Here is a 133,636-nt window from a genome sequence, read left to right as displayed (position 1 = left end):
ACCCTAACCCTAACCCTAACCCTAACCCTAACCCTAACCCTAACCTAACCCTAACCCTAACCCTAACCCTAACCCTAACCCTAACCCTAACCCTAACCCTAACCCTAACCCTAACCTACCCTAACCCTAACCCTAACCCTAACCCTAACCCTAACCCTAACCCTAACCCTAACCCTAACCCTAACCCTAACCCTAACCCTAACCCTAACCCTAACCCTAACCCTAACCCTAACCCTAACCCTAACCCTAACCCTAACCCTAACCCTAACCCTAACCCTAACCCTAACCCTAACCCTAACCCTAACCCTAACCCTAACCCTAACCCTAACCCTAACCCTAACCCTAACCCTAACCCTAACCCTAACCCTAACCCTAACCCTAACCCTAACCCTAACCCTAACCCTAACCCTAACCCTAACCCTAACCCTAACCCTAACCCTAACCCTAACCCTAACCCTAACCCTAACCCTAACCCTAACCCTAACCCTAACCCTAACCCTAACCCTAACCCTAACCCTAACCCTAACCCTAACCCTAACCCTAACCCTAACCCTAACCCTAACCCTAACCCTAACCCTAACCCTAACCCTAACCCTAACCCTAACCCTAACCTAACCCTAACCCTAACCCTAACCCTAACCCTAACCCTAACCCTAACCCTAACCCTAACCCTAACCCTAACCCTAACCCTAACCTAACCCTAACCCTAACCCTAACCCTAACCCTAACCCTAACCCTAACCCTAACCCTAACCCTAACCCTAACCCTAACCCTAACCCTAACCCTAACCCTAACCCTAACCCTAACCCTAACCCTAACCCTAACCCTAACCCTAACCCTAACCCTAACCCTAACCCTAACCCTAACCCTAACCCTAACCCTAACCCTAACCCTAACCCTAACCCTAACCCTAACCCTAACCCTAACCCTAACCCTAACCCTAACCCTAACCCTAACCCTAACCCTAACCCTAACCCTAACCCTAACCCTAACCCTAACCCTAACCCTAACCCTAACCCTAACCCTAACCCTAACCCTAACCCTAACCCTAACCCTAACCCTAACCCTAACCCTAACCCTAACCTAACCCTAACCCTAACCCTAACCCTAACCCTAACCCTAACCCTAACCCTAACCCTAACCCTAACCCTAACCCTAACCCTAACCCTAACCCTAACCCTAACCCTAACCCTAACCCTAACCCTAACCCTAACCCTAACCCTAACCCTAACCCTAACCCTAACCCTAACCTAACCCTAACCCTAACCCTAACCCTAACCCTAACCCTAACCCTAACCCTAACCCTAACCCTAACCCTAACCCTAACCCTAACCCTAACCCTAACCCTAACCCTAACCCTAACCCTAACCCTAACCCTAACCCTAACCCTAACCCTAACCCTAACCCTAACCCTAACCCTAACCCTAACCCTAACCCTAACCCTAACCCTAACCCTAACCCTAACCCTAACCCTAACCCTAACCCTAACCCTAACCCTAACCCTAACCCTAACCCTAACCCTAACCCTAACCCTAACCCTAACCCTAACCCTAACCCTAACCCTAACCCTAACCCTAACCCTAACCCTAACCCTAACCCTAACCCTAACCCTAACCCTAACCCTAACCCTAACCCTAACCCTAACCCTAACCCTAACCCTAACCCTAACCCTAACCCCTAACCCTAACCCTAACCCTAACCCTAACCCTAACCCTAACCCTAACCCTAACCCTAACCCTAACCCTAACCCTAACCCTAACCCTAACCCTAACCCTAACCCTAACCCTAACCCTAACCCCTAACCCTAACCCTAACCCTAACCCTAACCCTAACCCTAACCCTAACCCTAACCCTAACCCTAACCCTAACCCTAACCCTAACCCTAACCCTAACCCTAACCCTAACCCTAACCCTAACCCTAACCCTAACCCTAACCCTAACCCTAACCCTAACCCTAACCCTAACCCTAACCCTAAATACCCTAACCCTAACCCTAACCCTAACCCTAACCCTAACCCTAACCCTAACCCTAACCCTAACCCTAACCCTAACCCTAACCCTAACCCTAACCCTAACCCTAACCCTAACCCTAACCCTAACCCTAACCCTAACCCTAACCCTAACCCTAACCCTAACCCTAACCCTAACCCTAACCCTAACCCTAACCCTAACCCTAACCCTAACCCTAACCCTAACCCTAACCCTAACCCTAACCCTAACCCTAACCCTAACCCTAACCCAAACCCTAACCTAACCCTAACCCTAACCCTAACCCTAACCCTAACCCTAACCCTAACCCTAACCCTAACCCTAACCCTAACCCTAACCCTAACCCTAACCCTAACCCTAACCCTAACCCTAACCCTAACCCTAACCCTAACCCTAACCCTAACCCTAACCCTAACCCTAACCCAAACCCTAACCCTAACCCTAACCCTAACCCTAACCCTAACCCTAACCCTAACCCTAACCCTAACCCTAACCCTAACCCTAACCCTAACCCTAACCCTAACCCTAACCCTAACCCTAACCCTAACCCTAACCCTAACCCTAACCCTAACCCTAACCCTAACCCTAACCCTAACCCTAACCCTAACCCTAACCCTAACCCTAACCCTAACCCTAACCCTAACCCTAACCCTAACCCTAACCCTAACCCTAACCCTAACCCTAACCCTAACCCTAACCCTAACCCTAACCCTAACCCTAACCCTAACCCTAACCCTAACCCTAACCCTAACCCTAACCCTAACCCTAACCCTAACCCTAACCCTAACCCTAACCCTAACCCTAACCCTAACCCTAACCCTAACCCTAACCTAACCCTAACCCTAACCCTAACCCTAACCCTAACCCTAACCCTAACCCTAACCCTAACCCTAACCCTAACCCTAACCCTAACCCTAACCCTAACCCTAACCCTAACCCTAACCCTAACCCTAACCTAACCCTAACCCTAACCCTAACCCTAACCCTAACCCTAACCCTAACCCTAACCTAACCCTAACCCTAACCCTAACCCTAACCCTAACCCTAACCCTAACCCTAACCCTAACCCTAACCCTAACCCTAACCCTAACCCTAACCCTAACCCTAACCCTAACCCTAACCCTAACCCTAACCCTAACCCTAACCCTAACCCTAACCCTAACCCTAACCCTAACCCTAACCCTAACCCTAACCCTAACCCTAACCCTAACCCTAACCCTAACCCTAACCCTAACCTACCCTAACCCTAACCCTAACCCTAACCCTAACCCTAACCCTAACCCTAACCCTAACCCTAACCCTAACCCTAACCCTAACCCTAACCCTAACCCTAACCCTAACCCTAACCCTAACCCTAACCCTAACCCTAACCCTAACCCTAACCCTAACCCTAACCCTAACCCTAACCCTAACCCTAACCCTAACCCTAACCCTAACCCTAACCCTAACCCTAACCCTAACCCTAACCCTAACCCTAACCCTAACCCTAACCCTAACCCTAACCCTAACCCTAACCCTAACCCTAACCCTAACCCTAACCCTAACCCTAACCCTAACCCTAACCCTAACCCTAACCCTAACCCTAACCCTAACCCTAACCCTAACCCTAACCCTAACCCTAACCCTAACCCTAACCCTAACCCTAACCCTAACCCTAACCCTAACCCTAACCCTAACCCTAACCCTAACCCTAACCCTAACCCTAACCCCTAACCCTAACCCTAACCCTAACCCTAACCCTAACCCTAACCCTAACCCTAACCCTAACCCTAACCCTAACCCTAACCCTAACCCTAACCCTAACCCTAACCCTAACCCTAACCCTAACCCTAACCCTAACCCTAACCCTAACCCTAACCCTAACCCTAACCCTAACCCTAACCCTAACCCTAACCCTAACCCTAACCCTAACCCTAACCCTAACCCTAACCCTAACCCTAACCCTAACCCTAACCCTAACCCTAACCCTAACCCTAACCCTAACCCTAACCCTAACCCTAACCCTAACCCTAACCCTAACCTAACCCTAACCCTAACCCTAACCCTAACCCTAACCCTAACCCTAACCCTAACCCTAACCCTAACCCTAACCCTAACCCTAACCCTAACCCTAACCCTAACCCTAACCCTAACCCTAACCCTAACCCTAACCCTAACCCTAACCCTAACCCTAACCCTAACCCTAACCCTAACCCTAACCCTAACCCTAACCCTAACCCTAACCCTAACCCTAACCCTAACCCTAACCCTAACCCTAACCCTAACCCTAACCCTAACCCTAACCCTAACCCTAACCCTAACCCTAACCCTAACCCTAACCCTAACCCTAACCCTAACCCTAACCCTAACCCTAACCCTAACCCTAACCCTAACCCTAACCCTAACCCTAACCCTAACCCTAACCCTAACCCTAACCCTAACCCTAACCCTAACCCTAACCCTAACCCTAACCCTAACCCTAACCCTAACCCTAACCCTAACCCTAACCCTAACCCTAACCCTAACCCTAACCCTAACCCTAACCCTAACCCTAACCCTAACCCTAACCCTAACCCTAACCCTAACCCTAACCCTAACCCTAACCCTAACCCTAACCCTAACCCTAACCCTAACCCTAACCCTAACCCTAACCCTAACCCTAACCCTAACCCTAACCCTAACCCTAACCCTAACCCTAACCCTAACCCTAACCCTAACCCTAACCCTAACCCTAACCCTAACCCTAACCCTAACCCTAACCCTAACCCTAACCCTAACCCTAACCCTAACCCTAACCCTAACCCTAACCCTAACCCTAACCCTAACCCTAACCCTAACCCTAACCCTAACCCTAACCCTAACCCTAACCCTAACCCTAACCCTAACCCTAACCCTAACCCTAACCCTAACCCTAACCCTAACCCTAACCCTAACCCTAACCCTAACCCTAACCCTAACCCTAACCCTAACCCTAACCCTAACCCTAACCCTAACCCTAACCCTAACCCTAACCCTAACCCTAACCCTAACCCTAACCCTAACCCTAACCCTAACCCTAACCCTAACCCACTTACGCTGACCCATACCCTTTGTGTTGGGGTGGTCCCTGGCCACACCCACTACTTATGACTTTTAGACAGTGAAAATGCTAAGTGTGGGGGAGTTAAAAGGGGCGTGTCTTGGGGCGGTGCCAATCGACTGGGCGGGGTCGATAATGGGGGTAGGCGGAGTCTCCAGGCCACGCCCCCCTTCTACAGGAAGTTGACACAGCTCCGGCTAGGAAGGTCGTAGAGACTCGGGGGTGGTACCATTGGATCGGGCGTGGCCACAAATGGGGGGGTAGCCGCGGTCCCTAAGCTAAGATCCAACTTTTCCGGCCGTGAGAGATGTTTGATTGTTTTTACCCATGATGCTTTGCGGCAATCTTGGGGTCTTTGGTACCCCCGCCTCCGGCCGGTCCCCCTGAGCGCGGCAAAAGTTGAATGGTGGCTCTGAGTGGTTCAGAGCCAGAAAGACCCTCGATAACAAAGTGGTACTTACCCCCTATTCCTAACCCTAACCCTAACCCTAACCCTAACCCTAACCCTAACCCTAACCCTAACCCACTTACGCTGACCCATACCCTTTGTGTTGGGGTGGTCCCTGGCCACACCCACTACTTATGACTTTTAGACAGTGAAAATGCTAAGTGTGGGGGAGTTAAAAGGGGCGTGTCTTGGGGCGGTGCCAATCGACTGGGCGGGGTCGATAATGGGGGGTAGGCGGAGTCTCCAGGCCACGCCCCCCTTCTACAGGAAGTTGACACAGCTCCGGCTAGGAAGGTCGTAGAGACTCGGGGGTGGTACCATTGGATCGGGCGTGGCCACAAATGGGGGGGTAGCCGCGGTCCCTAAGCTAAGATCCAACTTTTCCGGCCGTGAGAGATGTTTGATTGTTTTTACCCATGATGCTTTGCGGCAATCTTGGGGTCTTTGGTACCCCCGCCTCCGGCCGGTCCCCCTGAGCGCGGCAAAAGTTGAATGGTGGCTCTGAGTGGTTCAGAGCCAGAAAGACCCTCGATAACAAAGTGGTACTTACCCCCTATTCCTAACCCTAACCCTAACCCTAACCCTAACCCTAACCCTAACCCACTTACGCTGACCCATACCCTTTGTGTTGGGGTGGTCCCTGGCCACACCCACTACTTATGACTTTTAGACAGTGAAAATGCTAAGTGTGGGGGAGTTAAAAGGGGCGTGTCTTGGGGCGGTGCCAATCGACTGGGCGGGGTCGATAATGGGGGGTAGGCGGAGTCTCCAGGCCACGCCCCCCTTCTACAGGAAGTTGACACAGCTCCGGCTAGGAAGGTCGTAGAGACTCGGGGGTGGTACCATTGGATCGGGCGTGGCCACAAATGGGGGGGTAGCCGCGGTCCCTAAGCTAAGATCCAACTTTTCCGGCCGTGAGAGATGTTTGATTGTTTTTACCCATGATGCTTTGCGGCAATCTTGGGGTCTTTGGTACCCCCGCCTCCGGCCGGTCCCCCTGAGCGCGGCAAAAGTTGAATGGTGGCTCTGAGTGGTTCAGAGCCAGAAAGACCCTCGATAACAAAGTGGTACTTACCCCCTATTCCTAACCCTAACCCTAACCCTAACCCTAACCCTAACCCACTTACGCTGACCCATACCCTTTGTGTTGGGGTGGTCCCTGGCCACACCCACTACTTATGACTTTTAGACAGTGAAAATGCTAAGTGTGGGGGAGTTAAAAGGGGCGTGTCTTGGGGCGGTGCCAATCGACTGGGCGGGGTCGATAATGGGGGGTAGGCGGAGTCTCCAGGCCACGCCCCCCTTCTACAGGAAGTTGACACAGCTCCGGCTAGGAAGGTCGTAGAGACTCGGGGGTGGTACCATTGGATCGGGCGTGGCCACAAATGGGGGGGTAGCCGCGGTCCCTAAGCTAAGATCCAACTTTTCCGGCCGTGAGAGATGTTTGATTGTTTTTACCCATGATGCTTTGCGGCAATCTTGGGGTCTTTGGTACCCCCGCCTCCGGCCGGTCCCCCTGAGCGCGGCAAAAGTTGAATGGTGGCTCTGAGTGGTTCAGAGCCAGAAAGACCCTCGATAACAAAGTGGTACTTACCCCCTATTCCTAACCCTAACCCTAACCCTAACCCTAACCCTAACCCTAACCCACTTACGCTGACCCATACCCTTTGTGTTGGGGTGGTCCCTGGCCACACCCACTACTTATGACTTTTAGACAGTGAAAATGCTAAGTGTGGGGGAGTTAAAAGGGGCGTGTCTTGGGGCGGTGCCAATCGACTGGGCGGGGTCGATAATGGGGGGTAGGCGGAGTCTCCAGGCCACGCCCCCCTTCTACAGGAAGTTGACACAGCTCCGGCTAGGAAGGTCGTAGAGACTCGGGGGTGGTACCATTGGATCGGGCGTGGCCACAAATGGGGGGGTAGCCGCGGTCCCTAAGCTAAGATCCAACTTTTCCGGCCGTGAGAGATGTTTGATTGTTTTTACCCATGATGCTTTGCGGCAATCTTGGGGTCTTTGGTACCCCCGCCTCCGGCCGGTCCCCCTGAGCGCGGCAAAAGTTGAATGGTGGCTCTGAGTGGTTCAGAGCCAGAAAGACCCTCGATAACAAAGTGGTACTTACCCCCTATTCCTAACCCTAACCCTAACCCTAACCCTAACCCTAACCCTAACCCAAACCCTAACCCTAACCCTAACCCTAACCCTAACCCTAGCCCTAACCCTAAAACTTAGCCCTAACCCTAAAACTTAGCCCTAACCCTAAAACTTAGCCCTAACCCTAAAACTTAGCCCTAACCCTAAAACTTAGCCCTAACCCTAAAACTTAATCCTAACCCTAAACATAAACCCAGACCCTACCATCTAGGACAACAAACAAGCGCCTTATCATAACTCTGACCCTAAAGGATATTAACCCTACCCTATGCCTGAAGGGCACACAGGAACACCTGACTTGGCTCATTGACTTTTAAGGAGGATGAACCAACGCCAGTTAGGAACTCCTCAGGGGCATACGATAGCCCAAACATGGTGTCATGAAAAGATGAACAAAGCAGACCAACACTGGAACACGATCCTGTACGATACTACAACAGAAATGGAGAAATAGAATAGCCAATAAGACCGATTTGGGTTGCAACTCTTGAAACAAGTTGGTAGTCAATAAGGAGACAAGAGCTGCGGATGACGTGCGTTGGCCAGTGCATTGCCTTTGGCTCCCTAGTTCAACTGCTGAGTCGTCGGATGAGGCAGGGGGAGTCGACGAGATAAATAATTTACACCTAACCCTAACCCTAACCCTAACCCTAACCCTAACCAGCACACCCCCTTGTCCGGCTCCACGCAGGGGATCGTCACAAGGTAACGGACTCTTACACTTACACTATCACCTACCCTATCACTTACTCTTACCCTAACACTCACACATACACTTTCACTAACACTTACCCAAACACTTACGCTGACCCATACCCTTTGTGTTGGGGTGGTCCCTGGCCACACCCACTACTTATGACTTTTAGACAGTGAAAATGCTAAGTGTGGGGGAGTTAAAAGGGGCGTGTCTTGGGGCGGTGCCAATCGACTGGGCGGGGTCGATAATGGGGGGTAGGCGGAGTCTCCAGGCCACGCCCCCCTTCTACAGGAAGTTGACACAGCTCCGGCTAGGAAGGTCGTAGAGACTCGGGGGTGGTACCATTGGATCGGGCGTGGCCACAAATGGGGGGGTAGCCGCGGTCCCTAAGCTAAGATCCAACTTTTCCGGCCGTGAGAGATGTTTGATTGTTTTTACCCATGATGCTTTGCGGCAATCTTGGGGTCTTTGGTACCCCCGCCTCCGGCCGGTCCCCCTGAGCGCGGCAAAAGTTGAATGGTGGCTCTGAGTGGTTCAGAGCCAGAAAGACCCTCGATAACAAAGTGGTACTTACCCCCTATTCCTAACCCTAACCCTAACCCTAACCCTAACCCTAACCCACTTACGCTGACCCATACCCTTTGTGTTGGGGTGGTCCCTGGCCACACCCACTACTTATGACTTTTAGACAGTGAAAATGCTAAGTGTGGGGGAGTTAAAAGGGGCGTGTCTTGGGGCGGTGCCAATCGACTGGGCGGGGTCGATAATGGGGGGTAGGCGGAGTCTCCAGGCCACGCCCCCCTTCTACAGGAAGTTGACACAGCTCCGGCTAGGAAGGTCGTAGAGACTCGGGGGTGGTACCATTGGATCGGGCGTGGCCACAAATGGGGGGGTAGCCGCGGTCCCTAAGCTAAGATCCAACTTTTCCGGCCGTGAGAGATGTTTGATTGTTTTTACCCATGATGCTTTGCGGCAATCTTGGGGTCTTTGGTACCCCCGCCTCCGGCCGGTCCCCCTGAGCGCGGCAAAAGTTGAATGGTGGCTCTGAGTGGTTCAGAGCCAGAAAGACCCTCGATAACAAAGTGGTACTTACCCCCTATTCCTAACCCTAACCCTAACCCTAACCCTAACCCTAACCCACTTACGCTGACCCATACCCTTTGTGTTGGGGTGGTCCCTGGCCACACCCACTACTTATGACTTTTAGACAGTGAAAATGCTAAGTGTGGGGGAGTTAAAAGGGGCGTGTCTTGGGGCGGTGCCAATCGACTGGGCGGGGTCGATAATGGGGGGTAGGCGGAGTCTCCAGGCCACGCCCCCCTTCTACAGGAAGTTGACACAGCTCCGGCTAGGAAGGTCGTAGAGACTCGGGGGTGGTACCATTGGATCGGGCGTGGCCACAAATGGGGGGGTAGCCGCGGTCCCTAAGCTAAGATCCAACTTTTCCGGCCGTGAGAGATGTTTGATTGTTTTTACCCATGATGCTTTGCGGCAATCTTGGGGTCTTTGGTACCCCCGCCTCCGGCCGGTCCCCCTGAGCGCGGCAAAAGTTGAATGGTGGCTCTGAGTGGTTCAGAGCCAGAAAGACCCTCGATAACAAAGTGGTACTTACCCCCTATTCCTAACCCTAACCCTAACCCTAACCCTAACCCTAACCCTAACCCAAACCCTAACCCTAACCCTAACCCTAGCCCTAACCCTAAAACTTAGCCCTAACCCTAAAACTTAGCCCTAACCCTAAAACTTAGCCCTAACCCTAAAACTTAGCCCTAACCCTAAAACTTAGCCCTAACCCTAAAACTTAATCCTAACCCTAAACATAAACCCAGACCCTACCATCTAGGACAACAAACAAGCGCCTTATCATAACTCTGACCCTAAAGGATATTAACCCTACCCTATGCCTGAAGGGCACACAGGAACACCTGACTTGGCTCATTGACTTTTAAGGAGGATGAACCAACGCCAGTTAGGAACTCCTCAGGGGCATACGATAGCCCAAACATGGTGTCATGAAAAGATGAACAAAGCAGACCAACACTGGAACACGATCCTGTACGATACTACAACAGAAATGGAGAAATAGAATAGCCAATAAGACCGATTTGGGTTGCAACTCTTGAAACAAGTTGGTAGTCAATAAGGAGACAAGAGCTGCGGATGACGTGCGTTGGCCAGTGCATTGCCTTTGGCTCCCTAGTTCAACTGCTGAGTCGTCGGATGAGGCAGGGGGAGTCGACGAGATAAATAATTTACACCTAACCCTAACCCTAACCCTAACCCTAACCCTAACCAGCACACCCCCTTGTCCGGCTCCACGCAGGGGATCGTCACAAGGTAACGGACTCTTACACTTACACTATCACCTACCCTATCACTTACTCTTACCCTAACACTCACACATACACTTTCACTAACACTTACCCAAACACTTACGCTGACCCATACCCTTTGTGTTGGGGTGGTCCCTGGCCACACCCACTACTTATGACTTTTAGACAGTGAAAATGCTAAGTGTGGGGGAGTTAAAAGGGGCGTGTCTTGGGGCGGTGCCAATCGACTGGGCGGGGTCGATAATGGGGGGTAGGCGGAGTCTCCAGGCCACGCCCCCCTTCTACAGGAAGTTGACACAGCTCCGGCTAGGAAGGTCGTAGAGACTCGGGGGTGGTACCATTGGATCGGGCGTGGCCACAAATGGGGGGGTAGCCGCGGTCCCTAAGCTAAGATCCAACTTTTCCGGCCGTGAGAGATGTTTGATTGTTTTTACCCATGATGCTTTGCGGCAATCTTGGGGTCTTTGGTACCCCCGCCTCCGGCCGGTCCCCCTGAGCGCGGCAAAAGTTGAATGGTGGCTCTGAGTGGTTCAGAGCCAGAAAGACCCTCGATAACAAAGTGGTACTTACCCCCTATTCCTAACCCTAACCCTAACCCTAACCCTAACCCTAACCCTAACCCTAACCCTAAACCCTAACCCTAAAACTTAGCCCTAACCCTAAAACTTAGCCCTAACCCTAAAACTTAGCCCTAACCCTAAAACTTAGCCCTAACCCTAGAACTTAGCCCTAACCCTAGAACTTAGCCCTAACCCTAGAACTTAGCCCTAACCCTAAAACTCAATCCTAACCCTAAACATAAACCCAAACCCTACCATCTAGGACAACAAACAAGCGCCTTATCATAACTCTGACCCTAAAGGATATTAACCCTACCCTATGCCTGAAGGGCACACAGGAACACCTGACTTGGCTCATTGACTTTTAAGGAGGATGAACCAACGCCAGTTAGGAACTCCTCAGGGGCATACGATAGCCCAAACATGGTGTCATGAAAAGATGAACAAAGCAGACCAACACTGGAACACGATCCTGTACGATACTACAACAGAAATGGAGAAATAGAATGGCCAATAAGACCGATTTGGGTTGCAACTCTTGAAACAAGTTGGTAGTCAATAAGGAGACAAGAGCTGCGGATGACGTGCGTCGGCCAGTGCATTGCCTTTGGCTCCCTAGTTCAACTGCTGAGTCGTCGGATGAGGCAGGGGGAGTCGACGAGATAAATAATTTACACCTAACCCTAACCCTAACCCTAACCCTAACCCTAACCCTAGGGAGCACATCACCTTGTCTGTCTCCACTCAGAGGATCACAGGGCAACAGACTCTTACACTATCACCTACCCTATCACTTACTCTTACCTTAACACTCACACATACAATTTCACTATCACTTACCCTATCACTTACCCTAAGTATGGGTTGGGAAAACTGGTCACTCAAAGTAGGTACCATTGGACTCCAAATGCTCTGAAACGTGCTCCTATGAGGTTTCTGGGGGAAGGATTTGGGCCCTGGCACTTATAAATTTTTCGGTCACCCGCCTCCCATTCGTTTCAATGGGACGACTTCAACGGCGGATATCTCCGGAACGGAAGGTCGTAGAGACTCGCAACCAAGCTCCGTCTGCCATAATTCGACCCTTCTGAATCCAACGGTGGTCTCCGCGAGTTTCTACGACCTTCCGTTCCGGAGATACAGGCAACCGGAAGTCAAAAAGTGGGCGTATCTCCGGACCGGAAGGTCGTAGAGCCAAACCGATGCCAATTATCGAAAGCCAGACCCGTTGCCTGGGGGGGTAGGACTTGGTTTCAAGTCTCTAGCACCTTCCTATCAAAAGTTATTCGCCTTCGAAGAGGCAGGCGACGGTCGTCAAAACCCTATATCCTAACCCTAACCCTAACCCTAACCCTAACCCTAACCCTAACCCTCACCCTAACCCTAACCCTAACCCTAACCCTAACCCTAACCCGGACTCCAAATGGTCTGAAACGTGCTGATTTGAGGTTTCTGGGGGAAGGATTTGGCCCCTGACACTTAGAAATTTTTCAGTCACCCGCCTCCCATTCTTTTCAATGGGACGACTTCAACGGCGGATATCTCCGGAACGGAAGGTCGTAGAGACTCGGGGTTTTCACCGTTGGATCCGGCGTGGTCTAGACAGTTCACAGGTTTTGTCCGCTTGTTTCTGTGACAATCGGTTGATGAGATAAAGAAGGACGAATGTCCCACACTCGACCTTCTATATCTCCGGAACCAAAGGTCTTAGAGACTCGGGGTTTTCACCGTTGGATCCGGCGTGGTCTAGGCAGGGCACAGGTTTTGTCCGCTTGTTTCTGTGACGATCGGTTGATGAGATAAAGAGGGACCAAGTTTGCCTAACTTTGACCTCTTATATCTCCAGAACGGAAGGTCGTAGAGACTCCAAACCAGCTTCCGCCTGCCCTAATTCGACCCTTCTGAATCCAACGGTGGTCTCCCCGAGTTTCTACGACCTTCCGTTCCGGAGATACAGAAAATACACTGTAAAAACGACATTATCTCACCTCAGGTGGGGCGTAGAACTACGGGGTTTCCACCGTTGGAAAGCCAGACATCGACTTTGGGGGGGTAGGTGCCATCCGTTTTTTCCTACAACGTTCCTATGAAGAGATAAAGTCACTTGAAATTTTGAAATTTTAATTAAATTACATTAAATTACATTTAAATGTATTTAAAGGGACACAAACTGCCCTAGAACGCTCAGTCTGTCTCTGACAGACCTCGGGAGCACACCCCCTTGTCCGGCTCCACGCAGAGGACCGTCACAAGGTAACGGACTCTTACACTTACACTATCACCTACCCTATCACTTACTCTTACCCTAAGACATACAAATACACTTTCACTTATCACTTACTCTTACCCTAACACTCACACATACAATTGCACTATCACTTACCCTATCACTTACACTTACCCTAAGTATGGGTTGGGAAAAGTGGTCACTCAAAGTAGGTACCATTGGACTCCAAATGGTCTGAAACGTGCTCATGTGAGGTTTCTGGGGGAAGGATTTGGGCCCTGACACAGAAATTTTTCACTCACCCGCCTCCCATTCGTTTCAATGGGGCGACTTCAACCAATCATATCTCCGGCTAGGAAGGTCGTAGAGACTTGTGGGTGGTACCGTTGGATTCGGCGTGGCCACAAATGGGGGGGTAGCCGCGGTCCCTGAGCTATGCCCCCACTTCCCTGGCCGTGAGAGACGTTTGATTGTTTTTACCCATGATGCATTGGGGGCAAACTTTGGGCAACTTTACCACAGCCTCCAGCCGGGCCCCCTGAAGCCCTGTGAAGTGGAATGGTGTCTCTAGCTGGTCCTCAAAAAGTTTGCCCCCATATTTTAAAGTGGTACTTACCCCTTATTCCTAACCCTAACCCTAACCCTAACCCTAACCCTAACCCTAACCCATGGAGGTCTTTTAATGCCACCTATTTATCTTAATTTTAGCCCTGGACCCTGATCTTTCGCTCTAACCCTAACCAAACCTAGAATCTAACCCTCACCCTTTACCCCACCCTTACCTTAAGGATGGTGGGTTTAAATCATTAGGTTTTAGCTGTATGCTACTAGTCTCCTACTCATTGTAACTTAGAATCTAACCCTCACCCTTCACCCCACCCTAACCTTAAGGATGGTGGGTTTAAATCCTTAGTTTTTAGCTGGATGCTATTAGTCTCCTACCCATTGTGACCTTGGAATCTAACCCTCACCCTTCACCCCACCCTAACCTTAAGGTTGGTGGGTTTAAATCATTAGTCTTTAGCTGTATGCTACTAGTCTCCTACTCATTGTAACTTAGAATCTAACCCTCACCCTTCACCCCACCCTAACCTTAAGGATGGTGGGTTAAATTATTAGTTTTTAGCTGTATGCTATTAGTCTCCTACCCATTGTAACCTTGAAATCTAACCCTCACCCTTCACCCCACCCTAACCTTAAGGATGGTGGGTTTAAATCATTAGTTTTTAGCTGTATGCTATTAGTCTCCTACCCATTGTGACCTTGAAATCTAACCCTCACCCTTCACCCCACCCTAACCTTAAGGTTGGTGGGTTTTAATTATTAGTCTTTAGCCAAGAATGTTTAAGACTATGGAGGTTAGTTTGTGCCGTCTACCCACTTTATTTTTCACCTATAAACTCAACATTCCAGCATTTTCTGCCTGCTCATCTCTTTTCCTCTCCCATTCCTTCTCCTACATTTAGGAGCGGGAATCGGGCGAGACAGGTTAAGCCTAGACCGGCTCGGGTGTGGAGGAGCGTCATACGACGACGCCACATCTGTTACCTGTTCCTTCTCAAGTTCTTTTCTATCCCTGTTGAACCCCTAATCCTGAAGTTAGTTACAATCTTAACCAATCTTACTTTCTAGAAGCTAACCCTGAGTTGTAGCGCTAATCTTAATCTAGACCCCTTGTGGCCAATTAGTATTCATTTAGGAAGAATGTTTAACATTATGGAGGTTAGTTCGTGCCATCTACCCACTTTACTTTTCACCTATGAACTCTACATTCCAGCATTGTCTGCCTGCTCATCTCTTCTCCTCTCCCATTCCTTCTCCTATATTTAGGAGCGGGAATCGGGCGAGACAGGTTAAGCCCAGACCGGCTCGGGTGTGGATGAGCGTCATACGACGACGCCACATCTGTTACCTGTTCTTCATCAAATTCTTTTCCATCCCTGTTTCTTTCTTCTTTTTCTTCCTTTTTTCTGTATTATTTATTCTGTCTTTCTCGTTTGTTCTTTATTCTATCTTTTCAATCTTTTCCTATTCTGTTTTTCTATTCTACATTGAGACAAACCAACATTGGAGGGGAGTTTCTGAGTGACACGCGCCGGCCCGTGCATTGCCAGTGACTCTCTACTCCAAACTGTTTTGGTCAAGGTACTGATTCAGGGGGATGTCACTGAGATACATCTACTCCACCTAACCTCGCCTGTGCCTTCGGACTAACGGAACTCCTCAAAACCACAGGTTGGCAACCATTACAGCCCCACCCTAGACAGCCTCCAACCCTCACCCTCCTCCCTTCTTCCCTTCCCCTCCCTCCAGTCCCAACTCCCTCCCCACTCCCTCTCTCTCTCTCTCTCTCTCTCTCTCTCTCTCTCTTTTTTTCTTTTTTTCTCTCTTAATATGATAAAATTACTATATTTTGATTAGGATTCATTTGAACATTAATGAAAGGCACTGCACCTTTATGATTTTAAACGCAGCTGTTTAATTTCTGTTATCAACACTTTAGTAATCTCTCTTTTCACCACCGGAGTGTGCTGATGTGAGGTTGACAGGGGCAGCTTGTTGGGGATCGGACAGTTCTTTCTTTTCACCACTGGAGTGTGCTATTTGGAGGTTGACAGGGGTAGCTGGTTGGGGATCTGACAGTTCTTTCTTTTCACCACTTGATGGCGCTATTTAGAGGTTGACAAGAGAAGCTGATTTAGGATCTGACAATAATCTTTCTTTTCACCACTGGAGGGTGCTATTTAGAGGTTGACGGGGGAAGCTTATTTGGGATCTGAAGGGAGAAGGGCGGCTGGTGTTTGGTGTTGGGAGTGGGGACGCTTTGGCTGTGGTTAATTAGCTGCCTTGTAGAGGTTGGTTTACCATTTGTGATTACTTTTATAGTCATTAGTTTGCATCCTGGATGGTGGGGGGTTATCTTATTTAAATTGGATAGGGGACTTTAAATTCTTGTCAATCTATATTGCAAAAAAATAAGGGAAGTGGTTTAGGTGGACTTTGGGTTTTGTTAGTGGAGACGCTTTGGCTGCAGTGAATAAGCTGCCCTGTAGAGAATTGTTTACCATTTGTGATTACTTCTGTAGACACTAGTTTGCAGTCTGGATGGTGGGGGTTCTGGTAATAGGTTTAGCAGACTTGGGGATGTATTTTATTCTTTGGTCATTTAAAGCCTTTGTGAAGTTAATGAGCTGTTTTTAGGGAAATATTTTGTTATTCTGTTAGCTGGGACGTCTCCGCCTTCCTTATCTTTCCCCCTATAAAGCTTGGAGCGCAGTCATATTGTTAGCTGAGAGAGAACGAACAGCTTTGGTGCTGTTCATAGGAGAAGTCGCTGGACACATCAGCAGCTGACCGCAGCTTGTTGCTCAGAAGGATTTTTACTTGACGCCCTAATACGGTTAAACTGTTGGGAGCGTGAATATTGAACTGACATCTGATCGCAGCAAAGCCAACCGGAGCCCATAACGTAGACTGGTTTACAGGTATGAAGCTATTTTCTGGTGTTCTTTGGCGGTTTCTGAGGTTTAGTTTATCCTGGTGAAAGTGAAATGTTTAGTTTCTGTCGGTTACAGGAGGTTTGTTATTACTCTTTAAGTTCAGCTTATTGCTGCGCTGACTGGGGCTCTAATATAAAAAAACATTAGAATACGGAAGGTAATTATGAATGGCTATTTCCAACAATAAAGGTTTTTGGTTTTAGTTACTGGTTTTCATGGAGTGTCAGCAGTGTTGTCATGAGTATATTTAACAATAGTTTTTGGAAATGATTAAGGAAAGAAGTGGATGGCTAAAAGGGTGTTCAATTTCTTGTTTTCATACAGCACCAGCAGTGACTGGATTACTGTATTTAGCAACAGCTTTTGGTAATGATTAAGGAAAGAAGTGGATGGCTAAAAGTGTTCAATTTCTGGTTCTCATACAGCACCAGTAGTAAATGGATGAATACATTTAACAACAATTTTTGGGAATGATTAAAGAAGTGGATGGCTAAAAGGATTCAATTTCCGGCTCTCATACAGTACCAGCAGTGAATTGATAATTGCATTTAACAACAGCTTTTGGTAATAATTAACGAAAGAGGTTGATGGCTAAAAGTATGCAATTTCTGGTTTTCATACAGCACCAACAGAGTGTGATTTGATTTAACAACAGCTTGTTGGAATCAATAAGAAATGAAGTGGATGGCTAACACTGTTTAATTCCTGATTTTCATAAAGCCCCAATGGTGAATGTTTGAGTTGATTTAACAACAGCTTGTTGGAATCAATAAGAAATAAAGTGGATGGCTAACACTGTTTAATTTCTGATTTTCATAAAGCCCCAATGGTGAATGTATGAGTTGATTTAACAACAGCTTGTTGGTAATGAGTGAGAAAAGAAGTTGATGGCTAATATTGTCCTATTTCTAATTGCAAATATAATAAGAGAAATTGATTCTTAAGTGCACAAAGAAGGCCAGACATACATAGCTTCATAACTACATGGTGATATAACCAACTTGTGACTGATGCTCTCAGGAGCTGGCCATAAATCCCTTTTGGATGTTTTTCAAAATTTAGTCTGACACACGGCGAGAATGATCACCTTGTCGGGCCACCTTGGAGTAGGATCGTATAGTGTTTAAAAGGCCGAAACGATCTGTTGATACCAAGGCACACTACTGATGATGTGTCAAGATTTGGAATAAATGAGATTGATCCAAATTAACACTTCCTTATACACTCATTTTGAGACCCAAACCTAAATCCTGCAACAACTTACTATGATTCAGCTCCCTTCCTTTGCCTTTATATAGGAAGAGTGATCTTTTGTGTTATTTCAGGTTGACATAAATTACATGATTATGATGTTTGTCTGGGATTTCTTCAATTTTGCTTGATTGTATTTTTTTAGTCCTAAAGATGTCTTCTTGGTTATTACAATTACAGGAGTTTCTGGGTTTGCTTAACTAACGCCGCTCATGGAAGGAAATATAAATATGGTTTTAGGATGGGGTTACAAATATTGTTTTAAACGATGGAGGTCTGTTAATGCCACCTATTTATCTTATTTTTAGCCCCTGACCCTGATCTTTCGCTCTTACCCTAACCAAGGCCTTGGGCCGTTCAGGATAAGGTGATAAATAAGGTTTTAAACTATGGAGGTCTGTTAATGCCACCTATTTATCTTAATTTTAGCCCTGGACCCTGATCTTTCGCTCTAACCCTAACCAAACCTAGAATCTAACCCTCACCCTTTACCCCACCCTAACCTTAAGGATGGTGGGTTTAAATAATTAGTTTTTAGCTGTATGCTACTAGTCTCCTACTCATTTTAACCTAGAATCAAACCCTCACCTTTCACCCCACCCTAACCTTAAGGATGGTGGTTTTAAATCATTAGTCTTTAGCTGTGTGCTACTAGCCTTCTACTCATTGTAACTTAGAATCTAACCCTCACCCTTCACCCCACCCTAACCTTAAGGATGGTGGGTTTAAATCATTAGTTTTTAGCTGTATGCTATTAGTCTCCTACCCATTGTAACCTTGAAATCTAACCCTCACCCTTCACCCCACCCTAACCTTAAGGTTGGTGGGTTTAAATCATTAGTCTTTAGTTGTATGCTACTAGTCTCCTACTCATTGTAACTTAGAATCTAACCCTCACCCTTCACCCCACCCTAACCTTAAGGATGGTGGGTTTAAATCATTAGTCTTTAGCTGTGTGCTACTAGCCTCCTACTCATTGTAACTTAGAATCTAACCCTCACCCTTCACCCCACCCTAACCTTAAGGATGGTGGGTTTAAATCATTAGTTTTTAGCTGTATGCTATTAGTCTCCTACCCATTGTGACCTTGGAATCTAACCCTCACCCTTCACCCCACCCTAACCTTAAGGTTGGTGGGTTTAAATCATTAGTCTTTAGCTGTATGCTACTAGTCTCCTACTCATTGTAACTTAGAATCTAACCCTCACCCTTCACCCCACCCTAACCTTAAGGATGGTGGGTTTAAATTATTAGTTTTTAGCTGTATGCTATTAGTCTCCTACCCATTGTAACCTTGAAATCTAACCCTCACCCTTCACCCCACCCTAACCTTAAGGATGGTGGGTTTAAATCATTAGTTTTTAGCTGTATGCTATTAGTCTCCTACCCATTGTGACCTTGAAATCTAACCCTCACCCTTCACCCCACCCTAACCTTAAGGTTGGTGGGTTTAAATTATTAGTCTTTAGCCAAGAATGTTTAAGACTATGGAGGTTAGTTTGTGCCGTCTACCCACTTTACTTTTCACCTATAAACTCAACATTCCAGCGTTGTCTGCCTGCTCATCTCTTTTCCTCTCCCATTCCTTCTCCTATATTTAGGAGTGGGAATTGGGCGAGACAGGTTAAGCCTAGACCGGCTCGGGTGTGGAGGAGCGTCATACGACGACGCCACATCTGTTACCTGTTCCTTCTCAAGTTCTTTTCTATCCCTGTTGAACCCCTAATCCTGAAGTTAGTTACAATCTTAACCAATCTTACTTTCTAGAAGCTAACCCTGAGTTGTAGCGCTAATCTTAATCTAGACCCCTTGTGGCCAATTAGTATTCATTTAGGAAGAATGTTTAACATTATGGAGGTTAGTTCGTGCCATCTACCCACTTTACTTTTCACCTATAAACTCTACATTCCAGCATTGTCTGCCTGCTCATCTCTTCTCCTCTCCCATTCCTTCTCCTATATTTAGGAGCGGGAATCGGGCGAGACAGGTTAAGCCTAGACCGGCTCGGGTGTGGAGGAGCGTCATACGACGACGCCACATCTGTTACCTGTTTTTCATCAAATTCTTTTCCATCCCTGTTTCTTTCTTCTTTTTCTTCCTTTTTTCTGTATTATTTATTCTGTCTTTCTCGTTTGTTCTTTATTCTATCTTTTCAATCTTTTCCTATTCTGTTTTTCTATTCTACATTGAGACAAACCAACATTGGAGGGGAGTTTCTGAGTGACACGCGCCGGCCCGTGCATTGCCAGTGACTCTCTACTCCAAACTGTTTTGGTCAAGGTACTGATTCAGGGGGATGTCACTGAGATACATCTACTCCACCTAACCTCGCCTGTGCCTTCGGACTAACGGAACTCCTCAAAACCACAGGTTGGCAACCATTACAGCCCCACCCTAGACAGCCTCCAACCCTCACCCTCCTCCCTTCTTCCCTTCCCCTCCCTCCAGTCCCAACTCCCTCCCCACTCCCTCTCTCTCTCTCTCTCTCTCTCTCTCTCTCTCTCTTTTTTTCTTTTTTTCTCTCTTAATATGATAAAATTACTATATTTTGATTAGGATTCATTTAAACATTAATGAAAGGCACTGCACCTTTATGATTTTAAACGCAGCTGTTTAATTTCTGTTATCAACACTTTAGTAATCTCTCTTTTCACCACCGGAGTGTGCTGATGTGAGGTTGACAGGGGCAGCTTGTTGGGGATCGGACAGTTCTTTCTTTTCACCACTGGAGTGTGCTATTTGGAGGTTGACAGGGGTAGCTGGTTGGGGATCTGACAGTTCTTTCTTTTCACCACTTGATGGCGCTATTTAGAGGTTGACAAGAGAAGCTGATTTAGGATCTGACAATAATCTTTCTTTTCACCACTGGAGGGTGCTATTTAGAGGTTGACGGGGGAAGCTTATTTGGGATCTGAAGGGAGAAGGGCGGCTGGTGTTTGGTGTTGGGAGTGGGGACGCTTTGGCTGTGGTTAATTAGCTGCCTTGTAGAGGTTGGTTTACCATTTGTGATTACTTTTATAGTCATTAGTTTGCATCCTGGATGGTGGGGGGTTATCTTATTTAAATTGGATAGGGGACTTTAAATTCTTGTCAATCTATATTGCAAAAAAATAAGGGAAGTGGTTTAGGTGGACTTTGGGTTTTGTTAGTGGAGACGCTTTGGCTGCAGTGAATAAGCTGCCCTGTAGAGAATTGTTTACCATTTGTGATTACTTCTGTAGACACTAGTTTGCAGTCTGGATGGTGGGGGTTCTGTTAATAGGTTTAGCAGACTTGGGGATGTATTTTATTCTTTGGTCATTTAAAGCCTTTGTGAAGTTAATGAGCTGTTTTTAGGGAAATATTTTGTTATTCTGTTAGCTGGGACGTCTCCGCCTTCCTTATCTTTCCCCCTATAAAGCTTGGAGCGCAGTCATATTGTTAGCTGAGAGAGAACGAACAGCTTTGGTGCTGTTCATAGGAGAAGTCGCTGGACACATCAGCAGCTGACCGCAGCTTGTTGCTCAGAAGGATTTTTACTTGACGCCCTAATACGGTTAAACTGTTGGGAGCGTGAATATTGAACTGACATCTGATCGCAGCAAAGCCAACCGGAGCCCATAACGTAGACTGGTTTACAGGTATGAAGCTATTTTCTGGTGTTCTTTGGCGGTTTCTGAGGTTTAGTTTATCCTGGTGAAAGTGAAATGTTTAGTTTCTGTCGGTTACAGGAGGTTTGTTATTACTCTTTAAGTTCAGCTTATTGCTGCGCTGACTGGGGCTCTAATATAAAAAAACATTAGAATACGGAAGGTAATTATGAATGGCTATTTCCAACAATAAAGGTTTTTGGTTTTAGTTACTGGTTTTCATGGAGTGTCAGCAGTGTTGTCATGAGTATATTTAACAATAGTTTTTGGAAATGATTAAGGAAAGAAGTGGATGGCTAAAAGGGTGTTCAATTTCTTGTTTTCATACAGCACCAGCAGTGACTGGATTACTGTATTTAGCAACAGCTTTTGGTAATGATTAAGGAAAGAAGTGGATGGCTAAAAGTGTTCAATTTCTGGTTCTCATACAGCACCAGTAGTAAATGGATGAATACATTTAACAACAATTTTTGGGAATGATTAAAGAAGTGGATGGCTAAAAGGATTCAATTTCCGGCTCTCATACAGTACCAGCAGTGAATTGATAATTGCATTTAACAACAGCTTTTGGTAATAATTAACGAAAGAGGTTGATGGCTAAAAGTATGCAATTTCTGGTTTTCATACAGCACCAACAGAGTGTGATTTGATTTAACAACAGCTTGTTGGAATCAATAAGAAATGAAGTGGATGGCTAACACTGTTTAATTCCTGATTTTCATAAAGCCCCAATGGTGAATGTTTGAGTTGATTTAACAACAGCTTGTTGGAATCAATAAGAAATAAAGTGGATGGCTAACACTGTTTAATTTCTGATTTTCATAAAGCCCCAATGGTGAATGTATGAGTTGATTTAACAACAGCTTGTTGGTAATGAGTGAGAAAAGAAGTTGATGGCTAATATTGTCCTATTTCTAATTGCAAATATAATAAGAGAAATTGATTCTTAAGTGCACAAAGAAGGCCAGACATACATAGCTTCATAACTACATGGTGATATAACCAACTTGTGACTGATGCTCTCAGGAGCTGGCCATAAATCCCTTTTGGATGTTTTTCAAAATTTAGTCTGACACACGGCGAGAATGATCACCTTGTCGGGCCACCTTGGAGTAGGATCGTATAGTGTTTAAAAGGCCGAAACGATCTGTTGATACCAAGGCACACTACTGATGATGTGTCAAGATTTGGAATAAATGAGATTGATCCAAATTAACACTTCCTTATACACTCATTTTGAGACCCAAACCTAAATCCTGCAACAACTTACTATGATTCAGCTCCCTTCCTTTGCCTTTATATAGGAAGAGTGATCTTTTGTGTTATTTCAGGTTGACATAAATTACATGATTATGATGTTTGTCTGGGATTTCTTCAATTTTGCTTAATTGTATTATTTTAGTCCTAAAGATGTCTTCTTGGTTATTACAATTACAGGAGTTTCTGGGTTTGCTTAACTAACGCCGCTCATGGAAGGAAATATAAATATGGTTTTAGGATGGGGTTACAAATATTGTTTTAAACGATGGAGGTCTGTTAATGCCACCTATTTATCTTATTTTTAGCCCCTGACCCTGATCTTTCGCTCTTACCCTAACCAAGGCCTTGGGCCGTTCAGGATAAGGTGATAAATAAGGTTTTAAACTATGGAGGTCTGTTAATGCCACCTATTTATCTTAATTTTAGCCCTGGACCCTGATCTTTCGCTCTAACCCTAACCAAACCTAGAATCTAACCCTCACCCTTTACCCCACCCTAACCTTAAGGATGGTGGGTTTAAATCATTAGTTTTTAGCTGTATGCTACTAGTCTCCTACTCATTTTAACCTAGAATCAAACCCTCACCTTTCACCCCACCCTAACCTTAAGGATGGTGGTTTTAAATCATTAGTCTTTAGCTGTGTGCTACTAGCCTTCTACTCATTGTAACTTAGAATCTAACCCTCACCCTTCACCCCACCCTAACCTTAAGGATGGTGGGTTTAAATCATTAGTTTTTAGCTGTATGCTATTAGTCTCCTACCCATTGTAACCTTGAAATCTAACCCTCACCCTTCACCCCACCCTAACCTTAAGGTTGGTGGGTTTAAATCATTAGTCTTTAGTTGTATGCTACTAGTCTCCTACTCATTGTAACTTAGAATCTAACCCTCACCCTTCACCCCACCCTAACCTTAAGGATGGTGGGTTTAAATCATTAGTCTTTAGCTGTGTGCTACTAGCCTCCTACTCATTGTAACTTAGAATCTAACCCTCACCCTTCACCCCACCCTAACCTTAAGGATGGTGGGTTTAAATCATTAGTTTTTAGCTGTATGCTATTAGTCTCCTACCCATTGTGACCTTGGAATCTAACCCTCACCCTTCACCCCACCCTAACCTTAAGGTTGGTGGGTTTAAATCATTAGTCTTTAGCTGTATGCTACTAGTCTCCTACTCATTGTAACTTAGAATCTAACCCTCACCCTTCACCCCACCCTAACCTTAAGGATGGTGGGTTTAAATTATTAGTTTTTAGCTGTATGCTATTAGTCTCCTACCCATTGTAACCTTGAAATCTAACCCTCACCCTTCACCCCACCCTAACCTTAAGGATGGTGGGTTTAAATCATTAGTTTTTAGCTGTATGCTATTAGTCTCCTACCCATTGTGACCTTGAAATCTAACCCTCACCCTTCACCCCACCCTAACCTTAAGGTTGGTGGGTTTTAATTATTAGTCTTTAGCCAAGAATGTTTAAGACTATGGAGGTTAGTTTGTGCCGTCTACCCACTTTATTTTTCACCTATAAACTCAACATTCCAGCATTTTCTGCCTGCTCATCTCTTTTCCTCTCCCATTCCTTCTCCTACATTTAGGAGCGGGAATCGGGCGAGACAGGTTAAGCCTAGACCGGCTCGGGTGTGGAGGAGCGTCATACGACGACGCCACATCTGTTACCTGTTCCTTCTCAAGTTCTTTTCTATCCCTGTTGAACCCCTAATCCTGAAGTTAGTTACAATCTTAACCAATCTTACTTTCTAGAAGCTAACCCTGAGTTGTAGCGCTAATCTTAATCTAGACCCCTTGTGGCCAATTAGTATTCATTTAGGAAGAATGTTTAACATTATGGAGGTTAGTTCGTGCCATCTACCCACTTTACTTTTCACCTATAAACTCTACATTCCAGCATTGTCTGCCTGCTCATCTCTTCTCCTCTCCCATTCCTTCTCCTATATTTAGGAGCGGGAATCGGGCGAGACAGGTTAAGCCTAGACCGGCTCGGGTGTGGATGAGCGTCATACGACGACGCCACATCTGTTACCTGTTCTTCATCAAATTCTTTTCCATCCCTGTTTCTTTCTTCTTTTTCTTCCTTTTTTCTGTATTATTTATTCTGTCTTTCTCGTTTGTTCTTTATTCTATCTTTTCAATCTTTTCCTATTCTGTTTTTCTATTCTACATTGAGACAAACCAACATTGGAGGGGAGTTTCTGAGTGACACGCGCCGGCCCGTGCATTGCCAGTGACTCTCTACTCCAAACTGTTTTGGTCAAGGTACTGATTCAGGGGGATGTCACTGAGATACATCTACTCCACCTAACCTCGCCTGTGCCTTCGGACTAACGGAACTCCTCAAAACCACAGGTTGGCAACCATTACAGCCCCACCCTAGACAGCCTCCAACCCTCACCCTCCTCCCTTCTTCCCTTCCCCTCCCTCCAGTCCCAACTCCCTCCCCACTTCCCCCCCCCTCTCTCTCTCTCTCTCTCTCTCTCTCTCTCTCTTTTTTTTTTTTTTTTTTCTTTTTTTCTCTCTTAATATGATAAAATTACTATATTTTGATTAGGATTCATTTGAACATTAATGAAAGGCACTGCACCTTTATGATTTTAAACGCAGCTGTTTAATTTCTGTTATCAACACTTTAGTAATCTCTCTTTTCACCACCGGAGTGTGCTGATGTGAGGTTGACAGGGGCAGCTTGTTGGGGATCGGACAGTTCTTTCTTTTCACCACTGGAGTGTGCTATTTGGAGGTTGACAGGGGTAGTTGGTTGGGGATCTGACAGTTCTTTCTTTTCACCACTGGAGTGTGCTATTTGGAGGTTGACAGGGGTAGCTGGTTGGGGATCTGACAGTTCTTTCTTTTCACCACTGGAGTGTGCTATTTGGAGGTTGACAGGGGCAGCTGGTTGGGGATCTGACAGTTTCTTTCTTTTCACCACTTGATGGTGCTATTTAGAGGTTGACAAGAGAAGCTGATTTAGGATCTGACAATAATCTTTCTTTTCACCACTGGAGGGTGCTATTTAGAGGTTGACGGGGGAAGCTTATTTGGGATCTGAAGGGAGGGGGGGTGGCTGGTGTTTGGTGTGGGGAGTGGGGACGCTTTGGCTGTGGTTAATTAGCTGCCCTGTAGAGGTTGGTTTACCATTTGTGATTACTTCTATAGTCATTAGTTTGCATCCTGGATGGTGGGGGGTTATCTTATTTAAATTGGATAGGGGACTTTAAATTCTTGTCAATCTATATTACAAAAAAATAAGGGAAGTGGTTTAGGTGGACTTTGGGTTTTGTTAGTGGAGACGCTTTGGCTGCAGTGAATAAGCTGCCCTGTAGAGAATTGTTTACCATTTGTGACTACTTCTGTAGACACTAGTTTGCAGTCTGGATGGTGGGGGTTCTGGTAATAGGTTTAGCAGACTTGGGGATGTATTTTATTCTTTGGTCATTTAAAGCCTTTGTGAAGTTAATGAGCTGTTTTTAGGGAAATATTTTGTTATTCTGTTAGCTGGGACGTCTCCGCCTTCCTTATCTTTCCCCCTATAAAGCTTGGAGCGCAGTCATATTGTTAGCTGAGAGAGAACGAACAGCTTTGGTGCTGTTCATAGGAGAAGTCGCTGGACACATCAGCAGCTGACCGCAGCTTGTTGCTCAGAAGGATTTTTACTTGACGCCCTAATACGGTTAAACTGTTGGGAGCGTGAATATTGAACTGACATCTGATCGCAGCAAAGCCAACCGGAGCCGATAACGTAGACTGGTTTACAGGTATGAAGCTATTTTCTGGTTTTCTTTGGCGGTTTCTGAGGTTTAGTTTATCCTGGTGAAAGTGAAATGTTTAGTTTCTGTCGGTTACAGGAGGTTTGTTATTACTCTTTAAGTTCAGCTTATTGCTGCACTGACTGGGGCTCTAATATAAAAAAAACATTAGAATACGGAAGGTAATTATGAATGGCTATTTCCAACAATAAAGGTTTTTGGTTTTAGTTACTGGTTTTCATGGAGTGTCAGCAGTGTTGTCATGCGTATATTTAACAATAGTTTTTGGAAATAATTAAGGAAAGAAGTGGATGGCTGAAAGGGTGTTCAATTTCTTGTTTTCATACAGCACCAGCAGTGACTGGATTATTGTATTTAGCAACAGCTTTTGGTAATGGTTAAGGAAAGAAGTGGATGGCTAAAAGTGTTCAATTTCTGGTTCTCATACAGCACCAGTAGTAAATGGATGAATACATTTAACAACAGTTTTTGGGAATGATTAAAGAAGTGGATGGCTAAAAGGATTCAATTTCCGGCTCTCATACAGTACCAGCAGTGAATTGATAATTGCATTTAACAACAGCTTTTGGTAATAATTAACGAAAGAGGTTGATGGCTAAAAGTATGCAATTTCTGGTTTTCATACAGCACCAACAGAGTGTGATTTGATTTAACAACAGCTTGTTGGAATCAATAAGAAATGAAGTGGATGGCTAACACTGTTTAATTCCTGATTTTCATAAAGCCCCAATGGTGAATGTTTGAGTTGATTTAACAACAGCTTGTTGGAATCAATAAGAAATGAAGTGGATGGCTAACACTGTTTAATTCCTGATTTTCATAAAGCCCCAATGGTGAATGTTTGAGTTGATTTAACAACAGCTTGTTGGAATCAATAAGAAATAAAGTGGATGGCTAACACTGTTTAATTTCTGATTTTCATAAAGCCCCAATGGTGAATGTATGGGTTGATTTAACAACAGCTTGTTGGTAATGAGTGAGAAAAGAAGTTGATGGCTAATATTGTCCTATTTCTAATTGCAAATATAATAAGAGAAATTGATTTTTAAGTGCACAAAGAAGGCCAGACATACATGGCTTCATAACTACATGGTGACATAACCAACTTGTGACTGATGCTCTCAGGAGCTGGCCATAAATCCCTTTTGGATGTTTTTCAAAATTTAGTCTGACACACGGCGAGAATGATCACCTCGTCGGGCCACCTTGGAGTAGGATCGTATAGTGTTTAAAAGGCCGAAACGATCTGTTGATACCAAGGCACACTACTGATGATGTGTCAAGATTTGGAATAAATGAGATTGATCCAAATTAACACTTCCTTATACACTCATTTTGAGATCCAAACCTAAATCCTGCAACAACTTACTATGATTCAGCTCCCTTCCTTTGCCTTTATATAGGAAGAGTGATCTTTTGTGTTATTTCAGGTTGACATAAATTACATGATTATGATGTTTGTCTGGGATTTCTTCAATTTTGCTTGATTGTATTTTTTTAGTCCTAAAGATGTCTTCTTGGTTATTACAATTACAGGAGTTTCTGGGTTTGCTTAACTAACGCCGCTCATGGAAGGGAATATAAATATGGTTTTAGGATGGAGTTACAAATATTGTTTTAAACGATGGAGGTCTGTTAATGCCACCTATTTATCTTATTTTTAGCCCCTGACCCTGATCTTTCGCTCTTACCCTAACCAAGGCCTTGGGCCGTTCAGGATAAGGTGATAAATAAGGTTTTAAACTATGGAGGTCTTTTAATGCCACCTATTTATCTTAATTTTAGCCCTGGACCCTGATCTTTCGCTCTAACCCTAACCAAACCTAGAATCTAACCCTCACCCTTTACCCCACCCTTACCTTAAGGATGGTGGGTTTAAATCATTAGGTTTTAGCTGTATGCTACTAGTCTCCTACTCATTGTAACTTAGAATCTAACCCTCACCCTTCACCCCACCCTAACCTTAAGGATGGTGGGTTTAAATCCTTAGTTTTTAGCTGGATGCTATTAGTCTCCTACCCATTGTGACCTTGGAATCTAACCCTCACCCTTCACCCCACCCTAACCTTAAGGTTGGTGGGTTTAAATCATTAGTCTTTAGCTGTATGCTACTAGTCTCCTACTCATTGTAACTTAGAATCTAACCCTCACCCTTCACCCCACCCTAACCTTAAGGATGGTGGGTTAAATTATTAGTTTTTAGCTGTATGCTATTAGTCTCCTACCCATTGTAACCTTGAAATCTAACCCTCACCCTTCACCCCACCCTAACCTTAAGGATGGTGGGTTTAAATCATTAGTTTTTAGCTGTATGCTATTAGTCTCCTACCCATTGTGACCTTGAAATCTAACCCTCACCCTTCACCCCACCCTAACCTTAAGGTTGGTGGGTTTTAATTATTAGTCTTTAGCCAAGAATGTTTAAGACTATGGAGGTTAGTTTGTGCCGTCTACCCACTTTATTTTTCACCTATAAACTCAACATTCCAGCATTTTCTGCCTGCTCATCTCTTTTCCTCTCCCATTCCTTCTCCTACATTTAGGAGCGGGAATCGGGCGAGACAGGTTAAGCCTAGACCGGCTCGGGTGTGGAGGAGCGTCATACGACGACGCCACATCTGTTACCTGTTCCTTCTCAAGTTCTTTTCTATCCCTGTTGAACCCCTAATCCTGAAGTTAGTTACAATCTTAACCAATCTTACTTTCTAGAAGCTAACCCTGAGTTGTAGCGCTAATCTTAATCTAGACCCCTTGTGGCCAATTAGTATTCATTTAGGAAGAATGTTTAACATTATGGAGGTTAGTTCGTGCCATCTACCCACTTTACTTTTCACCTATAAACTCTACATTCCAGCATTGTCTGCCTGCTCATCTCTTCTCCTCTCCCATTCCTTCTCCTATATTTAGGAGCGGGAATCGGGCGAGACAGGTTAAGCCTAGACCGGCTCGGGTGTGGATGAGCGTCATACGACGACGCCACATCTGTTACCTGTTCTTCATCAAATTCTTTTCCATCCCTGTTTCTTTCTTCTTTTTCTTCCTTTTTTCTGTATTATTTATTCTGTCTTTCTCGTTTGTTCTTTATTCTATCTTTTCAATCTTTTCCTATTCTGTTTTTCTATTCTACATTGAGACAAACCAACATTGGAGGGGAGTTTCTGAGTGACACGCGCCGGCCCGTGCATTGCCAGTGACTCTCTACTCCAAACTGTTTTGGTCAAGGTACTGATTCAGGGGGATGTCACTGAGATACATCTACTCCACCTAACCTCGCCTGTGCCTTCGGACTAACGGAACTCCTCAAAACCACAGGTTGGCAACCATTACAGCCCCACCCTAGACAGCCTCCAACCCTCACCCTCCTCCCTTCTTCCCTTCCCCTCCCTCCAGTCCCAACTCCCTCCCCACTTCCCCCCCCCCCCCTCTCTCTCTCTCTCTCTCTCTCTTTTTTTTTTTTTTTTTTTTTTTTTCTTTTTTTCTCTCTTAATATGATAAAATTACTATATTTTGATTAGGATTCATTTGAACATTAATGAAAGGCACTGCACCTTTATGATTTTAAACGCAGCTGTTTAATTTCTGTTATCAACACTTTAGTAATCTCTCTTTTCACCACCGGAGTGTGCTGATGTGAGGTTGACAGGGGCAGCTTGTTGGGGATCGGACAGTTCTTTCTTTTCACCACTGGAGTGTGCTATTTGGAGGTTGACAGGGGTAGTTGGTTGGGGATCTGACAGTTCTTTCTTTTCACCACTGGAGTGTGCTATTTGGAGGTTGACAGGGGTAGCTGGTTGGGGATCTGACAGTTCTTTCTTTTCACCACTGGAGTGTGCTATTTGGAGGTTGACAGCGGCAGCTGGTTGGGGATCTGACAGTTTCTTTCTTTTCACCACTTGATGGTGCTATTTAGAGGTTGACAAGAGAAGCTGATTTAGGATCTGACAATAATCTTTCTTTTCACCACTGGAGGGTGCTATTTAGAGGTTGACCGGGGAAGCTTATTTGGGATCTGAAGGGAGGGGGGGTGGCTGGTGTTTGGTGTGGGGAGTGGGGACGCTTTGGCTGTGGTTAATTAGCTGCCCTGTAGAGGTTGGTTTACCATTTGTGATTACTTCTATAGTCATTAGTTTGCATCCTGGATGGTGGGGGGTTATCTTATTTAAATTGGATAGGGGACTTTAAATTCTTGTCAATCTATATTACAAAAAAATAAGGGAAGTGGTTTAGGTGGACTTTGGGTTTTGTTAGTGGAGACGCTTTGGCTGCAGTGAATAAGCTGCCCTGTAGAGAATTGTTTACCATTTGTGACTACTTCTGTAGACACTAGTTTGCAGTCTGGATGGTGGGGGTTCTGGTAATAGGTTTAGCAGACTTGGGGATGTATTTTATTCTTTGGTCATTTAAAGCCTTTGTGAAGTTAATGAGCTGTTTTTAGGGAAATATTTTGTTATTCTGTTAGCTGGGACGTCTCCGCCTTCCTTATCTTTCCCCCTATAAAGCTTGGAGCGCAGTCATATTGTTAGCTGAGAGAGAACGAACAGCTTTGGTGCTGTTCATAGGAGAAGTCGCTGGACACATCAGCAGCTGACCGCAGCTTGTTGCTCAGAAGGATTTTTACTTGACGCCCTAATACGGTTAAACTGTTGGGAGCGTGAATATTGAACTGACATCTGATCGCAGCAAAGCCAACCGGAGCCGATAACGTAGACTGGTTTACAGGTATGAAGCTATTTTCTGGTTTTCTTTGGCGGTTTCTGAGGTTTAGTTTATCCTGGTGAAAGTGAAATGTTTAGTTTCTGTCGGTTACAGGAGGTTTGTTATTACTCTTTAAGTTCAGCTTATTGCTGCACTGACTGGGGCTCTAATATAAAAAAAACATTAGAATACGGAAGGTAATTATGAATGGCTATTTCCAACAATAAAGGTTTTTGGTTTTAGTTACTGGTTTTCATGGAGTGTCAGCAGTGTTGTCATGCGTATATTTAACAATAGTTTTTGGAAATAATTAAGGAAAGAAGTGGATGGCTGAAAGGGTGTTCAATTTCTTGTTTTCATACAGCACCAGCAGTGACTGGATTATTGTATTTAGCAACAGCTTTTGGTAATGGTTAAGGAAAGAAGGGGATGGCTAAAAGTGTTCAATTTCTGGTTCTCATACAGCACCAGTAGTAAATGGATGAATACATTTAACAACAGTTTTTGGGAATGATTAAAGAAGTGGATGGCTAAAAGGATTCAATTTCCGGCTCTCATACAGTACCAGCAGTGAATTGATAATTGCATTTAACAACAGCTTTTGGTAATAATTAACGAAAGAGGTTGATGGCTAAAAGTATGCAATTTCTGGTTTTCATACAGCACCAACAGAGTGTGATTTGATTTAACAACAGCTTGTTGGAATCAATAAGAAATGAAGTGGATGGCTAACACTGTTTAATTCCTGATTTTCATAAAGCCCCAATGGTGAATGTTTGAGTTGATTTAACAACAGCTTGTTGGAATCAATAAGAAATAAAGTGGATGGCTAACACTGTTTAATTTCTGATTTTCATAAAGCCCCAATGGTGAATGTATGGGTTGATTTAACAACAGCTTGTTGGTAATGAGTGAGAAAAGAAGTTGATGGCTAATATTGTCCTATTTCTAATTGCAAATATAATAAGAGAAATTGATTTTTAAGTGCACAAAGAAGGCCAGACATACATGGCTTCATAACTACATGGTGACATAACCAACTTGTGACTGATGCTCTCAGGAGCTGGCCATAAATCCCTTTTGGATGTTTTTCAAAATTTAGTCTGACACACGGCGAGAATGATCACCTCGTCGGGCCACCTTGGAGTAGGATCGTATAGTGTTTAAAAGGCCGAAACGATCTGTTGATACCAAGGCACACTACTGATGATGTGTCAAGATTTGGAATAAATGAGATTGATCCAAATTAACACTTCCTTATACACTCATTTTGAGATCCAAACCTAAATCCTGCAACAACTTACTATGATTCAGCTCCCTTCCTTTGCCTTTATATAGGAAGAGTGATCTTTTGTGTTATTTCAGGTTGACATAAATTACATGATTATGATGTTTGTCTGGGATTTCTTCAATTTTGCTTGATTGTATTTTTTTAGTCCTAAAGATGTCTTCTTGGTTATTACAATTACAGGAGTTTCTGGGTTTGCTTAACTAACGCCGCTCATGGAAGGGAATATAAATATGGTTTTAGGATGGAGTTACAAATATTGTTTTAAACGATGGAGGTCTGTTAATGCCACCTATTTATCTTATTTTTAGCCCCTGACCCTGATCTTTCGCTCTTACCCTAACCAAGGCCTTGGGCCGTTCAGGATAAGGTGATAAATAAGGTTTTAAACTATGGAGGTCTTTTAATGCCACCTATTTATCTTAATTTTAGCCCTGGACCCTGATCTTTCGCTCTAACCCTAACCAAACCTAGAATCTAACCCTCACCCTTTACCCCACCCTTACCTTAAGGATGGTGGGTTTAAATCATTAGGTTTTAGCTGTATGCTACTAGTCTCCTACTCATTGTAACTTAGAATCTAACCCTCACCCTTCACCCCACCCTAACCTTAAGGATGGTGGGTTTAAATCCTTAGTTTTTAGCTGGATGCTATTAGTCTCCTACCCATTGTGACCTTGGAATCTAACCCTCACCCTTCACCCCACCCTAACCTTAAGGTTGGTGGGTTTAAATCATTAGTCTTTAGCTGTATGCTACTAGTCTCCTACTCATTGTAACTTAGAATCTAACCCTCACCCTTCACCCCACCCTAACCTTAAGGATGGTGGGTTAAATTATTAGTTTTTAGCTGTATGCTATTAGTCTCCTACCCATTGTAACCTTGAAATCTAACCCTCACCCTTCACCCCACCCTAACCTTAAGGATGGTGGGTTTAAATCATTAGTTTTTAGCTGTATGCTATTAGTCTCCTACCCATTGTGACCTTGAAATCTAACCCTCACCCTTCACCCCACCCTAACCTTAAGGTTGGTGGGTTTTAATTATTAGTCTTTAGCCAAGAATGTTTAAGACTATGGAGGTTAGTTTGTGCCGTCTACCCACTTTATTTTTCACCTATAAACTCAACATTCCAGCATTTTCTGCCTGCTCATCTCTTTTCCTCTCCCATTCCTTCTCCTACATTTAGGAGCGGGAATCGGGCGAGACAGGTTAAGCCTAGACCGGCTCGGGTGTGGAGGAGCGTCATACGACGACGCCACATCTGTTACCTGTTCCTTCTCAAGTTCTTTTCTATCCCTGTTGAACCCCTAATCCTGAAGTTAGTTACAATCTTAACCAATCTTACTTTCTAGAAGCTAACCCTGAGTTGTAGCGCTAATCTTAATCTAGACCCCTTGTGGCCAATTAGTATTCATTTAGGAAGAATGTTTAACATTATGGAGGTTAGTTCGTGCCATCTACCCACTTTACTTTTCACCTATAAACTCTACATTCCAGCATTGTCTGCCTGCTCATCTCTTCTCCTCTCCCATTCCTTCTCCTATATTTAGGAGCGGGAATCGGGCGAGACAGGTTAAGCCTAGACCGGCTCGGGTGTGGATGAGCGTCATACGACGACGCCACATCTGTTACCTGTTCTTCATCAAATTCTTTTCCATCCCTGTTTCTTTCTTCTTTTTCTTCCTTTTTTCTGTATTATTTATTCTGTCTTTCTCGTTTGTTCTTTATTCTATCTTTTCAATCTTTTCCTATTCTGTTTTTCTATTCTACATTGAGACAAACCAACATTGGAGGGGAGTTTCTGAGTGACACGCGCCGGCCCGTGCATTGCCAGTGACTCTCTACTCCAAACTGTTTTGGTCAAGGTACTGATTCAGGGGGATGTCACTGAGATACATCTACTCCACCTAACCTCGCCTGTGCCTTCGGACTAACGGAACTCCTCAAAACCACAGGTTGGCAACCATTACAGCCCCACCCTAGACAGCCTCCAACCCTCACCCTCCTCCCTTCTTCCCTTCCCCTCCCTCCAGTCCCAACTCCCTCCCCACTTCCCCCCCCCCCTCTCTCTCTCTCTCTCTCTCTCTCTCTCTCTCTTTTTTTTTTTTTTTTTTTTTTTTTTTTCTTTTTTTCTCTCTTAATATGATAAAATTACTATATTTTGATTAGGATTCATTTGAACATTAATGAAAGGCACTGCACCTTTATGATTTTAAACGCAGCTGTTTAATTTCTGTTATCAACACTTTAGTAATCTCTCTTTTCACCACCGGAGTGTGCTGATGTGAGGTTGACAGGGGCAGCTTGTTGGGGATCGGACAGTTCTTTCTTTTCACCACTGGAGTGTGCTATTTGGAGGTTGACAGGGGTAGTTGGTTGGGGATCTGACAGTTCTTTCTTTTCACCACTGGAGTGTGCTATTTGGAGGTTGACAGGGGTAGCTGGTTGGGGATCTGACAGTTCTTTCTTTTCACCACTGGAGTGTGCTATTTGGAGGTTGACAGGGGCAGCTGGTTGGGGATCTGACAGTTTCTTTCTTTTCACCACTTGATGGTGCTATTTAGAGGTTGACAAGAGAAGCTGATTTAGGATCTGACAATAATCTTTCTTTTCACCACTGGAGGGTGCTATTTAGAGGTTGACGGGGGAAGCTTATTTGGGATCTGAAGGGAGGGGGGGTGGCTGGTGTTTGGTGTGGGGAGTGGGGACGCTTTGGCTGTGGTTAATTAGCTGCCCTGTAGAGGTTGGTTTACCATTTGTGATTACTTCTATAGTCATTAGTTTGCATCCTGGATGGTGGGGGGTTATCTTATTTAAATTGGATAGGGGACTTTAAATTCTTGTCAATCTATATTACAAAAAAATAAGGGAAGTGGTTTAGGTGGACTTTGGGTTTTGTTAGTGGAGACGCTTTGGCTGCAGTGAATAAGCTGCCCTGTAGAGAATTGTTTACCATTTGTGACTACTTCTGTAGACACTAGTTTGCAGTCTGGATGGTGGGGGTTCTGGTAATAGGTTTAGCAGACTTGGGGATGTATTTTATTCTTTGGTCATTTAAAGCCTTTGTGAAGTTAATGAGCTGTTTTTAGGGAAATATTTTGTTATTCTGTTAGCTGGGACGTCTCCGCCTTCCTTATCTTTCCCCCTATAAAGCTTGGAGCGCAGTCATATTGTTAGCTGAGAGAGAACGAACAGCTTTGGTGCTGTTCATAGGAGAAGTCGCTGGACACATCAGCAGCTGACCGCAGCTTGTTGCTCAGAAGGATTTTTACTTGACGCCCTAATACGGTTAAACTGTTGGGAGCGTGAATATTGAACTGACATCTGATCGCAGCAAAGCCAACCGGAGCCGATAACGTAGACTGGTTTACAGGTATGAAGCTATTTTCTGGTTTTCTTTGGCGGTTTCTGAGGTTTAGTTTATCCTGGTGAAAGTGAAATGTTTAGTTTCTGTCGGTTACAGGAGGTTTGTTATTACTCTTTAAGTTCAGCTTATTGCTGCACTGACTGGGGCTCTAATATAAAAAAAACATTAGAATACGGAAGGTAATTATGAATGGCTATTTCCAACAATAAAGGTTTTTGGTTTTAGTTACTGGTTTTCATGGAGTGTCAGCAGTGTTGTCATGCGTATATTTAACAATAGTTTTTGGAAATAATTAAGGAAAGAAGTGGATGGCTAAAAGGGTGTTCAATTTCTTGTTTTCATACAGCACCAGCAGTGACTGGATTATTGTATTTAGCAACAGCTTTTGGTAATGGTTAAGGAAAGAAGGGGATGGCTAAAAGTGTTCAATTTCTGGTTCTCATACAGCACCAGTAGTAAATGGATGAATACATTTAACAACAGTTTTTGGGAATGATTAAAGAAGTGGATGGCTAAAAGGATTCAATTTCCGGCTCTCATACAGTACCAGCAGTGAATTGATAATTGCATTTAACAACAGCTTTTGGTAATAATTAACGAAAGAGGTTGATGGCTAAAAGTATGCAATTTCTGGTTTTCATACAGCACCAACAGAGTGTGATTTGATTTAACAACAGCTTGTTGGAATCAATAAGAAATGAAGTGGATGGCTAACACTGTTTAATTCCTGATTTTCATAAAGCCCCAATGGTGAATGTTTGAGTTGATTTAACAACAGCTTGTTGGAATCAATAAGAAATAAAGTGGATGGCTAACACTGTTTAATTTCTGATTTTCATAAAGCCCCAATGGTGAATGTATGGGTTGATTTAACAACAGCTTGTTGGTAATGAGTGAGAAAAGAAGTTGATGGCTAATATTGTCCTATTTCTAATTGCAAATATAATAAGAGAAATTGATTTTTAAGTGCACAAAGAAGGCCAGACATACATGGCTTCATAACTACATGGTGACATAACCAACTTGTGACTGATGCTCTCAGGAGCTGGCCATAAATCCCTTTTGGATGTTTTTCAAAATTTAGTCTGACACACGGCGAGAATGATCACCTCGTCGGGCCACCTTGGAGTAGGATCGTATAGTGTTTAAAAGGCCGAAACGATCTGTTGATACCAAGGCACACTACTGATGATGTGTCAAGATTTGGAATAAATGAGATTGATCCAAATTAACACTTCCTTATACACTCATTTTGAGATCCAAACCTAAATCCTGCAACAACTTACTATGATTCAGCTCCCTTCCTTTGCCTTTATATAGGAAGAGTGATCTTTTGTGTTATTTCAGGTTGACATAAATTACATGATTATGATGTTTGTCTGGGATTTCTTCAATTTTGCTTGATTGTATTTTTTTAGTCCTAAAGATGTCTTCTTGGTTATTACAATTACAGGAGTTTCTGGGTTTGCTTAACTAACGCCGCTCATGGAAGGGAATATAAATATGGTTTTAGGATGGAGTTACAAATATTGTTTTAAACGATGGAGGTCTGTTAATGCCACCTATTTATCTTATTTTTAGCCCCTGACCCTGATCTTTCGCTCTTACCCTAACCAAGGCCTTGGGCCGTTCAGGATAAGGTGATAAATAAGGTTTTAAACTATGGAGGTCTTTTAATGCCACCTATTTATCTTAATTTTAGCCCTGGACCCTGATCTTTCGCTCTAACCCTAACCAAACCTAGAATCTAACCCTCACCCTTTACCCCACCCTTACCTTAAGGATGGTGGGTTTAAATCATTAGGTTTTAGCTGTATGCTACTAGTCTCCTACTCATTGTAACTTAGAATCTAACCCTCACCCTTCACCCCACCCTAACCTTAAGGATGGTGGGTTTAAATCCTTAGTTTTTAGCTGGATGCTATTAGTCTCCTACCCATTGTGACCTTGGAATCTAACCCTCACCCTTCACCCCACCCTAACCTTAAGGTTGGTGGGTTTAAATCATTAGTCTTTAGCTGTATGCTACTAGTCTCCTACTCATTGTAACTTAGAATCTAACCCTCACCCTTCACCCCACCCTAACCTTAAGGATGGTGGGTTAAATTATTAGTTTTTAGCTGTATGCTATTAGTCTCCTACCCATTGTAACCTTGAAATCTAACCCTCACCCTTCACCCCACCCTAACCTTAAGGATGGTGGGTTTAAATCATTAGTTTTTAGCTGTATGCTATTAGTCTCCTACCCATTGTGACCTTGAAATCTAACCCTCACCCTTCACCCCACCCTAACCTTAAGGTTGGTGGGTTTTAATTATTAGTCTTTAGCCAAGAATGTTTAAGACTATGGAGGTTAGTTTGTGCCGTCTACCCACTTTATTTTTCACCTATAAACTCAACATTCCAGCATTTTCTGCCTGCTCATCTCTTTTCCTCTCCCATTCCTTCTCCTACATTTAGGAGCGGGAATCGGGCGAGACAGGTTAAGCCTAGACCGGCTCGGGTGTGGAGGAGCGTCATACGACGACGCCACATCTGTTACCTGTTCCTTCTCAAGTTCTTTTCTATCCCTGTTGAACCCCTAATCCTGAAGTTAGTTACAATCTTAACCAATCTTACTTTCTAGAAGCTAACCCTGAGTTGTAGCGCTAATCTTAATCTAGACCCCTTGTGGCCAATTAGTATTCATTTAGGAAGAATGTTTAACATTATGGAGGTTAGTTCGTGCCATCTACCCACTTTACTTTTCACCTATAAACTCTACATTCCAGCATTGTCTGCCTGCTCATCTCTTCTCCTCTCCCATTCCTTCTCCTATATTTAGGAGCGGGAATCGGGCGAGACAGGTTAAGCCTAGACCGGCTCGGGTGTGGATGAGCGTCATACGACGACGCCACATCTGTTACCTGTTCTTCATCAAATTCTTTTCCATCCCTGTTTCTTTCTTCTTTTTCTTCCTTTTTTCTGTATTATTTATTCTGTCTTTCTCGTTTGTTCTTTATTCTATCTTTTCAATCTTTTCCTATTCTGTTTTTCTATTCTACATTGAGACAAACCAACATTGGAGGGGAGTTTCTGAGTGACACGCGCCGGCCCGTGCATTGCCAGTGACTCTCTACTCCAAACTGTTTTGGTCAAGGTACTGATTCAGGGGGATGTCACTGAGATACATCTACTCCACCTAACCTCGCCTGTGCCTTCGGACTAACGGAACTCCTCAAAACCACAGGTTGGCAACCATTACAGCCCCACCCTAGACAGCCTCCAACCCTCACCCTCCTCCCTTCTTCCCTTCCCCTCCCTCCAGTCCCAACTCCCTCCCCACTTCCCCCCCCTCTCTCTCTCTCTCTCTCTCTCTCTCTCTCTCTCTCTCTCTCTCTCTCTTTTTTTTTTTTTTTTTCTTTTTTTCTCTCTTAATATGATAAAATTACTATATTTTGATTAGGATTCATTTGAACATTAATGAAAGGCACTGCACCTTTATGATTTTAAACGCAGCTGTTTAATTTCTGTTATCAACACTTTAGTAATCTCTCTTTTCACCACCGGAGTGTGCTGATGTGAGGTTGACAGGGGCAGCTTGTTGGGGATCGGACAGTTCTTTCTTTTCACCACTGGAGTGTGCTATTTGGAGGTTGACAGGGGTAGTTGGTTGGGGATCTGACAGTTCTTTCTTTTCACCACTGGAGTGTGCTATTTGGAGGTTGACAGGGGTAGCTGGTTGGGGATCTGACAGTTCTTTCTTTTCACCACTGGAGTGTGCTATTTGGAGGTTGACAGGGGCAGCTGGTTGGGGATCTGACAGTTTCTTTCTTTTCACCACTTGATGGTGCTATTTAGAGGTTGACAAGAGAAGCTGATTTAGGATCTGACAATAATCTTTCTTTTCACCACTGGAGGGTGCTATTTAGAGGTTGACGGGGGAAGCTTATTTGGGATCTGAAGGGAGGGGGGGTGGCTGGTGTTTGGTGTGGGGAGTGGGGACGCTTTGGCTGTGGTTAATTAGCTGCCCTGTAGAGGTTGGTTTACCATTTGTGATTACTTCTATAGTCATTAGTTTGCATCCTGGATGGTGGGGGGTTATCTTATTTAAATTGGATAGGGGACTTTAAATTCTTGTCAATCTATATTACAAAAAAATAAGGGAAGTGGTTTAGGTGGACTTTGGGTTTTGTTAGTGGAGACGCTTTGGCTGCAGTGAATAAGCTGCCCTGTAGAGAATTGTTTACCATTTGTGACTACTTCTGTAGACACTAGTTTGCAGTCTGGATGGTGGGGGTTCTGGTAATAGGTTTAGCAGACTTGGGGATGTATTTTATTCTTTGGTCATTTAAAGCCTTTGTGAAGTTAATGAGCTGTTTTTAGGGAAATATTTTGTTATTCTGTTAGCTGGGACGTCTCCGCCTTCCTTATCTTTCCCCCTATAAAGCTTGGAGCGCAGTCATATTGTTAGCTGAGAGAGAACGAACAGCTTTGGTGCTGTTCATAGGAGAAGTCGCTGGACACATCAGCAGCTGACCGCAGCTTGTTGCTCAGAAGGATTTTTACTTGACGCCCTAATACGGTTAAACTGTTGGGAGCGTGAATATTGAACTGACATCTGATCGCAGCAAAGCCAACCGGAGCCGATAACGTAGACTGGTTTACAGGTATGAAGCTATTTTCTGGTTTTCTTTGGCGGTTTCTGAGGTTTAGTTTATCCTGGTGAAAGTGAAATGTTTAGTTTCTGTCGGTTACAGGAGGTTTGTTATTACTCTTTAAGTTCAGCTTATTGCTGCACTGACTGGGGCTCTAATATAAAAAAAACATTAGAATACGGAAGGTAATTATGAATGGCTATTTCCAACAATAAAGGTTTTTGGTTTTAGTTACTGGTTTTCATGGAGTGTCAGCAGTGTTGTCATGCGTATATTTAACAATAGTTTTTGGAAATAATTAAGGAAAGAAGTGGATGGCTAAAAGGGTGTTCAATTTCTTGTTTTCATACAGCACCAGCAGTGACTGGATTATTGTATTTAGCAACAGCTTTTGGTAATGGTTAAGGAAAGAAGGGGATGGCTAAAAGTGTTCAATTTCTGGTTCTCATACAGCACCAGTAGTAAATGGATGAATACATTTAACAACAGTTTTTGGGAATGATTAAAGAAGTGGATGGCTAAAAGGATTCAATTTCCGGCTCTCATACAGTACCAGCAGTGAATTGATAATTGCATTTAACAACAGCTTTTGGTAATAATTAACGAAAGAGGTTGATGGCTAAAAGTATGCAATTTCTGGTTTTCATACAGCACCAACAGAGTGTGATTTGATTTAACAACAGCTTGTTGGAATCAATAAGAAATGAAGTGGATGGCTAACACTGTTTAATTCCTGATTTTCATAAAGCCCCAATGGTGAATGTTTGAGTTGATTTAACAACAGCTTGTTGGAATCAATAAGAAATAAAGTGGATGGCTAACACTGTTTAATTTCTGATTTTCATAAAGCCCCAATGGTGAATGTATGGGTTGATTTAACAACAGCTTGTTGGTAATGAGTGAGAAAAGAAGTTGATGGCTAATATTGTCCTATTTCTAATTGCAAATATAATAAGAGAAATTGATTTTTAAGTGCACAAAGAAGGCCAGACATACATGGCTTCATAACTACATGGTGACATAACCAACTTGTGACTGATGCTCTCAGGAGCTGGCCATAAATCCCTTTTGGATGTTTTTCAAAATTTAGTCTGACACACGGCGAGAATGATCACCTCGTCGGGCCACCTTGGAGTAGGATCGTATAGTGTTTAAAAGGCCGAAACGATCTGTTGATACCAAGGCACACTACTGATGATGTGTCAAGATTTGGAATAAATGAGATTGATCCAAATTAACACTTCCTTATACACTCATTTTGAGATCCAAACCTAAATCCTGCAACAACTTACTATGATTCAGCTCCCTTCCTTTGCCTTTATATAGGAAGAGTGATCTTTTGTGTTATTTCAGGTTGACATAAATTACATGATTATGATGTTTGTCTGGGATTTCTTCAATTTTGCTTGATTGTATTTTTTTAGTCCTAAAGATGTCTTCTTGGTTATTACAATTACAGGAGTTTCTGGGTTTGCTTAACTAACGCCGCTCATGGAAGGGAATATAAATATGGTTTTAGGATGGAGTTACAAATATTGTTTTAAACGATGGAGGTCTGTTAATGCCACCTATTTATCTTATTTTTAGCCCCTGACCCTGATCTTTCGCTCTTACCCTAACCAAGGCCTTGGGCCGTTCAGGATAAGGTGATAAATAAGGTTTTAAACTATGGAGGTCTTTTAATGCCACCTATTTATCTTAATTTTAGCCCTGGACCCTGATCTTTCGCTCTAACCCTAACCAAACCTAGAATCTAACCCTCACCCTTTACCCCACCCTTACCTTAAGGATGGTGGGTTTAAATCATTAGGTTTTAGCTGTATGCTACTAGTCTCCTACTCATTGTAACTTAGAATCTAACCCTCACCCTTCACCCCACCCTAACCTTAAGGATGGTGGGTTTAAATCCTTAGTTTTTAGCTGGATGCTATTAGTCTCCTACCCATTGTGACCTTGGAATCTAACCCTCACCCTTCACCCCACCCTAACCTTAAGGTTGGTGGGTTTAAATCATTAGTCTTTAGCTGTATGCTACTAGTCTCCTACTCATTGTAACTTAGAATCTAACCCTCACCCTTCACCCCACCCTAACCTTAAGGATGGTGGGTTAAATTATTAGTTTTTAGCTGTATGCTATTAGTCTCCTACCCATTGTAACCTTGAAATCTAACCCTCACCCTTCACCCCACCCTAACCTTAAGGATGGTGGGTTTAAATCATTAGTTTTTAGCTGTATGCTATTAGTCTCCTACCCATTGTGACCTTGAAATCTAACCCTCACCCTTCACCCCACCCTAACCTTAAGGTTGGTGGGTTTTAATTATTAGTCTTTAGCCAAGAATGTTTAAGACTATGGAGGTTAGTTTGTGCCGTCTACCCACTTTATTTTTCACCTATAAACTCAACATTCCAGCATTTTCTGCCTGCTCATCTCTTTTCCTCTCCCATTCCTTCTCCTACATTTAGGAGCGGGAATCGGGCGAGACAGGTTAAGCCTAGACCGGCTCGGGTGTGGAGGAGCGTCATACGACGACGCCACATCTGTTACCTGTTCCTTCTCAAGTTCTTTTCTATCCCTGTTGAACCCCTAATCCTGAAGTTAGTTACAATCTTAACCAATCTTACTTTCTAGAAGCTAACCCTGAGTTGTAGCGCTAATCTTAATCTAGACCCCTTGTGGCCAATTAGTATTCATTTAGGAAGAATGTTTAACATTATGGAGGTTAGTTCGTGCCATCTACCCACTTTACTTTTCACCTATAAACTCTACATTCCAGCATTGTCTGCCTGCTCATCTCTTCTCCTCTCCCATTCCTTCTCCTATATTTAGGAGCGGGAATCGGGCGAGACAGGTTAAGCCTAGACCGGCTCGGGTGTGGATGAGCGTCATACGACGACGCCACATCTGTTACCTGTTCTTCATCAAATTCTTTTCCATCCCTGTTTCTTTCTTCTTTTTCTTCCTTTTTTCTGTATTATTTATTCTGTCTTTCTCGTTTGTTCTTTATTCTATCTTTTCAATCTTTTCCTATTCTGTTTTTCTATTCTACATTGAGACAAACCAACATTGGAGGGGAGTTTCTGAGTGACACGCGCCGGCCCGTGCATTGCCAGTGACTCTCTACTCCAAACTGTTTTGGTCAAGGTACTGATTCAGGGGGATGTCACTGAGATACATCTACTCCATCTACTCCACCTAACCCTAACCCTAACCCTTAGCCCCTGACACTGACCTTTTGCTCTAATCCTAACCAAACCTAGAATCTAACCCTCACCCTTCACCCCACCCTTACCTTAAGGATGGTGTGTTTAAATCATTAGTCTTTAGCTGTATGCTATTAGTCTCCTACTCATTGTAAACCTAGAATCTAACCCTCACCCTTCACCCCACCCTTACCTTAAGGTTGGTGGGTTTAAATCATTAGTTTTTAACTGTATGATACTAGTCTCCTACTCATTGTAAACCTAGAATCTAACCCTCACCCTTCACCCCACCCTTACTTTAAGGTTGGTGGGTTTAAATCATTAGTTTTTAACTGTATGATACTAGTCTCCAACTCATTGTAAACTTATAATCTAACCCTCACCCTTCACCCCACTCTTACCTTAAGGATGGTGGGTTTAAATCATTAGTCTTTGGCTGTATGCTACTAGTCTCCTACTCATTGTACACCTAGAATCTAACCCTCACCCTTCACCCCACTCTTACCTTAAGGATGGTGGGTTTAAATCATTAGTCTTTGGCTGTATGCTATTAGTCTCCTACTCATTGTAAATCTAGAACCTAACCCTCACCCTTCACCCCGCCCTTACCTTAAGGATGGTGGGTTTAAATCATTAGCCTGTAGCTGTATGCTACTAGTCTCCTACTCATTGTACACCTAGAATCTAACCCTCACCCTTCACCCCACTCTTACCTTAAGGATGGTGGGTTTAAATCATTAGTCTTTGGCTGTATGCTACTAGTCTCCTACTCATTGTAAATCTAGAACCTAACCCTCACCCTTCACCCCGCCCTTACCTTAAGGATGGTGGGTTTAAATCATTAGCCTGTAGCTGTATGCTACTAGTCTCCTACTCATTGTAAACCTAGAATCTAACCCTCACCCTTCACCCCGCCCTTACCTTAAGGATGGTGGGTTTAAATCATTGGTCTTTAGCTGTATGCTACTAGTCTCCTACTCATTGTAAACCTAGAATCTAACCTTCACTCTTCACCCCGCCCTTACCTTAAGGATGGTGGGTTTAAATCATTAGTCTTTAGCTGTATGCTACTAGTCTCCTACTCATTGTAAACCTAGAATCTAACCCTCACCCTTCACCCCACCCTACCTTAAGGATGGTGGGTTTAAATCATTAGTCTTTAGCTGTATGCTACTAGTCTCCTACTCATTGTAAACCTAGAATCTAACCCTCACCCTTCACCCCGCCCTTACCTTAAGGATTTTTTCTGTATTCTCTATTCTGTTCTTATCTCTTGGCCTTTCCCCTTCCCTCTCTACTACACTTTGGACTTGAACTTGGGAGGACCATGGTCAGCCGATGCTGGCTCGGATGTGGGTGACATTACACCATGACACCAGATCGGGTACCTGTTCCGTACCGGTTTTTGTTCCAACCTGGTTTTTTTCTTTATTCTTCTTTATTTATTCTAATTTTTGCTACTTCTTAGTGTTCCTTTATTGGATCCTTTTATTTTTTCCCTACTCTACTGTTTTACTTTTTATTGATACGAACCAACGGTTGGGGAGGGGTTCCAGAGTGACATGCGACGGCCCGTGCATTGCCAGTGACTCCCTATTCAAACTGTTTTGGTTAATTTACCAATTCAGGGGGAACTCACTGAGATTTATCTACTCCACCTAACTCGCCTGTGCCTCGGATAACCGGAACTCCTTTACACCATAATAAGTTGGTAACCATTATACCCTTACCATTTCAACCTCTCAACTCTTATTCTCCTCCTTCACACATTTGGGGTTGGTAATTGAGAGGACCATGGTCAGCCAATCACGGCTCGGATGTGGGTGATATTACACCATTACACCACATTTGATACCTGGTCCGGACCAGTTCTTGTTCCAACCTAGTTTTCAGAAAAAAGAAATCCCATTTGGGATCCCTTTCCCTTCGAATCCATTTTTCCTCTTCTCGTTTTTTTTCTCTCTCTACCTCTCTTACTCTGAAATAAATCATAAACACAGGACTTTAGGGATTAAAACGATCCAATTATTAGATGGACACAAAATAACAACATTAAAATGTCTAAATAAACAAATACTTACAGCAATACATTATTAATTAACAAATAATAACTAATAGAAAGGACAAATATGGCTCTCAGGAGCTGGCCATAAATCCCTTTTGGATGTTTTTCAAAATTTAGTGTGACACACGGCGAGAATGATCACTTCGTCGGGCCACCTTGGAGTAGGATCGTAGTGTGCTATTTAGAGGTTGACAGGAGAAGCTTGTTGGGGATCTGACAGCATTTTTTCTTTTCACCACTTGAGTGTGCTATTTGGAGGTTGACAGCGGCAGCTTGTTGGGGATCTGACAGTTTCTTTCTTTTCACCACTTGAGGGTGCTATTTGGAGGTTGACAGGAGAAGCTGGTTGGGGATCTGACAGTATCTTTCGTTTCACCACTTGATGGTGCTATTTAGAGGTTGACGGGGGAAGCTGGTTTGGGATCTGAAGGGAGGGGGTGCGGTTGTTGTTTGGGATTGGTAGTGGGGACGCTTTGTCTGTGGTAAATTAGCTGCCCTCTAGGGGTTGGTTTACCATTTGTGATTACTCCTGTAGTCATTAGTTTGCATCCTGGATGGTGGGGGGTTATCTTATTTAAATTGGATAAGGGACTTTAAATTCTTGCCAATCTATATTGCAAAAAAATAAGGGAAGTGGTTTAGGTGGACTTTGGGTGTTGTTAGTGGAGACGCTTTGGCTGCAGTGAATAAGCTGCCTTGTAGAGAGTTGTTTACCATTTGTGATTACTTCTGTAGACACTAGTTTGCAGTCTGGATGGTGGGGGCTCTGGGAATAGGTTGAGCAGACTTGGAGGGGTATATTATTCTTTGGTCATTTAAAGCCTTTGTGAAGTTAAGGAGCTGTTTTTAGGGTAATATTTTGTTGTTCTGTTGGCTGGGACGTCTCCGCCTTCCTTATCTTTCCCCCTATAAAGCTTGGAGCGCAGTCAAATTGTTAGCTGAGGGAGAACGAACAGCTTGGGTGCTGTTCATAGGAGAAGTCGCTGGACACAGCAGCTGGCCGCAGCTTGTTGCTCAGAAGGATTTTTACTTGACGCCCTAATACGGTTAAACTGTTGGGAGCGTGAATATTGAACGGACATCCGATCGCAGCAAAGCCAACCGGAGCCGATAACGTAGACTGGTTTACAGGTATGAAGCTATTTTCTGGTGTTCTTTGGCGGTTTTTGATGTTTAGTTTATCCTGGTGAAAGTGAAATGTTTAGTTTCTGTCCTTCAGCGGGTATGGCACGCGTAATGCGCTTGGATGAGAACCGGGGATGGCTAAAAGTATGCAATTTTTGGTTTTCATACAGCACCAGCAGAGTGGGATGTGATTGGATTTAACAACAGCTTGTTGGAATCAATAGGAAATGAAGTGGAGGGCTAACACTGTTTAATTTCTGATTTTCATAAAGCCCCAGTGGTGAATGTATGATTTGATTTAACAACAGCTTGTTGGTAATGAATGAGAAAAGAAGTTGATGGCTAATATTGTCCTATCTCTAATTGCAAATATGATAAGAGAAATTGAGTCTTTAGTGCACAAAGACGGCCAGACATACATAGCTTTATAACTACATGGTGACATTACCAACATGTGACTGATGCTCTCAGGAGCTGGCCATAAATCCCTTTTGGATGTTTTTCAAAATTTAGTCTGACACACGGCGAGAATGATCACCTCGTCGGGCCACCTTGGAGTAGGATCGTATAGTGTTTAAAAGGCCGAAACGATCCGTTGATCCCAAGGCACACTACTGATGATGTGTCAAGATTTGGAATAAATGAGATTGATCCAAATTTACACTTCCTTATACACTCAATTTAAGATCCAAACCTAAATCCTGCAATTACATATTGTGGTTCATCTCCCTTCCTTTGCCTTTATAGAGAGAGTGATCTTTTGTGTTATTTCAGGTTGACATAAAATACATGATCATGATGTTTGTCTGGGATTTCTTCAATTTTGCTGGATTATAATTTTTTTGTTCTAAAGATGTCTTCTTGGTTATTACAATTACAGGATTTTCTGGGTTTGCCTAATTAACGCCGCTCATAGAGGGAAATACAGACATGGTTTTAGGATGGAGTTACAAATACTGTTTTAAACGATGGAGGTCTGTTAATGCCACCTATTTATCTTATTTTTAGCCCCTGACACTGACCTTTTGCTCTAATCCTAACCAAACCTAGAATCTAACCCTCACCCTTCACCCCACCCTTACCTTAAGGATGGTGTGTTTAAATCATTAGTCTTTAGCTGTATGCTATTAGTCTCCTACTCATTGTAAACCTAGAATCTAACCCTCACCCTTCACCCCACCCTTACCTTAAGGTTGGTGGGTTTAAATCATTAGTTTTTAACTGTATGATACTAGTCTCCTACTCATTGTAAACCTAGAATCTAACCCTCACCCTTCACCCCACCCTTACTTTAAGGTTGGTGGGTTTAAATCATTAGTTTTTAACTGTATGATACTAGTCTCCAACTCATTGTAAACTTATAATCTAACCCTCACCCTTCACCCCACTCTTACCTTAAGGATGGTGGGTTTAAATCATTAGTCTTTGGCTGTATGCTACTAGTCTCCTACTCATTGTACACCTAGAATCTAACCCTCACCCTTCACCCCACTCTTACCTTAAGGATGGTGGGTTTAAATCATTAGTCTTTGGCTGTATGCTATTAGTCTCCTACTCATTGTAAATCTAGAACCTAACCCTCACCCTTCACCCCGCCCTTACCTTAAGGATGGTGGGTTTAAATCATTAGCCTGTAGCTGTATGCTACTAGTCTCCTACTCATTGTACACCTAGAATCTAACCCTCACCCTTCACCCCACTCTTACCTTAAGGATGGTGGGTTTAAATCATTAGTCTTTGGCTGTATGCTACTAGTCTCCTACTCATTGTAAATCTAGAACCTAACCCTCACCCTTCACCCCGCCCTTACCTTAAGGATGGTGGGTTTAAATCATTAGCCTGTAGCTGTATGCTACTAGTCTCCTACTCATTGTAAACCTAGAATCTAACCCTCACCCTTCACCCCGCCCTTACCTTAAGGATGGTGGGTTTAAATCATTGGTCTTTAGCTGTATGCTACTAGTCTCCTACTCATAGTAAACCTAGAATCTAACCTTCACTCTTCACCCCGCCCTTACCTTAAGGATGGTGGGTTTAAATCATTAGTCTTTAGCTGTATGCTACTAGTCTCCTACTCATTGTAAACCTAGAATCTAACCTTCACTCTTCACCCCGCCCTTACCTTAAGGATGGTGGGTTTAAATCATTAGTCTTTAGCTGTATGCTACTAGTCTCCTACTCATTGTAAACCTAGAATCTAACCCTCACCCTTCACCCCACCCTACCTTAAGGATGGTGGGTTTAAATCATTAGTCTTTAGCTGTATGCTACTAGTCTCCTACTCATTGTAAACCTAGAATCTAACCCTCACCCTTCACCCCGCCCTTACCTTAAGGATTTTTTCTGTATTCTCTATTCTGTTCTTATCTCTTGGCCTTTCCCCTTCCCTCTCTACTACACTTTGGACTTGAACTTGGGAGGACCATGGTCAGCCGATGCTGGCTCGGATGTGGGTGACATTACACCATGACACCAGATAGGGTACCTGTTCCGTACCGGTTTTTGTTCCAACCTGGTTTTTTTCTTTATTCTTCTTTATTTATTCTAATTTTTGCTACTTCTTAGTGTTCCTTTATTGGATCCTTTTATTTTTTCCCTACTCTACTGTTTTACTTTTTATTGATACGAACCAACGGTTGGGGAGGGGTTCCAGAGTGACATGCGACGGCCCGTGCATTGCCAGTGACTCCCTATTCAAACTGTTTTGGTTAATTTACCAATTCAGGGGGAACTCACTGAGATTTATCTACTCCATCTACTCCACCTAACCCTAACCCTAACCCTAACCCTCACCCTTCACCCCACCCTTACCTTAAGGTTGGTGGGTTTAAATCATTAGTTTTTAACTGTATGATACTAGTCTCCAACTCATTGTAAACCTAGAATCTAACCCTCGCCCTTCACCCCACCCTTACCTTAAGGATGGTGGGTTTAAATCATTAGTCTTTAGCTGTATGCTACTAGTCTCCTACTCATTGTAAACCTAGAATCTAACCCTCACCCTTCACCCCGCCCTTACCTTAAGGATGGTGGGTTTAAATCATTGGTCTTTAGCTGTATGCTACTAGTCTCCTACTCATAGTAAACCTAGAATCTAACCTTCACTCTTCACCCCGCCCTTACCTTAAGGATGGTGGGTTTAAATCATTAGTCTTTAGCTGTATGCTATTAGTCTCCTACTCATAGTAAATCTAGAATCTAACCCTCACCCTTCACCCCACCCTTACCTTAAGGATGGTGGGTTTAAATCATTAGTCTTTAGCTGTATGCTACTAGTCTCCTACTCATTGTAAACCTAGAATCTAACCCTCACTCTTCACCCCGCCCTTACCTTAAGGATGGTGGGTTTAAATCATTAGTCTTTAGCTGTATGCTATTAGTCTCCTACTCATTGTAAATCTAGAACCTAACCCTCACCCTTCACCCCGCCCTTACCTTAAGGATGGTGGGTTTAAATCATTAGCCTGTAGCTGTATGCTACTAGTCTCCTACTCATTGTACACCTAGAATCTAACCCTCACCCTTCACCCCACTCTTACCTTAAGGATGGTGGGTTTAAATCATTAGTCTTTAGCTGTATGCTACTAGTCTCCTACTCATTGTAAATCTAGAATCTAACCCTCACCCTTCACCCCGCCCTTACCTTAAGGATGGTGGGTTTAAATCATTAGCCTGTAGCTGTATGCTACTAGTCTCCTACTCATTGTAAACCTAGAATCTAACCCTCACCCTTCACCCCACCCTAACCTTAAGGATGGTGGGTTTAACTCATTAGTCTTTAGCTGTATGCTACTAGTCTCCTACTCATTGTACACCTAGAATCTAACCCTCACCCTTCACCCCACTCTTACCTTAAGGATGGTGGGTTTAAATCATTAGTCTTTGGCTGTATGCTATTAGTCTCCTACTCATTGTAAATCTAGAACCTAACCCTCACCCTTCACCCCGCCCTTACCTTAAGGATGGTGGGTTTAAATCATTAGCCTGTAGCTGTATGCTACTAGTCTCCTACTCATTGTACACCTAGAATCTAACCCTCACCCTTCACCCCACTCTTACCTTAAGGATGGTGGGTTTAAATCATTAGTCTTTAGCTGTATGCTACTAGTCTCCTACTCATTGTAAATCTAGAATCTAACCCTCACCCTTCACCCCGCCCTTACCTTAAGGATGGTGGGTTTAAATCATTAGCCTGTAGCTGTATGCTACTAGTCTCCTACTCATTGTAAATCTAGAATCTAACCCTCACCCTTCACCCCGCCCTTACCTTAAGGATGGTGGGTTTAAATCATTAGCCTGTAGCTGTATGCTACTAGTCTCCTACTCATTGTAAACCTAGAATCTAACCCTCACCCTTCACCCCACCCTAACCTTAAGGATGGTGGGTTTAACTCATTAGTCTTTAGCTGTATGCTACTAGTCTCCTACTCATTGTAAACCTAGAATCTAACCCTCACCCTTCACCCCACCCTAACCTTAAGGATGGTGGGTTTAACTCATTAGTCTTTAGCTGTATGCTACTAGTCTCCTACTCATTATAAACCTAGAATCTAACCCTCACACTTTACCCCGCTCCTACCTTAAGGATGGTGGATTTAACTCATTAGTTTTTAACTGTATGCTACTAGTCTCCTACTCATTGTAAACCTAGAATCTAACCCTCACTCTTTACCCCGCCCTTACTTTCAGGTTGGTGGGTTTAAATCATTAGTCTTTAACTGTATTCTATTAGTCTCCTACTCATTGTAAATCTAGAACCTAACCCTCACCCTTCACCCCGCCCTTACCTTAAGGATGGTGGGTTTAAATCATTAGCCTGTAGCTGTATGCTACTAGTCTCCTACTCATTGTACACCTAGAATCTAACCCTCACCCTTCACCCCACTCTTACCTTAAGGATGGTGGGTTTAAATCATTAGTCTTTGGCTGTATGCTATTAGTCTCCTACTCATTGTAAATCTAGAACCTAACCCTCACCCTTCACCCCGCCCTTACCTTAAGGATGGTGGGTTTAAATCATTAGCCTGTAGCTGTATGCTACTAGTCTCCTACTCATTGTACACCTAGAATCTAACCCTCACCCTTCACCCCACTCTTACCTTAAGGATGGTGGGTTTAAATCATTAGTCTTTGGCTGTATGCTACTAGTCTCCTACTCATTGTAAATCTAGAACCTAACCCTCACCCTTCACCCCGCCCTTACCTTAAGGATGGTGGGTTTAAATCATTAGCCTGTAGCTGTATGCTACTAGTCTCCTACTCATTGTAAACCTAGAATCTAACCCTCACCCTTCACCCCGCCCTTACCTTAAGGATTTTTTCTGTATTCTCTATTCTGTTCTTATCTCTTGGCCTTTCCCCTTCCCTCTCTACTACACTTTGGACTTGAACTTGGGAGGACCATGGTCAGCCGATGCTGGCTCGGATGTGGGTGACATTACACCATGACACCATATCGGGTACCTGTTCCGTACCGGTTTTTGTTCCAACCTAGTTTTTTTCTTTATTCTTCTTTATTTATTCTAATTTTTGCTACTTCTTAGTGTTCCTTTATTGGATCCTTTTATTTTTTCCCTACTCTACTGTTTTACTCTTTATGGATACGAACCAACGGTTGGGGAGGGGTTCCAGAGTGACATGCGACGGCCCGTGCATTGCCAGTGACTCCCCATTCAAACTGTTTTGGTTAATTTACCAATTCAGGGGGAACTCACTGAGATTTATCTACTCCATCTACTCCACCTAACCCTAACCCTCTTTATGGATACGAACCAACGATTGGGGAGGGGTTCCAGAGTGACATGCGACGGCCCGTGCATTGCCAGTGACTCCCCATTCAAACTGTTTTGGTTAATTTACCAATTCAGGGGGAACTCACTGAGATTTATCTACTCCATCTACTCCACCTAACCCTAACCCTAACCCACACCCCCTGTCCGGCTCCACGCAGAGGATCGTCACAAGGTAACGGACTCTTACACTTACACTATCACCTACCCTATCACTTACTCTTACCCTAACACATACAGACCTAGGGAGCACATCACCTTGTCCGTCTCCACTCAGAGGATCACAGGGCAACAGACTCTTTCACTATCACCTACCCTATCACTTACTCTTACCTTAACACTCACACATACAATTTCACTATCACTTACCCTATCACTTACACTTACCCTAAGTATGGGTTGGGAAAACTGGTCACTCAAAGTAGGTACCATTGGACTCCAAATGGTCTGAAACGTGCTCATGTGAGGTTTCTGGGGGAAGGATTTGGCCCCTGACACTTAGAAATTTTTCAGTCACCCGCCTCCCATTCGTTTCAATGGGACAACTTCAACGGCGGATATCTCTGGAACGGAAGGTCGTAGAGACTCGGGGTTTTCACCGTTGGATCCGGCGTGGTCTAGACACTTCACAGGTTTTGTCCGCTAGTTTCTGTGACGATCGGTTGATGAGATAAAGAAGGATGAATGCCCCAGACTCGACCTTCTATATCTCTGGAACCAAAGGTCGTAGAGACTCGCGGTTTTCACCGTTGGGTCCAGCGTGGTCTAAGCAGGGCACAGGTTTTGTCCGCTTGTTTCTGTGACGATCGGTTGATGAGATAAAGAAGGACCAAGTTTCCCAAACTTTGACCTCTTATATCTCCAGAACGGAAGGTCGTAGAGACTCCAACCTAGCTTCCGCCTGCCCTAATTCGACCCTTCTGAATCCAACGGTGGTCTCCCCGAGTTTCTACGACCTTCCGTTCCGGAGATACAGAAAATACACTGTAAAAACGACATTATCTCACCTCAGGTGGGGCGTAGAACTACGGGGTTTCCACCGTTGGAAAGCCAGACATCGACTTTGGGGGGGTAGGTGCCATCAGTTTTTTCCTACGACGTTCCTATGAAGAGATAAAGTCACTTGAAATTTTGAAATTTTAATTAAATTACATTAAATTACATTTAAATGTATTTAAAGGGACACAAACTGCCCTAGAACGCTCAGTCTGTCTCTGACAGACCTCGGGAGCACACCCCCTTGTCCGGCTCCACGCAGAGGATCGTCACAAGGTAACGGACTCTTACACTTACACTATCACCTACCCTATCACTTACTCTTACCCTAACACATACAGACCTAGGGAGCACATCACCTTGTCCGTCTCCACTAAGAGGATCACAGGGCAACAGACTCTTTCACTATCACCTACCCTATCACTTACTCTTACCTTAACACTCACACATACAATTTCAATATCACTTACCCTATCACTTACACTTACCCTAAGTATGGGTTGGGAAAACTGGTCACTCAAAGTAGGTACCATTGGACTCCAAATGCTCTGAAACGTGCTCCTATGAGGTTTCTGGGGGAAGGATTTGGGCCCTGGCACTTAGAAATTTTTCGGTCACCCGCCTCCCATTCGTTTCAATGGGACGACTTCAACGGCGGATATCGCCGGAACGGAAGGTCGTAGAGACTCGGGGTTTTCACCGTTGGATCCGGCGTGGTCTAGACAGTTCACAGGTTTTGTCCGCTTGTTTCTGTGACGATCGGTTGATGAGATAAAGAAGGACAAATGTCCCACACTCGACCTTCTATATCTCCGGAACCAAAGGTCATAGAGACTCGGGGTTTTCACCGTTGGATCCGGCGTGGTCTAGGCAGGGTACAGGTTTTGTCCTCTTATTTCTGTGACGATCGGTTGATGAGATAAAGTAGGACCAAGTTTGCCAAACTTTGACCTCTTATATCTCCAGAACGGAAGGTCGTAAAGACTCCAAACCACCTTCCGCCTGCCCTAATTCGACCCTTCTGAATCCAACGGTGGTCTCCCCGAGTTTCTGCGACCTTCCGTTCCGGAGATACAGAAAATACACTGTAAAAACGACATTATCTCACCTCAGGTGGGGCGTAGAAATACGGGGTCTCCACCGTTGGAAAGCCAGACATCGACTTTGGGGGGGTAGGTGCCATCAGTTTTTTCCTACGACCTTCCTATCAAGAGATAAAGTCACTTGAAATTTTGTATTTTTAATAAAATTACATTAAATTACATTTAAATGCATTTAAAGGGACACAAACTGCCCTAGACCGCTCAGTCTGTCTCTGACAGACCTCGGGAGCACACCCCCTTGTCCGGCTCCACGCAGAGGATCGTCACAAGGTAACGGACTCTTACACTTACACTATCACCTACCCTATCACTTACTCTTACCCTAACACTCACACATACACTTTCACTAACACTTACCCAAACACTTACGCTGACCCATACCCTTTGTGTTGGGGTGGTCGCCTGTGTCTCGGGAACCGAGGGTCGTGGCCGCTTGGCGGTGGTACCATTGGGTCGGCCAGGGTCGAGAATGGGGGGGTAGGCGAAGTCTGGAGCCTGTAGGAGCAACCGGAAGTGCCCGCCCCACTTCCGGTTTTGGGCTAGGAAGGTCCAAAGTGCCTCGAGTCACGTGTCTATGAACTCGGCGTGGCCTTAAATGGGGGGGTAGGCGGAGTTTCGAGACCACGCCCCCTTCCCCCTGGCCACGCCCACCACTTATGACTTTTAGACAGTGAAAACGCCAAGTGTGGGGGAGTTAAAGGGGACGTGTCTTGGGGGGCGGTGCCAATCGACTGAGCGGGGTCGATAATGGGGGGGTAGGCGGAGTCTCCAGGCCACGCCCCCCTTCTACCGGAAGTTGACCTAGCTCCGGCTAGGAAGGTCGTAGAGACTCGGGGGTGGTACCATTGGATCGGGCGTGGCCACAAATGGGGGGGTAGCCGCGGTCCCTAAGCTAAGAACCAACTTTTCCGGCCGTGAGAGATGTTTGATTGTTTTTACCCATAATGCTTTGCGGCAATCTTAGGTTCTTTGTTACCACAGCCTCCGGCCGGTCCCCCTGAGTGCTGCAAAAGTTGAATGGTGTCTCTAAGTGGTTCAGAGCCAGAAAGACCCTCGATCATCAAGTGGTACTTACCCCTTATACCCTAACCCTAACCCTAACACTCACACATACACTTGCACTAACACTTACCCAAACACTTACGCTGACCCTAACAATGGGTTGGGAAAAGCGGTCACTCAAAGTAGGTACCATTAGACTCCAAATGGTCTGAAACGTGCTCATTTGAGGTTTCTGGGGGAAGAAATTGGCCCCTGACAACGAAATTTTTCAGTCACCCACCTCCCATTCATTTCAATGGGACAACTTCAACGGCGGATATCTCCGGAACGGAAGGTCGTAGAGACTCGCAACCAAGCTCCGCCTGCCCTAATTCGACCCTTCTGAGCACGCCAGCGTTGTCTCCGAGTTTCTACGACCTTCCGTTCCGGAGATACAGGCAACCGGAAGTCAAAAAGTGGGCGTATCTCCGGACCGGAAGTTCGTAGAGACAAACCGATGCCACCATTCGAAAGCCAGACCCGTTAGACGGGGTGGGGGGGGGGGGGTGGGGTAGGACTTGGTTTCAAGTCTCTAGCACCTTCCAATCCAAAGTTATTCACGTTTGAAAAAGTGTCTGACGATCGTCAAAACCCCATATCCTCTATGGACATGAGTAATTCACTATAAGCATAGACATATACGTGATAACAAACTTGATTCATAATTTTGTTTCTTGTAGAATAAAAGGAGCCACTGGCACATTTTACACAATTTATTTTCATTCACATTTTTATAAAGTCAATAAAAGTGACAAGAAAGATCTGAGCAGTAGTGAAGCACCATTAGTGACACCACCCCCACCCCCACTAAATAAAACAGTTTATTTTATCATAATTATTGATAAACTACTAAAAATACAACAAATTACACAAAAGTGACATTTCCAAACATTAATGATATGCAACAAAATGATATAATCTGAGTTGCTTTAAAAAATTACAACACAACTGAGCTTATTTATACTTTACATGTGGAGTTCAACTGCACTGACGAGACAAAAACAAACAAGAAATAGATTAAATGTGACCACCCTTCAGGAGTCTAACATTTGATTAAAGTACTTTAGTGCGCTGCTGCATGTTTTACTTTTACCAGGTGAAGAACTCACCATGGACAAGAAAAACCAACATGTGAATAAAAACAGACCAAGAAAAGATTCACGAAATGTAAACGATCACACAGATCGGTAGGGGAAGGGAGCTTTGAAGGGTAAGTTATAGATTTTTAATTAAGCAGATTTTATTTAAAGTTTGCATGAACCACCTACAGATTAAAACATTCTAAAAAATGAATTTTTTTTTGGTTTCACACAACTAATCACATTGGCATTTCCTTCATCTGACACCTTTATACTGTCTCAACTTTTGAAGAGAACTTGAAATGTGCAAATAGCATCTGTAAGATATGAGATTTTCACTCAGTGGGAATAATGTGTTCTGACTGGCATATGTGCTTACACCATGTAATTTGGTACTTTAGTAAAGCTTAGTGCTACATTTTTGTCATGTGTTCATCGTTTAGCAGCAAGATTTCTTCTTTGAGGGATTATTAACCAGCCGGATGGTCTTTTCCTTCTCTCGGTCCTCTTGGTCTTTTAGAATTCTAGGAAACAGGGAAACATAAATAACCCAGATCTGACATGACATGTTTGGTCAGTATAACTCATTAACATATAAAAAAAGATGGACACCGCCCACCCATTGCTCCGTAGGGTTAGGGTTGGAGGCCAAATGTGAGATCCCCACCACTGTCGCATGTCTCATTGTGCCCAGACAATCCAAAAATGAGAAAAGAGGTGGAGCTGATGATGGGGCCATTACAGTTGGAACAAATGAACCGTTGTAGCTTCTAGCTAACCTAAGAAGCTAAGAAGGGGCTCTGCATGGCCATCTGGCTTCCATGCAAGGCTGTAGTCATGCTGGTCTCCTGTGGAGACCTAATATGGACTGGGACTGTTAAATTACAAGCACAGCCTCAGACCACTGCGAACATAGCCGGGCGTGCTGGCCTTTTACATCAGCTCATGCTTCACAGTCAGAGATCAGCAGGACATTAGCTACAATCTAACCCAAAGTTAGATGCTACATGCTAACCCCAGAATTTTTCCGAGTGTTTTTAGCAAGAAAAACATGGTAGAGTGACTCCAAAGTGAAGGCACCTACGGCCCGCTTAGTAACGAAATCATAACTAGGTAAGCCGATCGTGGATATCTGGCTTTGCTGGTCCGCCACAGTCAAAGATCCACGACTCTGCCGCTGTCTTGGTCAGATATGTACCTCTAGTTTCATTCTGCTGGGTGAGGGTTAGGGTCTGCAGTTCGTAACGGATGAGAGTGGAACTGCAATTTTGCCACTTCCTTGTTGGCTTGATAACATTCAGACCATAATGGTCTCTTGGTATAACTCTGTAAGTTATAACTTGGATTCATCTGAAAGCATTTTGAAGCAGGTAAGCCACACTACCTGGCACATTTTAGTGATTATTGAAATGTTTCCTCTGCTGTTAAAAGTCTATTGACATTTTTCAAACCATAATCAATATAAACCAGTCAAAAGGGGTAGGAATCTTATAAGTTCTTACTTCATCCTACTCCCTTTTGAACTTTTGATATGTTACTATATGTGCGAATTGATGCATATAACATATAATGCTGTTTGTCTTGAATAAGTAATAGGTGTATTAATTTATTTAATTTATTTTTTTGAAATAAACAAATACATTTTTAAAAGCCTTTAGCCTAGACTTTTTTTTTACCCGATAAGAGTAAAACAAAAAGACGTTTTCGCTTCTTATGGGTACAAGAAATAATTTCTGAGTTGCTCCTGTTACTGGTTTCAGCTCTTTACAAAACGCTGTTGCATTATGCTGGTCAGTGTCAAATTACTAAAGTCAGTGCTGCAGCACAGAGTCAGTGCAGACTTGGCAACCACACAAGCTCACAGATTGTTAATTTTTTTTAAAGGACAAAATTCTAACTCATTGTAAATTTAAGTGGGCTACATCTTTTCATATGGACTCCAGTGGAATCTTTGTTATAGCTTATTTGAACATTTAATGGAGCTGATAAATTTAAATATTTCCATCTGCATTTGCTACTCTTGAAGTGAAATGTTGAAAAAGTAATAATGAAGAAAGTCGTTGGGTCCAATACTGTATGTGAGAATAATGTGTTTACAAAATAACCTGTTTGTTTGTGATGTTGAGGGTCTGCCCTCATGAGAAATTACTACGCAGTATTTTTCTCAAAAAGACTGTGCCAAAAACGTCCAGGAGCATAAATAAATAAAGCATATTGAGATCAGCGCCAGCAGGGACTCCATCCTCTGCAGCCGGCAGCAGCGTCATTACATCATCAAGCGACGCCAAAACCCGGCCGGCCCCCCAGATTCCGGCCGTTGAAGAATCAATAAAGCTGCGTCGGAGAGCGGAAATCAATCTCTTTTGTTCCAGTTTCAGCTGGTGTTTGAAGAGACCACTGCTACGGCTCCGGACGCAGGTACGAGGACTGACCGCTGGAAGCAACGGAAAACGCCATTTGACGAGATCAAACTCCAGAGGGACGCTTCGTTTGTTCATTCGTTCAAAGTTTTTCTCTCTTTCTTTCTCTCCTGTTCTCTAATAGTACCGAACAAGCGGCCGACCACGCGACTGCTTTAAAATAACAAACTGTTTCTCTCCTCCGTACCAAAAAAGCCATTGGATCATCTCATAGTAAGCCGTTCCTTTATTGTTGAATATCTAAGTGGTTTATGCTGTGGCCAGGCGGACACTGTTTTAGATATTTCACTTGCCTTTGATTCATCTGTTTGTTGTGTTTCTTGATCTTTGTGAAGCGGTTTTGAAGTGTTTTTAATTTTTCTGTGAATGTTAAGCCACTGACTGTGTATTTGGGAAGACACACACACACACACACACACACACACACACACACACACACACACACACACACACACACACGTTTTGATCCCTTTTCAGCCAGACAAAGGGATCGGCCATTTTGGGTTTTCAAAACTCCCTCCATCTTGAGTTACCCCACCTCAGATTGTCACGTCACATTATTATTTCATTGTTTGTTTGTTTGTTGATAAAATTGGTTGGTTGATATTGATTAGCTAACGCTTTGGGAGGAGCTGAAGTGATCATATTAGTTAAGAAATGTTATTGCCAATTAAGTTTTGTCAAGTGAATTTATTTGTGTTGATATAGAAATACAACTGCAGCTCATTAAACAATTTCACGGACTTTAGACAGATTGATAAGAGGTGTGGATTCATTTTCCCTCTGTTAGAAAGGGGTGGTGCCCCATAAATCGGTAAATATTTCCATATTTACGAATCCAAAAAGTAAGTAAAGCTTACAAATTATTCGTTGGCTAATAATCACAACAGTGACAAGCTAAACAATTAGCATGTTTTAATCTTACCTTCTAGTACAGACAGAAAGTTTAATTGTTAAAAAAACAAAGTTGGATACTTTTCCTCACCTGGACAAACACACCATAGACTCCATTACATTGTATCCAGAGCATGCGCTGCATTCATAGAAGGTCATCTGATAATTCTTAAACAAAAACAAGATTTTGGAAAAATAAATTCTGGATAAAAGCCTCATAAAGAAGACTCATATCAATAACCCACACAGTTAATAACCAACCTTAGCTAGTCTTTCCCCCACATCCCTCTGAACCTCTCTCTCTATCTCTTTGTCTGTTTTGTTTCCCAAGAGCATGATGGGAATGTCTTCACCAGCACTTTCCTGTAGAAAAAGACATTAAGAGCATGGATCTACTGGAACTCATCCAGGTGCAGTAGGGTTAAAGTGGTCAATGTTTGCTCTACAGGTGGTAAGTTAACACAAGCAACAACTATGCAGAAATGAAGTAAAACCTTAATATTTCTAAATGTCTGCAGCAGAGACTGTTATTGTGTCAGTAACAGTGCTACCTGACTGTTATTGTGTTACCTTGACGCTTGTCAGCCACAATCTGACAGCTGTGAAACTATCTTGAGCAGTTATGTCATAAATAACAATCACACCATCAGCTTTGCGGAAAAACTGCTTGGTGATGCTTCGATACCTGCAAGAGGAACAGAATAAAGCATAAATACTAGCAGAGCACAGCAAGTTTTCTCCTAAACGTGATGTGCTTCAAAGTCATCTTAAAACAGAGAAAATAGCTGGAAAACTGCCTCCACAAGAACATTTACTTCAAAGACTCAGATTCTTTTTAAGGTGCTGCACCCTCACCTTTCCTGTCCTGCTGTATCCCACAACTGCAGCGCCACCTGGCTGTTATCCACTGTTAGTGTCTTCACACTGTAGTCTACACCTACAAAGTCAAGTTGAAAACTCATGAAAGTGCAAACACAAGTGTACAATGCGCACATTTCTAATAAATGTGCATGATTCCAGAGATACTAAAGCATATGCTTATTTAAACAATTCTGTATCCCATTTTAAACCTTTCAGAGAAAGGATAGGCCCATACATGATAAAATACTACCATTGGCACTATAAAGACGCATGTTTTATCTGAAATATAAATTATTTTCTTGAGATATTTCTTTCAACCCACAAATAAGATGCTTCCACGTGAGCTCTACCCATTTTATGACATAACTAAAGATCCCCAGCAAAGCATCAAGGGTCTCATAGAAGAAAAAGAAGGCAGGGTTGGCAACAAATGCCTGCAGCGGGCTGGATATCGGGTACACCAGGACCATTCCCCGTGAACTGCCCAGTTGGTCTGGCCCATTTAGCGCTTGCCGACACTCAGGTCCATCATGTAGCTCATTTGTGCATCTGCCCCACGAAGCTAAGGCTTATGCTCCTGAAAGGACCTTGTTGCCTCCCTCCCAACTGCTCATCTATATACCTAGCTTTAGGGGGTTTTCAATGAGGAAGTGACAATATAACATGGATAGAAGCTCAAAAAATGTCATTTTGCATAATAGTGGCCCTTTAACAAATATTTATATTAAAGCAATACATGACACTTAACAGACCTACAGAAAACAGATTGGCACTTTGGTTCTAGAATTACACCACAATCATAGAACTACATCAGATACATTTATGTCAATCTCTCTCGGAAGCACGGACCCCACTGTATGCTTTTCAGCTATCAGGACTGCTTCATATCACACTGAGGAATCTAAAGGTGGTACACTGTACAGTTTAAGATTGCAGTGAGCCAAACTTCACAACGTCTCGCTCTAGCAGGACACACCAACATCACGAGTAAACCCGCCAAAGCAAGCATTACCAAAAGCTGACGTGTACCAAGGAAACATTGATGAAAGAAAAAAAGTGCCACCTTTACCACTTCTATTTTAGACTCCAAACTGAACTCCCAAATGGAGTGGTCCACATGTTCCTGTTTGTAGCTTCCACTGCTGCTAATGTGGCTAATTCTAGCAACTCCCGTCACCCGTTCACGTCACTCCCTAGGCGGATTTTCATTGGTTAATTGCAAACAAGATTCATAGGTTTTCAAGGCTGAAGGAGGCTGATTTTGGTCATGCGCATACTCATTAAGCCGTTGCTGGGCTGGTCACACTGGACAACCACAGGCTTGCAAATCATGAAGGATTTGTCTAGGACGGCACAAAAATGCACAGTGTGCTTTTGATAGAGGAGTTTTTTTTTCTTTTTCAAACTAATGGGGTAACACCAAAAGAGCCAGTTAGGTCAAGACTTTCATTGTTTCACTCCACATTTAGAAAAATGTTTTTTATTCTATGAGAAGCAAAACCTTTTAACAAGTTTCACTTATAGAATTTCTATGATGGAGACATTAAACTGGGAAGAAAATGAGAAATTTATAAAGACTCGGTGTGTAATGTTAAACTACAGCTACACATGCCATGTAGATCTGTTCGCAAATATGTCATATGCCCCAAGCAGCCGAGTCTTTTATAAAACTTCTTGCAAACAAAGTGTGATTCCAACAGAAAATTAGCTTTTTTTTTCTACAATTATACGCCTCATCTAGTCACTAATAATGGGATCTGCACAGCTTTTGCTGCGCTGCCATAGGGTGTTTGTTCTACACTTTACATACCCACAGTGGCAGAAGTGCCATGGTGGAAACGGTTGTCACAAAATCTCTGAAGGAGCGATGTTTTTCCCACACTGGAGTTTCCAACCAGGATGATTTTGAAAAGACGATCAGGATCTGTAGAACTGTTTTCCTCCTTAATCACCAAAACAGGTTAAGAGAAAACTGTTTACTGTATATCAACACTGATGTGTGTATAAACACAGAATCAGCTCATCGGGGCTCGGTGTTCTATCAATCAGCAACAACTAATCAACTTACATTTAAGCTGGTTTCCTTGCCAACAGGCTGAACCCTCGGAGATGTTGGAACCCGCCTTCCGTCCATGTTTTCCTCCGACTTTTGCACATGAGCTGGTGAGGCCCACCTGTAAGTGTCACTCATCACAAAGTCAATATTGTCTTCGTTGTCAGACTCTTCCTCTTGTTCTGAACACTTTTGGAGTGGATTTTGAACCTGAGAGTCATTCAGCAAATGGGGGAGGTGGTCTTCCTCGATTGAGATGATTCTCCGTAAGTGTCCGCTTTTCAGTGCAGGCAAAGGCGGCTGGAATACACCATTAACCAAGGTCTTCCTCTTAGAAATAGAGGTCACTTCCTCATCGTCTTCACTGCATTGCAGCAAAAGACAGTGATGGTAATTGTTAATAACCTGCAGCACTTTGATTGTAACAAAAAAAAAGTGACAATTGCATAATTTCAGCAACACCTTTTGAAAACATCTGGTTTTGCATGTTTCACATCCTCTGTAGAAGGCTGCTGCCCCGGGCTTGATGTGTTCAAGGAATTTCCTGGTTTCTGCAAATAACTTGTTATTATTATGCCGATGACTTATTTCAGAGAAAAAACGCATGATGCGCACACCTGATAGCACATGTCCCTTTCATCTCGTAGATGTTTGTTCATTTCTCTGGAAAACAAAAGACACAGATGATACAGAAATAATTAATGAAGGTTTCAGGACAATTATGATGAACTGCATTCTGTATTACTGAAGGTTTCTACTCCTTGCATTAAAAAGAGTCACCGATATTATTTCTTAGTTGTCATTAATATACAGCTCAAAGTGAAATTCGTAACATTCAGGTGTGAGAATTTTACAGTGCAAATAAGTTTTTAAAGTTTTCGAATTTCAGTTGTGAATTAAAATCCATGTAATGTGAAAATTATGTTTACCAACATATATGTATTTTTTCAATATTGATGTTACCTCAAACTAAAACAGAGACCATGAATGTGCGAGGATCTCAGTTATTTTAAACTAAATGTAGGGAAGCACAAGAGTCGGAGGGCAGGAAGGCGTGTCTAATGATCAAAATGGCACAAAGCACAGAAATTGATCCGTCTGCTTTGTGCTGGATCATTGCACCATTATAGGATACGAATCACTACAGAGAACGATCTTCCTTTTCCCACATCATTACGTTGCAGACTTGCAACCAATTTAGGTTTCATAACAAATTTGAGTCAATAAAAAGAACAAAGACCTTAACATTCACTTCATTCCTGACATTTAAAGCAGGGGTAGGGAACCCTGGTCCTGGAGAGCTGCTGTCCAGCACGTTTTAGAGGTTTCCACACGAATGAGTCACATGTTCAGCAGCTCATCAGGCTCTGCAGAACCTGTTTAATCACCTGCTGAATAAAATCAGGTGTATTGAGGGGGAAACCTCTAAAACATGCTGGATAGCAGCTTTCTGGGATCAGGGTTTTATACCCCTGATTTAAAGGGATACTAAGCAGGTTTGCTTGCTTTTAGCAGCCCCTAGTGCCCGTTTTTAATTATCTGTGGTCAAAGCAAAAGTGAAACTTATCTCCTCGCTGTGTGTTCGTCTTTTTAACACCTTAATCTAAAAGATGAAATATCTACCCAGCCTTCATCAGTTTCTACAGGAGTGATTCATCACTAAATCAAACAAATCAGCTGTGGTTCTGATCTAAAACATGCTGGAAGCAGACTGCAGTGCCAGGCGTGTTTGTCTGAAGTTGCAAATGCGTAGAATGGTGGGGTCTGAGTGTCATTTCCTTAACCCTGCAAAGGGTCTTTTTAGCACATACTGGCTCAAGAAAATTATTTAAACGATGAAAAGGTTGCATAGTATCCTTTTAATGTTGCAGTAGACTGCCACAGCAATAATCTGAAGTTACAGCAGGATTGTTTCATTAGTCATCAAAATCACTCATTATGTCTGATGTTCAGTAAAAACGTCATATCTGTAGATAGTCTCCTCACCATCAGGAACCACATGTTTAAATGGCCTTTCTTTGTGCCAAACTGATCAGTTTGTACATCATGATGTCCTCTAAAGTCAAGATGTTAGCACATTTTTGCAAAATGCTAACATTTTAGGATTTGTGTGCATCATGCCCTAAACACTCATGCTCTTTTTATGACCTTGGATTTGGAGGAACATTGTCTGGTTTCCTCATGCCCTTGACTATATTATGTTTAGAAATGGCAAACTGACTAAACTACTGCTAAAAAAACATTTTAAACAAATCGGTACCTCAATAGGTCCAGCTGTTTGAGAAGGCTTGCTCGCTCCCTCTGCAGTCCTTCAGTGAGTCTGTAAATTTCCCTGTTTTCAACATCAACAAAGCATTATGAACAACTGTAGTTTGTTTCATTATTGTCAAAAAATGACACGTCTAAAACAGATGACTCGTGTCAGCACTTTAAAACATAAAAATAACTTTCCTAACTGAATGTGAAAAAGTGGAAAGGGAATAATTCCAGATAGCATCAAAACCAAAACTACACAGAAACACAGAAATCTTATTTACATTATGAGACAGTATAACCTTTAAATGAGTGTACATTGAATTGCCTCTGTGTATGAAATGTGTTAAATAAATAAAGCTGCTTTAAAACAGCATCTACAACTTCTATTCAAAGCTATTAAAGATAAACAAATGGAATATGATTAAAAAACAAACTCAGGAAATAGCACAGACCCGCCTGAGGTGGTTTAGAAACTGAGTTAGTGCAGGTCAGGACAAAAACATATATAAAGTCTGTTTTTCCTTTGGCACAGTGAATATTTGGCAGGTTTGGGAACAGATCAGGGTTTCTGCTATGTGTATTTTGCTGTGGCGGTGTGCCACGACAAATTAAAGCCACCACACCTTAAGAAGGATTCAAAAAAAATTATTTAAGCAACGTAATGTCAGAATTATTAATTTTTGGATATACATTAAAACAATGTAAATACCAGACATATATAGTCTATTTTTGTGCATGTATACTAACCTTAATCACAGTTTAAAATTAAATTTAAATAGAACAAAACTTTAAAATTGATTTGACTTTGAAAAACCAGTACTGCCGGTTTTTCCCATGTGCAAAAGAGGTTAAAAACTAACATGAAACGCATAATAAAACAGCATTTCTAGATACAGTAATCCCTCGTTTATCGCGGTAGATGTGTTCCAGACCTGGCCGCGATAGGTGAAAATCCGCGAAGTAGGGACTCCCAGCATGTCCCTCGCGGGGTTTCCCTCCACGTTGCACCTACGTCACAAACCGCGGCTATAAACGGAAGTCGCCTTTCCAGCTCACCACTCAGTCATCGTTTCTTCAGATTCATGATCAGAGTTTCCAACCTACCGATCAATCCAACGAACTATCAGCTCATAGTAAGTTATCTTACTTACTTCTGGAAAGCCCGGCATTTCCGTGTCACTTCGTTGATGCTCGAACGCTCGGGGGTTTCCTAGATCAGCCGGCGTTTCACCGACGCTATCACTTCCGCGTCTGTGAAACCACGCACCCTATTGAATTATCGTATGATCACATTCTCTTTTTGTGGGTAAAACTCAAGAAAAAAATTTTTTTACTTGTTTTTTTTTTTAGTTTTATTACAAAAAGTGCATTTTATGATTAAATTGATGAAAAAAACAAGATTTTCTATATATTTCGTATAGAAAAATACCGCGAATCAGTGAAAAATACCGCAAATCTGCGAATTCCCCCTGAAAAATGCTCCAAAGAAAAAATCCGCGAAGCAGCGAATCCGCGATGAACGAACCGCGAAATAGCGAGGGATTACTGTATGTTAGATGTTTCTCTGCTCCGAAACACCTGATTCAATGATTTAATTATCAAATCAGGTGTGCTGGGGCAAGGAATTAACTAAAACATCCTGGATAGAGGCTCCCAGGGACCATTATTGGACACAACTGTTCTAATACATAAAATGCAAAATCAAAAATGTTGAATACAAATGTATATAAAGATGAGAAAATACTACTAATCGAGCAAAAGTTGTAGTAGAGTTTTGATACGCGAAATAGCGAGGGATTACTGTATGTTAGATGTTTCTCTGCTCCGAAACACCTGATTCAATGATTTAATTATCAAATCAGGTGTGCTGGGGCAAGGAATTAACTAAAACATCCTGGATAGAGGCTCCCAGGGACCATTATTGGACACAACTGTTCTAATACATAAAATGCAAATTCAAAAATGTTGAATACAAATGTATATAAAGATGAGAAAATACTACTAATCGAGCAAAAGTTGTAGTAGAGTTTTGATATGAAGAATGTTTACTCATGGTCGGGGATCACTCACATCTCCTTTTCTTCATGTAGTCTGGTGGACTGTTCCTGTATGAGACTCAGCTGCTCCTGAGTCAGGATCAGTTCTTGGCTGACGTGATCCAGCTCCCGAGCCAACTCATCATTAGTCTGCTTAAGTTTCACATTTTCATTTTTGGTCACGTGTTGTTCACTATGAAGCTCCTGGCACTGACACTCCAACTGGAAATACAAACATAACAAAACATTTAACTAAAAGAGAAATGAGAAAAAGATACATAACTTGAACCACTAAAACATTCTCCCTCTCCTGATAATAACTTTTTGCTTTCCTTGACGTTGGATGTGCTACTACTAGTTTATCCGTTTAATTATAGATCCACTAGAATAAATACAATAAAGTTTATCTTTCACCAAATAGAATATTTACTAAGACATCACAATATAACTATAGACACATTAATTTGTGTGTGTGTGTGTGTGTGTGTGTGTGTGTGTGTGTGTGTGTGTGTGTGTGTGTGTGTGTATGTGTCCGTCTACTCTGTCTTCTCGATCCCCAGTGAGTCGTGGAGGATGGCTGCTTATACTGAGCCAGGATTCTCTGGAGGTTTCTTCCTGTTAAAATGGAGTTTTCCTCTCCACTGTCACTATATGCTTGCTTAGTATAAGGAATGCTGTATAGTCACTGACACTAGTCAGTGACTTGATGCAATTTGCTGGGTTCCTTATATAGGAAACATTATTTCTGATTGGCTTAATGAACTGACCTGAATTGGAATGTTTATTATGTGAAGTGCCTTGAGACGACTCTTGTCGTGATTTGGCGCTATATAAATAAACTTGAATTGAATTGAATACATGTGATACAACAGAAACACAAAACCAGCTGTTGGTTTTTTTTTATAATTGTACCTTTTTGCGGCCTAAAAGATGGCCAACTGTTGCTGTTCATGAAAGGTTGAGCAAGGATGTTGATTGGAAGATAACTGTACCTCTATAACCTGAGAAGGCCCGCCTTCTCCCCCATCCTTGGTGAATAAAGCCCCTGACGAGCTGGGAGCACACGGGAGTGACGTGGGGAAGCCTCGGAGGAGGTTTCTCTGCGTTAACTCTCCATATTTTGGAGACTCAGGGTAAAATGTCTTCCTTGTTGTCATGTGTGTTTATTTCAGGGTCCAGGGTTATGGAGATTTAATATTACCTAACATTCTGGTCTCCTGATGGAGACCGCAGGTATGCAGAGCTGGTGAGGTGAAGGCTTTGAGGCTGGAGCAGAGTGGGGGCTGGTTGGTTGAGTCCAGCTTCTCGCATGTTGAGCCACACACATGGACATTACAAATAATCAATTTACTCTATCAAAGGGTGTGTCGTCCTTTAAGGTAATATGGGATAAAATCAAATTACCTATCAAATGGTGGAAAATGCGGGCAGCGCAGAGCCTAGCGATGGAAGATCGTCTCCAGGGAGCCGTGCGGCGCCATTTCTTCCTTGAAAGTCCGGGGGGCTAAAATTGCCCCATCGGCCGGCTAAATATAGCTCTGCAGACGAACTTTTATCAACAGGCTCTCGCGCTCGGACCCCAGGACGAATTTACCACGCGGAGGAAAGTAAGTTAATTCATTAATTCATTTTGCGTCTGTTTCTTTAACCACTGGCAGTGTGGTTTAAGTTGATTGAGGTGGGCCAGTTGCGGCCGTGTGTGTGTGTGAACCTTTTGAGTGTATGAGAAAGTTTGGTTGATGAAAGGAAAAAACGTGTGAGATTGTTTGGCTAAAGTTGTTTTGAGCCTGTTTCTGGTAAGGGAGACGATGGATCAGCTCTGGTGAGCTCCGGAGAGCAGAGTTCCGGTGGGAGATCGCTTCGCAGTCTGGCAGCTGAATAGCACGCTGAGTGAGTACTAAATTGCACCTTTTTCCTAATAACTGGACGACAGTGATTTTACGCTGGTAGTGATTTTTTGCCATTCACGCACGAAAGACGTTTCGGGCTCCGGCAGAGGACTGGGCTGAGAGTCGCTGGACTTTGTCCTGGACCCCGTTTGTCTCTGAGGGAACAGAGTAAACGCGAGGGAGGTTGTAATTTGTCCATGTCAGCGGACATGGACCCCCCACAACGGACTGTGGGTTGTAATAGAGTTGAATGTGCAGACTCACTATGTAAGCTCACTGTTGCTGGAATTGTTAAAATATTTTATGGTGCGTACACTAAAATTAATCACCATTATTTGGCTTAAAGATCTCAAATCGGTCTAAATTTATTTGTGTTGTGATTTTTCTGGTGCCATGGGGCTGCGTTCCATTTTGTGGGAGGGCTTGCCGGTTTCCATGTTGTGTATTGTTGAAAGTTGACGCTGAGGACTGGCATGTTAATTTCTGACAGAGTTTTGCTCCGTCTGTGTGTGTGTGTGTGTGTGTCAAAGCTCTGAATGTGCGTGAGTGAAAGCCTGCAGGTTAGTTTCTGTTTGTGTGTGTGTGTGTGAGAGAAGTTTTGGGCCAAGGTTCTGAAGCCTGAATGTGTATCTCGGCCGAGATCTCTGAATGGGTGGAAGGTCCGAATGCACGATAATGTGTGTGACTGAGGCTTTGAGCCTAGTTTGTTCTGTGTGAAACCTGCAGATTCTAGATAGTCTATGTTCTATGTTTCTGTTTTGTTCTGTGTTGTCTTATTCATACATGTACAGAATAAAGAACAACACTAACATCCTGTGATGTGTAAGAAGGCTCAGTTGTGTGTGTGTGAAGAACAAAGGGTAAGAAGTGGAGACAGCGAAGCGTTAATTGATGGGGGATGGTGTGGTTAGGAAGAAATGAGAGGTTAGCAGAGAAGGTTGAAAAAAAAGCAGACAGATGGAGAAAAGACAGAATAAAAGAAATGGTTGAAGAAACAGAGAAGGCAAATAGACAGTTTAAAGAAATAGTTGAGGAAAAGAGAGAAGGCAAAAAGGAAGTTTTAAAGAAATGTTTGAGGACGTGAGAAGGTATTGAAGGTAGGGACAGAAATGTTTGGTTCTGAAATCTTTATTTTACATTTAATTTCTAAGATCTTTATGGTCAAAATTCTAATTAGAAATGAGCAAAAAGTTCGTGAGTGAGTGTGTGACAGACAGAAAGGAGGTGTGATGATTAGCTAAATACTATCTGAAAAAGTCATTGCTCTTATCTGCATGATAACTCTTACTAAACTAGTAAACAAAATGACTTACGTAGATAGAATGTTAAGGAAATACAGTTAAGCAGGGATAAATATATCCATCCTCTAACTCCTTCAGCTTCACCGGCTGAAATGGATGGCCAAATATGATGGGGTAGATATTCTGGTCTACAGGCCTTTTTTTATTTTTATTACAATAAATAAATACCCTTTCTAAAAGATCATGTAGTTTGTTAGAATAAACAAATCACGTAGGTTTTAGTGTTTAGAGGCACATAACCTTATAAATAGCTTATGCCATATTAGCCTGATAGACTCTTGTAACATACCAGCACAGCTCTAGTTTTGTCAGACGGAAACCGAAGATACCTTTTGCTCATGAACCAAGATTAAAAATAAAACTTTGACTCAAGATGGTCTCTATTTCACAAGTGGTAGGCTGTTCCTTTACTGGACTATATAGAAACAGCCCCAAACTAAATATTTCAGCTGATTTTATGAGACCTATTGTTTAAATTTTCTAGTCTGATAGATGTCAGCTAGTGTTACCATGTTCAGTATTATTGTTTAGATTATGCAGTTTTACTTTAGTGGGTTAATTTCTAAGGTAAATAGAATTCTACACTATGCAGTAACAGTTTTTTATCTCAGCATTTTATCATATGACTAAATCATGTTAAACTTGGTGTTCCTGCCGTTGACTGGTTTTACAGGAGGGTGTTTAGATCTTTTATGAACCTTAAAAACTTCCCGTTAAATGTGTCTTGTCGACCATTGATAGATTAAATAACTGGTGTTAATTTAATAACGTGATTGAATCAACACAGTGCTAGATTTTTCCTGTATGCTATTCCTATGCAAATCTTGTTTGAAATGTAAACATCAACTCAGCCCCTGCAGACCATAAATGCTAATCGTAGTATTTTATTTTACTCAACAGTAAGGCTGTTTTGTAACTATTTCAACATTTGAGCTATTACCATCATTTATTTTCTGTTTGGGTTATAAGGTTTAATAAATCTGAGTGACTTCCTCCACACTGATAAAGTGGTGTTTTAACCCTTTTGATTACCCTACAATTGTATTGTAACACTTCTGTGAAAAAGTAGGAGACGGGCTGGCAAATGTTTCCTAAGCAGCTAAATCAAGCTAGACTGGAAGTCTCTTGTGGCACCCTTTTGTGAAAAACCTCTTTGAAGCCTCTGTGACGTGAGTGTGTTAACTCCGCCTTAGTGTGATAGAATCTCTGATTAACTCCTTTTGAGACAAGCTAGTTTTAAAGAATTTGTATGTGTTTTATTTCGTTTGTGATAATTTAGGACATACCATATCTGACTAATTTCATGCTAAACCAGACATCAATGTTTATTAATTTAGATAATTCAGGCAGCACAACTTTTGGGTACAATGATTTCCTAAATGCAAATTGTTCCCTAGGCAAAGACAGGCTGGGAGACTCCTTGATTTGTGTCCTGCTGTGATGTGATGGTGGCAACTCGATTAACAGGTGATAAAGATCAGTGGCTGGCTGCATTGGTTCCTGCAGAAAACATCAAAGGACACGGATCGGACACAAGACGCTTTGTGCCCCATTGACCCTCAAAAACCAGGAAGGTATTGTGATTACAACACAAGATGGTTGCTATGTCATGTCCTGCTACTCTCCGGATGCAGGAATGGCAGACTCAGGAGGAAAGTGTCGATGAAAAGACTTCAGAGGATCTGAGTGCCTTTGGGCAGGCAGCTGTGAAAGTTGAACGCATACCTAACTGAATGCAAATTGGTCTGTCTGTGGCATCCTGCTGTGGATCTTTGAAGCTTTGTGACTTGTAGGTGTGTTCAGAAGGAGGTGGAGACCTGCAATCCAAGATGGAGGAAGCACGAAAGACATGGCTAAACTGCTGACTTGCAGTCTAAGACGGAAGTGACACAAGCCACCGTCACCAGCTGAGCTAATGTTAAACCACGAACCAAGTGGGTCAGTTAGCTCGAACCGGTACCAACTCTGATGTAAAACCACAAAATCCTGCTGTGGGCCAGTCAGCTCTTAGGAAGTGACCCAACTCCATCCTGCGTCGACACGTCAGCAGGACGACGCAAAGCTAAGAAGCACAGTGTGACCAAGGTATCACACCTGAACTGGAGCTGAATTGCAGAGGTCAAACACCAAGTTCAGGAGGGGACCAGAACCGCAGGTCAGCCAGCCACGAAAAATACAGAACATGTGACACCTGTTCAGTCCTACATGCGATCGATTGCAGCACAGGAGGTAACGACGGATGTGGAGCAGAAGATCCACAAGTGTTTGATGACCAATGATGTGGGTTACCTTAATAAAGCTAGGAACTCAAGATTATTATGTAGGTTTTGGTGGTCTAGTTTATTCATTCCTAATTCCAGGTCTTAACTCTTGTTCTGGGTTTTGTTGACAGGATAATCATGCTCAAAGGTAGCATTTAGTGGGGATAAATTAATAAAGCTAAGAATACAGGATAAAATTGGGTTTGATGTCTGGTTTAATGTTGAACAAAAATCCGATTGATTAATTGGTCATTTCAAATTCCAGGTTGGTAGGTGTGTCCTAATTTCATGATAATGTGTTTTATTGGTTTATCTTTTCTTGCTCAAAAAGTCACATCAGGAGGGAATGTTGGGTATTTTTTATAATTGTACCTTTTTGAGGCCTAAAAGATGGCCAACTGTTGCTGTTCATGAAAGGTTGAGCAAGGATGTTGATTGTAAGAAAACTGTACCTCTGTAACCTGAGAAGGCCCGCCTTCTCCCCCATCCTTGGTGAATAAAGCCCCTGACGAGCTGGGAGCACACGGGAGTGACGTGGGGAAGCCTCGGAGGAGGTTTCTCTGCGTTAACTCTCCATGTTTTGGAGACTCAGGGTAAAATGTCTTCCTTGTTGTCATGTGTGTTTATTTCAGGGTCCAGGGTTATGGAGATTAAATATTACCTAACATTCTGGTCTCCTGATGGAGACCGCAGGTATGCAGAGCTGGTGAGGTGAAGGCTTTGAGGCTGGAGCAGAGTGGGGGCTGGTTGGTTGAGTCCAGCTTCTCGCATGTTGAGCCACGCACATGGACATTACAAATAATCAATTTACTCTCTCTATCAAAGGGTGTGTCGTCCTTTAAGGTAATATGGGATAAAATCAAATTACCTATCACCAGCTCCTTTGATTTACACTAAAACGTTGTCAACTGTTATGTATTAAATGTCTCTTTTGAGTTTTTGTTGCGAAACTTCATGTTTAAGTGATTGGAAATAGATTTTTTTTATCTTGAGTTTGGGGATCAATCATTAACTGAAGAAGAAGAAGAAGAAAATATCATTCTATAGCGCCTCTCAAGATAAAAATCACGAGGCGCTTCACAAAAACAAAAATTGTAAAAATATAAAAAAGCATTTAGAAAATGTTTAAAAAATATATTTTAAATGAGAAAAAATAGGCAATTGTGATTAAAAAAATGTTAAGAGAGAGAGTGAACAGGAAAGAGGGAAATCAGTGGATCCTGAGGAAGAGAGAGAGGTGAAGAAGGTCATACAAAAGACAGCTTGAACAAGTGAGTCTTCAGCTGTTTTTTAAAGGAGACCACTGAGTCCACTGATCTCAGGCTCAGGGGGAGAGCTCCAGAGTCTGGGGGCCACAGCAGTAAATGATCTGTTGCCTTTGGTCTTTAGCCTGGTGCGCTGCACAACCAGTAGGCTTTGATCACTGGACCTCAGGGACCTGCTGGGGGTGTAGGGACTAAGAAGATCACCAATGTAAGATGGTGCTTGTCCATGTAAGGCCCTATAGACCAGAACCAGGATCTTGAAATGAACCCTGAAGTTGACTGGCAGCCAGTGAAGCTGGAGGAGAAGCGGGGTGATGTGGGTGTGTTTGGAGGACTTGGTCAGAAGCCGAGCACAGGCATTCTGAACCACCTGTAGACGGTTCAGGGAGGTTCTGCTCAGACACGTGAAAAGAGAGTTACAGTAGTCTAAGCGTGAGGAGATGAAGGTGTGGAGAACTGTCTCAAGTTCAGAGCGGGACAGAATGGGACTCAGCTTAGCAATGTTCCTGAGAGAGGTGAGCATGCGCATGCGCTGACGGCCCTTATCACCGGACACACGGCAGCGTCTTGAAGCAGATGGCAGCTTGTTAATCAACTTCCACAAACAATTAAGACAGATTTTCGCCTAATTTACTCACTGACAACGCAAAAAATTTAATAAATCTGGTAAATATAACACACTCAACCTGGAGGTAAGTGGAGAAAATCTGGAAAATTTGCAAATATATATTGACGAGGTTTTTGAGTTTTTTGTCATGGGACCGAAGAAAGCAGCAGCAGCTGAGGCGGAAACGCCGTTGACCAAGAGGAGCCGTCCCCAGGACTCGCCCGAGGCCTCATCTCCCCATAAGGATGTCTTAGATTTACCACAGTCCATAGATAAACGGCTTCTGGGATTTGAGGGACGGCTCCACCTGCTTGAGGTGCTTCACAAGGAGTTCCAGGACCTCCGAACATCTCTGGAGTTTAGCCAGGAGCAGGTGGAGCGACTCGCGGCTGAGAACGCGTCTCTGCGGGAATCGGTTTCCTCCTTGACTGCAGGATTAGATCGGATCTCCCAGGACAATAAAGCTCTAAAGGAGACGGTTCTGGATCTCCAATCACGCAGCATGAGAGATAACCTGGTGTTCGCAGGCCTCCCAGAGCAGACTAGAGGAGAAGCGGAGGATTGCGAAAAAAACCATCAAGAACTTTCTCCACACCCACATGAAGATACCTGAGGAAACTGTTAGAAACATCACCTTTCATCGGGTACATCGCCTTGGAGCCAGGAGAACAGACAGCAGAAGACCTCGTCCCATCGTGGCAAAATTTGAGCACTTTAAGCAGAAAGATCTTGTTAAAAGCCGCGGGAAAGAGCTTAAAGGTAAAGACTACAGCGTTAACGATCAGTTCCCTCAAGAAATTCTGGATCGCCGCCGAGTTCTCTTCCCGCTGCGCAAGAAATGTATCCAGGATGGGAAGCGGGCTGTGATCTCTGTGGATAAACTGTTTGTTGACGGTAAGATCTACAAAGAACGAGGAGTAACAGACTGGCTTTATTAGACACACTTCAGGTACAACTTTATTGTTATTAAAAGCACTCACTTGAACATGTCAGGATTTATAGCTGCTAGATCCGTTTAGAAATGTTCACCTGTTCTCTCACCACCTCACAACCACAACACTTTTTCTTTTCTTTCTTCTTTTTTACTCTTTTAAACCTTTATCATTCCTTTCTTTCCCTTTTATTATCTGCTTCTGGATTTTTACATCTGCATGGCACACTTTTTTTCTCTTTCCACACTGCAGCACACAACTTGCGCGTGCACACACACACACACATACACACACACACAGACTCCATACGCAGTCACACACACACACACATACACACACACAGAGACTCCATATGCAGTCACACACACACACACACACACACACACACACACACACACACAGACTCCATACGCAGTCACACACACACACACACACACACACACACACACACACACACACAGACTCCATACGCAGTCACACACACACACAGACTCCATACGCAGTCACACACACACACAGACTCCATACGCAGTCACACACACACACACACACACACAAAGACTCCATACGCAGTCACACACACACACACATAGATTCCATATGCAGTCACACAGAAAAGTAGCCTAAGGCATTTCATTGCACAATCAAAACACTGTTGGGCTTGTCTTGTTGTTGTTATTATTATTATTATTATTATCATTATCATTATTATTATTATTATTGTTGTTTTTTATTATATATTTTACGTTATCATTATCAGCATTAATATTGTAATGACCTGGCTGGGGTTGTAAGCCAGGTGCATTCTGGATATTGTGTTATATGTGTTTCCTATCCCTCTGCTAGTTTCTATGTGTTGATTTGAGTGTTATGTTAATGTAAGCCACAGGGAAGGTGATGTGTGTTCTGTGAAGCGGGTTGAATTAGCATGGTTAACTGGTAGGAGCGTGATAGAAGTTCTGTGTCTGTAGTGTTACAAAGGGTGGAAGAAGAAGACTAATAAAGGTCTGGTGTGAACCACTACTGCCTCCTGCTGGTTGAGTTGGGGACTGACGCTGAGACGCTCAGGGTCACTACAATTGGTGTCAGAAGTGGGATCGCTGAGTGTCTAGCAGACACTATGGAGCCGACCATAGACGAAATAGAGCATGCAATCTGGGACAACTACTCGATTCTCGGAAACATGGCTGCCGAGATCCAGCAAAGAAGACCGGAGCTGGGGCGGCCAGAGGGCCACAGTGCGCCCCGGAACAGACACCCCCTGCAGCGGGAAGAGATTCCTGGGGTTGCACCACAGCTCCCTGGCAGGACGGTTGCTAAACTGCAGCATTACACCGGGGCGACACAGCTACAGCCGTACCTGGCCCAAGTCACGCTGGCTGCCACTCACAATGGGTGGGGTCAAGAAGAGACTGCCACCCACCTGGCGCTCGCACTGGAGGGCCCAGCACTTCAGGTTGTGCTGGACCTGCCCCTAGAGGAGCAGCGCGACCTCCGGGCTCTGACTATGGCGCTCGGCAGACGGTTTGGACAGAGACCACTAGCTGAACAGAGCAGGGAAGAACTGGCTAGCCGACGCCGATGTGAGAGAAAGAGCCTGGGGTCCTTTTCTGCGGACGTCCACCTCTATGCCCGACGGGGCTATCCAACCTTCTCAGGAGCGGCCCAGGAAGAGCTGGGTCCCCACGCCTTCCTGAGGGGTCTCACACCGGAGAGGCTGCGACAGCATGTCCAGCTGTCATCCCCCCGAGACCTGGAGGAGGCGTTGAGGGAGGCGGAGCGGGCAGAGGAGGTGCTGAGGGGCGAACCAGTAACCCGACGATCAGTCAGGGGGGTCGAGCGAGAGATGAGCATGGACCAGTCTGATGAAGAGGAGGAGGCCAGACGAGCCCAACCAGAAGCAGTCCCTCGTCGGAGGCGCAGGACAGACTGTTGTTATCGGTGCGGGGAGCCCGGGCACCTTGCCCGGAACTGTCCTGCACCTAGCCCTCGGGCCCGAGTGACATCACCGACGGGAAACGGCCACGGGGTGGGACAGTGAGGGGACCCCCACCCCAATCATTAAAACCTCTCCGTGACACTAATCCTGTGGTGGGCCGCTGTGGGTCCACCCGTGGACTACACATAGGCTGTATCATTGATGGACGGTCTTGCCGGGCCCTGGTGGACACTGGGTCTACCATCTTCTTGCTGCGGAGGGGGGTGCTTCTGGAGACGGGCGGGTCATTGCCGACGGATTGGACCCCTACTCACACAGCGTTGTACACTGTCACAGGAGAAAAGACTGTGATGCCGGGGAGAAATACTCTGCAGGTGGTGGTGGGCACAAACAGAGTGAACCATGAGTTCTGGCTTGCCGATATAACAGACGAGTGCATTGTTGGACTGGACTTGCTAACCCACTGGGGGGCACAGGTCAATGTGCCGGGAGTTGCCATCCACCTTGGTGCTGAGACTGTGCAGCTCCAAGTGGGCCGCGGTAGTCAGGGACAGGCACCCACCCCGCCGGCACCCCCAAAGCTCTCGCGCCCCACAGCTTCAGGCCACAGCCAGGGGTCGAGGGCGGAAAAGGGGTGGAAGAGGACCCAGGGGGTGAACGTGAGCAGAGCCAACATCCCACAGCCAGAGTCGCCGCCTAGCTCGGCTGTCTCCCTGTCGCCTGAGACTGTCGCGGCAGTAGAGGAGCTTGGGCGGCGGTGTGGGGTGCACCTCAGTGTGACGCAGCAGCGGCAGCTGCAGAGCCTCCTGGCAGAGTTTGTGGGTACTTTCACCGCCAGGGAAGAAGACTGTACAAGGACGGACCTGGTGCAGCACACCATCGACACTGGAGCAGCTGCCCCAATCCGGCTGCGGCCCCACCGCCTGCCCCTCGCCAAACGCAAAGCTGCCGAGGAACTGATAAAAGAGATGGCAGATAATGGCGTCATTGAACCCTCAGATAGTCCATGGGCCGCACCTGTAGTTATGGTGCGGAAGAAAACAGGGGGTTGGCGCCCTTGTGTGGACTACAGGCGCCTGAACGCGGTAACCCGCAAGGACTCTTACCTGATACCTTGCATCGATGACGCACTGGATTACATCGTTGGGTCCAGTTGGTTCAGCTCAATAGATCTCCGCAGTGGGTACTGGCAGGTGGAGCTTGCTGATGAGGCACGACCCAAGACTGCCTTCACCATTGGGCAAGGACTGTGGCAGTTTAGGGTGATGCCTTTTGGACTATGCAACGCACCAGCCACGTTCGAGAGGTTAATGGAAAGGGTCCTCAAAGACATTCCCCGCGGCCGCTGCGTGGTCTACTTGGATATGATTTGCTGACTCATGCCAAGGACTTTGAACAGGCTGTTGCTACCCTGCGAGAGGTCCTGACTGCTATCCGCAGGGCCGGACTAAAGCTGAACCCGGCTAAGTGCAACCTCCTGGCTCGCCAGGTGAAGTTCCTGGGACATGTGGTGAGCAAAAAAGGGGTGGCTACTGATCCGGAGAAGCTGGTTGCTGTGGGGGACGGGGGACTGTGCTCTCCCAAGGGGGAGAGGCGGAGGAGTGAGTAGTGGCATACTACAGCTGCAGTCTCAGCCGGGCTGAGAGGAATTATTGTGTTACCCGGCCTGAGCTGTTGGCTGTGGTCCTGGCGGTTCGTCACTTCCGACCTTACCTCTTGGGCACTAAGTTCCTGCTCAGGACCGACCACACCAGCCTAACCTGGATGCTGAACTTCCGCCAGCCAGAGGGTCAGGTGGCCCGGTGGCTGGAAATACTACAAGAGTTCGATTTTGAGGCCCAGCACCGACCAGGGCGGCAACACGCCAACGCCGACGCCCTGTCCAGGCGCCCCTGTTCTGCGGAGGAGTGTCGGTACTGCAGACGCCTGGAGGAGTTGGACCGGGGTCCCAAATCAGCAGCAGCAGAACCCGAGGGCAAGGGTGAAGGGCGGGAACCTTTCACCGCGGCAGAGCTGCAGCAGCACCAGGTGAGCGATCCAGTGCTGGGAATGGTGAGGGACTGGATGGAGGCTGGGACACGGCCAGACTGGTCCGCCGTGTCTTCCCAGGAGCCTGAGACTAAGTCGCTGTACTCCCAGTGGAATAACCTGGAGCTCCATGGCAGTGTACTTTACCGGCGGTGGCGAGCGCCAGATGGGGGAGGCGACAGACTCCAGCTCTTGGTTCCCCGGGCCTTGCGGCCTGAGGTCCTCCGCTGGGTTCACGGGGCTGCAGGTACTGGCCATTTTGGGAATGGGAAGACGGTGCGGCGGTTGAGACAGCGGTTCTATTGGCCGGGCTGTCGTCAGGACGTGGAGATCCATGTTCACTGCTGTGACGACTGCACAGCACAGAAAGGTCCCAGCCAGCGCTCCCATGCCCCATTGCAGCAATACCTAGTTGGGGCGCCAATGGAGCGGATCGGAGTGGACATCCTGGGTCCGTTCCCTGTTACTGATGCCGGCAACCGGTACGTCCTGGTCGCGATGGATTATTTCTCGAAGTGGCCAGAGGCGTATGCGGTGCCAGATCAGAGTGCAGTGACGACTGCGCACACTCTGGTGGATGAGATGTTCACGCGGTTTGGTGTACCGGAGGAGCTCCACAGCGACCAAGGGAGGAATTTTGAGAGCCAAGTGCTGGGAGAAGTGTGTCGGAGGCTGGGGGTAAAAAAAACGAGGACCACCCCCCCTTCATCCTCAAAGCGATGGTCTGGTTGAGCGGTTCAACCGCACGTTGGCCACACAGCTGGCCATCCTGACCAGCCAGCATCAGAGGGACTGGGACCAACACCTGCCCCTTGTTTTGTGGGCGTATCGAACTGCAGTGCAGGAGTCAAGTCAGTGTACCCCTGCAGCCTTAATGTTCGGAAGGGAGATCCGAACTCCGGTGGATTTGGTGTTCGGGGCGCCCCCTGAGCCGGAAATTGCCGGGGGACCAGAGATGGATTACTTCCGGCGGCTCAAGGAGCGGTTGCACACGGTGCATCAGCTGGCGAGACAGACATTGGAGGGGGCCGGGGCCCGCCAGAAACGAGCGTACGATACCCGTGCGCACGGTCCTATGCTGGGGGCCGGAGATCGGGTCTGGGTGTATTGCCCCCGGTGGAAGCGGGGGCTGGCCCCCAAGCTCATGAGTCACTGGCAAGGCCCGGCCGAGATCCTGGAACAGCTATCAGAGGTGGTTTTCCGAGTCCGGATGCCGGGGCAGGGAAGGCAGGTGGTGCTGCATAAGGATCGGCTGGCGCCATACCATCCGCTTGCCCCGAACCCGCAGACTGATGGGCAGCCTGGGGATTCCTTGCTTCCTACGCCTGGCTCAGCTGGGGGCGCCATGGAACCCCAGTCAAGGCCAAAGCGTACTCGACGCCGGCCCGGATATTTACAGGACTACAGAGTGGACGGTTAAGGTTGTGGGGACACTAAACCTCTTGGGGGGGGGGGGCAGTGTAATGACCTGGCTGGGGTTGTAAGCCAGGTGCATTCTGGGTATTGTGTTATATGTGTTTCCTATCCCTCTGCTAGTTTCTATGTGTTGATTTGAGTGTTATGTTAATGTAAGCCACAGGGAAGGTGATGTGTGTTCTGTGGAGCGGGTTGAATTAGCATGGTTAACTGACACCGTGACTCTGTGTGGTAGGAGCGTGATAGAAGTACTGTGTCTGTAGTGTTACAAAGGGTGGAAAAAGAAGCCTAATAAAGGTCTGGTGTGAACCACTACTGCCTCCTGCTGGTTGAGTTGGGGACTGCCGCTGAGACGCTCGGGGTCACTACAATAATATTTTTATATTAATGTTGTGTTTTTTTTTATTTTATTATTTTTTTACTACTATTATTATTATTATATTTAATGTTGCAAATGATAATGATTATAACAATACCCTTATTATTATTATTTACTATAAGATTAATATATGCGTTTAATTACTTATCTTATACACATGAAGGCATCATATTTTAGCTACTCACACACACATGTATGGGTGCACTAAGGTTTGTCTCATGGAACGTACATGGGGCTGGCTCTAGAGAGATTAAAAATTTTTGATCAGCTAAAGAGAGTGCAAGCAGACGTAATATTGTTACAAGAGACTAATAAATCTGCCACATCCGCAGATGAACTTAAGACACCTGAGTTTCCCAGCATGTTCTCTGCCTGCTATAACTCTAGGCAAAGAGGTGTAGCTATTTTAATACACAAAAACATCAATTTCACAGTATTGGACACAGTCTCTGATCCAGAGGGTAGATTTATAATGTGAAAAATATCTATACAGAACCAACGCTTATGTATCGTCAGCATATACTGTCCAAATATTGATGACCCTCCATTCTTTCATAATTTTTTCTCTGTACTCTCCGAGCACTTGGACTGTCCACTTATACTTAGAGGTGATTTTAATTTTTGGATGAATTCCTTAACAGACAGGCTCAGTACAGCTGGGACTCAGCGCAATCGGCAATCCACTAACATAGTTAAACAGTACATGAGTGATTATGGGCTTTGTGATGCATGGCGATCTCTTCATCCTAACCACAGAGAGTATACTTTTTTCCACACGTCCATCACTCTCATTCACGTTTGGATTATTTTCTAGTCAGCAGCTCATTGTTGGCTGACCAAGGCTCATTCTCAGCCCTCTTCTCGAGGGGGTCTGCTTCAGGCCGACCAGGGCCAACACACCCACTGCTGACAGCAAATTCACACCTTCAATTAGAGCAAGCCTCTGATTGGTGGGTAGAATCAGCCCACATGGGCTTAAGACAAGGATGTGTGGAATCAACCGGGCCAGGCTGGGGCCGACTGGGGCTACCCGGCACGGGCCGACCCGGTACAGATGGGAATGGCCCATAAGTTTGTGTGATGATGTGAGGGAGCAGGAGGAGAGAAATGTGCAGGGATGGGGAGGAAAGGCTGGATGGGCTTAGCCCTCCAGGGAGCCAGCTCCCCCACTGGCCCCAATAGGCACCTCCGTTGTCAAATTGCCACCAAGGGCATGGAGACCCCAGGCCATCCTGCCAGGGCCCAAAGCAGCAACATTACAGAGCCCCATGAAGTCCGAGGGCACCAACCCAGCTCCACCCCAGCAGAAAATCTATGCCCATCCCTGCATTTGCACAACTTCCAGAATATACAAGACATAGGACATCCAGGTAAGGTTGGGTCCTCCCCCTCCTGGACCTCCCCCTCCCCTGAGATGGAACAGCAGAGGAGCCAAGGTCTACATGAGGCCCCTGAACCCGGGCCAGGCACTGCTGCATGTTCCTGCCTTCTTCCCGGCAGCATACATGTCAGGACCCGACCCCCAAGGCCCCGCCCAGATCTCCACATGGGGCCGGCCACCCCCACACCCTGGGCCCCCAAACCCCCACCCAGACCTGCCCAGGGGCAATGCAGCCGCCAGGCAGTGACCCATGGCCGCCGCCAAGACCTCCAAGGGGCCCCACTCACGACCGCCAGCAGCCCACCCCCTGAGGCAACCCAAGCACCTCCAGAGGGGGGCAATGGCCCCCCAGTCCCAGACACCCCCAGTTAACCCACCTCCAGGGAACATCTGGATACTCCAAACTCAGACCCTCCACCCCCCACCCACATCATCCCGCAGGACAACATCAATGGTCCCCCATCATCGCTATATGATGGAACCGATCAAAGGAGCCCAGAGAGATTGACTTGAAGTGGAAGCAGAGGCTATATCAAGTGCAATATGATCTAACAAAAGATTTCTATACTGGTTAACGCAGAGAGTTTCTCTATTTTTCCAATTCAAGAGGATAGTTTTCTTAGCGATGCATATGGCAGTCAGAACCACATGAACCAAAGATGTTTCAATCGGGACATCGTCCAGTTTTCGCAGTAAACAAAGAGAGGGGGAAGTTGGGATATGACATTTCAGACATTTTGACAGATCCTCACATACTCTACCCCAAAATTTCTGGACAGGTGGGCAGGACCACAGTGCATGAATGTAATGGTCAGGAATGTTGTTTGTGAAATGTGTACAGGTGTCAGACGACACAAACCCCATCTTGAACATCCGATGACCTGTATAGTGTACTTTGTAGAATTTTGTACTGAATTAATTGTAAATTGGGGTGTCTGATCATTTTAAAAGTTTTTAAACAAGTTTGGGACCACAAGTCCTGGTCAAAGCTAACTGATAGATCCACCTCCCATTTTTCAATAGGTATTGCAATTTTATCGTCTATTTCTGACAGTGTCTTATATACTTTAGACAGTAGTTTGGGGGGTTTGAGATTATAAAAGTCATATACCCTTGGTGGTGTTTGTAATTCTATTTTATTGAGCTTACATATTTGTTTGACTACAGATTTAATTTGGTGATATTCTAAAAAGCTATTCTTATCCATTCCAAACTGGGAGACTATTTGATTAAATTGGATGAAGTCCAATCCTTCATATATGTGTTCCAGGTATAGGATTCCTTTGTTTTTCCAGTCCGGAAGGTTCATCATTTTGGTATTTTGCAAAATGTCAGTGAATTATTATCGTGTGATTGTTCAGTTAAACAATGTTGATTTTATATTTCATCATCACGTTGACGCAGTGATAGCTTGCTCCTGATGTATTGTTGTGTGTCCCATATTTTTCTGCTCTTCTCTTTCTGCAGGTCTAGAAGCAGACTCTTGTTCATTATTGTTTATTTTTGTGGAACCCCCCCCCCCCCCCCCCACCACCACCACCACCATTTGTCTTTTCCTTTCTTTTTCGCCTCTGTCTCCCTGTCTGGTCAGAATTACAAAGCATTAAAAAACAACAACAATAAAATTTCAAGTATCAGGCGTGACATTTAAAGCAAACGCTTTGATGCTCCACCTAAGAATAAATCTGTAAGGCTTGTTACCAGCATTCAGACATCAATTCTGCTTGCTTCACAGCCAGACAGGACACGGTAAAAAAAATATATATATATAAAAGCAATGTTCCTGAGATGAAAGGAGGAGCCAACAAGAGAATTAACATGAGAATCCAGGGTGAGAGCTGGGTCAAAGGTCATGCCAAGATTCCTGACAGAAGGTTTGGTGTGAGAAGCAAGCTGACCAAGAGAGTCTCTGACTTTGGGAACCAGCTTGTCTGGGGCACAGATGAGGATCTCAGTCTTATCTTCATTCAACTAAAGAAAGCTCCCAGCCATCCAGGTTGTGATAGAGTCTAAGCAGGTGTGTAACAGAAGCAGCTTAGACATCTCAGTTCGATGTCATCTGCATAAAGATGGTATGATATTCCTTTGAAGGAGCTCAGGATGTGCTGAAGAGGAAGCAGATAAAGAAAGAGCAGAGGCCCCAGCACAGAACCTTGTGGGACACCATGGGTAAGGGAGGTGGTGGAGGACCTAAACTTGGAGACGGCCACAGAAAAGGAGAGCTCAGAAAGATAAGAGGAGAACCACTCCAGAGCAGATCCTGATAGGCCTACCCAGTCTCTCAGCCTCTCCAGTAGCAGGAGATGGTCAACAGTGTCAAAGGCTGCAGTCAGGTCCAACAGGACCAGAACAGAACAGTCCCCTGCATCACTGTGAGTCAGAAGGTCATTAGAGACCCTAAGAAGAGTTGTGTCAGTAAAATGAGCTCTACAAAAACCTGACTGGAAGCTATCATAGATGTTATGTTCATCAAGAGCAGCTGTGAGTTGTTTAGCCACAACCTTTTCCAAGATCTTGGAGATGAACGGAAGATTAGAGATGGGTCTGAAGCTGCAATGGAGAGGGGTCGAGACTCGGTTTTTTAAGAAGCGGGTGGATTACAGCGTTCTTAAAGTAAGCAGGGACCTGACCAGAAACCAGAGAAGCATTAATTATAGAGATCACGCTGGGACCGATGGACTGAAAAGCACTTTTAAACAAAGATGAGGGTAAGATGTGGAGGGGGCATGCAGAGGTCTTCATAGAGTTAACTGGTTTGGTTAACTCAGGCAAAGAAACAGGAGCAAAGCTATCTAGGATGATGGGCCTGGTTGGAGTCGGGAGAGGCAGCGATAAGGCTGAAGGAGAGATGCTAGATCTAACCTTGTCGCGAGCACGTCCCATTTGTCGGTTCCGTTAAAACCCAGTTCCGTTAGAACTTATAAGACTGTGCTACTTTCTCAGGGTTCATGGGGATGTCGGTGAGTTTTATTGTATTAGACCCTGGTTTGGAATTCCTAATTAGAATCAGTCTTCTATTTTAAGGTAAAATGATATGCAGTACTTGTTTCTTTGTGAGAGCACACTTCCTTTTTAATTAATCCCGTTATCTATTGGTTTAGATACTAGGGCAAAGCCCAGCGGGTGGCCATCCTTCGCTGGCAAGTTTTTGGGTTATTAGGATTAATTGCGCCCCTGTCAGCTTATGTGGGCGGTTGGTAACTATAAAATGATTCTTGTTAGTTGATCAGGCTAGCATAGATTTATCAATTTATCTAATTAATCCAACCTCCCAGCGCTGGCTGAGATTTTTTCACACTTGCAATCAGAGCCATAATTAACCTACTAATGTTTTGGCTTTATCATCCTTAAAACATCTCGTTACTCGCGGGAGAGGAGAAGACAAGCTTCTTTATCTTAAGGTTTCTTTTATTAATCTGTCACAAACCGTAAAGTAAATCCTGATAATTCAGGAACCTATAATTAATATGCTTACCTCTGCTTAATATTGCCAGGGCTCCAATCTTAAGCTTTAAAAAGAACCTGAAAGAATCAGGAATGTGAATCCTTTTCCAAAAAATTTATTACAAAATCAAAAAATACAAAAATGAGTAGATATAAAACTGACCACTTCCCCCAAGGAGAAATTAGTCCTAATGATTAATTAAGAATAATTAGTTGGCTTACACCAACTTTGTCTTCAAGCTACTGCTCCTGCTACTGTGTCAGTCGACTGCCCCAACTCTGTCTGCTTCTCTCCAAAAACTGACCTGTCGTCCTCCGTCCCCCGTCCAGAGGATGGAGGATGGCCTCTCCAAATCTGCTCTGTCTCTCCTGTCGTCTGTCCCAACTGTTGTGTCAGTTCTCTTCTAGCTGCTCTTTTATACTCTTCTTGGGTCTGCTTAGACAAGGTAAAATCATTATCTCATGACAGTAAGGTCATGGGGTCATTTACCAGTTACACACTTATTAGTTCAACACAAGACATTTGGTATCATTTTTACTACATGCAGCAGTCTTCATGAAGGCTTTTTCAACTTAACACAGGTCATCAATCATCATCTTTGTAGCAGATCTCCAGTTTCCCTCTGAAGTGCAGCATTCCTGATGAAGGCTTTTTGTTCCGATGAGCTGTTTTCATTCTGTTCCCTCCAGTCCCTTCTTTCCTGCCAGAGGTTGGGTCCTCCTGACCTTTTGCCCAGTTCTGTCCTCGGAGGCAAGTTCTGACCTCTTGTCCCTGCGACCCTTCTGTGACCCTTGTTTCTGACCACAGTTTTTGACCTGCAGCCCAGTTTTGCTCCCAGCTTGGATGCTTGTTGTTCAGTAGGGCCCTTGTCTTCTGGCTGATTTTACTCGCATAAGCAAGTTCAGTGTTTCAGTGTGGGTCCAATCCTATCTCTGTGGCCCACCTTTTGACCCTGTTTCTTGCCACTGTCGTTGGCATGTGGGGACTGGCAACAACCTTATTGACTTTGTCCACAAAGAAAGACAGAAAGTTCTCACAGTCTGTAACAAGAGTGGATGGAGGCTGTAGGAGAGGCAGGAGAGACAATGCTGCTGATGGTGTTAAACAGCACCATGGGGCTCCCTTTGCTCTGGGACACCAGGTTGGAGAAATAGGAAACCCTCGCATCTCTGACTGCAGAGTTAAAGGATGTCAGAAGATCCTTAAGGTGCAGCAGATGGACGTGGATATGGGTTTTCTTCCACAAACGCTCAATTTTTCTGCATTGTCGCTTCAGGCTGAGAAAGCTGTCATTACACCAGGGAGTAGGGTTCACTGCAGGAACTGATCTGGTTCTGACAGGACAGATGTTGTCCAGAATGGAGAGGCAGTGCTCGTTAAACTGAGAAGTTAAGAAATCTGGGTCGTTATCAGAAGAACAGGGTGGATCAAAAGCAGCAGAAAAATTGCTAGCTGTGCTCTCATGAAGAAAACGAGAACTAACAATACGGCGAGCAGGAGGTGGGGACGCAGAAACGGACAAGTTAAAGAAAATGCAATGGTGATCTGAAATATAAACATCCTCAGGACAAACACTGTCAGCATTTAGACTCAGGGTAAAAACAAGGTCTAGAGTGTGCCCCCTGGTGTGTGTGGGGCCAGAAACATGCTGGGTAAAGCTGAAGGAGTCCATAAGGCTGGAGAAATTCATGGCAAAGTGAACAGAGCATAGGCGTCATTTTAACCGGGGACGCCGGGGACATGTCCCCAGCAAAATTTGTGATTGGCAGCTGTGTCCCTCCCACTTTCAAAAAAGCCTGCTGATGAGGATTTTTGTTTTACCAGCTCAGAGCTTATACCAGGGGTCGGCAACCTGTTCCCATCAAAGAGCCATTATTACCCGTTTCCCACAGTAAAGAAAACGCTGGGAGCCGCAGCGTTGTGGACAGGGGCCTACCCTCAGACAGCAGAGAGCTGCTCACAACAGGTGACAGCAGCCGGTACCGGTCGCTCGCATGGGTGTCGCACCCGTGGGGGATGGGGGATGCCATACCCACACTTTTCTTATTGAGATCATTCAACACCCACACTTTTGGCGTCGCACCCGTGGGGGATTCAACACCCACACTTTTCCAGCTGTTTTGCTCACCTCCACACCAGTCTGGTTTCTCTACGTCGCACTCACTCTGTTTGCCTCATCTCCTTCTTCGCCTCCCGCTTCTGACAGCCGATGTCGGGTTTCAAGGAGAGCAGGAGAGGGAGGGACGGAAGAGCTCGACTGAATTCATAATTTTACATTTTGACACTAGCTGTACAAAGTCTGAGTTTGATAAAGTGAAGAACAACAATTTGCAGAGGTTTATAACAGGCGCGGCGCCAGGTTTTCATTTTTGGGTGGGCCACGGTAATTCTGGACGGACCTTAATAAGCAGTAACTTAAGTGAAGCAGGCAGGTCGCGCTAGAAAATTTAGTTTAAAAAGACGTCATAAATGTTTTCCCCCGTCATTTTTATTTCTAAAATATGAAGTAAAAACTCCCAATTTAATTTTCATTCATTTGTCATTAATATGTAGTCTACACCCGTGCGTTAAGTGGACCATCTTCCAGTAAAAGCAGCATCCAGCCCACCTCTCCAAATGCGTAAAATGTGCATCAGCCGCTAGTTAGGAGCGCCGCACGCACCATCAGCTGATCAGCCCAGACAAGAGCAGAGCAACTAGAGAAAGAATAGAGGATAATTCTGTCTGGATGTGGATGGAGATTACATTTTACAGCAGCCTGATCATCATTTAAATACGTAACCCATCACCTGTCTTCTAGTCCATGCTATCAGCATTATTTTAATTGGTGTGTGTGTGTGTGTTTTCCACTTCAAACACTGGTCCAACCAACCAGACCAGCGTGTCCAGTAACATATTAATGTTACAATTAAACAGTTTCACTTCATGTAGGCTAGGAATGTTTCACCTGCCATGGCCCGACCGCTTCTGCTCCACATGAACTTTGTGCGTGATCAAATGTCTCTACAGGTGCTTTCTGAGCTGAAGAGGCTATTCAGTGCCTCAGACTGGATGCGTCATGCGTCTCCATATTAGAGACGGGAACAAGCATTATTCAGCCAAAATTTCATAATCAGCTAACATTTTTCCAAGTGACACATCCCTCAGAGAGACCGGGTTTCCAGACCGCTTCAGTGGGAGGAAATCTTATCGCATGCGTCGTGGTTCTGCACTGCGCTGCGAACCCCTCTACAGATCTTCAGCTCACTGTCCACCGTGGGCGCGCTCTGATCCGCGCTGAGCAGTGTCCAGTATAAAGCTCTGATGTTCTGATGGGAATCATTTCCTGATTGATTTAGTTACCTCTGCGATGTGCGTTAACGATTAAAATGTCAGCTCATCCGTGCGCATCAGTGTGCGTCGGGGTAATTCTTTCAAAGCAACCAACATCCTTGAGTTTATCTGTCAAAATAAACAGTCAAATGGAAATATCTGTAACCTGCCATTTAACTGTTTTGCCTTCTTGTGAAGATTGTTGCAAACAGAAACAACTAAACCTGATTAACCCCAGAGCCAGGCACACTGCACCGTTATCTCCGTGACTGTAAATAAGGGCGAAACGATTTAATCGGATCCTTTTCTTTTCAACATGGTTTAATGTAAAGTTTCATTCAGTACAAACTTTAGTTACACCAATCTAAAGAGACAGAGCCTGGATTTGTATTCTGAACAGTTTAAACATGTTTAAAACGGAGACATGTGTGACGCGTCTAATTCGCACCTGCTCTGCTATTATGGAAATTAAACTAACAAGATGAATAACACGCAATTATTTTAGGCACAGACAACATCCCCCACACTTTTGAAAAGCTTGCAACGCGCCTGGTCGCTCGTGTACGTCAAAGGTATCTTTCATAAGACGATAATCAATAAAACGATTTATATGAAATGGATCCAGAAGTTGTAGATCATCTCTGCCTAAAATTTTTTGATATTTTTCATCCTGTTGGTGGTTTTACTGAGCAGGTGCCACTTTTGTCACACGTTTCTTTTTAAAACATGTTTAGACTGTTCAGAATACAAATCCAGGCTCTGTCACGTTTAATTGTTGTAATTAAACTTTGTAGGTGGGGAAGGTCAGAAAAGGATCCGATCATTTTGTTTTTCCCTCATTTACAGCGACGAAGATAACGGTGCAGTGCGCCTGGCTCTGGTGTTAATCACGTTTAATTATATCTATTTTCACAAGAAAACAGAACAGTTAAAAGCAGGGCTTGTGTGCACGGGATAGTTCCCGTATTTGACCGTTTATTTTGACGAAGAAAGAATAGAAAGAATTACCCCGACGCATGCAGACGAGCTGACATTTTATTCTACGCACATCGCAGATGTAGCTAAATCACTCAAGAAAAGATTCCCATCTGAACATCTGAGCTGGACACTGCTCTGCGCAGCTCACTGTCAGCATGTACTACATAAGGTACACAGTGAGCTGAAGCTGTGGAGAGGGGCTTGAAGCGCGTCGCAGAACCAGAGCGCATGCAGGAAGATTCCTCCGACTGAAGGGAGCGTTTTCCAAACCCTGTTGCTCAGAGAGACTTGTCACTTAGAAAATGTTCCCTGATGATGAAACTTTGGCTGAATAGTGCTTGTTCCTGTCTCCAATGTGGCGACACATCCAGGAGCCGTCTGAGGAGAGTCCCAGAATCTCACATCCTCTTCAGCTCAGAATGCGCCAATGTGATTACGCACAAGCGTGACGCGTCAACCCGGTCTCACAGTAAGACCGGGTTGGAACTGTTCAGGTTTACGCAGACAATCTTTACATTTAGAATTGGCATACAGATGTAAAATTAATGCAGTAAAATATAAGGCATTTTATTTAAATATCCATTCATTATTTTACAAGCACAGAGAGCCGCATCAGATGGATGGAAGAGCCGCGGGTTGCCGACCCCTGTGCTAGCCTACTTTATTGTCCTCAGCAATTTGTAAACACCACTCAAGTGTATGGTTATTGTCCCCAGCAATTCTGAAAACAAACTGACGCCCTTGGATCGGAGTGATCATCAACGTGGATGTTAAAGTCACCAACAATCACCAGTCTGGACAGCTTCACAGTGGAGGATAGAAAGTCACTAAACTCCTGAAGGAAAGAACTGTTTGGACCAGGTGGACGATAGACCACAGCACAGTAGAACGGGTCCTTATGCCCGACTTTAATCAGCTGCAGTTCAAAGGAAGCAAAGTGACCATAGATTGTAGAGCTACATGGAAGATGGTCTCTGAAAATAACAGCTAGGCCTCCACCACGACCAGAACCCCAGAGCTGGCTAAGAAAAGAATAACCTGATTACTTTTATTATCCATTATTCATTTATTATTTTATCCATTGTTTTATTTAATCCAAATTTTAATATCTTATAGAGACTCACCTTTTAGCTTAGCTCTTAACTGATTATTTTTAGTACCGATTTATTTATTTTATCTTTATACGTTCTATCAACATTTTACCATATTATATTTTAACCTTATTTTATCTTTTTCCAGTGTTTCCTCTGTGGGAGCCCTCTGCCCCAGGGGTGGTGGTCGGCTGTGGCGGCCTGGGTGCTTACCAGGTGGGCCTGGGTGGAGGTGGGGGTCTCCGCCCTCCCTCCCCTGGGCGCCCTGTGTCGGTGCCTTAGCTACTGCTGTGGATCTGCTGCTGTTGGGGCAGGTAGCTCCCCTGATGGCATTTCCTTCACTTAGCTTGTCTGGTAGCCTAGTGAACTAAACCAAATTCTTGCTTTGCAAATAATCGTCTAGGCACGCTCCATTGGAACCTCAGCAGCTCCTACCAGGACTCTGGCTAGCCAATCACAGCTCTCTAGAGGGGTTTCAAACACATAAAGAGCTGTGATTGGTCCATAATGGTGGGCCAATCATACTGCTCTATCTTCTTAGTGAACAAATCACAGAGCTTTATCCGCTTTGTGGGCCAATCAGGGCACTCTATATGCCTGGTGGGTGGGATGATGCAACAGAGTGAAACAAGAGTATGTCACATTCATTGTCCAGTAGCATGTGGAGATAATTTGAAAGACAACGGTAGAACCCGCCCCACAACCGAGAGCCGTCAATGGAGCATGGCCAGACTAAATAATACATTTATTTAGTCTGGCTTGCCAGGCTACTTGTCTGGCTCATTTGAGCTCAGCCCAGTAAGTTCCATTTTTTATCTTATGTCTTTGAGCATGTGTGTGTGTCAGACGATGAGTGCAATGGGGGATATTATTGTCATTTTTCTTTTATTTATGGGGAGGGAGGGAATGTGGGTATGTGGGGTCATTTTAATTTGTAATGCACTTTGAGTTGCATTTATTGTATGAATTGTGCTATATAAATAAAGTTTTGATTTGATTTGATCATCTGTCATTCTGTTACATGGTATTCTCACTGATGTGCTGATGTTAAATCCCTTTAAGTTTTTAAAGCTTTCTGTCATCCTGTTTATTTTGTCAAGAGTTTTGTTGCTCAGACAGTGGAGTTTATTTAAAAGCTCACTAATGAGACAATGTCTGTCTTTTTAACTGCCAATACAAAAGTGCATCGTGGGAGAAAAGGGTGAAAAAGTTTCCACTCACCCGTCTCTGTTTTTGGAAGAGTTGGTCCAGCTCCTTCTCCTTACTGGACAGCTGCAGCTCCAGGTCTTTACTCAGAGACAGAAATCTCTCATAGTCCTTTAGCAGGTTTTAAAAAGTGACAAAGTTCAGACAGGAATAAATAGGTGGAAGTTTAAAGGATTACAAGTATTTTTGGTCTTGTGAAAAACATCAATATCTGATTTCTACCTGCAGTACAATCTTGTCCTTCTCATTCTTTATCTGCAGCTCCATTTCTTCATACAGACGCTGGATTTCATCATCATGTGTTGCAGCTTTCCTGCAAAGTGATGTGCTACTTGTGTAAATAAATGTGCTTATAAATTACTTCTATGATAAGATTTAAGAGAGCAAACCCTTTAAAGAAAGCCCAGCAAATGTCCCAACTCTCCACATGAACAGAATGACATAAATATGAGGCCAACAGACCTTTTGAGAGCACTTTCCATCTCCTTTTTCTCCTGGTTAGCCTCCGTGATCTGGCTCGTCACTCTGGTCAGGAAGTGCTCAAAATTTGACAGAAGATGTGGTTCATCTCTGCGCAGCTGAGCCCACAAGCTCCGTACTTCAGCCGGACTGACGGTAAAGAGTTATGGAGTGAGAATAAATAAATGTTTAAAACAGCAATGTATTTTAAAAGAATCTGGATTTTTTTTCAAAATCCAAATTTCTAAACCAGAACATAATACAAGAATCTTGAAAATGTTCAGAATGTCTACATGAAAACTCTTGTATTTTAAAATCATTCATGGGACATTATTGAACCTGCAATAATAATATTTATGTTTTTTTTTTCTGTTCATACATTTACCCAGAATTGACCTCATTTCATTTATACCAGCGTCACAAAATTCCACGAGACTTTCTTTAAAGTCTGACTAAAATGAACATAAATGTGTGCAAATGTCATCCTCCCTCTTTAGGTCATACTAGGCAAAGGAAGTCAATATTTAAATGCAGCTTCCGTCTCCACTGCAAGTCCACTGTATTGACTTTCTTGTTAAAGGTGAATCTAGTCATGCACAGTCATTTCAGAAGATGCAATGGAGGTTCTAACACAGACGAGGTGCTGGGGTTTCAGATACCTGCATACATGCTGAGCCCCTTAAAGCACATTGAAGAAATAATGAGAATAAATGGAAGCTTTGATCACCTATTCTCAGAAATTTGAGGCAGAAAGTAACTGAGAAACAATTATTAGATTAGATCTGATTTTTTTTAGAGATTAAAATCTGATGTTTATTCTCTCACCTAAAATCTAGAAGAGATTTGTTGTCATGTTTAAAAAATGTTTTGTTTCTGAATTGTGAAAAAATTTGCAAAAAAATATGGATATTTTTTTCAATGAGATGCTGGTTTTAGTGGAAAATTAATTAAAAACAAACATAAATAGATCTAAAAATATTACTGGTACTTTTACTGTCATTCTGTTGTGGAAAACATTCAATGAAAAGCTGCTTAAACCTGCATTTTTTATTATTGTGGGCCTATTTGTATTATTAAAATGATCAGAGCCACTAAAGAAGGCCCAAAGAGCCTAAGTTATGTGATGGTAATGTGAGAGGAACTGTGAAATAGTAAAGCTTTTGCTGTTTGCATCTTCATGTTGAATTCAAATAAAATATATACAAGAAATATATGATGATAATAAGAATAATCATTGTATGTATATGTAATGTATATGTTATGTTAGAGCTAAAAGGCAGAATATACGTTTTGTTTGTTTTTTTTCTCATTACATTGGAACTTCACGTTGTCCCACATTGAGTAGTCTCTGTCCCACATTTGGCAAGTTGGGATCTGGTCACCCTAAACCCAGGGGCATGGTAAGGGTCGGAGATGTTTACTCCATTTCATTTCTGAGTATATAAAACTACATCTTCGGGTTTAAAATGCAAAGCAAACTCCTATGGAGAAAAATCCATGCCGGTCCCATTCATTTTGTTTACATTGGTGCCTGCCAGCATGGCGCCTACGCTCTGAGAGTCATGCGACATCTGGAGCTCTATAGTTCTGGACGATTCATTAAAGGGGGTAAAACGCCCCAATTGACTCATTATTCACTTCACACATACATTTCACTATAATATTCAGTTGTTAGTAATTGATATATTAGCTTAAGATATTTTTAGAGCTTACTTTTTGCTTCCAATTCACCGTTAGCACGGTTAGCTCAATGTTAGCCTCCAGCCTGCTTCACCTGTTACCAGAGTAAAAGAAAAGGATGCCGTGGCTTCTTACTCCGGCTTTCCACAGGAGCCGTCAGCAGCACGTTATAGCTGCTGATAGGAACCGCTGTGGTCAACAGAACCTTTTCCACTGGAGCCGTCAGCAGCGCGAGTCGGCCGCGTCTCAGGAGCAGCATTTCGCGGCCTTTACGCGCCGGTTTTATTTTCTATGCGCGACGCCTCTGAAACGGGTCAAGTTCAACATTTTTGGGGAAGGAAAGACAGGAAATCGGACGCGGAAATGGAGAGAAGCTCCCGAGATTTTCAGAATAAAGAACGTACTGTCTTCCGGTTGCTTTACTTTAAAAAAGGTTACTAAATGTGCGGCTCCGTGAGAAGTTATCACCTAGCTAGCGGTCTCCTTTGTTTTTCAGGTCCGTATTGGCGATTATAAAACGGACAGAACATAAAACACAAACCATGTTGTAGTTTTCTCCTGCTTGTTGTGTTTACTGACGAAGTCACTCGTGTGACTTCGTGCTCGGTCGGTGACAGCTGCTCCCCTGCTGCTTCGCGTCTCGTGGGAAGGGCCAAGCAGCAGCTAACGCGAGCAAGACGTGCTGCTGCAGTAACGTGCTGCTGACGGCTCCCGTGGAAACCCGGGGTTAGGGGTACAAGAAATAACTTCAAGGTCGCTCTGGTTTACTGGCTTTTTTTTTATAACACCTGGGCTTTTCTGCCTAACGGTGTTGAATTACAAGTGTCTGCGCTGCTGCACTAGCTCACTGCAGATTCGGCAATCTCACAAATTTACAGAGTTTAAACAGTAGCTACATCCCTCTTTTTTTTTCTCTTTCAAAAAGGGAAAAACAGTCAACCCCCCAGCTGGCTATAAGAATGAAACCTGCTTCAGTATAACCTTCCTTCAAACATGATTGAGACATTAGATGGTTTTGTGATTATTTCATTGTAGAATTTTTACAAATTGCACCTTTAAGCTGCTGCAATTTTCCCAGTGAAAATATTTAGTTTATCTGTGAAACCTTTCAGCTCCTGACAGCTGCACAGCTGAGTCTTCTTACAGATTAATAACAATGCAGAACTTCATAATTTGCAAAAATATTAAATGTCATACATCAAAAACATCTAGACCAAAAAAAACCCTCACTTCTCAAAGATGCTGTTTGCACCGAGGCTCTCCATTAGCATGCAGAAGTGTTTTTCTTCATCCTCATCATCATCATCACCTCTTGGTGGGCCCTCTTCCCACTGGGACAGGTAAAGGACTTCTTGACGGCTCTTACTGGTGTTCTTCTGCCTCGCATCACCTTCTACAGAAATTCTTCTCCCAAATAAAAAGGCACCTAAAAAATGTAAAAAACGTCTAAATAAATGTAGGTGGACAGAACAAATACTGATGATTGCAGTGGGAATGTTTAGAGCTGAAGTAGGCCAGAAACGTACTAAAACCTGAGGAGAACTCGTTGAGGGTAAGGTATCCATTGCTGTCAGAATCCAGGGAATCAAACACGTTCTCCAACTCCTCAGCGCTAAGAGGAAGCTCGCCATTCAGTCTCTGTTAAATAAGACACAAACAGATCTGCTAAACTTTCAAGGGCAGTCCTGTAGCTATAACAACTACCACGCGAGTCGTTCGAGTTGTGGCAGATATAAGCTTCAGTCAGGACAGATAAACACTTTCTGCCACACATTTAACCCAATTTAAGACACATTTGGGCTCAAAGGGTTTCCATTTGGAAATGCCTGAAGATTAGTCAGGTCTGTAGCCCTCATCAGATAAAAGATCAATTACTATATAAAACTGTTGATGCATTTTGAACATTTGTCAATTTGACAAATTTATTTTGAGTGCTGTTAATCTAGCATGAACCTTTTTTAAGTTGTATTCATCAGTAAAGACAATAAAATCATTTGTGTTTTAGATTCTAGTTTAGAAAATCCTCCAATCTTTTCTTTTTTTATACACGAGGTTTGCATTAGAGCCGTCTCCTCCCAAGCATGGAGGTTCACCCAAATAAATATTACAAGATAAAAAGTCAAGAACAGTCCACACAGCCACACCTTTGTAACCAGTGTTTACTCTGCCAAAAATGTTGACAGAAGCCACTCTTGTAATCTGGGGCTGGGACACAAAAAGGATAAGATCTGCTTAAGCGTATCAGCTGTTCTTGTAAATTCTTATCTGTGCTAAACACATCCCTTCAGTCAACACATCCTGTTGAGGATCCTGGTGTAAAACAAGTCAGGAAAATGCAACAACACTGACTAATAAGTTCAAATAGATGTTGTAGAACTGGTTTTTAACACTGAGTGCAGAGCTTAATAAGTGTGTGTGCTGTAGAACAGTTAGTCTAACAAATAGCGGTCAGAACTGGACAGCCATTCAGCTTGCTTCCTGGTTTTCAGATCATTATCATTTACAACAGATCAAAGCTGATCCTGCATGTATTTATCCTCCTGGAGGCAAGAGCCTTGTAGAGTGTCATCAAAAGGACTAGATGAATATCTGGCAGGCAAATTAATCTGCAAAATGGAGGAGTTGCATGACAAAGCACCAACATGGGCCTCTGTGTGTCACTCTCTTTCATGTTGCTTTGAGTAAGGTGCACACGCCAAATCCGTGTCCTGCTCAGAATCATTATTGATGTGTGCAGAAGGTCCCTGCATTGTGCTCCACATCAATGAAGAGTGTTAAACTCAACAAAGCCAGAGCAATATGAAAGTGATGCTTCGTACTGGTTAAGGATGTCCCATAAAGAGCAGACCATAAACTCATCCGGAAATCTGGAGGTTAAAATCATGATTCTTCTATTTTATGTGTTTGAAAAGTTTCTAAAAGTAACTGAAATATGAAATTCAAAGAATGGAATATGTATCTTAAGTTAACGTAGCAGCAATCTCTTCATTAGAAGTTTCACCTGCATGTCTCGTCGGGTGATGAAGCCTTTGTTCTCCGTGTCACACATCTGGAAGAACTCGTGGGTTTTCTCCAGGATGATGTTCTGTCCCACATCCCCGTTCCTGCTCATTCTCGGGTCACTCTCACACACACTTGCTTTGAGGCTGCTCCCTTGTCTTTGCCATGCCGTCTTGGGCTTGGAGGTGTCCGTGGTGGGGTTGATGCTGGTGCATGGAGCAGTAAAAGATGCCATGGTCTCAGTGAGCGTCCTACATATGAGCGATCTATCCACAGAAGGATGGAGGAAAATGAGCTCAGAGAAGTCGAGGTTCAGGCTGTTGTGCATCTGAAGCTTTCACCAATGTCACTGATTGTCATCTCTTAGCAACCACCTCTTTAATTAGAGAGAAGCGTATTCAGTTACAGCCACTTGTTCTCTGAATACAAACGACTATTTACTTTTCAGTGAAATGTTAAAATCACAATAAAGTTTGATGCCAGTAAAGCAAACAAACGTGTTGCACATCAATAAAAATGCTGTCATGTACATATTGGGAAATTAAACAACATAAATTGTTATTAATGAAATAAAAAACCCGTAAACATATGTTTGTTTTCATTTCCCTTGAAGACAAATTTCCCGCTGAAACTAATGAACTCTGACAAGTAAACTCCAAACTGAAAAGTAACTTGTGAGGTATTGACTGGTATGACTCCTCTGTGCAGACATGCACTGGTTTGGAAGAATGCCTCCAACTCTACTTTATAAGCTTGCATGATTGACTCATGAGCATCAGATGATGTCTGATGAACCATGCGAGTGTTGATATGATGAACATATAATAAAACCTGGAATGCATGCAGAAAAACAGAACAGTCATCACATGGACTTTATTGAAGTGGACACTTTCTTAAATTTTCACTCAAATGAACTCTCTAAAAGCACTTCCTTAAAAACATGTGAAGCTCGGCCAACAAGTCTCACAAAGAAAGTCAACAACTCTGAAGGAGCATGACTAAAGCTGGGCGGACACTGTGCGACTTTTTCACTCGCAGAACTCAGCTTCAGCTCAAACTGTACGACTTCCTCGCAGGGCAGATCTCACGAGTCACGTGCTCACACTGCACGACCCAGTTCTCGCATGCGACCTGACTGCTCACACTACATCTGGCAGCAACACGTCGGCCCTAAAAATATGCTAAAAATAGCCGTTTTTACTCAATACATCAGATTGTTTTTGTCTTGTTTTGCCTGTTGTCCTTCGGGAGTGCTGCAGGAGGACACACAGGGATTTATGGGGGTTGGATGAGGAAAACGAAATAAAGAAAGTAAATCTGTGTTTTGTGATCAGTTTAATTTGACATGAACACAACAAACACGCTTTCTTGACAATCTTTGTGAGTAAAAAAACGTGTAGAAACAAAAACGAACAGCGTGTGTTATTAGGGAAATAGCGAGCGAGCGGTGTTGATGCAGGATTGCGCATGCGCCGTGAGCGGTTCTGATACATTTTGAGTCGCAGCTGCTCGCAGCGCCGCTTCAGCAGTGCGATACCCTCACGAGGGACGAGCAAAATATTAAACACTCCAGAAGTTTGTGCGAGCTCACGATTGCTGATCGGTAGCTGGTCACGTGGTGTTAATCGCCTCTCGTAACCCCCTGTACACTACACGACCGCTCGGCGCTAAGCTCGCCCCGATCTCGTGGATTCTCGCAGGAGTGGAAAATCGGCTCAAAAAAGTGAAAAAGTCGCACAGTGTACGCCCGGCTTAAGAAGACATAAAAACAGAAGTTTGCTCAACTGTTGTTTGGAAAATGTGATGTGGCATTTTATTTTACTGTTTTCTTACACTTTTTGCTTAAAATTGGACAATATGCAGAACAAATTTTTTTGCATCCTTTGTGCCGCCATGTGAATCTACTGCCTCTCAACACTCCAAATGTAAAAAAAAAACAAACATCTGTTTTCTGTCAGTGTTTGGTTTTAGGCATTATGTTTTTCAACTGAGAAACATTTCAAAAGTCCGTAAACTGGTTTCTACTGCAGATCTGGAAAAAATCATCCATGCCTTTGTGTCACGCTTAGACTACTGTAACGCTCTTTTTACTGGTCTCAGCAAAACCTCCCTCTCACGCCTTCAAGCCATCCAAAATGCAGCAGCCAGACTCCTAACCAAATCCAGCAGACGAGCTCACATCACTCCAGGTTTACAGTCCCTCCACTGGCTCCCGGTAGAATATAGAATACAGTTTAAAGTTTTAGTCCTGACCTATAGAGCTCTTAACAACCAGGCTCCAAGCTACCTATCTGAGCTTTTATCCCCACACACCACCTCTCGGAACCTCAGATCCTCATCTGAAAACCTCCTGGCTGTTCCTCGAACCAGACTGAAAACCAAAGGGGACAGGGCCTTTCAGACTATTGCACCCAGACTTTGGAACAGTCTACCTTCAAATCTCCGTCTCTCTAACACTGTAGAGGTCTTTAAAAATCATCTAAAAACTCACCTTTTCATCCAGGCGTTCCCTCCCTAAATGTTCTAAATGATGGCTTTGTTCGGGTTCACACCTTCACTTTGTTTATACTCATGATTTTATTTTCTATTTTATCACTGCTATTGTTTTTTGGATGTTTTATGTTGTACAGCGCTTTGTGATTTATATCTGTGAAAGGCGCTCTATAAATAAACTTTTACTTACTTACTTATGTGCCTAAAATGAGCATTTTCTGCCAAAAAAATCCCCATTTGTGATGTCACATAAGGGGAATTAACATACAACTAACTCATGCCCAAGAGAGCTACTCCTGGAGGAGCAGCAACTCTATTCCGAGCCCCTCCCAGATATCAGTTTCTCAGATTATAGCAGCTTGAGTTGGACAGGTGGGCGTGGCAAGGAAAAGCTTGTTCTCTTAAAGCGACAGCCCTGAAATTACTCATTCTGGAAGGTACTGAAACTGTCAAGAATAAAACTGATGAAATTCCTTTGTGAGAGGGAGTTTGTGCAGAGAACTTCAAATGTAAAACAGCTTAAGAAAAGTCATTGTATATCCCCTTTAATCCTCAAAGTTGACTTTTGAAATATGACATTTAGAGGAATGTCAGGAAACGCAAAAATATCTTCATTTTAAACAAAGAATATTAGCTTCTGTTATAATTTGGTGTATCTAAGTAAATCAGGTGGGTCAGTAATTTGGGATTAGAGCAAAAAGCTTTTACCTGCTTCCACCCAGGTTTAATCAGCACTGGAAAGACATCCTATCTTAAACTGCACCTCAAATATGCTTAAAATCTGTTTGTTTTCTCTGTTACACTTAACAGCACTTAACAGCAGCACTGTGGTCACAACCACTAGCAGACAAGTACTTGTACACCCCTAATCACTATTGTTGCAAAGAAAGCTCATGCACTTGTTTAAACCCCCCTAACTCAAACCACCACCAGCAGCAGCAAAAGCCACTGAGATCAGCACAATTATTATTTTTTTAATTAAAGCATCTGATGATAGTGACCAAGGGAAAAGATACTGGTCCGAGAAAATTAAATAAAACATGCTTAATTGAGAGGTTTGTGATAAAGCTTTAAAAAATACTTGATCAGTTTATTTTTTGCCCAATCAGGTAACAATTTGCTTTCATATCTGCATTAAAATAGTAAGTTATTATAACCAGGTCCAAGAAAATGTTGCATGATAAACAGGAAGTGGACATCACATGTGAAGCAGCTTCTAACAAACAGGCCATGCATGACGGAAATAACGACATTAAACACAAATGCTTCTGGTAAAAAACGAACTGGTACCTGCCAGGGCAAACAGGTTCCAGTTTCCATGATACACGTGTAACAAGATCAAACACGCGCTTCCTATCCGCTGTTTGGAAACTTCCTGTATCAATTTAAAGTTACGCTCTCCAATTGCGCAAATAAACGTTTCATCTTCAAAAAAACAACGTCTGTTGGGTGGATGTCCTCACAGCAGCACAGAGAAAGAAACTCAAAGGAAAGCGACTCACTGCCAGCTTGCGACGGTGAGGCGGAAACGATTTAAAGGGATAAACTTGAATTACGCACCAGAGAATAAAAAGTGGTTTCCGAGCCGTAGACGCTCATCCAGTCTTGTGCGTTTCTTTCTTTCTCCTGAGGTTGGCTGCTAACAGGTGGCGTCGCTGGGAAGAGAGCGCAGGAATTTGACTCGACAGCAGAACTGATCTGCATGTGAGGCAAACAAGGGAGGGACTTCAGCAAAAGTCAGCGGTGGCAACAGCTGACAAGGAAGTTCCTCCACCTTCCTGCGCTTTACGCGCTGCGGAGGAAACCCGACCTAAACGTTCATGAGGAAATAAAACAAAATCATTTCAATCTAAGAAGGAAAACTAAACTTGTGAAATGGAATCAACTAAATTATATAATGTTGGTAGCTACCTGTCATTTTATAGACCTGCAAAGACACACCTGGAGCCAAAACCAAGACTTGATTTAGTTATATAGACCAGTGTCGCCAACTCCTCCTGATAGAAAGTAGCTGAAGTTGACCCAGAAAGTCACCCAGATGTCGCCAGAAGACGTCAAATGCTAATAATTTGCATATTTATGGCGTCATAATGCCTGATTGGCTTTCATTTTCCCCATAGCATATATATATATATATATATATATATATATATATATATATATATATATATATATATATATATATATATATATATATGTATATGTATATATATATATATATATATATATACACATTAAAAACTATTTTACGTGTTAAAGTTATTAATTAGTATGATTTAAATGGCCCACATTGCTTTGATATTCAAAATAAATTCCAAAAGTATCAATAAAGTGGCATTAAGACAGATATGGTGTGGTGATCCAAACAGTTCTGTTGTAGGATATAACTCAGACCTCCTGCTCTCCTCATTCTCACAGACAATTTCCTAAAAAGCTGGGGGGGGGGGGGGGGGGGGGGGGGGGGGGTTGTGTTACACCTCATAGTTTCTCAACTTCTCTGTTGTGTATTCTCTCCATCGTGATAATAGAGGCGCACCGAGCAAAAGCGAGCGGGTGTCTCAAAGTATAACCATCCCTGTGTCACTGAAGGAAATTTAGATGAGCCGCAGAGCTGCGTGTGTAAACGGGACGGTAGTTGAAACTCCCGATGACTTTATTTGCCAAATGCAGGAAAAACCAAAGTGTCTGACGGCTGCAGAACCAGAGATGGCAGGTTGACGCCTGCGCTGTCTCTAGTAGAAGCGTGAGCCTGCAGCAGCAGTAGACGTTAGTCGGCGGTCTCCAGCTCTGCGGTTATACCTTTGTCTTCGCCCAGCCAAAAACGGTTTATTATTGGTCAGTCCTCGTGCACATGTGCAGATTATCGTTCTCTTTCCTTACTTCTGGAAGAACGGTTCAGAGTGCAAATGGTTTCTTTGTTGCTAATCTGTAGGGAATATCTACAATGAAGTTCTACAGAAAGTAGCAACGGGTCCTGAGAAATGTCGCTGGGTTTGTCGCTAGGCGCTTTTTGGAAAAAAGTCGTTGACGAGGGTCAAAAAGTTGTTAGGAACAGCGACAAAGTCGCTGAGTTGGCAACACTGGTTTAGACTTTTAACAGCAAATTAAAGACACAGCTGTGTTGAATAAATATCCTAGCTAGTTGCTGCTCAGCTACATTCCAGACATCATTACAACCATCATATTTCTGCAGGGACATGAACAGAAACGATGACACAGATCTAAATTACAGCTGTTTTGTATTGTCAAGCTATGAGTTTTATATTGACACATTTTAACATTACAGTAAAAAATATGCTCATTCCATTAATTTAGTTTAAATTTTAGTCTTGCTTTTACACCATAGGCCAGTTGCTATGTGACACACTTTTTGCTTTATTGAAACTTATTTGGCAAGTAGAGTGCTGTAGGTGAAATGTAACTGGTGTTTAGTTCTCTTCTTTTGAAATAACAAGCACATAAATGTCGGATCACTTCAGTATAAGAATATAGTTTGGTCTAAATTTGCAGTTTCTTCTACTCCTTTCCAGTCATATGAGGCCCACAAGTCTAACATTGGTCCCTAAATGTTTGTATTTTCCTTCAGCTTGTGCATGAACCTTTAAGGGGCTTGGTCATAAATAGTTTGAGAAGATTGATAAATGACTGAAACTATCATTCTACTGGTGGGTTTGCAAATGATGACACTGGCCAAGAAAGCACAACAGCGCCTCTACTTCCTGCGCAAACTCAAGCGGGCAAGTGCTCCACCACCCATCCTGATCACATTCTACAGAGGAACTATTGAAAGCATCCTCTCCAGCTGTATCACTGTGTGGGGCGGTAGCTGCACTGACTAGAACAGGAAAGCTCTACAGCGCATTGTGAGAACAGCTGAGAGGATAGTTGGTGCACCACTCCCCTCCCTGCAAGACATTTACACCAATCGCCTCACCCACAAAGCCATCACATTTGTCTACGACGCAACCCACCCCGCACACTGTCTGTTCAGCCTCCTGCCCTCTGGAAAGAGATACAGAAGTCTCCGCTCCCGCACTACCAGGCTCACCAACAGCTTCGTCTACCAGGCTGTGAGACTGCCGAACTCTCTTCCCTCCCGGCTCCCAGCCAGCAGAATCACCAGTGTGACAGAAGTACAGGAAGACAGACTGGACTCTACACCCCCTACCCCCATCCACGCACACTAATCCAGGAGTTTGCCGATGATGTTTCCTATCATCTCTTTGCTGATGATCTTCAGCTGTATTGTTCTTTCAAGCCTTCTGATGTTAAAAAATTGCATTCTTTATTATCATGTTTTGAGCGAATCAAACAGTGGCTCGGTGCAAATGCCTTACGGCTGAACTCAGACAAAACTGAAGTACTGGTGATTGCCCCCGATGATGCTGCTCCAGGGATTCACCAGCAGTTAGGTGATCTGAGCTTGTCTGTAAAACCTACCCTTAGAAACCTTGGAGTTTTCTTTGACAAGGGAATGTCTCTTGAACATCACGCAAAGCAGTTAACTAGAAACTGTTTTTACCACTTGAGACAAATTTCTAAACTCAGAACAATGGTGTCTAAAGCTGATCTTGAGTTGATTATTCACGCGTTTACATCATCCCGTTTAGACTACTGTAATAGTTTATTTTCTTGTCTAAACAAAAAAGAGCTGTCCCGCTTACAACAAGTCCAGAATTGTGCAGCTAGAATTCTGACCCGTGACAACAGAAGGGCCCACATTACCCCCATTTTAAAAGCTCTTCATTGGCTTCCAATCACATTTCGCATAAATTTTAAAATTCTTGTGCTGACTTTCAGAGCGCTGCATGGTCTGGCTCCATTGTATGTTCGAGACATGCTCTGCCCTTACACGCCTTCTCGCAGGCTGAGATCTATGGATCAAAACCTTTTAATGGTCCCACGTACTCAGTTCAGGACACGAGGAGATCGCTCATTCCAGGCCGTCGCTCCTAGGCTCTGGAATGAGCTACCTCTGTCTTTACGCTCAATCGACTCAGTTGATGTTTTTAAGAGCAATCTTAAAACCCATTTGTTTCTCCAGGCATTTTAAACTTAGTCTCATTCAGATTGGTTTTATTTGACACTGTATATTGTGGCTGTATTTTACTGTATTTATATGTTGTTGCCTTTTAACTTGTGAAGCACTTTGTGACCTTTTTGTCTGTGAGAGGTGCTATAGAAATAAAGTTACTTACTTACTTACTTACTACTTACTTACTTACTTTCCAAGAAGGAAATACTCGTTGAACCAAGAACTGGGAAACATTCCTGATTGGAAACAACTACCTCTGCATTGCACACCTGCTGCTATATATTTTTAGTATATGTTTAGCGCTATTTACATTACTTATATTACTATTATTGCGGCTATAGTCTTATGCTGCATTAAAACATAAACCCCTAACTACCACAACCTGGGACTACCTCAAGTAGAGTAGTATACTACTTCCAGGGAACACTGTTGGAACACCTTATTTAATTTATTTGATTATAGGTTAGGTCTTGTCTCTCCTGTTACCTATTTAATATTACCTTATTGTTAGGGCTGTTTTTGTTGTGCATCTGCACTTTATGTTGTCAATGTCTACGCATGGGACAGTGTGAAATGTAATTTCAATTCCTTTGTATGACAAGCACATTTGAAGAAAATGACAAATAAAGATTTCTATTTCTATATTTTAACATAAATACAAACCTCCTTTGTGCTTTAACATTTTGCATAAAAACTTGATTTGCAATGCAATGCAATTTATTAATTGGAAAATTGCTTTAATTTTAGGTAAATAAACAAATAGAAATAATTTCCAGAAGCCTTTTTTGGGGGGAGGAGCAGTTGTAGTACCACAGAGTTTCAGAGGGGAGCAGCATAGGACAGCTTGCCTGAAAGTCCACTGATATAAATGTTTTCATTACAAAATTTCCAGAGATATTCAATAATTTTGCTAATTTCTTCCAACATATGATGTTATAGTTCATGAAATATTTTACATTATTTGGGTATTTAATAATTAACCACAAAAAATGTGTTTCCACAGAATCCAAGCAGGTGAATTGTCCATCCGACATGCAGCCACTCCCATTTCCCAGATTGACACTTCATGGATGTTCTATGGGCCATTGCACTTCAGCTTGAATGGCATCACACTCCATATTTGTGCTGATTTGAAGCAAACAGATGCATTCATGCAAGGCGATGCTCCAGCTGAGTTTTCAGAGCCAGATGTGTTTGGGAGACGCATAGTGTTGATTGTAAACACAGCACATATTTCTTGCATGAGTGAAGAAGAAAACAACAACAACAGTTTGGCATTTCTGTATAATTTGTTTTTAAAAATTGCATACTTTTTGAATTCATTGCATCCCCCATGACAGACATTAAACTCAATGGAGTAATAAAAAGTAAAACTACCAACAAACACTGACGTTTGAGCAAAGATCAAGTAAAGACTGTTTCTCCTGTGGAGAGGAGAGCCAGTCGTGCTTGTACAGCTGATCTAAAACGTTGGAAGGACTGACATCACCCATGGAGAGTTTAACTCTATTCACCATCTTAAAGCTAGAGGGAGTATGTGGTCAGGGGCTACTGCTTTAATTGTGTCTGAGTACAATCTGTGGTTCTGATCAGATATCCAATGATTCAGGATGCTGCTCCACATCTGGAAAACTGTTTGATCAGAAGGGCACACCTTTGCTGATTGTGTTTGATTTGTAATTTGTGTTAGTGTGCTTCTAGTCTCAGCTTTGACTGAACTGCAAAATCTAATGGATGGATGGAATTTTAAAGATCTTAACAACCAAAGACCCCCAACCGAACTGTGTGTGTGTGTGTGTGTGTGTGTGTGTGTGTGTGTGTGTGTGTGTGTGTGTGTGTGCGTGTGCGTGTGCGTTTGTGTGTGTTGGCTCAGTGAGGGCCTGGTTGCTTGAATGAACTACAAAATCCTCTAGTTCAGGGGTGTCAAACTCAAACTCACACGGGGCCGAAATGAAACTCTGGGACGGAGTCGAGGGCCAAACTTAAGATTTTTTGAAAAAGTGACGGCAAATTTGCACATTTTCTTTATCAACATAAATGCAATTTTGAACCTTTAAATTTGGAAACAAACTTATTTCTGCATTAACACTGAATGTGGAATAACCAAATTACACACGAGCAAGTCAGTTTTAAATAAAAGGCATCAGTGGTATTCATTACTTGTGGTATAATCAGCATTTTTAAAATCTATTCAGGATTTATGTTTTCTTGTTTATTCATTTTTCTTATTTTTTATTCTCTTTTTTTCCTCCTGTAATAAGTGTCATCGCTGCTGTGACGTCTAGCTTTCCCCACTGAGGAACAATAAAGGGATTTTCTATTCTATTCATCCATCTGCAGCCTTTCCACTTCCTGTTTACTGTAGGTTAAATCTTTTCTCACGGGCCAACAACAAAATAAAAATATCATTTTATCTTAAATGAAAATGCAACATCTCACCTGTTAACTTTCATGTTTTGGAGCAGAAAAAGAGCAGAAAACCAACATATTTAAAGCTCAGTTTGCTCCACTGGTTTACTGTGATGCTCACCTGTTCCAGCCAGTTACCTGCATCATGGGGTTGATCTGAGCTGAGGAGGAGACTCCTGTTGTTTTGTTCATCTTCATCATAATAATGACAACATTAGATGACAACAGGTGCTCACATAGGTTTGTGCTGATGAACATGTCTGAGCAGCTTGACCACGTTGTTGTGTGTTGGGGAGGAAACACAACGACAGCAACCACAGAGTCATGCTGGTTTGAGCGTGTCGCTGCTCGCTGGAGTTATATCAGCTCTGTCTGGACGTTAGTTGGAAAACTTTCTCTTTCAATCGTGAACACATTACTGAGCAGCTAGAATCTCAGTTTCTGGGCTTCAACGTCAGAAAACAGCTGAGTGAACTCGGCGCCGAGTGAGAGGAGTGTAGTTTGTCCGAGACAGCGGAGCTGCAGACACCGGCAGCAGGCGCTGGAAAAAACACAAAGGAGGGGGCGCGTCGGCTCCGCGCTGACGCCGCAAAGCATCATGGGAGTTGAAGTATTTGCGGTAAAATCGGCCAGTGGGCCAGTTTTAATATATTTTTGATATTTATCTCGCGGGCCACATAAAAATGCTCCGTGGGCCGCATCTGGCCCGCGGGCCTTGTGTCTGACATATGTGCTCTAGATGTTGCTCTATGATACGTTGATGTCCTTGTCTGTTCTGTCTCAGTGACTCGTGATAAAAAAGAAAAATATTAGTAGTTCATGTTTTTTATATAACAGAAGAAAATTTTATTAATTAAAAATCAGAAACAACTGCTTTGGGGGCTTTCTTTCTTAAGAAATGGTTTGCAAGCTGTGAGTGTAAAAATAAGACTGAATGTTGATTTGCTTATGTCTCTAGGAGATTTAGTCAAGTGTATCTGCTGTTACGACACACACACACACACACACACACACACACACACACACACACACACACACACACACACACACACACACACAAACACACACACACACACACACACGCACACGTTTTTACATTACAGTAAAGAAAGAGTTGGCTAGCCAAAAGGTATTTTTCCTGAGACTGGGATGAAATTTGGCATTTAGTCATGTGGCAACTTACAGTTCTTTTGCCAAGTTGGACATAATTATTATTATCACACTGAGTCTTATTGGACAAAAAAGCCCTTAGACTCTCTGTTTATGGATGGCTGCAGAGACACCGAGGGACAGACGTTTTTAGCCTGATCAGAGAGTTTTCCAACCCGGATCTCAAGTAGCCTCATGAAACTTTATTATGATAAACCAGATTTTTGCATGTGATTTAATGAAGAAGCAGTAAGACCATAAAAAAGATTTTATACAATATTTATCCTTCTTGAAACTTAAACAGCATGATTAAATAAATGTAGACTCTGACAGATATAGAATAAGACCACATTGATTCAAACCACATAGATTTCCCTTTTAAAATTCAGTTTAAATTAAAATACAGCGTGAAATTATTCAGAATGTTGTCTTTTAGCTCCAGCTGCCTAAAACTAAAACACAAACATAAGTTTGAGCTTTTTGAACTATTTGTATTTCTACACATTTACTTTCATAGGATTTAGATGAAACAAAATACAGAATAAGACTTTTATTTATTTGTTTGTTTATTTATTTATGCACTGAGATTTGTAAGTAATTAGTGCATTTAAATGATTGTGTTTACTTATTTTTGGTTTTCACACGAGATGATCCACATCTGGAATATCATCTGTAGTTTACACATCACATTTAGCAGGTTTAGAACTACGTGTTTCCATTCCGACCGTGTCAGAGATCCTGAGAAAACACAAACTCGTTCACATGATGGAGGTCTTAAAATGCAGAGGACTGCATGTATAGCTGAGCAACCTCACACCAGAAAACAGAAAGGTTGTGGACTGCACGTGCATGGCTCCTTATAATCTGTTGAACCTTCTGCTTTTGTCATAATGGAGAATTTCGAGACGGAGAATTAATGTTTAGACATGTCAGGAATAACGAGGCAGGCAGACAGGGAGAGGCGGACCTCCCACTGATAATCACGGAGCTCGAGGGGCGCTGCCCTCTGACTGGGTGGTACTTCTTGTAAAAATGTCTGCTCTGACCAGACGTCCACAGCGGTGCCAGTTTTGTGTTTGGTTGGGCTCTCTGAAGGCCATCAGTCAGAGTCAGGGGTAGGCCAAACTGGAGCCAGAGGCGAGTTTTCTAACTATATGGATTTAATTCATGAATGCAGGAAAGTTTTCATTGAATTGTTTAAATTAAAATCCAATTCTTTAAAATGATTTTAGGAGTTTTTCATATATCATCCATTATGTGACCCCTTTCTGCTCCGTCTAGTTAGCTTCTCTAAAAAATTGCAGCGAAACATTCTGAGGTAAGTCTTATTTTCCAGAGAGCTCTTCAACCCCTAAAACAGTCTTTTATCTGTAGAAGTTATGATTTAGGATATTGTCCATTTGGTCCAACTGAGAGTTTGAAAGATGATTCAAAAGAATTGGAAAGTAGATCAGATTAAGATAATAACTGTAAATTGTAACCAGCGAGCTGTAACTCACATTTGTTTTTTGGATGGTCTTGGCAGTAAAGACAAATGCTGGATTTTAGTGATGAGAAAGTGTTTCTGTTGGCTCGTCCTGCTTTTTCTGCAGCTTTTTCTGAAAGTCATGAAAATATCTTTTGTCTTGTCACGTTAAGTCATTAGTGAGCCGTCACCTGACTATCCCAAAAAAATGTCATCAAGTAGCATTGGAGTTGGCAGATGGTGGCACGCTTTAACTCATCAGATCTGGGTCACTGACTCAACCCAGATTGGGATCAGAGGGAGGATTGTGTTTTATAATTGTTACCCTCAAAGTTACAAATCTATAAAACTTCTACTATTGCACACAATGTTGAGTTTAACAAGTTTAACTGAAGGAAAATGTGGATGTTTAATAGCATTTGGGTAAAAAGAATAACTCGTCCATCTTTAATTGCAAACGACCCATTTTGAAAACGCTCTCTCAACATCAGTTTGTTTTGCAGCAAGGATCATTCATATCTAAGATTTATTTTCTCTGTTTCTTAGTAAGTTAAACTGGAAATTGATCGACTAAACATATTTAATTGATGCATGACGGTAAGCTGACATTCATGATTTTTCCATGGAATTATTTCACTGCAGTAAAGCTGCTGAATTCCTTTAGTCATGCTTTGACGCGACTCCAGCGTGGCACATACAGCCCACAGTAAACATGCTGCACATGTGAAAAGAAAACAAGTGAAATGAGTGTGTGGATGTCAGTGGAGAGAAATATCAATGTGTGCAACACACACACACACACACACACACACACACACACACACACACGCACACACACACACACACACACACACACACACACACACACACACGCACACACACACACACACACACACACACACACACACACACACACACACACACACACACACACGGAGGTAATCATCTAAAATGAAGTCATTTTTTCACTCATGATGGACGGCATGCTCTTGACTTTTACTTCTGCTGCTTTCGTTTGGTTAATGGAAGTGTTGTGCTGGCCTTACCGTGCGAGGGCTATTAATCATTTTTGAGTGTTGCTATACAGAGAGCACATTTGGGACAGGCTTTGAATAAACTAAGGTTCTGGCAGAGTAACTGTAAATGCTTTAAAAAAAATGCACGTTAGGGAATCTGATGTAAACGTGGCTGCTTTGGCTTCGATCAGCAAAAATAAATCCAGTGTTTAACTTAAATTTTGGGGTTTGGAGAGAAGATGTTTTTGGGTGAAATGTGAAACTTAATGGGAAGTTGGTGAACCTGCTGCAGCTCTCAACTGTTTCATAGCATCAATGACATCACTGACCAGGTGGCTTCACTCGTTTATTATTATTTTCTCAAATTAACACAGATTTTCTCTAAACCATACAGACAGTAGAAAAATAAGAGTCCTTAGTCGCCTTTCATTTGTCTCTTGTTTAGTTTGACTAGAAGAACGTCTGTGACTGTTAGGTAAGCAAATTAAGGAATAATTGACCTGATAATCAGTGTCAGGCCTTTAAGATGTATATTATATGTAAATATCCAAGACAGGTTTACTTCTAAATGGAAATCATTATTAACGCCATCATACTCAGACCATAACAGGTGAAAACACATAATATATTGTAACAACTATAACGTGATGAAGGGACCATTTCTCCCCTCTAACAGCTGTCCTTGTGACACCGGACCCCTCCACCAGCTCGTGGAAGGGACCCTAAGACACCACGACCAGGACGCGATAAACACCGTGTGTCTTTCAGAGACAGAGGGGGTTCGCCAGGCTCCTACAGGAGAGAGTCACCTTGCCCAAGCGAGGGACGCACTCCTTCGGGAAAAAGAACACCGCGTACCCCTCGCAAGGACTACAGTCCCATCTGAAGGTCGAGAACTGAGTCTAGGAGTCCACCTCCAGACAAGGTTCGCACACTGGGAGAAATGCTTATGGACCTGTTGAAAGATTCAAAGGTACGTGAGTCGGTCCTGTGCATTACTTTGGTAGAACCTACTCAACCTGCCTGTGGCTCGGTTGCAGAGGCAGGCCCTGCAAAGGCGATACCTCCCACAACAATGCATTCATCGACACCTAAGGCATCGGTGAGACCTGCTGTGGTTGCTTCTATCGGCGCTAGTACTGTAGTACACGCAGAACCTGAAACCACCTAACAAACCGAGCTCATCAATCAAACCTCCACGAAGAATTCTCTGCAGTATCACCCGACGTGGTCCTACGAATAAACCTCACATTCCTGTGACCCTGGAGGGGGTACTGGATTGTGAGGCTCTCATGGACATGGGTTCAGCTTATACCATCATGTTCGACTCTGTCTGGGAGCAGGTCCGCATGGCTGCAGCTGCACAGGGTCGCGTCATAGGACTCACGCCCTGCGCTAGGCAGATCCTACTGTTCTCTGCAAACCGAGGATCCTTGTCGGGTGTGGTGTCCATCGACTTCACACTGGGAGACATGTCCATGAGCCATCCAGTGTTTGTGACTAACGTCGAAATGCTTCCTTTCGTAGTGGGAGGAGACCTGTTAGGACGCCTTAATGCCGGCGTTTCATTTAAAGATTGGACACTCCAAACTGAGTCGACCCAACCGACGCCCTTGGCGTCCCTTGGGCACCTCATTACAGGTTCAGGCGTTGACAAGGTCAACAGAAGCGTCAACCTGGTCGGTCAATCCATTACCAGTAAGGTCAGTGACATCCAGAGAGTCTGCGTAGTCTCTGTAACACCACTCCACACAGAGGTGGGGAAAACACCTACCCTAGTGGGAGTTGGCGGTTGCGGTGAGACACCACCTGAGTCTCTTCACCCTGCGGTGGGAACACCACCTGCCAAAGGGGGGACTGAGGGTGGCGCTGAAACTCTGGCTGGAACTCAGAACCTTGCGGTGGGGACTCCCCCTGCCGGAGGACAGGCTGATGACGTCGCTGACGTTACTGCGCTACAGCAGGCGCTGGTGACCTTTAGCCCAGAGGTTGGTGACTCACCTACCGAAGGCGAGGGGGTTCGGTGCCCTGTACCACCACTGGTCGACCCTGACTTCTCTGACTGCACCTGCGCGTCGAACAAGGGCCCTCCGGAGCCTCCACCTGTACAGAACCCTCGCAAGACCGCGCCACTCTACAACCTACAACGTCCCTGGTTTCCATTTCCAGGTCTGGTAAAATACGTTTTGTTAGTCGCATGTTTCGGGCTGCTATCAACCGCGGTTGGTACCCATCACCGGCCATCTCTAACGCGTCTGTATGAACCTGGGCCTCTTCGGGTATCGCACTCCAAGACCGCCCAGGTCTACTAATGACTAACTATTGTTTATTTACACAAAAGATCTTCGTCAAATTCGACCCCGCTATGGCGTGTACTGATAAGATGAAGAATGTCTTCGGCAACCTCTCGGAAACGGGGGAACACTGGACTCGTACCATGACAAAGCATGCAGTAGCTGATGTCAGTCACAGTCTTAAGCAGGCACTTAAGTACACAGTTTCTAACAGTGTACTTTTCGGTACCAGCAGAAGACCAAAGCATTTCCTGGACGGACTTTTCTCAATTGGTAATGCAATTGGCAATCTTTTAAATTTCGCATTCTCCGCAGTCAACTCGGTTGAGATTCACACAGTTCGTCGACACGTTGATGAGCTTAGCAGAGAATACCCAGATCTGCGTAAGCAGGTACTGCAGCAGCGACGTGCCCTGAGACAGCTGGGCATGTCTGAAAAACAAACTATGGTGGTACTCAACACTCATAGTGACATGTTGCGTAAAACAACTTCCGCTGTGAATGACTTGCGTTCCTTTGTGAATGTTGATTATGCTCATACACAGATGCTGACCGCTTGCCTGACCGACTATGGTCGGGATGTGAGTGCCTCGATCGACCTTCTCCTCATGGGGAGGATCCCTCTGTACCTCGTGTCCCAGGACATGGTCCGGTCTGCGATTTCTAGGGTAACCTCGGAGGCCCCAATTGCCCTTCAGGTTCACCTGGCTTTCTCGTTGGGCAGTGCTATCCTGTTAGACGTCGATCCAGATGCTGGAGAGCTAGCCTTCATCATCAACTTACCTGCTGTGTCTCCAAATGACATATATAGATTAAGAGATGTGGTGAATGTAGGTAACTGGGTTGACGACACTCATGTCAGGCTGCATACGCCTCCGGTCGTCGCGTACCAGGAGAGCGCGCCGCATGTCAGGTTAGTCCCGGACTTGAATGCGTGCTCTCTCACCCGTGGTCTACACTTCTTGTGTCCAGGCACACCTTTTCTACACGGCGGAGCCGGTGGTGTGTGTGGCAATGATGAGTTGTCAGATAAATCTAAATGTCCTATGACTGTGAAACCACGTTCACACATTGTGAGTAGTAAAAGCTGTTGTTGTTGGTAACCGTTGGTTACTCAATACCCCTGCTAGGGAAGCTGAAGTTTGCTTTGAGGAGTTTGGTGTGTCTACACGAGTGGAGCTTCCCTCTGAATCCTTATGGGTAACAGTTCCACGTGGTGCTATGGTCCATGTAGGTGAGGTCTCTCTATATTACTTGGATCCTGGTGAGCATATGTCTGAAGTAGAGACTTCTCCTTTCTATGACAACATCTCCTTTGCTCTTTCTCCAGCGATGATGGATCGTGTTAAATTCGACGGTCCAACCGTGGTTCGAGTGGGTGTGGTGAACAGAGTGCTGCGTGAGTTGTCGGCAGATCCCGGTCTCAAGTTTCAACCAGTGTCTTACTCCTGGTCCTCCGCTGACCCTGTCATGATATTCATTATATGCCTAAACCTCTGCTTGCTCTGGGGTGTGTTCTTTATCCAAAACCGTTATTTCTCCACACAGGTGACCCTTCTGGGGACCTCGGTTGGTGATGTCAAAGGACGCCTAGCTCGAGCCTTAGCACCGGTTCGTGGAGCACCGGCTGCCCAGGTGCCTGCGCCTGAGCCGGTCGTTCCTCCTCCTCCGTCTGCCGGGACGTAGAAGGTGGAGTGATTTCGGTTGCCAGACTCATCGGTTCCATAATTTCTATCCCGAGCTACACAAGTTTGTCTATGTTTGTATGTGTGCATGGTTGTCTTTCCTGTTTCTACATGACGTGCAGACTTGGGGTGAGTTGAGATGAACATGCTGTGGGTTCCTGAAGTCAGGTAATCAGTCAGGCAACAGTAGATTGGGTTAGGTCACATAGTACTGTTATCCCATTTTTTATTTTTATCTTTACTAATCTTAATTCCTTATGGGTACATTCACATGGGGGTGATTACTAACTCCACTGATTTACATTTTAGTATTGATTTACATTTCTATCTTTTTATAGTACCTTTGCCAGGGTGATGAAGTTGAGAACTTTATGATTAACTTAGATCATTTACCTTAAAGGGCTACGACCAATTTTGCCCTCCATCCTTATAAAGAGAGTATTTAGTGCAGTGATTCATTGATACCAGATAGGGTTCTTTTAATTTTATGCTTTTTCGCACCACCCTTTTTTCATCTCACGTAGAGAGGGCTGCATCCATTTCTTCGCTTAATGGGTAATTCACATAAAACTTACACATAGTACAACAGGTACTCACAGTGTTAGGTTTTATTTGTTTGTTGTAGACATGAGACGAGATCTTGTAGTGTCTACATTGAAGTGCCCTGCGCTGTGCTCTCTCTTCCCTGCTGAGCTCGTGATGATCCTGCTTCCTGGGGGTGGACCCCTGACTCGTCATCGGAACCTACTCCTCTTGGTTGGTGCTCCGGCTCGTTGGACTGGACGTCCGTTGGTTCCGGCATGGTTGCTGGGATGCTTCGCTTGCTGGGGCGACCTGCCTGCTGCTCTTCCCTTTTGCTGGATTACAATAACTGCTCTTACAAAGATCAATTTGCTGTTTGGAAGTATTCCCTACCTGTGGATACGTAAAAGATTTGCTCCTGCTTCAAATTATCACCCGTGGAGATATAAAGTTGCTGCTGCCTCAATTATTGCATCCATGGGGAATATCTGATAATCTACTGACTTGTGTGCTTTCCGAGGAGTGTGCGAGACTGTTCTTCGGCGTGGGGTTCGTACCTCACCACTGTTGGCCTATTCCTGTAAGATTGCACCCTGCTCTGTTGTCGGGATCCTTCATAACTCTGGTTTGTTCAGTGACCAGGTGGTCTCTGGGTGGACCACCGTGCCCTTGAAAAGGGGGGTATGTAACGTGATGAAGGGACCATTTCTCCCCTCTAACAGCTGTCCTTGTGACTGTAACGTGAGGAAATATGGGTTTTCTGTGCCAAAAGGTTATACTTTGCCCGGCTGGGTCAAGAGCTGGGTCGCTGAGAACTTTCACCCACAGATTAAGACCTGAACGCCAGCGAGTCTAGTTCTGGAAGCAGAACACTAGAGAACCCCACATCAGATGTAACAGCACAAGAAAGATTTTGTCGTGTTTCGTCCATTTCTCCCTTTAATACAGAGCAAATTGCTTATTTACCGGCTGAGCCCACTGTAAACACCTAGGCGTCAACTCAACTTCACGGCACAGGGTAAAAAGGAATTGTTGACAGAGAAACGAATGTAACACAAAGTCACCACAAGATGGCAGAAAAAGGCATGGAACCAGCAGAATGGAGGCCTTAAGCCTGAACCTTTTCACCGGCCCAAACAGAGAGCAAACCTACGCGGTTGTGATGGTATTTGACAGAGAAAACTTCCCGTTTTACTCCGACGGAAGGTCACGTAGCAAAATGTCGATTCTACACACCGGAGTGTTTAACAAGAACCACCGCTAAAGGTTTAGCGGATTTTAGGACGCAGAAGCACTGCGACAGAACGGTTTGACAGCTTATCGGGACGCGTACCCGACCATAAACAGGAGTCGCTACTTAGCTCAGTGCCAGTGTGCATGAACAGCCAAGGTCATGCATTTACTTCTAATGCTTACATTGCAGCAAGAAGACAGAAGAAAGAAGAAGAACACTTTTCTTTTAATTAATCAAAGAACTCTATTTTAATAAAGGTAATCAAAACAACTGTTAGTCAATAATAACCATGTGACCGATCTGTGAAATCACAATGTTATGATTAATGTGTTTAATGAGTAATATGACTTTGGTCTAACTGCACTAGACATCCTGATCCACGTAATGTCAACACATGACACATTGTTTACTCATCCAATCAGAACCTGCATTTTGAAGAGTGGCAGAGTTTCTGTGGTGTTTATTTAATCTGTCCACTGCGATTCGTCCAGAATCGTAAACAGCCAAGATTAATAAAACAGAACAACGCCATTTTGTGTCCAGTATTCAGCCAGCTCTCAAGATCATCTGATGTCCATCATTGCTAAGTGAAGTACGGACTGGCCATCTGTACATTTTACTTTTAAGCTGAGAACTGTCAAGCTGGAAAATCCTGTTGTTGTTATCAACAAACAACAGTTCCTTCAGAATGAAAGCTGAACTCGCTGACCCAAAGGGGGGTCCCTTTGACGCTGTGAAACACCTGCCGTTTTACCTGGAGACTATCCATAGACTGGTTTGTCGTGCTGTTGACGCTGTTTCATCGGTTCCAGCACCAGAGGAGGGTCAGAGGACCTAGCAGCCTGATCTAACACGGGAGTCCCTGATGGGTAATGTAGAACTGCACAAGATAGCGTCTCATGTCTTTCCTGACTAAAGTTCAAACGTCGATCAGTTAGGAGCAAAACAACGTCTCCCACTCAGACTCGCTTCTCCAGACGTAGGTTCTGAACTGACATCGCACCAACACACACTCCACCTCATTACATTCCATTCGCATCCATCACTAGAGAGTTTAGTCCTGTTAATTGTTTAAAATAATTTAGATAACAGATTTTCTTAAATGTTTCAAGGTCTCTCTATCTTCTCTTGTCTCTCAGTTCATGCAACGTGTTTAATTTAAATTTCCCTGTAATAAAAAGAACACTCTTCTGATTTAAGAGAGCCCAGTGTCCAGAGGTGGGACCCATGCCAGGTATGGATCATTAATATATCTGGTCATTAATTAAATTGCAATACCCTTCATTTCCATTACACAACCAATCACATTCAGCACTTTGAAGGTGCTTCCATGTTTCCATATGTTTCCAGTTTAGGTTATTTTGGGTTTGAGAAGTTTAATGTGCTCCCTGGAAAAGATAAGAACCATCAAGTGTCATGGCAGGTGGCAGTCTTTTGACCCACGACATGCAGAATCACCACACAGGAACCGGTAAGTAAGTAAAACGACTTTATTATATACTGAAGAGCAATGACGGGAACAGACGACGGGCAGGCTGGCAGCAAGATTTCAGGATGGAACTCTGAGGAGGGAGACAGAGTGATTATATGGAGGGGATGACGGAGAATGATATTGGGAGTGGAGCTTACTGATTGTAGTAGTGGTGAGAACTTCCGGAGGGATTGGTCAGGTCCGGGTGAGCAGGAGGGGTCCAGAAGGAGGAGGAGCTCTTGGATCGGAGAGGAGGTAGGAGTAGAGGCTTGGTGAGTGCAGGTGAGCGGCTGAGAGCGGGCGGCCAGGGGAGGAGACAGCGTGACATGAAGTGCAGGGATCCGAGCTGGTGTTGAGATGGTGGAGTGTGGAGTGAAACCTGGAGTAGAGCAGGGAAGAGAAGTCAGGGTCTTTTCAGGTTGAAGAAATCTAGCGAATTATTCTGGTAACAAGCAGGAACACAGGATCAAAAAACTGGTCAGAGGCTAGAGCTACCCAAATTGAGCAATCATCCGGCGAAGTGAAGAGTCACACTGCTCCTTAAATCCCCTGGACCGTGATGACAGGATTAGCTGCAGCTGGAGACTCTCAGACACGCCCACCTGCAAACAATGTTCAGAAAAGCTGGTTATGTGCAGGGAGCTCACCACAGACCGTGACAGTACCCCCCCCTCAACGGGCGCCACCTGGCGGCCGAGCAGAGGAGGAGGAGGCGGAGGAGGAGGAAGCCCGAGAGGCCTCGAAGTCCCTGATGAGATCCGGATCAGTGATGAAGGAGCGAGGCACCCATGAACGATCCTCCGGACCATACCCCTCCCAGTCCACCAGGTACTGGAGGCCCCTGCCTCGGGGACGGACGTCGAGGAGACGGCGGACCGGGTAAACCAGGCCACCGCCGACAAGCCGGGCAGGTGGAGGAGGAGCAGGGGCAGGACACAAGGGACTGGACAGAACAGGTTTCAGCAGGGATACATGGAACACAGGGTGGACACGCATGGACGGAGGCAGGGCCAGGCGGACAGTGGAGGGACTAATGACGTCAGTGATCGGATATGGGCCAATGAACCGCGGAGCCAGTTTCCTGCTGGTGTCCCGCAGCCGGATGTCCCTGGTTGAGAGCCAGACCTTCTGCCCAGGGACATACACAGGAGCGGGTCGTCTGTGGCGATCTGCCAGGCGGCGGTTGCGTTCAGCCGTCCTTTGAAGGGCCGCCGTGGTCTGAGCCCAAGTGCGCCTGGCACGGCGAATGAACTGGGGGGCTGAGGTAGGAGGGTCCTGAATGGATGGAAATAGAGGAGGCTGGTAACCCAGAACGGTTTCGAATGGGGACAAACCTGTAGATGCAGAGGTGTGAGCGTTGTGTGCGTATTCCACCCAGGGCAGTTGGGAACTCCATCCAGAGGGGTTGGAAGAACACACACATCTCAACATGGCTTCGAGCTCCTGATTCATCCTCTCGCATTGTCCGTTCGTCTGGGGATGGAATCCGGAGCTCAGGGCAACACGGGCCCCCAGGTGGTTGGCGAAGTCCTTCCAAACACGGGACAGGAACTGGGGACCACGGTCGGACAAGATCTCAACAGGAATACCGTGGAGACGGAAGACATGTTTGATGAGTAGGCTGGCTGTTTCGGCAGAAGTAGGGAGAGACTTGAGAGGGACCAGGTGACAGGACTTAGAAAAACGATCAACGATGGTGAGGATTACAGAAAAACCATTAGAAGAGGGCAAACCGGTAACAAAATCCAAAGCTATGTGGGACCATGGGCGAGTGGGTATAGGAAGAGGGTTGAGAAGACCAGCTGGAGGTTGATTACTGTTTTTGTTTCTGGCACAGATGGAACAGGCACTGATATATTCACGGACGTCTTTATACATGGAGGGCCACCAGAAGGTCCTACGGATTAAAGCCAGTGTGCGGCCAACCCCGGGATGGAGTGAGAACTTAGCTGTGTGGGCCCAGTGTATAAGATCACCACGTACACGGGTAGGGACATAAACCTTCTGTGGTGGACCGGTACCTGGATCGGGTTCAGTCTGCTGGGCCTCTTGAACCTCTTTAGTGATGTCCCAGTCCACAGCGCCCACGATGCAGGATGGTGGCAGAATAGGAGCTGATTCGGGGTCCTTGTCGGAGGAGTACAGTCTGGACAGGGCGTCAGGTTTCGTGTTTTTGGAACCGGGTCTGAAAGAGATGATAAAGTGGAAACGGGAGAAAAACAGGGACCAGCGGGACTGTCGAGGATTCAACCTTTTAGCCTCCTTTAAGTATGCCAGGTTTTTATGGTCAGTCCATATGATGACAGGATGTTCAGCCCCCTCCAGCCAGTGTCGCCATTCCTCCAGTGCCAGCTTAATGGCCAACAGTTCCCGATCCCCGACATCGTAGTTGCGCTCAGCTGGGGAGAGACGGCGAGAGAAGAAGGCACATGGGTGGAGACGGTGATCTGAGGGGGAAACCTGTGACAGAACTGCACCAACACCAGAATCTGAGGCATCAACTTCCAGGGTGAACTGGGCAGAAGTGTCAGGACGGGTCAGGATGGGTGCTTGGGTGAACTTGTTCTTCAGGGCTTGGAAAGCTTCTTCAGCAGAGGGGGACCAGATAAAAGGTTTGTTAATGGATGTGAGCTGAGTGAGAGGGGTGGCAGTTTGGCTGTAGTTTTTAATGAAACGACGATAAAAGTTTGCAAAACCTAAGAAGCGTTGAAGCTGTTTGCGTGTGGTGGGAGTAGGCCAGGAGAGAACTGACTTGATTTTTTCCGGATCGGTCTTCAACCGCCCGCTCTCGAGGATGAAGCCGAGGAACTTAACTGAGGGTACGTGAAACTCACACTTCTCTGCTTTTACATAGAGCCTATTTTCCAGTAGACGTTGGAGTACGCATCTGACATGTCGACGGTGTTCAGCTGGGGATCTGGAAAAAATCAGAATGTCATCCAGATAGACGGTGACAAACTGGTTCAGGTAATCGCCAAGAACAGAATTGACCAGGGATTGGAAAACTGCTGGGGCATTAGTGAGACCGAAAGGCATGACTAAATATTCAAAATGACCAAGGGGAGTTTTGAAAGCAGTCTTCCATTCATCGCCCTCCCTGATTCGGACGAGATGATAAGCATTGCGTAGGTCAAGCTTAGTGAAAATGGTGGCGTCTTGAACAGGTTCAAATGTGGATGATAATAACGGAAGAGGATACTTGTTCTTGACCGTAATTTGGTTTAGCCCTCTGTAATCAATGCATGGCCTAAGTGAACCATCCTTCTTGGTAACAAAAAAGAACCCTGCTCCCAGTGGTGAAGTGGATGGTCTGATGATACCAGATGCAAGTGATTCATTAATGTAGGTGGACATGCTGAGCTGTTCTGGTTTGGAAAGGCTAAACAACCTGCTAGATGGAAGCGTGGCGCCTGGCAGGAGATCGATGGCACAGTCATAAGGTCGGTGAGGAGGTAGGGAAGAGGCTCGGTCTTTGCTGAACACAAGGGAGAGGTCATGATACTCCTCCGGCACTCCTGACAGGTCGGGGGGAACAGGTGAATCGGCTGTTGGTGCTGAACAGACAGGTGAAGCAGAACGAAGGCAATTAGTTAGGCAGTGAGAGCTCCAAACAGTGACTTGGGATGTTTTCCAGTTTATTTGTGGGTTATGAGTCATGAGCCAATCATATCCAAGGACTACGGGGGAGTGAGGAGAAGGAAAAACAAAGAAAGATATACTTTCCTGGTGGTTTCCTGACACCAATAAGCTGACTGGCACGGTCTGGTGGGTTATGGTAGTGAGGGTGTTTCCATCCAGGGATGATGCTCGTAGAGGAGTCGGAAGGGGAACAGTGGGAATGTCCAGAGCTTGAACGACTGATAGGTCCAGCATGTTACGTTCACATCCGGAGTCCAGTAATGCCTTCAACACACGACTTCTCTGATTAAACACCACAGTACATGAAAGCAAACATCGGGAGTTTAGGCCACCATCACCACCCACCAGTAATCCCGGAACTACTGGTGGGCTTGACCTTTTAAACGTAAGCCACAACTAGAGATTCTGTGCCCGGATTGACCACAGTAGAAGCAAAGGTTAGCGGAGAAACGACGTTGCCGCTCCTCCTGGCTCAGCTGGGTTCTGCCAATCTGCATGGGCTCATCTCCCAAGGAAGATGAGACTGGTGACAGAGGTGTTCTGTTTTGAGTTGGCGGTGGAAACAACAATCTAGAACCCTTAGAACGCTCCTTGAGACGTTTTTCGATCTTTATAGCCAAGGAGATCAGGGCTTCTAGGTCGGGGGGTTCTTGGCACAACGCCAACTGATCCTGGAGGCGATCATTTAATCCCTGAGTAAAAGCTCCCAGTAATGAGCCACGATTGAGGGATGAAGTTGCTGCCAGCGTGCGGAATTCTATGGCAAAATCGGCTACAGATCGATTTCCCTGACGGAGATTCCACACTCTTTTAGCTACCTCAGCTGGGGACTCCGAGTGGTCAAAAGTTTGCTTGAATTCGGCAAGAAATAATGAGAGCGGACCGCGCAGAAACCCGATGTCATGGCTCCTGGCTTCAGCCCAATCTAAAGCTTTACCACGGAGTAGCCCGATAATATAAGAGATCTTGACCGAATCTAACATGAAAGCTTCAGGCGATCTTTCGAAAGCTAATTGACAATTAAATAGAAAACCACGGCACTTGCCGAACTCACCGGAATAGGTCTCTGAAGGAGGAGAGTTTGGTATCCGGAAGTTTACAGTGGGAGGCGGAACCGGAAGTGCGGACGGGAGAGAAACTGGAGGCTGCTGAACTGAAGGTTCCGGGGGAGTTAAGCGAGTAGTGAGATTACGCAACATTGTGTCTATCTGGAGTAAACGTTGCCGGGAATCGGAGACTTGCTCCAGTAAACCATGGATGGCGTGTTCATGACGTGTGAGAACCTCAGAAACAGCGAGCGGAGCATTAGCGGACGGGTTGGATTCTGCAATGGGATCGTTATGGCCGGATGATTCTGTCATGGCAGGTGGCAGTCTTTTGACCCACGACATGCAGAATCACCACACAGGAACCGGTAAGTAAGTAAAACGACTTTATTATATACTGAAGAGCAATGACGGGAACAGACGACGGGCAGGCTGGCAGCAAGATTTCAGGATGGAACTCTGAGGAGGGAGACAGAGTGATTATATGGAGGGGATGACGGAGAATGATATTGGGAGTGGAGCTTACTGATTGTAGTAGTGGTGAGAACTTCCGGAGGGATTGGTCAGGTCCGGGTGAGCAGGAGGGGTCCAGAAGGAGGAGGAGCTCTTGGATCGGAGAGGAGGTAGGAGTAGAGGCTTGGTGAGTGCAGGTGAGCGGCTGAGAGCGGGCGGCCAGGGGAGGAGACAGCGTGACATGAAGTGCAGGGATCCGAGCTGGTGTTGAGATGGTGGAGTGTGGAGTGAAACCTGGAGTAGAGCAGGGAAGAGAAGTCAGGGTCTTTTCAGGTTGAAGAAATCTAGCGAATTATTCTGGTAACAAGCAGGAACACAGGATCAAAAAACTGGTCAGAGGCTAGAGCTACCCAAATTGAGCAATCATCCGGCGAAGTGAAGAGTCACACTGCTCCTTAAATCCCCTGGACCGTGATGACAGGATTAGCTGCAGCTGGAGACTCTCAGACACGCCCACCTGCAAACAATGTTCAGAAAAGCTGGTTATGTGCAGGGAGCTCACCACAGACCGTGACATCAAGATCATGAATCAAAGATCTTCTTTTCCAGGAAATTGAATGATAAAGTGTTGTTTCAATCTGCACACCACATGGTTGATAAATCCACCAGCCTTGGATACACCTGGATTAAAAGGATGAGCTGCATGCAGTCCTGCTTTGGCCTGAATGTGGTTAAGTCCATTTCAGGAGGAATAATATTTAGGCCCGAGCAGCGAAAGCGCTGCGAAGGCCTCTTGTTTTTGCTCTGTTTATTATTATTAGGCCCGAGCAGCGAAAGCGCTGCGAAGGCCTCTTGTTTTTGCTCTGTTTATTATTTTTTTTATTTATTATTCCGGTGCCGCTTTGAATGGCTTTTTGGGGACCTTAACATACCCCAAAACTCACAATATTTTGCATACTTGTCAGGCCTGGTGAAAAATTTGATATTTTAAAGGTCCCAAAAAAATCGCAAAGAAATTGGCTGAACAGCGCCCCCTAGAAAATGAAAAAAAACCCTCTCCATAAAGCTTAGTTTATCGTACCGTTATGAAATTTGGTACACTTATAGTACTCAATAGTCCGCACAGAAAAGTCTCTTGCAAGCATGGTCAATATCAAACAGGAAGTCGGCCATTTTGGGTTGAAATGGCGATTTTTTGCCGTTTTGGCCGTTTTTAGGGTCCGTTTCTGATTGGATTGCTCGATCATTTTTTGCACGATCATCTCAAAAATTCTGTAAAATTGCTCAGAAGAGATGGGCGAACAAAATGAGACAATAAAATTGACTTTTCGTAAATACTGAAGGGGCGGGGCCAGGCCTCGAAGTTTGACTACTCGCCAAAAATTTTTAAATTGCTATAACTTCATAACTGAATGGAATAGAGTTACCAAACTTTTTGTGGTCATTCGTCATCACCTCACAAAGTAAATTGAATGGTCGCATGATGACATCACACAAGCCCCGCCCCCTCAGGACCAAAAAGGTTAAGTTTTACTGTGAAAGGTCCCAAATTGCCCCATTTCACTAAATCACCACAAATTTGTAGCTGGTAACTCAAGACAAGTGGGGGTTGCTTGGTGTCACATTATGTGAGTTTTCGGCAGAGGGCGGGGCTGTGGCGGCGCGGCGAAGTCAGGCGTACCGCCGTGGCCTTACGTTTGCCTCCCATTTCGTCATTTCTAAAGATATCATCACGAAACTTCTTGTGAGTGATCCTAGTCTGGCCCCCCAAAAGATCTGATGTGAACATCCGGTGGGCGTGGCCTATTTTCTGAAATAGCGCCCCCTAGGACCATTAAAACTGTCAGCCCCAAGCCATGCTTTGACTGAAGATTACGAAATTTGGTACACTAATGTGGTGTCTCAGGACCTACAAAAAAGTCTCTTGGACCCAAGTGCAAAGTCGCACAGGAAGTCGGCCATTTTGGTCCAAGTACGCGATTTACTGGTTTTCGCACACCTTGTTTGGAGAGTGATGCTCCGTCGCCCTTTTCACCAATCTCCTTGAAACGTCTGCTATATACTCTTAAGACAAAGAGGAAAAAATTCAACCGTCGGATTTTTCAAAAGTTTAACGGTGTGGGCGTGGCTAAGCCTCAAACTTTGACCTGTCGCCACGCCACTCATTTTTTCACAGCTCCCTACTGGACTCCTTTTACCCAATCAGCAGGAATCTCTGGCAAACAGCAGTAGACAACTTGAGGTCACTTGGTATCCAGTACTGGCAGGTTTCAAAAAAAGGCGGGGCTTCAGGAGCATGGCGAAAATCGCCATCACGCCATGGAAGTATGTTTGCCTCTCATTTCTTCAGTTATCGTGATATTGCTACGAAACTTCTGGTGCGTGATCCTAGTCTGACCCCCAAGCGACATAGATATCTGAATTTAGTGGGCGTGGCCTATTTTCTTAAATAGCGCCCCCTAGGACCATTTAAACTAATAGCCCCAAGCTATGCTTTGACTGAGGATTACGAAATTTGGTACACTAATGTGGTGTCTCAGGACCTACAAAAAAGTCTCTTGGAGCCAAGCGGAAAGTCGCACAGGAAGTCGGCCATTTTGGTCCAAGTGCGCGATTTAGTGGTTTTCGCACACGTTGTTTGGAGAGTGATGCTCCGTCGCCCTTTTCACCAATCTCCTTCAAACTTCTGCTATATACTCTTAAGACATAGGGGAAAAAATTCAACCGTCGGATTTTTCAAAAGTTGAAAGATGTGGGCGTGGCTAAGCCTCAAACTTTGACCTGTCGCCACGCCACTCTTTTTTTCACAGCTCCCTACTGGACTCCTTTTACCCAAACACCAGGATTCTGTGGCAAACAGCAGTAGACAAGTTGAGGTTACTTTGTCTCCAGTACTGGCAGGTTTTGAAAAAAGGCGGGGCTTTGGGAGCATGGCGAAATTCGCCATCACGCCATGGAAATACGTTTGCCTCTCATTTCTTAAGTTATCGAGATATCACCTCGAAATTTGTTGTGAGTGATCCTAGTCTGACCCCCAATAGAAATGGACAGCTAAAATTTGTGGGCGTGGCCATTTTTCTGAAATAGCGCCCCCTAGGACCATTAAAACTGTCAGCCCCTAGCCATTCTTTGACTGAGGATTACGAAATTTGGTACACTAATGAGGTGTCTCCGGACCTACAAAAAAGTCTCTTGGAGCCAAGTGCAAAGTCGCACAGGAAGTCGGCCATTTTGGTCCAAGTACGCGATTTAGTTGTTTTGGCACACGTTGTTTGGAGAGTGATGCTCCGTTGCCCTTTTCACCAATCGCCTTCAAACTTCTGCTATTTACTCTTAAGACATAGGAGAAAAAATTCAACCGTCGGATTTTTCAAAAGTTGAAAGGTGTGGGCGTGGCTAAGTCTCAAACTTTGACCTTTCGCCATTACTTTACTTGACTTAATAACTCCCATGTGCATGATCAGATCTTTTTCGAACTTTGTCTGTGTGATCATTGACCATATCTTTAAACAATGACAATGTGGACAGCTGACATCACCTAAGCCCCGCCCCCTGAATACAGGAAGTCTATTGTTTTATGCTGAAATGCCCATATTTGTCCCCTCTAATTTAGTCAACATGACACTAAGGTCATGCACGGTCTTCATGATGCTGTAATGACCATTCAGATCTGATAGCTTTCCAGATAGGGAGGGGCTTTGATGCCATGGCGAATTCTGGCGTAACGCCGTAACCTTACAATTCAATTTAATGGTGAGCTCAGAGGGGATGCTGAGTCAGGGTGAGGTGCGGACTAGGAGGCCATTTGCGGTTTCTGGTGTCGGGGTGGTTGACGTTTCTGTTCTGCCAGACGTGCCCTGGTGCCCCGGGCTGCCGGCCAGGCCGGAGCGGCGCGGAGCTGCGAGGGCCGAACGACGCTGCTTGCAGCTTTAATTAGGCCCGAGCAGCGAAAGCGCTGCGAAGGCCTCTTGTTTTTGCTCTGTTTATTATTTTTTATTATTCCGTGTCCGCTTTGAACGGCTTTTTGGGGACCTTAACATACCCCAAAACTCACAATATTTTGCACACTTGTCGGGCCTGGTGAAAAATTTGATATTTTAAAGGTCCCAAAAAAATCGCAAAGAAAATGGCTGAACAGCGCCCCCTAGAAAGTGAAAAAAACCCCTCTCCATAAAGCTTAGTTTATTGTACAGTTATGAAATTTGGTACACTTGTAGTACTCAACAGTCCGCACAGAAAAGTCTCTTGCAAGCATGGTCAATATCAAACAGGAAGTCGGCCATTTTGGGTTGAAATGGCGATTTTTTGGCGTTTTGGCCGTTTTTAGGGTCCGTTTCTGATTGGATTGCTTGATCATTTTTCGCACGATCGTCTCAAAAATGGTGTACAATTGCTCAGAAGGGATGGGCGAACAAAATGAGACAATAAAATTGACTTTTTGTAAATACTGAAGGGGCGGGGCCAGGCCTCGAAGTTTGACTACTCGCCATAAAAATTTAAACTGCTATAACTTCATAACTGAATTGAATAGAGTTACCAAACTTTCTGTGGTCATTCGTCATCCACCCACAAAATATATTGAATGGTCGGATGATGACATCACACAAGCCCCGCCCCCTCAGGACCAAGAAGATCAAGTTTTACTGTGAGAGGTCCCAAATTGCCCCATTTCACTTAATCGCCACGCATTTGTAGCTGGTAACTCAAGAAAAGGGGGGTTGCTTGGCATCACTTTATGGGAGTTTTCGGCAGAAGGCGGGGCTGTGGCGGCGCGGCAAAGTCAGGCGTACCGCCGTGGCCTTACGTTTGCCTCCCATTTCGTCATTTCTAAAGAAATCGTCACGAAACTTCTTGTGAGTGATCCTAGTCCGGCCCCCCAAAAGACCTGATGTGAACATCCGGTGGGCGTGGCCTATTTTCTGAAATAGCGCCCCCTAGGACCATTAAAACTGTCAGCCCCAAGCCAGGCTTTGACTGAGGATTACGAAATTTGGTACACTAATGTGGTGTCTCAGGACCTACAAAAAAGTCTCTTGGAGCCAAGTGCAAAGTCGCACAGGAAGTCGGCCATTTTGGTCCAAGTACGTGATTTAGTGGTTTTCGCACACGTTGTTTGGAGAGTGATGCTCCGTCGTCCTTTTCACCAATCGCCTTCAAACTTCTGCTATATACTCTTAAGACATAGAGGAAAAAATTCAACCGTCGGATTTTAAATAAGTATAAAGGTGTGGGCGTGGCTAAGCCTCAAACTTTGACCTTTCGCCAGGCCACTCTTTTTTTCACAGCTCCCTATTGGACTCCTTTTACCCAATCACCAGGAATCTCTGGTAAATAGCAGCAGACAAGTTGAGGTCACTTGGTCTCCAGTACTGGAAGGTTTTGAAAAAAGGCGGGGCTTTGGGAGCATGGCGAAATTCGCCATCACGCCATGGAAATACGTTTGCCTCTCATTTCTGCATTTATCGTGATATCACCTCGAAATTCGTTGTGAGTGATCCTAGTCTAACCCCCAATAGAAATGGTCAGCTTAAGTTTGTGGGCGTGGCCTATTTTCTGAATTAGCGCCCCCTAGGACCATTAAAACTGTCAGCCCCAAGCCATGCTTTGACTGAGGATTACGAAATTTGGTACACTAATGTGGTGTCTCAGGACCTACAAAAAAGTCTCTTGGAGCCAAGTGCAAAGTCGCACAGGAAGTCGGCCATTTTGGTCCAAGTACGTGATTTAGTGGTTTTCGCACACGTTGTTTGGAGAGTGATGCTCTGTCGTCCTTTTCACCAATCTCCTTCAAACTTCTGCTATATACTCTTAAGACGTAGAGGGAAAAATTCAACCGTCGGATTTTTCAAAAGTTAAAAGGTGTGGGCGTGGCTAAGCCTCAAACTTTAACCTGTCGCCATAACATTACTTGACCTGATAACTCCCATGTACACGATCAGATCTATATCAAACTTTGTCTGTGTGATCACTGACCACATCTGAAGACAATGACAATGTGTACAGCTGACATCCCCTAAGTCCCGCCCCCTACTACAGGAAGTCTATTGTTTTATGGTGAAATGCCCATGTTTGTCATGATCTGAAAGCTTTCCAGAGCCCCTAGATAAGTTTAACCTACAATAACTTCAAAAAACGTGGTCAGAAAAGCATTACAGTTGGTCTGTGTCATCACACCACCAGAGTCGTAAAGGTAGAGTATGCCCTAGTTGTGGGACGTGTAATATAATGGCGGGATAAGAGGTGATGCTGAGTCAGGGTGAGGTGCGGATGAGGTGATCGTTTGCGGTTTCTGGTGTCGGGGTGGCCGACGTTTCTGTTCCGCAGATGTGCCCTGGTGCCCCGGGCTGCCGGCTAGGCCGGAGCGGCGCGGAGCTGCGAGGGCCGAACGACGCTGCTTGCAGCTTTAATTAGGCCCGAGCAGCGAAAGCGCTGCGAAGGCCTCTTGTTTTTGCTCTGATTAGGCCCGAGCAGCGAAAGCGCTGCGAAGGCCTCTTGTTTTTGCTCTGATTATTCTTTTTTTGTTATTCCGTGCCCCCTTTGAACGGCTTTTTGGGGACCTTAACATACCCCAAAACTCACAATATTTTGCAAACTTGTCAGGCCTGGTGAAAAATTTGATATTTTAAAGGTTCCAAAAAAATCGCAAAGAAAATGGCTGAACAGCGCCCCCTAGAAAGTGAAAAATAACCCTCTCCATAAAGCTTAGTTTATCATACAGTTATGAAATTTGGTACACTTGTAGTACTCAACAGTCCGCACAGAAAAGTCTCTTGCAAGCATGGTCAATATCAAACAGGAAGTCGGCCATTTTGGGTTGAAATGGCGATTTTTAGCCGTTTTTGCCGTTTTTAGGGTCCGTTTCTGATTGGATTGCTCGATCATTTTTCGCACGATCATCTCAAAAATTGTGTAAAATTGCTCAGAAGGGATGGGCGAACAAAATGAGACAAAGATTCTGACTTTTCGTACATGTTGAAGGGGCGGGGCCAGGCCTCGAAGTTTGACTACTCGCCAAAAAATTTTAAATTGCTATAACTTCATAACTGAAAGGAATAGAATTACCAAACTTTCTGTGGTCATTCGTCATCCAGCCACAAAGTAAATTGAATGGTCGGATGATGACATCACACAAGCCCCGCCCCCTCAGGACCAAAAAGGTCAAGTTTTACTGTGAAAGGTCCCAAATTGCCCCATTTCACTTAATCACCACAAACTTGTAGCTGTTAACTCAAGACAAGTGGAGGTTGCTTGGCGTCACTTTATGGGAGTTTTCGGCAGAAGGTGGGGCTGTGGCGGCGCGGCGAAGTCAGGCGTACCGCCATGGCCTTACGTTTGCCTTCCATTTCGTCATTTCTAAAGATATCGTCACGAAACTTGTTGTGAGTGATCCTAGTCCGGCCCCTCAAAAGCTCTGATGTGAACATCCGGTGGGCGTGGCCTATTTTCTGAAATAGCGCCCCCTAGGACCATTTCAACTGTCAGCCCCAAGCCATGCTTTGACTGAGGAGTACGAAATTTGGTACACTAATGTGGTGTCTCAGGACCTACAAAAAAGTCTCTTGGAGCCAAGTGCAAAGTTGCACAGGAAGTCGGCCATTTTGGTCCAAGTACGCAATTTAGTGGTTTTCGCACACGTTGTTTGGAGAGTGATGCTCCGTCGCCATTTTCACCAATCTCCTTCAAACTTCTGCCATCTGCTCTTAAGACATAGAGGAAAAAATTCAACCGTCGGATTTTTCAAAAGTTGAAAGGTGTGGGCGTGGCTAAGCCTCAAACTTTGACCTGTCGCCGCGCCACTCTTTTTTTCACAGCTCCCTACTGGACTCCTTTTACCCAATCAGCAGGAGTCTCTGGCAAATAGCAGTAGACAACTTGAGGTCACTTGGTCTCCAGTACTGGAAGGTTTCAAAAAAAGGCAGGGCTTTGGGAGCATGGCGAAAATCGCCATCACGCCATGGAAATACGTTTGCCTCTCATTTCTTCATTTATCGTGATATCATTACGAAACTTCTGGTGAGTGATCCTAGTCTGACCCCAAAGAGACATAGACAGCTGAAATATGTGGGCGTGGCCTAATTTCTGAAATAGCGCCCCCTAGGACCATTTAAACTAATAGCCCCAAGCCATGCTTTGACTGAGGATTACGAAATTTGGTACACTAATGTGGTGTCCCAGGGCCTACAAAAAAGTCTCTTGGAGCCAAGCACAAAATTGCACAGGAAGTCGGCCATTTTGGTCCAAGTACGCGATTTAGTGGTTTTCGCACACGTTGTTTGGAGAGTGATGCTCCGTCGCCCTTTTCACCAATCGCCTTCAAACTTCTGCTATATACTCTTAAGGCATAGGGGAAAAAATTCAACCGTCGGATTTTTCAAAAGTTGAAAGGTGGGGGCGTGGCTAAGCCTCAAACTTTGACCTGTCGCCGCGCCACTCTTTTTTTCACAGCTCCCTACTGGACTCCTTTTACCCAATCAGCAGGAGTCTCTGGCAAATAGCAGTAGACAACTTGAGGTCACTTGGTATCCAGTACTGGAAGGTTTCAAAAAAAGGCGGGGCTTTGGGAGCATGGCGAAAATCGCCATCACGCCATGGAAATACGTTTGCCTCTCATTTCTTCATTTATCGTGATATCGTTACGAAACTTCTGGTGAGTGATCCTAGTCTGACCCCAAAGAGACATAGACAGCTGAAATATGTGGGCGTGGCCTAATTTCTGAAATAGCGCCCCCTAGGACCATTTAAACTAATAGCCCCAAGCCATGCTTTCACTGAGGATTACGAAATTTGGTACACTAATGTGGTGTCCCAGGACCTACAAAAAAGTCTCTTGGAGCCAAGCATAAAATTGCACAGGAAGTCGGCCATTTTGGTCCAAGTACGCGATTTAGTGGTTTTCGCACACGTTGTTTGGAGAGTGATGCTCCGTCGCCCTTTTCACCAATCGCCTTCAAACTTCTGCTATATACTCTTAAGGCATAGGGGAAAAAATTCAACCGTCGGATTTTTCAAAAGTTGAAAGGTGTGGGCGTGGCTAAGCCTCAAACTTTGACCTTTCGCCATTACTTGACTTAATAACTCCCATGTGCATGATCAGATCTTTTTCGAACTTTGTCTGTGTGATCATTGACCATATCTGTAAACAATGACAATGTGGACAGCTGACATCATCTAAGCCCCGCCCCCTGACTAAAGGAAGTTATTATTTTATGCTGAAATGCCCATATTTGTCCCCTCTAATTTAGTCAACATGACACCTAGGTCATGCACTGTCTTCATGATGCTGTAATGGCCATTCAAATCTGATAGCTTTCCAGAAAGGGAGGGGCTTTGATGCCATGGCGAATTCTTGCGTATG

General features: G+C 44.3%; 1 protein-coding gene across 7 annotated transcripts; it reads right to left on the bottom strand.

Annotated features, from left to right (window-relative positions):
- Positions 1–13,193: 13,193 nt before the first annotated feature.
- Positions 13,194–102,666, bottom strand: cracr2aa (calcium release activated channel regulator 2Aa). Of its 7 annotated transcripts, XR_011520480.1 has the most exons (20): positions 102,424–102,666; positions 98,372–98,636; positions 96,897–97,008; positions 96,601–96,796; positions 93,694–93,840; positions 93,454–93,544; positions 93,247–93,342; positions 67,836–68,023; positions 65,770–65,841; positions 64,127–64,172; positions 63,972–64,060; positions 63,525–63,873; positions 63,267–63,399; positions 61,451–61,532; positions 61,166–61,280; positions 60,857–60,958; positions 60,687–60,763; positions 55,167–55,262; positions 54,070–54,165; positions 13,194–13,320 (listed from the first exon to the last, which is right to left on the bottom strand). XR_011520480.1 is itself a non-coding variant. In XM_070550719.1 (18 exons), exons 2-18 carry the CDS (start codon positions 98,603–98,605, stop codon positions 57,721–57,723), a joined length of 2,214 nt encoding a protein of 737 aa, XP_070406820.1. In that variant the 5' UTR covers positions 98,606–98,636; positions 102,424–102,666; the 3' UTR covers positions 56,903–57,720. The 7 variants fall into 7 exon arrangements, 3 of the variants coding, with proteins under 3 accessions (XP_070406820.1, XP_070406822.1, XP_070406821.1); XR_011520481.1 differs by lacking the exon at positions 13,194–13,320 and having other exon boundaries at positions 53,607–54,165; positions 55,167–55,258; XR_011520479.1 differs by lacking the exon at positions 13,194–13,320 and having other exon boundaries at positions 53,608–54,165.
- Positions 102,667–133,636: the final 30,970 nt, after the last annotated feature.

The sequence above is a fragment of the Nothobranchius furzeri genome, chromosome 4 (genome assembly GCF_043380555.1).
Source record: "Nothobranchius furzeri strain GRZ-AD chromosome 4, NfurGRZ-RIMD1, whole genome shotgun sequence".
In the NCBI taxonomy this organism is placed as follows: Eukaryota; Metazoa; Chordata; class Actinopteri; order Cyprinodontiformes; family Nothobranchiidae; genus Nothobranchius; species Nothobranchius furzeri.
This window is presented reverse-complemented; position numbering and strand designations above follow the sequence as displayed.

Bases quoted from the DNA above. Each gene is read 5' to 3' on its own strand.
- cracr2aa (XM_070550719.1), bottom strand. From the start codon at position 98,605: ATGGCATCTTTTACTGCTCCATGCACCAGCATCAACCCCACCACGGAC. The intron at 65,842-67,835 runs GTGAGTGATCCC...TGTTGAAAACAG, and splicing joins CTACATGAAGAAAAGGAGAT to GGAAATTTACAGACTCACTG. The intron at 64,173-65,769 runs GTACCGATTTGT...TTTGTTTTCCAG, and splicing joins AAACAGCTGGACCTATTGAG to AGAAATGAACAAACATCTAC.